We start from the raw sequence: 120201 nt of genomic DNA, 5'->3' as shown, positions 1-120201 counted from the left end.
TGAGAATCTCCGTTTGTCTTATTTTATGTACCAAACACTTGGCTTTGTAACCAGTGAGAATATTCTCTCTGGTTTCTGCCACTTAAGGGAGGGTGGGTAACGCGGGTTGTCAGGCTTGCATCACGCACTAGCCAGCTGGCTAGGAGTCTAGGACATGTAGTGACAAGCAGCATCCTGCTTATCCAACTGTGCCAGCTTTCAGAGGAGTTTGTCTTAATAAGGAGTCCAAGTATATAAGGAGCCTTTGTCATCTGTACCTTCGTTGCCTTGTTTGTGCTGGAAGAATCCCTATCCCAATATCACCTTACTGGTAACACAGAATAATGGGTCTGTGACTTAAGGTGTTTCACTTTGTGGGACATAGAAGTTTCTTTACCTGTGACAATGAAGGTCTGCTTTCTTAGGCTCTCTTTGGAGTGGCTCTACATCTTGAGATGTATGCTCTTTGTGGACAGCTCTTGTGTCCGTGGTTAAGCCATAAAAAAGGCTTATTGGTTTGGAGTCACAGTGGAAATAGGTACACCTTTGAATATCTGGACAATTAAGAATACATCTAAAAATATTATTAAGAGAACTCTTATTCTAAACGAACGTCCTATTGGTATCTCTGGGAAGATCAGATTAAAGAAAGAAAACAAAGAAGTGTAAGAGTAGGTTAGCATAAGAAAGGAAGCCATTTTCTGAATGACCTTAACAGGGTGTGGACCAGATGTCCTGTTTGAAAAGAGCTTATCTTGTTAACTGTCGACTGGGTGGGGTACAAGCCAGCTTATCTTGTCAAATCCCCAGAATGTGGAACAAGCCCATGATATGTATACTCTTTGAAGCTATGGAAAATTACTGGATGCTTTAAAGATGCTATATAAACCCTTGGCTTTGAGTGCTCGGGGTCCTTGTTGAAACCCGCTGCGTCGGGCAGATACTTGGACCCCAGCTAGCTGGAAATAAACCTCGCTGTGTGACTTGCATTATCGCGTGTGTCCTCTGTCCAATTGAGGGGCGGTCGATTCTAGACCTTAACAGAAGGAAAAGAGAAAGAAAAGAAAAAAGGAAAAGAGAAAGAAAACAAAGAAGGAATGAAGGAAGGAAGGAAGGAAGGAGGGAAGGAAGGAAGGGAGAAAAGAGAAATAGATGCAGAAGAATGCCTTGGCTGTTGTGAAAAAACAAAACAACACTTCCTTAACAAGATTTGTAGGTGAAGATAAGGCTTAAAACAAATATAAAAAACTGCAAATAATACTGGAACAGGTGTGAAACTTACGTATATACTGATAGCTAGGAAATAACTTTGACAAAGGCCCCAAAAAACATACAGAAAGGCTTGATGTATTGTCCCTTTCTCTGTAAGCAGACTCCACAAGGTCCAGGACTTACACTATATTTTGAACCTCCACTGGAAAAAAAAATTCGTTGGACATATACCCTTAAAGAAAAGCAAAACTTAAATAGTTATTACCTTAGATTTCTGATAATAGGCAAATATTCCCCTGAGTTCCTTCTTAGATAAAAACGTACTTCCTTTCTCAGTCCCTTGGAAATATTAATCTTACCATGTTTTTGAAATGTAAGCATCCAAGGAGATAACTGTTGGCTAAAGCAACCCCTGAGGCTGAGTGAGGGTGGTGGGGGAAGAAAAAGGTTTTTAAAAACAAACTGCTGCTTTTTCCATATACTCCCTTCACCAAAATTTAGTCCACAGCCTCCATAAGATCACCTATTAAAGACAAAAATTTTCCAAGTCTTCTCCACAAATATTGGTAGAAAGCTTTCGTCATCTGAATGGGTCACCTTAACTTGTGTCATCTGCCAGTAACACCTTTAGACCCAACTATCCTTTTATAAGCTAGTGGGTTTTCTTTTATTGTACCTGTATTATTGTGGCTAACCTGTAAAATGAAAGTTATAAGGACACTGTTTGTATCTCTCTCTATTTTTTTGCATGTCTATGTATGTACATTATGTATATGTGATGTTTTTCTCCCTCCAGATGGTATTTCTAAAAACTAACTTATAAAAGAGCTCTACTTAATTGGCTTAAAGAAAATATAATCACTTATATAAATGAAAGCTAGTTAAATAAGCTTATGTTATCCCTACTAGGTGTTTGAGATGATAAAAACTGTAAATTCAACCTAAGAACAAAATGTAGAATAAAAATGATTTGCTTAATGTATGTCAATGTGGCAGAAAAAAAGCCATATGTTTAACTCTTTAAACTCTTTGTTTCTGTGATTTTTGCAACTTGTCTGGTGTGTCAGCAAGAAAAGTCTCTTAAAATGATGGTTAATTTTTTTTTTTTTTAGACAAGGTCCATACAACTAAGGGGCGTTTCCTTCTACTTGGACATCTTGTATAACAAAATACTACAGACTGGGTGGCTTAAACAGTACACATTTATTTTTCATAGATCTGGAGGCTGGTAAGTCCAAGATCAAGGTGGACAACAGACTTGGTTCTTCCTGGTTTACAGTTGGCTATCCCCTAGCTGTATCCTCACATGGGAGGGAGAGATAAGAGAGAGAGAGAGAGAAGAGAGAGAGAGAGAGAGAGAGAGAGAGAGAGAGAGAGAGAGAGAGAGAGAGAAATGATGGTTAATTTTTAATGTCTCATGAAATTTTCATGGCAATTCAAGCACAATTGTTAAGAATGTGAATGGGATAAAAGTTTATAAATGAGATTTGCAATAATTCTTATGTTTTATAAAACACATCTGTTTAAAAAGTTTCTAAAATATTTTTGTAACTATAAACTTAAATTGATGAACATTCATTGAATACCTAAATTATTTCCAAATAGGAGAAAATACTGAAAAATTAATTGCTGAACATGGGCTTACATTGATCTACTTTTGGCTTTCTATTAAAGAGAAACTAAAGATACTTGGGTCTGTTAATAACATGTTCTTTTTCCACATTAAAAGATTTTACTATGAAGGGTTGTATGTCTCTAGAAATTACATATTATACAATGTTAGTATATGGCAGAAGTTCACAATTGCTTACTTCTTAGCTTTCATTGGAAATTAAGGTTACTAAAGGTTAAGAATTCTAACCCATACACAAAGGTTTGACAATTAAGTTCGCAAACTTGTTGCAATGATGTTGCTAACCTTTTTTTGTATCAGAGGGATTATTCATTATGAATTTGTACCAACTGGACAAACACTTAACCAAGTTTACTATTTGGAAGTGCTGAAAAGGCTGTGTGAAAAAGTTAGATGACCTGAACTTTTCGCCAAGAATTCATGGCTCTTGCATCACGACAATGCACCAGCTGACAGGGCACTGTCTGTGAGGGAGTTTTTAGCCAGGAAACAAATAACTGTACTGGAACACCCTCCCTACTCACCTGATCTGGCCCCCAGTGACTTCTTTCTTTACCTGAAGATAAAGGAAATATGGAAAGGAAGACATTTTTATGACATTCAAGACATCAAGGGTAATAACGACGACAACTCTGATGACCATTCCAGAAAAAGAGTGGACTAGGAGCTGGTGTCGGTGCATAGCTTCCCAAGGGGAGTACTTGGAAGGTGACCGTAGTGATATTCAGCAATGAGGTATGTAGCACTTTTTCTAGGATGACTTTGCAAACTTAATTCTCCTACCTGGTATGTAAAGGATACTACTAGAAATAATAAGGGTAAAGGAAAAAACTATATACCAAGTGTACAAGGAAAGTGCGTTTTCAGTCATGAAAGGTATAAAGTGTGAGATGCATTTTTGTTAAAAAAAAAAAAAAAGAGAGTAATTTTGCCCTAATTTAGAGGTTGTGTTAGACCAGAAAAAAAGAGGATAAATGACAAAACCTAAACAGGTATGGAAAGTTGGGAAAAGAGAAATAAGATTGAGGTAGAGAAATAGGAAGGGATTCTTATCTTGTGTGGTCAAGCTGGTGAAAATTGAATTAATTTATTATAAGAGTTTATAAAATAAGATTCTATTTTTAAGGAGGGCGTAGGTCACAGTGACCCAGGTGGGGATCGAACTGGCAACCTTGGTGTTATTAGCATCACACTCTAACTGAGCTAACTGGTCCCTCCTAAAATAAGCTTTAATAGCAATAGTGTGCCTATGCAAAACTAGAATTTAAGTTTCTCAGTTAAAATGACAAAGTTTTCTTGGATTATTGTAAAAGATTTATTTATTTATTTATTTATTTATTTATTTATTTATTTATTTATTGCCTGTTAAGTAACTTGCTTGGGAAGCAAGGATTCTGTGTCTTATCAGGATATGTTCTTTATCAGGTCTGTGATTACTTAAGAGAACCGATCTCAATATTCAAAGAGATACGGTTTTTCCCTCAGGTGCGTTACTTCCTGTATTTGCCTTTGAAATCTTTTATTGTCACTTTGGTTAAATAAGTAACTAAGCACTGTGATCCCGTTTAATCAGTGTTCAAAGCTTTTGACAGTTTTTTACAACTTTCCCAAATCAAATTTTAAATAAAATCTTTTTGACCTTAAAATGACTTCGAGGTTTCCAAACTGGCCTCTGGAAAAATCTCAAAGATTTGTTCTCTGTTGTTATAGAGAAATGTTAAACTAATCAGGTTTATTTGATATGTTAAATCACATAGGAAAATATTGTCAAATGAAAGTGATATTTAACAGTTCCTTGGGTTATATTTGTATGGGTCTATGCTATGAATATGTGTTCCAGAAATTGTATAAAATTTCTAGACATCAGACATATCTTGGTATAATGTTCTGTTGTAATCAGACATGTCCTGGTATAGTGTCCTGGTATAATCAGACATGTCCTGGTATAAGATATCTGTCATAATTCCAGATGTCTTGTAATGTTGTATGTCAGGGCGGCCAGTTAGCTCAGTTGGTTAGAGCACAGTGCTCTTAACAACAAGGTTGTTGGTTCTATCCCTGCATGGGCCACTGTGAGCTGCGCCCTCCACAACTAGATTGAAACAACGACTTGACTTGGAGCTGATGGGTCCTGGAAAAACACATTTTTAAAAAAAATTGCTGTATGTTATAGAAATCACCAATTTTTTTTGTCAATTGCATTTAAATGAACTTCATCAGACCTTTAACCCCACCATTTATATTAACCCCACTTATATTAACCAAAGATAGTTTTTATTTTACTCTGATTCTTCTGTGAAAACATTTGAGACTGCTCACCCTAAATCAAGCAGAACAAGAATTAAATGAGACTACATAAACAAATGAAGTTGTTTATAGCTTTAATGTTTTTTAAACATTTTTCAATTACAGTTGACATTCAATATTTTGTTAGTTTCAGGTGTACAGCATAGTGGTTAGACATTTATATAAGTTACGAAGTGATTCCCCTGATAGTTCTAGTATCCACCTGGCAACACACTGTTCATAGCTCTTTAATGACTTTTTATTTAATACATTACTGGAATGTTTAGAAAAACAAAATATCTTTTCCTTTCCTACAGTATTTAAACACAAACACATATTTCCAACTGTGTGCTATCTTTAAAAATGGTTTCTCAGGAGGTTGTGCACATTTTAAAAATCTATGCTGGCAGAATTCAAAAGGAATTGTGCTTTTGTATCTGTTTATGAAGACAGATTCTTAGCCACACAAAATGTCATCATTTTGTAGTTACCCTTATTTTTCAATTGCAGTCTGTTTCTGCTGTCTACTCAGATTATTCACTAGTTTGACTCTCAGTGACTACTTGATTCTTATGATTTATTAAAATATCAAGACTAATTCCCTTTTCCAGGCTGGGCCTAATTTTAATTCTTTAATAATAAATAGTGAGACAGATTATCAGGACTCAAACAGAGAGAAAAACCAGTTAAAAGAAGTAATCTTTGGTTCTCTTTATATTCTTCCCAAGTCAATGCTAAAGCACATCTACTTACTATGCATGCTAGTTTCAGCAAGAGATTCATTTATCTTTTCATACCTCTTAACAGTTATGGATTTATGCTTTGTTTGGTGAAATAAGGAAGTATTTGCTTGTCATCCAGAACCAAACTGATAGCATATTACGTGACCACTTCAAAGGGAAGAGGTGTTTTGATTCCCTTAGTTATTTCCCCTGGAGCAGAATATACAGAATACAGTGATAACATTCAATTATAATCCTATGACATCATTGGAGGTAGGTTTCATGAGTAAGTTATTTAAAAATAAAATAGCAAGCAAGCATAATTTGGGGGCAGAGATTTCTTTCTCCAGAAATTTTAACTGCATGTTTTATTTGATGCAATATATGCCTTCCATCTTTTTGGAAAAGGTATTTATACATCCCAGTTTATTTTGTTGGATTATAATGGACCATAGTCACAATTTATTCTTCCTATGATAGACAAAGAAATAATTAACATGGTGTGTTGGAGGCTTCAGGTCTAGAATAGGGAATTTGACCAAAGATCTCTCAGACTTTTGACTATAAAACCATCGTTTTTTTTTTGTTTGTTTTTAAAAATATTTTCCAGGGTTTAAGATATTCTAAAGAATATGCTAGGGGCGGATGGTTGGCTCAGTTGGTTAGAGCGCGAGCTCTGGGCAACGAGGCTGCCGGTTAGATTCTCACATAGGCCAGTGAGCTGAGCCCTCTGCAACGAGAATGAAGTCAATGAGCTGCTGCTCAGCTCCTGGGTGGCCAGATGGCTCAGTAGGTTGGAGGCATCCTCTCAACCACAAGGTTGCCAGATTCGACTCCTCAACTCCCACAAGAGATGGTGGGCTCCACCCCCTGCAACTACCAAAGGCAACTGGACCTGGAGCTGAGCTGCGCCCTCCACAACTAAGACTGAAAGGACAACAACTTGACTTGGAAAAGTCCTGGAAGTACACACTGTTCCCAATAAAGTCCTGTTCCCCTTTCCCAATAAAATATTAAAAAAAAAAAAAAAAAGAATATGCTATAGGACCTCTGTTAAGAGCGGTGGGGTAAACACATTGGCTTATCTCTGCTTCCTTCCCAAATCCCAATACAATGTTAACAAAACAAATTTTAAAGGATATAAACCAGCAAGGGGAAAGAAAAAGAAGACGGCATAATAATAGATGAGCAATGTCGAAATATTATAATGCGGGTAGGGAGTGGGTGAGTGGTAAGTAACTTAGCATAATGAAGGGAGCTAACAAGTAAGTGCCTCCAGAAGGGAAAATCAGCAAGAAGCAAGCTGGTTCTTGCCCTAGAACCTGGAAGAGACTAGGTAACTCTGAAGGCACAACTGTATAGCATTGCTATAGACGGGAAGACTGGTTGGAAGTCTGTCAAACTCCCACATCTTCTCCCCCAGGCCAGGAAATCAGATCACTACCCCTTCCCAATCCCAGAAGAATGGAAGGATTCTCTTTGGGAGAATAAGCCAGAGAAACTGTGGACTTGAGACTCAAGGCAGAGCTAAGGGCAAGGGGTACAATGCCATAAAGAAAACAAGGAGATTAAGTATTAAAAGCCTGAAGCAGTAAGCTCGCCCCCTACGCTCCCAACCTGCCCCTACTGATCTCCTGGATTTCTGGCTGCCAAAATTACCTCCCAGGCAGGCAGACTCCTTTCTTAGATACATGTCTGAAGCAGGAGAAAAGACCTACATATATTAATATTTGAGGCCCACAATGAAATGGCCAGTCTTGTCCAATTCCTGGTGGTGAGAGCCACTCATGCTCACAGATTTTTCCACTCAGCTTCCTAGTACTTAACCCTTAAATATATACAATCAGCAAAGATTGCCAGATACTTGATAAAAGCCACTAATGTGAGCAATAGCTCAAAATAAACACTTGGAGAAGAAGAACTCAGAGGAAACAGAGGCAAAACAAAATAAAATATAAGCTATAATGAACATCTCAGATAAGTAAGAGAAAAATATCACATCAATGGAATAAGCAAGGATGCTATAATAAAGAAATAACTAGAGAATAAAAACAGAGCCCTCAAGATGACTAAAACATTTCATAGAAAACTTAAGAGATAAATTTGAGAAATATCTCCAGAAATAGAATTAAAAAGACAGATTGAAAAACAGGTGAGAAAAGATGAGAAAATTAGAGGCTGAAGAGATCAACATCCAATTAACAGGAATTCTTAAAAGGAATTACTGAGGAAAAGGAAATATAAAATAAATTCATAAAACTTAAGGACACGGGTTTCTAGATCAAAAGAACCACCAAGCTCCTAGTACAATAGTGTGGAGTAAAATCCATACCAACGCACTCACCATGAAATTTCAAACACCAGAGATAAAGAGAAAATTTAAGGACAATGATATCCATCCTAGAATCTTATATCAAGTCAAATAGTCACGTGAGAGAGGATGGGGGGGGTAGATATTCTCAGATATGCAAAGACAAAAGAAAACTTTAGCTCTCTGTACCGTTTATGAAGAAGTCTTTGAAGGACTTGTTCCATTTTTAAAAAGAGCAAATAAGAAAGGAAACAGGGCTCCAACACACAGGGAAGTGAAGGAAATTACCAAGGTGAGGGAGGAGTGTTGTCCAACATTGACAGTCATGCCACAGGTTAGAGAGAAGCCAATCCACGTTGTAGCAAGAGGGTGAAGGGCTGCAGGAGTGTGGTCTCAATGGGGAAAACCAAACTTAGAGATGGTCTGGAATGCCCGAACCTATTGAAGGGGGTTTGACAACTCTGAGACTCTGGGTACTGAATTAACACATGGGTAAATACATGGAAAGCTAAGTGAACAGAAAAACAAGGCAATTATTAATACCAAGAAAAACAAAAAAAAACTTAAGAATGGAAACACAATCAAATTATACTATCATATACTCATCTGAACGTTTGTGCATGCTTATAAAGAGGAGTAACAATGGCAGGGGGAGTTGAGAGAGGGCTAAATCTTAGAAAATGTCTGTGACTGAAAATCAAGAAATAGTAGACTAAACATGCTCTTGAGAAATATGGCAGTAAAAACCGAAATAAATAGCTAACGAATTTAAAAAGGGATTACCTCTAACATTAGGCGCTAGGTGAGAAAGGTTAGGGCTATTTTTCATCATTACATTTATACCATTTTATTTTATTTTTTAAAGTATACATATGCATTTTGTGATTAAAAAAAGTTAAAAAAATAAATTATGTAAGAAAAAGAACTAAAAGATATACACCAAAATGTTTACAGTGGTTATGAACACTTTTCAGAATTTTTATTTACTTTGTATTTTTTGGCATTTTCTAAGTTTTCTTCTTCTGGCATATATTACTTTTGCAATTAGCAAAATAATAAATAATTATGTACACACAGAGGACTATGCAGAATCACTAAAAAAAGGGTGATTATTTTGAAGTCTTCATCATTCTTCTGTATGTATGAACTCAGCGATATTTGTTGAAACATTCTGTCATTTAACTTTATGATCATCTACCTCCTACACAACTCACCTGTACCCAGATCAGTGGTCCCTCAAATTTTAATGGAAAGGAGTTAAATATTTTCACTGGTTATTATGAGTTGCATTAAAATGGTATATAACCCATATAAAAAGTAACCTGAGAGAATATATCAGTACAATGCTGTTTCAGTAGCATTTTTATTATATAGTTAATTTTTTTAAAGATTTTTTTATTGGGACAAGGGGAACAGGACTATATTGGGGAACAATGTGTATTTCCAGAACTTTATTGGGGAACAGTTTTTCCCAGGATGGGTCCTGTTTTTCCCAGGACCCATCAGCTCCAAGTCAAGTTGTCCTTTCAATCTTAGTTGTGGAGGGCGCAGCTCAGCTCCAAGTCCAGTTGCTATTGTTCAGTCTCCCGGCAACCTTGTGGTTGAGAGCTCACGCTCTAACCAACTGAGCCATCTGGCCACCCAGGTGCTCAGGGGCAGCTCGTTGTCTTCATTCTAATTGTGGAGGGTGCAGCCCACTAGCCCACGTGGGAATCGAACCAGCAACCCTGTTGCCTAGAGCTCACGCTCTAACCAACTGAGCCACCCATCCACCCCTAATTTTTTTTAAAAAAAGATTAAAAAGTACTCTTACAAGAATAGCATTTATAATTCTTGGAATAAAACACAAGTTGTTCAGCTCCTGGAACACTGCACCCTATGCAGGCTTCTGTTTGGGAGATTAAGGGGCAGGATAAACTGGGGAGGACATTCACTGGGGCCATGAGTATTGAGGAGGCAAATTTGTCCAGATCTAAGATGACAGGTCTTTGAACGTCCAGGTTTGAAGGGTGGCAGGGCTCTGCAGCCCACTGCTATGTGGGGCCTGGAGCAATAGCAAGCGGTCTCTTGGATGTCATGTAGCTGCTGGGAAAACGGAACACCATTGCCTTGCCTTGGGACTCAGTGAAGCTCAGAGAAGGAACTTCCCGCCTTTGAATGAACCATATCAGCGTGGGCACTAACTCCTGCATGAAGATCTCAGTCATGACCGTGATGGACTGCTGCTCTAAGGTCTTTTTCAAATTTTCTGGACTTTGTAGTATCTTGAGATGCTTGAGAGCTGATGGGTGGGGGATCAGCTAAAGAAGTTAAAAGACTCATTGCCTCACCACTCGGAGAGGTGGGGTTTAGAGACAAATTTTGTTTGATTTTAAAAAAATAAAGCAAAGTGATGTTTCTTGCACCCATTTATGGTATAGCAAATTTATATCTACCACACTATTTGATCTAGACTTCCCTGCTCTGATTAAAATGTGACTGGAGAATGGCAAGTGAGACAGTTCCTGGGAGCCTTTGAGATTAAACTATTTACCTGAAAATGACTCTGGTTCCATGACACAGGTCACCATTAACCCTGAAGGGAAGCCTAGGTGTTTTGGTTTTCAGTGACTCAGCCCCCTGGGATGGCCTCACTGTTTTCATAGCTCTGTTTCACTATAATGGATGCCATCATTATTTTTGTTGGCATTCCCGAAATTGTGTTTTCTCTAGTAATATTAAATAATTAAAATCTCTGTGTGTTCATAGATGAGGGACATGGAAAACTGTATGAAAAAGCATAGCCTCAGAATGTAACTGGCACTGGTAAGTCAAAATTGTATTCATGGAAGGAGGCATTGGCATAGATTTTGGCAAAGGGCATAAATAATTACTTGCCAGTGAAGCAGGGGCATTTCCTTGAAGCCACTGAGGACTTTGGGAGACAGTGGTCAGGGCTGCTGCACTGATGCCGCAATGGTCCCTGGGGAGTTTGGTTCAGGGGGGCAGAGGACCTCGTCTCAGCTCTGCTGTAGCTCCTAGGAGAATATGCAGGGGTGGGGAATTGGGGCAGTGGGGGTAAAGGATAGAGGGGAGACAAGATCTCCAGCCCTCCAGGGGAGCCCAGATGCTAAAATGTTAGGGTGAAGCAATTTCCTTACTCAACTAGTGGAGCTGCGAACTGTGTAACAGCCTTGTGACACAGGGCCAGCACCCCTCGCAGCTGCTTCCTGCAACAGGTTAGAGTGACTTCCTGGGGCAACATTTCCTGCCTCGGGAGCAGAGCTTGATCCTAATCCAATGGTGGCATTTTGTTGGCCCCTGAGGTGCATGGGACATTGGCAAATGGTAAATAATTTGGGTCTGCCTAATCCAGACCAGTGTATTTTTTCCTCTCAAGGATTAGTGATCAATTTCTGTTCTTTTAGCTCTCAATAGCCCTGTAATTTAAACTCCTGCCCTTTGCAAGATAGCAAGATAATTTCTTTCTTGGGTCTCCTGACACCATCCAAACTCCAGCAATCATCTAACTTTTGCACTTAATTCACTTGATGGTCTTGCTGTTGTTGTGTTTTGAGTCAGGTAACTGGTTCATACTGAGAGGAAGTAATCCGATTTAACATACACCAGGAGTAATTACTTCTCCTGTAGTACCAATACTGCACTACTGAGTCTCTGGCAAGAGCTACAAGTTACTGTGTTTGAAACCTATCACTGGATCACTAAGCCTAATAAATAGCACTAACCTCGTGGAATCTGCCTGTCCGTGCCCGCCGTTACAGAGGCTGTAACTGGCATTTGCCACGCACTCACTCTCTTCTCTGCATTCACGCCTGCTATTTCCTCAGCCTGCAGTGCAGACATTGAACGGCACTGGATGTCTGGTGAAAACTGGCAAAGAGAAAAGAGGTTGGAGGGATGAACGGGGTCAGACACAGGCGCTAAATCCCAAAAACTGTGATTTAGGACTTTATCCCCCAAACAATGGAAAACTATTCATGTGTGTCAAACCGGAGAGTAACAAGATCAAAACTTTTTAAAAAATCACTCTAGATTAGATTCAGGGACTGCTGCTAGAGGACTGCCAAGTAATCCAGACGGGCAGTTGATGGTGGGGTATGGAGAGAATCACGAGGACTCAAGAGATATTTAGGAAGTTTCACTCATCAAGATTGGTGATTACCCAGAGCTAATGGAAAAAGGAAAGGTAAATCATATCAGCTTTTGTTCATCGAATGCTTACAAAGTGTTAATCACTTAATAAACATTACCCATAATTCTTACAGGGGTCTTATAGGTAGGCATTATTTCCACTTACAGATGACAAAATATGTATCCCAGAGAAGAAAAGTTACTTGCCCAAAGAAATTTAGCTTGTAAGAGGCAGAGTTGGGATTCGGATTCAGGTCTATTCCAGGGTATTTTCAGTTTACTACATTAGCTTGTAAAGAGTGAAGCAAAAAGGGAAGAAATTCTACTTAGACCCAGTTCTCACCTTTCAACATAGTTCCTTGTCTACTGCTTATCTGTTTTAGTTCCTGATATAGCTGTGCAACCCCCCTTTCTAAATATATGTACTTTAGAAATGTGAGTTTTCTCTAAGAGTTTGGTCTAACACCAGGCAATACCATTGAACAATTAGACTATTTTAAAAATTAATATGCTTGGGGTGCAAACAACTGATAAATTAATTATGGATGGCTTTTGATTTCTTTGTGAGTGCTTTCTGAATGCTCTATTATTTCTATTATCTTTAAACTCCCTGGGTAAATGCAATTAGAACTTGGCTGGATCTAACTTCCCCTTTATACATTATAAACGAATGTTGTCCTTCCCATTTTTGTCAAGTTACAAAAATCCTTTCCTAATTTACACAATAATTTGGCATTCAACATTGAGAAATTATAATGAAATAACTAAGTGATTTTCAAAAATGTGATGAAATCTAACTGTTTGCAAAGAGATGAAAATGTTGTTCCTGTTTTAATTTCCTCTTTCCAGAAGCGTATTCTGATTTCATTTCTTTATTAAGTAAGATTTTGGGGACAGATAACTTAACAAAGAAGCCAAAAACATACAATGGAGAAAAGACAGCCTCTTCAATAAATGGTGCTGGGTGAATTGGAAAGCCACGTGCAAAAGAATGAAACTAGGCTGCAGTCTGTCACCATGTACCAAAATTAACTCAAAATGGATCAAAGACTAAACATAAGACCTGAAAAAATAAACTGCGTAGAAGAAAACCTAGGTACTAAACTTATGGACCTTGGGCTCAAAGAGCATTTTATGAATTTGACTACAAAAGTAAGGGAAGTAAAAGCTAAAATAACTGAATGGGACTATATGAAACTTAAAAGCTTCTGCACAGCAAAAGAAATCATCGACAAAATAAAGAGGCAACCAACTGAATGGGAGAAGATTTTTGCAAACAATGCCTCCGATAAAGCGCTAATATCCAAAATATATAAGGAACTCATACAACTCAACAACAACAACAACAAAAACCAAATAATCCAATTGAAAAATAGGCAGAGGACCTGAACAGACATTTCTCCAAAGAGGACATACAAATGGCCAATAGACATATGAAAAAATGTTCAACATCGCTAATCATCGGAGAAATGCAAATAAAAACCACCAGTTAGAAGGGCTATCATCAACAAGACAAATAGTCACAAGTGTTGGAGAGGCTGTGGAGAAAAAGGAACCCTCATACACTGTTGGTGGGAATGCAGACTGGTGCAGCCGCTATGGAAGGCAGTGTGGAGGTTCCTCAAAAAATTAAGAGTAGAATTACCATATGAACCAGCAATCCCTCTCCTGGGTGTATACCAAAAAAATCTGAAAATATTTATCCATAAAGACATTTGTGCTCCAATGTTCATTGCAGCTTTTTTACAGTGGCCAAGACATGGAAACAACCAAAGTGTCCTTTGATAGATGAATGAATAAAGAAGCTGTGGTATATATACACAATAGAATACTATTCTGGCGTAAAAAAGATAAAACAATACCATTTGTGACAAAATGGATGGATCTTGAGATTATAATGCTGAGTGAAACAAGTCAGACAGAAAAAGTAGAGAACCATAGGATTTCACTGATGTGTGGTATATAAAACTGAAAACAGCAAAAGAACAAGACAAACAAATGAAGAAACAAAAACTCATAGACACAGACAGTAGTTTAGTGGTTACCAGAGGGTAAGGGGGCAGGGGGGTGGGAGATGAGGGTAAAGGGGGTCAAATATATGGTGATGGAAGGAGAACTGACTCTGGGTGGTAAGCACACAATGTGATATATAGATGATGTACTACAGAATTGTACCAATGAAACTGGTACCCTTACCGGAAGAGGAGCCGACACCAGAGCTCTCTCTCTGCCATGTGAGAATGCAGTGAGAAGGCAGCCATCTGCAAGCCAGGAAGAGCTCTCACCAGACCTGACCATGCTGGCACCCTGATGGCCTTGGACTTCCAGCCTCCAGAACTATTTTGTTAGGACAGCTCGAGCTAAGACAGCCCCTACCTCATTTTTTCATTTCAGCAAATCACTTCTCCTCTATGAACTTTAGTTACCCATTTAGTTGTAAGTGGTTTTGTACAGAATTGTACACCTGAAATCTATGTAACTTTGCTAACAATTGGCACCCCGATAAACTTTAATTTAAAAAAAGTAAAATTTTGGGGTTTAAGTTTCTCTATGATCTTTTCATTTGTGCCAATGCTAGTGCATATTCATTAAATTTCCTTTCATTGAACTAGAAATTAGTGATTTCAATCTTTAAATTAGCTCTGGTAATATCACAGAAATGTTGGGAGGAGGAGAGAAGAAATTGTTGACAACAGGGGAATAAAATCTTACACTTGGGTTGTATTTCCTCCCTCTTGACAAACAAACATTGCTTTCCTTAGCAAGCAAATAAGATAATATGCTTCATTTCTTATTAACAATCATTTACATGTACACATTTAATTGAAGACGATGCTAGTTTTCTTTTTGGCATCACTCAAATTGGTTTGGCTGCAGCTACACTATCTGCTCACCTCTTGCCCTCCCACTGCCACCTCAGGTCAATATTATACCTCTGGAGATGGCCGGTTGCTGGCATGGGAATAGTCTATTTCCAACTCAGTCAAATAGGAACAGAATGCACAAACAGTACCATTTACACACAGGTCTCACAATGACCTAACCCAAAGATGATGGGGCCGGTATCAGAGTCGCACACATTTGTTTTGGAAAATAGCTTCCTTGACAGCTGATTCAAAATGATTTTCAATTAAACAGTAACTTAGTAAATTAGAAGTGTTATAAAAACATAGACTGGTAAACTTTAATCTGCTTTAAAAAATGAATGGATTTTCAACATCTAGCAAGTAATTTTCAGTTTTCTCTTAAATGTATTCTCTTCTAAAATAGAACGGTTTACACACACACACACACACACATATACACATAAGTACTAAACTTTGTGGAAAATACTGGGAATAAAATAAACCTAAATACAGAAAAACTACACTTAAAATATCTTCCTTATGTAAAAAATTCAATCACGCTGCAAGTTAAATATCCCGGTTACTGTGGAGTATGGAATCTGGTTTGGATCAGAATTTCGTGAGGCGACATGGCTTTCTAAATAGTCTCCTGACCTTGAGTTTCTCTCCCCTCAACCCACTCTGCACCCAGAGCCTGCCACACTTGAACTCAGAAGACAGTGTTTATAACACACACGTCAATCACATGTCACTTATGACTTTATTGTCTATCATTGTTGTTTACTGTCATATTGTCTTTACATTCATCATTACGAGCACTTTGAGGGCTTGTGCCCCTTGATGACTCCTCTGCCTTCTCAGTGAGAAGCACATTTACATGTACAATGTAGATATTCAACAAAATTATTAAATTCACTGGGTAAAAAAATGCATTTCACCTACAGTGAAGGTGTTACTCTCTTCTCTTGACCACATGTGTTAAAATAGGATTACAAATGATGGAAGAAATTAATACAAAGTTACAAATAAAAACCAACCGCAAATTCTGGAAGGACGTGCTTCTTAAATATTAGGAAAGAATTACAAAAGATAGCCTAGAATTTTAAAAAGAGAGAGAATAATTTCTCTTTATGAAAGTTAACTCAGGCCTCTGGAATAAATTAGAAATGAGACCTTTTGAGACACAGGATTTCTCAGGCCGATGTAGGGTAAAATAGTTTGAAAGTATAATTCAACACTTCATTTAAAGTTAGGAAGGGAAAAATAATTTCCACTTCAGTTGTCAAGAAATTATATATGAGTAACAGTATTATGGAAGAAGGTCCTGCGTACAATTTGGTTATAAAGTTTAGTAAGTCATCCATTAGTTAATTCAATACATAATAAAAGTTGATTGATTATCTTCTATGTAAGAGGCACTATATCAATGTTGACGGTACCAAGGTGAAAAAGCATGATTATTTTCCTCCACAGGACCTGCAAGCCAACAGTTAAAATCCGGTAGAATGGTTGCTTTAATATGGGTCTGTACGGAGTGCTGATGGAGCATGGAAGGGACCCGAAGTCTGTGGGGAAGAGACAGTGAAGGCTTCATAGCATTTCAGCTGAATGAGGATTGGAGGAAGAATAGGATGTTGTTTGGAGAGCAACTGGGGTAGGAGACTTGTGGTAGAAACTTCTAGTGCTCACCCCCCCGTCAGGCTCTCTCGCCTTCCAGGCACAGGGGAGGGTTATATTTCCCCACTTCCTTGGAGTCAGGCAGAGCTATGTAACTAATTCTGGCCAATGAGCTATGGGTAAAAATGACCCATGGCACTTCTAAGGCTGAAGCATTTAACTGCTAGTGCAAAACTTTCCAGTGCTCTTTGTCTGCCTGGCAACTGGAGGAGTGGGATGTGTCCGAAGGTGTAGCTATCTGATGGCGGAACCTCTATCAGCCTAGGTGCCTAAGGGACTATGCAGAGCAGATCGCTTCCTGAATCATGAGAGACATCACGGCACGAACAAGAAATAAGTCGTGTGTTATGCCATTGAAATTTTGGGGTTGTTTTGTTATTTCAACATTTCGGGTAGAGGTAAAACATTTTCAAAATTAAAAAGGGAGAACAGACAAATCTCCCAGGTAAAAGAATTCCAAGTAATTTATGTAGATACTTTGCCTTCAAGGAAACAGAGTGTAACGCCCCACTCCTTAAGTGTGGGCTGTGCATAGTGACTTCCTTCCCAAGAGTACAGCAAGAAAAGGGGGGAGGGAGAGTAACTTTACAATGGGGAAGTCTAATAAACACTACTCAGTCATGTGACCAAGGTCAATATCAACAGAGGTAACTTACGTTGATAATATGTATTCCAGACATGATGTGATAAAAATGGTACATTACCTCTGTGGTCTTCCTCCCCCAAAACCCATAACCTTAACCTAATCATGAGAAAACACCATCAGAATCCCAATTAAGGGTCATCCTACAAAATACCTCATCAGTACACCTCAAAACTGTCAAGGTCATTAAAAACAAGCAAGGTATGAGAACCCGTTAGAGCCAAGAGGAGCTAAAAAGGAAATAATAACTAAAAGTAATAGAGTACTTTGGATAGGATCCTGCAAGAGAAAAAGAACATTGGTAAAAACTAAAGAAATCTGAATAAAGTATGAACCTTAGCTAATAATAACATATCAATATCGGTTCATTAATTGTGACAAATGTACCATACTGATGTAGGACATTAATAGCAGGGGAAAGTGGGTGTGGGGTATACAGAAACTCGCTGTACTATCTTTGCAATTTTATATAAATCTCAAACTATTATAATTTTTTTTTTAAGGGAGCTATAAGAGAGAACATGGTGTGTTTTGGAAATTCCTTTTGAAGTGGGGAGTGGCAGTGAAGAGTTTGGCTAGGTAGGCAAAAGATCCTTTTATGCTATTCAAAGAAGACTGAATTTTTAAATTGTATAAGCTGGGTGAGGGATCCTTAGAAGATCCATGAATGGGCTTCAGGAGTGTTGCAAATCCTCTGAAATTACATAAAATTATATTGTGTGTATGTGTATATGCATATTTTTCTCAGAAGAAAGTCAAAAGCTTTATTCAGTATTCATTTGTTCTTAAAGGGCAAAGTACCTAAAATATGTTAATAATCATTGCTGAAGGCAATGTAGAAACTCTGAAATAGTCTGAGCAAGAGAAATGACACTATCCTATTTTTTGTGTAAAAAAGATGATTTTTTGGTAGTACAGACTAAAGTGATAGTGTGTGTGTGTGTGTGTATGTGTGTGTATGTGTGTGTATTTGGAGAAGGAAGGCAGGAATTAAAGACAAGATGATAACACAGACAGTGAAATTCAAACTCTTGATTGTGGTTCACCTTGCGGGGGAAGAAATGATCCCATAACTTGCCTTACCCTACTACCTCCACTTTCCTGAGGAAAAGTGCTGAGTCATTTGGATGAAATGCCATTTTTTTAACCAAAGTTTGCTGGGACTATAATACATCTATTTTAGCATTAGGGTTGTGAATGATTAATATTTGAATCAAAATGTACAAGGTCTGACAATTAAGTTTGCAAACTTGTTGCACCGATATTGCTAACCTTTTTTGATATCAGAGGGATTATTCATTATGAATTTGTACCAACTGGACGAACAGTTAACCAAGCTTACTATTTGGAAGTGCTGAAAAGCCTGTGTGAAAAAGTTAGACTACCTGAACTTTTCGCCAAGAATTCATGGCTCTTGCATCACGACAATGCACCAGCTCACACGGCACTGTCTGTGAGGGAGTTTTTAGCCAGGAAACAAATAACTGTACTGGAACACCCTCCCTACTCACCTGATCTGGCCCCCAATGACTTCTTTCTTTACCTAAAGATACAGGAAATACTGAAAGGAAGACATTTGGATGACATTCAGGACATCAAGGTAATATAATGACGGCTCTGATGGCCATTCCAGAAAAAGTTTCAAAATTGCTTGGAAGGGTGGACTAGGCAGTGGCATCGGTGCATAGCTTCCCAAGGGGAGTACTTCGAAGGTGATTGTAGTGATATTCAGCAATGAGGTATGTAGCACTTTTTCTAAAATGAGTTTGCGAACTTAATTGTCGAAGCTTGTACATGCACACACATATGTACATACATGCATACACACACACGCACAATTTAAGCTTACTAAATAACTAGAGATAAAACTGAAATCTCAAGGGAAATAGCAGATTTCTTTCTGGGTGGTGATTGCCACTAACGACCATTTCCAGATGCATCTTCTCTCCTTTGTCAGGCTCTTGGAAGTCAATTTGGTCTGTAGTTGAGCTGCATCTAGCTGTGTGGTGGCATTACTTTGATTTGATTCACAACTGGCTTCAACTGTGTGAGAGTAAGACCAGGATCTTCCCCTTCAGAAGAGCCTGGGATCTGGGAACTAACAACATCCTAGAGACCCACCTGGGTGGGCTTCATAGCCATGTCCCCAATTTTCCAAACCGTGGGGGAACTACCCCTACTTTACAGGTTATTGGGTTGCTGGGAAGTTTTCTTTGCGCTTCAGTCTAGCCTCCTTCTGTGCGTGGAGATCGCTTTCAGCCTTGCTGCCCATCCTCTGGCCTTTAGAGGGCAACTGCCCTTCTCTCTGGGTCCAGAATGCCTCAGAGGGGTTTCTCTCAGCTCTCCTGCTGAGTCTCCAGGCTTTGGTAGTGGAAAGTCTGGATGGCTTGTGAGGAGACCTGGCCCATCTCCAGACTTTGACAGTTGGACACTGGAGTACTTCTGGTGGATTTCTCTCTCCTCTCTGTTCCTCTTGTCTCCAGAAAGTGGCTGCTCTGAACTTGCAGGAGCCTCCATACAATTCAAGAGGGGATCTCTTTCAGCTTTCCTTCCTCTCCTCCCACCTTTCTTCCTGGTACACTCTGAGTAAAGACCCATAGGAGAAAGTAAATAGATGGATGCAGACTTGCTCTGTGACTGGGTGTCCTTGGAATTTTAATCTGTCACTCTGGCCCATGTGCGGCCATTAAATGTTGACTAAAATTTAGGCAATTTTTTCTTACACTCAGCTTGAGTGGGTTCTCCTTCTCTTTGTTCCAATGATAAGATCCACTGCGGATCTCTTCTTTCCTGGAAAGGACCCATTAATTTGTGGAGTTTCCTTATACATTTTTTCTTTCCATGTTCCCCTGTGTCTTCAGCTCTTTAAAGCACTTTTTAAAATGATATCTGGCATAACATGAGATTGACAGTCTTTTGTAGTTTTCTACAACTAAATCAGAAGCAGAACTGAACTTTGTTCTTAATAATTTGAGAAACGAGACTTTACAAACAAAACCACTTACAACTAAATGGGTAACTAAAGTTCATAGAGGAGAAGTGATTTGCTGAAATGAAAAAATGAGGTAGGGGCTGTCTTAGCTCGAGCTGTCCTAACAAAATACTAACAAAATAGACTAGATGGCTTAAACAAAAGATTATTTTCTTATAGTTCTGGAGGCTGGAAGTCCAAGGCCATCAGGGTGCCAGCATGGTCAGGTCTGGTGAGAGCTCTTCCTGGCTTGCAGATGGCTGCCTTCTCACTGCATTCTCACATGGCAGAGAGAGAGCTCTGGTGTCTGCTCCTCTTCCGGTAAGGGTACCAGTTTCATTGGATCAGGACAGCACCTATAGGACCTTAGTTAACCTCAGTCATCTCCTTAAAGACCCTCTGTCCAAATACAGTCACATTGAGGGTTAGGGCTTTAACATGCGAATTGGGGGGAGACACAACCGAGTCCATAGCAAGAGCCTCACTGAGTTATAATCCCAAGGTGAAGACCGGGAAGGACATATGGGGTTAAGGGACTCAGGGTCATTTCTATTTGAAAAAAAGTTTAAAGTTGGAAAAACCTGAGTTTAAATTCTGGCTCTGCACTAAAACTGTGTGTTCTGGCGAAGGGTTTTCACTTCCCTGAGCCTCAGTTTCCTGGGAGATGTGAGAGTTCACTATCCTAGTTCTTGGCATGTTAGTACAGGAGTTAGGAGAGTTTGTCTTTTTCAGAGTCCCTCCTGTTCTTGTCAGCGGCACTCTGACCTCAGCAGCGTCTAGACTCTGTTGGAGGCGCACGTGGCAAGACTCGGGAGTAACAGTAGTCTGGAAGGAGCCATCTTTGTTGGGGGACAGACATGCCTGTTCTGGGGCTGGAAGAGATGGAGTCCCATTCTGAAGCCCCATAAAACCTCAGTCAAGGGTCACCAGCATCAGCCTCTTGGCAAAAGAGCAGAGAAGCAGGACATCTCTTCACCCTGAAGGGGCTTTCCACATGTTTCGGCAACAACCGTCTCCAGAAAGGGGAAACGGACCGTCTGTTGGCCTCTCCTCAGGAAGGACTGTGGCTCAGCCACAGTGCCACTGGCTACGAGGAACAGGTCATTTTCTTCAGTTTTCTGGGCAGTTCAGCTTGAGGATGAAGTGAGAGTAAATAGGATAGATACTCTGGACTGAGTAAGAATCCTTGGAGTGTTTGAACTTCAAAGAAAGAGGTGCTTACAGAAGATAGAACATAACTTTCTGTTAATGTGGCCAAATGGGACCTTAACTAACAAAGCTCCTCTGAATGGCAAAGTAGGACACTGACACAGGGCACCATCCAGGATTTAGAATTATGAAACCCAGGGACTAGATAAATACCTTTTCTTGCCAAACTCATCTTGCCACGAAAAGGTCAGCCATGATTGAATTAGCCCCATCAGAGCCCACAGGTCCTGGGAATGATATAAACTTGGCTCTCGGTACCTCATTCATACTGTCCAATAACCTCTCAAAAATAAGATAAAATAAGGAACTGCATTAATCGCTATGATCCTGGTCAGTCACTCATATTCCATGAAGCTCAACTTCCTCTTCTCTAAAACAACAGTACGAATGTTTACTTTGTAGCTCTGTTGAAATCATACCATGAAGATTCTGGCAAATTTTAAATAGTCAAGCAATGGTAGCTCCTCTTTTCCCCCTCCCTAGTTCACTGCCCTCTCGAAACAATAAAAATAAGTTATTATAAAGTAACCAGAACAATTAAACTGATACAGATTGAGCACTTACAGTGTGCTAAAGACTATTCTAAATGCTAATGTATGATTTCATGATGTGATTAATTTAATAGACTTAAGAAAAATTCCAGACTTTTAATACATCACGTGCCATAGCATTGCCATATAACACTCTCCTGGCTGTCTGAATAAACCACAAATCCAGATAGACAAGATAAGATGAGAACATTATATTATAGTTGACTCAATCTGATATGAGAGAAATCAGAGAAAATTTGTTACCTTCATGGTATCTATTTATTAGTTAACTTTATAAATGTTTGAGGAAAAATAAGGAATAAAAAGATACCAGTTGGAAAAACTAATATTCAAAGTTGATCACAGTAATGAAGATAGTAATGTATTAAAGAAGAGAAAAGACACATTGATCAATGGAATGGAACAGAGAGCCCCGAAACAGAACCACACAAATATGCCCAGTAAGTTTTGACAAAAGAGCAAAAGCAATTCAGTGGAGGAAGGATAGCCTTTTCGGTAAATGGTGCTGGAATAATTGGCCATCCATTGGCAAAAAAATGAACCTTGACCTACACCTCACACCTCATGCAAAAATACTAAAAACGGATCATAAACTTAAATGTAAAACTATAAAACGTGTAGAAAAGAACATAGGAGAAAATCTTTGAGACTAAGGACTAGGTAAAGAGTTCTTAGACTTGACACCAAAAGCATAATTCATAATAGGAAGAATAGGTAAGTTAGACTTCATCAAAATAAAAAGTTTTTCCTCTGCAAAAGACTGTATTCAAAGGATGAAAAGGCAAATTAGAGACTGGCAGAAAATATTTTCAAATCATATGCCAGACAAAAGCTTTCTAGCTATAACATAAATAACCTTCAAAACTCAGCATCAAAAATAATCCAATTAGAGAACTGGACATTGACATAGAAAAGACATTCACAGACATTTCACCAAATAGGACATATGGTGGCAAAAACACATGAAAAGACTTTCAACATTGTTAGCCACTAAAGAAATGCAAATTAAAACTACAATGAGATATCATTACACACATATGAGAATGGCAAAAATGAAAAAGAGCAATAACACCAAATTCTGGCAAGCATGCAGAAAAACTGGATCACTCATATATTGCTGGTGTGGATGTAATATTTTATATTCTGGAAAACAGCAATTACTGTCAAAATTTAAAGTGGACTAACCATACAACCCCGCAATCCACTGTTGGGTGTTTGTCCCAGAGAAACGTTTTATTTCCACATAAAAACGTGTACATGAATATTTATAGAAGCTAAATAGCCCAAAACTTTAAACTATCCAAATTTCCTTTAATGAAATGTTTAAACAAACCGTGGTGTGTCCACACCGTGGAACACTACTCAGCAATGAAAAAAAATCCCCCAGAACAAAAAACAACTATTGATACACAGAACATCTTGGAGGACCCTCAAGGAGATGATGCTGAACGAAAAACACCAATCTCAAAAGGATACATGTGGGATGATTCCACTTATTTAACATTTGCGAAATGCCATAATAATAGAGATGAAGAATAGAGTATTACTTGCCAGGGATTAAGGTTAGGGATGGGAGGGAGAAGATGGGTGTGGCTATAAAGTGGTGACAGAAAGGTGTCTTGTGGTGATGGGTGTAGTTGAATATCTTGATTGTGGTAATGACCATTCAAAGCTCCACAGATGAGAACACAGCATCGGGACACACAGATGCACACACAGGCATGCACACACACACGTACTGGCATGAGTACCTGGTGGCATTTAAATAAACTCTCTAAATTGTACCAATGTCAATTTTTTGACTTTGATGCTGTATTATAGTTGTGCTAGATGTTAACATTAGAGGAAGCTGATGGAAGAGTGCCCAGGGTCCCTCTGTACATTTCTTTGCAAACTTCTATGAATTTATAATTATTTCAAACTAAAGAGTTAAAAACAGCTGGTATGAACATTATAAAAATATAATTTATTTATGATAAAGAGGTTTGCCAGGTATACTGAAAGACTTTTACATTTGTTAAACTTTCCTAAAAATAAAACCCACTTCCTTCTCTTCCCTTTTATTGAAAATATTTTAACAGAATGACTTTTGACAATTAGAGCTGGTATAGACAAATCAAGCCAGTGAGAAATATACTTAAATGGTTTCCAGGTGACCATAAATGAGCTGGACAATTTGTCATTTTAGGAAAAGGAAAACAATAAGCTGGGCATGAAAATGTATCTTTTATCTTTAGAATTTTTCCTGCATGTATTGAAGATTGCTTAGACCTCAATATTGTTTTTATTTTTTGTTTAACTTATTTATTTAATTTTGTTTCATGACCTTAAAAAGAGGACAGATGTTGCAAAATTGTAAACAACACAGAATTGTTTTTAAAAAAGAAGTAAATTCCCCTGCCTATAAATCAAAATTGATTCTAATAAAAATACCAAGAGGATTGGTTTTGTTTTTTGGAAAGTAGATGAACTAATTCTAAAGTTCATACAGAAAATGACTGGTGACTTTAAAACACGTCTACCAATTCTTTAAGAGATGGGGCTCGAGTCCCTCCTTTTGAGTGTGGCTAGACTTACTTCTCATGAATATGATAAAGTGACAGTGTGCCGTTGCTGAGAATAAGTCATAAGTTATGTGGCCACCTCCTTGATGTTCTTGGATCAGTGCTCAGGAGGAAGTCAGCTTCAACACTGTGAGGATCCACACTAAGTTCTCTGGAGAGGTCCATGTGGTGAAGAACTGAGGCCTCTTGCCAAAGCCCACAGGGAAATAGATCCGCCAGCCCCAGTCAAGCCTTCAGATGACTCCAGCCTCAGCTGAGATCTTGACTACAACCTCCTGAGCGCCCCTGAGTCGGAACTACCCCGCTCAGCCACTCCCTAACTCTTCACGCACAAAAATGGTGAGATAGTAAATGTTTATCATTTAAGTCACTAGGTTTTTAAGGGTAATCTATTAGATAGCAATAGGTAATTAATGTAATGAATAAGGAAAAACAGCCACAAAATCTTGAAAGAAAATGAAGGAGGATTAACCTGATTATGTAGTAAAACGCATTCTAAAGCTTCAATAATTAAAACAATATGTCACTGGCATAAGAATAGACATTCAGATAAAAAATATAATAGAAAGTTGATAAATACACATATCCATGTGAAAATGTATGGTATATGGTAAAGGCAACATTTTAAATCAATGGGAGAATAAATGGAATATTAAACAAACAGCACTGTACAAACTGAAGAGCCATCTGGAAAAGCAAGTTGGATCAATACTTTATACTTTATAAAAAATGAGTTATAGATAGATCAAATACTTACATATTAAATATAAAAAATAAATGAAACTAAATTATAGAAGAACTTAAAAAAAATCTCTGAGTAAAATCTCAAGAAAGCCTTATAAGATAAGACTGATCAATTTGATCACACACACACACACATACACACACTTTCTGCATGCAAAAACATTACAAAGACAAATGACAAACTGGAAAAAAATATTTGCTGCTCATATCACAGAAAGAACTTGTCTTCCTAATTTATAAAGAGCTCCTATAAATCAATAAGAAAAAGACCAACAACCCTATGAAAAAACGAGTAACAAACAATTGTCAAACAAGGAAATACACATGGCTTTTAAACATATGAAAAGATACTTAATGATACTCATAATACGAGTTAACTCAGAAATATGAGTTAAAACTACAGAGTGATACTACTTTTGATCTATCAGATTTGCAAAGATGAAAAGGCTTGATGAAACCCTATGCTGGCAAGAGTATGGAGAAGCAGACACTCTTGTGCATTGTGGGTGGGGGAATGAATTGACATTTCAAGGTCATTTTGGCAATTTTGTTATTTGTCCAAACTACAGATTTACTCAGCACATCTATTTCTAGGTTTTTATCTCATAAATATAGTCTTACATGTATAAAATGAGATACATGTAAAGTTATTATTTGCAGCATTGATTATAACAGCAAAAGATTAGAACAGCTTAGGCATTTAAAAGGAACACGTGCAGTAAATTATGTCACACGAATACAATGAGATAATATGTAGTCATAAAAAACGGTTAAGAAAGCTAATTATATACAGATATGATATATATGCAAGACACATTTAAACGGTAAAAAGCAAGGTGCCAGGGGTTAATACCGTGGGAAGGGAAACAGATTTCACTAAAGTAATCGAGCCAGTCACTAAACAAATACAAAGTCAAATAACAATAATGACAAGCCCTGGAGAGGTAAGGGGCCGGTATCCAGAGTTGATACAATATATGATCTAAAAAGTCCACTTTCCAACCAATATTTGCAAATGTATTCCACAGCACAAAGGAGATGAGTGGTAGCAAAGTTGCATTGAGCTAAGGAAATAACTACACATGGTAAAGTAATATTATAACAGTGTACTGTTAGGTTTATAACAATAATAGATGTAATATGCTTAACAACAATACCACAAAAAGGGGAAAAGGAACAGAACTACTTAGGAGTCACATTTCTCTGTATCACTGGAATTAAGGTAGTCTAAAGCTGAAGCTGATTTCAATCAATTAAGAAACATATGGTAAAAACTAGAGCAACTCTAAAACCACGCCTAAGAAATAGCTTAAAATCATTAAAGAAATCAAGATGTTACATTACAAAAATGCATTTAGTGCAAAAAAAATGCAGTAAAAGAGGAATAGTGGAACAAAAAAAGACATGGGTGTATAGAAAACAAATAGGAAACATGGCAGGTGAAATTCCAGCTATATCGGTAATAACATTAAATGTGAATGGGTAAGAGAAGAAATAATAACAACTCTTCACAAAAGCTACCAAAAAAATCGAAGAGGAAGAAACAGTTCCCAACCCATTTTATGAAGCCAGTATTACCCTGATACCGAAACCAGATAAAGACATGACCAGAAAACAGATCAAACAGACCAAAATGTCTTATGAATATGGATGCGAAAGTCCTCAACAAAATACTAGCAAACTGATGCAACCACACATTAAAAGAATTATCCACCATGACCTAATAGAATTTCTCCCAAGAACGCTAGGTTGGTTTAACATCTGAAAATCAATGTAATATATCACATCAATAGAATAAAAAACAAAAATCACATGATAATCTTAATAGATGCAGAAAATGCATTTGAAGAAAACCAATACCCTTTCACGGTGAAAATACTCAACAAACTAGGAATAGAAGGGAACATCACTGACCTATAGATTCAACAAAATACCTATCAGAATCCCAGCTAACTTCCTTGTAGAGACTGACAAGCCAATTCTAAAATTTATATGGAATTGCAAGGGACCCAGAATAGCCAAAATAATCTAGAAAAAGAAGAGCAAAGTAGGATTCACACTCCTCGATTTCAAAACTTACTATAAAGCAACAGTTATGAAGACAGGGTACTGGGTAGGATGGCTAGAATTAAAAAAAAAACAAAAACAGATAATAACAAGCATTGCTGAGGGTGTGGAGAAATTGGAACCCTCATACATCGCTGGAAGGAATGCAAAAATGGTCCAATCATTCTGGAAAATAGCCTAGCAGTTCTTTAAAAGGTTAAACATACCTTATAATAGTCAAAAAGTGGAAACGACTCAAATGTTCATGAACTGATAAATAGATAAATAAATGTGGTACATGCATTTAACAGAATGCATAGAACGGCATATTATTCAGCCATAAAAAGAAATGAGGTACTGATACTTGTTACAACATGGATGAACCTTGAAAACATTATGCCAAGTGAAAGATGACAATCATAGAAGAGCACATATTGTATTCTTCCATTTAAATGAATTGTCTAGATAGGCAATTCTGTAGAGACAGGAAGTAGATTAGTGGTTGCCTACAGCTAAGGTACATTGGGGAGAAATGAGAAGTGACTGCTATTGGCTGAAAAAAATGTTTTAAAATTTATTTATCTGTGATTGCATTTATTTGTGAATATATGAAACCCACTGAATTGTATATTTTAAATGGGTGTATTGTATGGTATATTAATTACATCTCAATAAAGCTGTTTTTTTTTAAGTGGCCAAAGATAAAACACTTGTTACATATGGAGGAACAAAGGATGACATCAGAATTCTTGTCAGAAACAACACAAACAATGAAAACATTGGAGCAATATCTTTAAGGTTCTGGAAAACAAAAACTGTCAGTGTGGTATTCTATACACAGAAAAATATCTTTCAAAAATGAATGTGCAATTATCACACTTCTAAATAACACTTAAGTCAAAGAAAGTCTCAAGAGAAACAAAAAAATAGTTTAAACTAAATGAAAATCAAAAAATAGAGCTTATTAAAATTTATGGGATGCAGTGGAAACGGTGCTTAAAGAGAAATTTGTAGCATTGAATACATGTATTAGGAGAGAAGATCTAAAACAAAGAATCTAAGCTTCCACCTTAGGAAACTAGAGAAAGCACAATTTAAGTCTAAAGTAAGCAGAGGAAAAGAAATAATATAAATTTGAGCATAAATCAATAAAACTGAAAACAGGTAAACAATAGAAAAATATCAATGAAACAAAAATATGGTTCTTTGAAAAGATCAATAAAATCAATAAACCGCTACTAGACTAACCACGTAAAAGAGAAGACACAAACAGGCTAATCAGTACATGTGCTAATTAGTACAAGTGCTGATAGGAGGATGAACCTTGAAAATATGCTAAGTGAGAGAAGTTAGTCACAAAGGACCACATGTTATATGATTCCATTCACCTAAAATGTCTAGACCAAGGAAATATATACAGAAAGTAGGTTAAGTGGCTGCCTAGTGCTCGGCAGGGAGAGACTTTAGAGGATAGTTGGGTGATATGTAAAGTGCATCTAGTTTTTTGATGAAGTGATGAAAATGTTCTAATTAAAATTTTAAATAAGAGTTTGAACATTCCTTTGGTTGACACAGAGAATATGACACAGAGATATGCTTTGTTTGATCAACAGTGTTTTTTAAAATTTCAATAGGTCACCAAAATGTAAATATCTGAGATTTCATATAAAAATCTGAAATTTTTTGCTTCTCTCAAAAAGTTAGAACATGTATCATTTCTGGGTCCTCAATTCTACAAGATGCGGTCCCTCAGATGGAACACGTGCTCTCTAGTTTGTCCCCATTACTCCCACCTGGCCTGCTTCTCTCATTTACATCACCTATTTGTCCCAGGAACACATTTGGATTTGTGTCCCTCTGCCTTAATAAATGGTTATCTATTAAGTAATTTTAAATTTACAAGTATATTTAAGGTCTTTGTGGAAATCATTAGAAATGTCCACAAATATTCCAGTTTTCCTCTTCCTTCCATGAATGTGGCTGAATTGTACTTCCCACCCACCAGGAATTTAGGCATAGCCATGGGTGGTGAGCAGAATAATGGCTCCCCAAAGATGTCCATGCCTTAATTCCCTGAACCTGTGAATATTATATGATACATGGCAAGGGAGAATTTAGCTTACACAATGGAATTACAGTTGCTAATCAGATGACCCTATAATAAGGCGATTATCCTGAATGATAATCCAGATGGGCCCAATGTAATTACGAGGGGGAAGAGGGAGGCAGAAGAGTCAGTGTCAGCGTAATGAGATGTGAGAAAGACTCAGCAGGCCATTGCTGATTTTGAAGATGGAACAGGACCATGAGCCAAGAAATGAAAGCAGCCTGTAGAAGCTGAAAAAGGAAAAAACAACATACCAAAACCAATTCTTCCCTTGAACTTCCAGACGAGATGCAGGTCTCCTGAAACCTTGATTTTAGCTAAGTGAGACCCATTTTGGAATTCTGACCTCCAAAACTGTAAGATAAGTTGGTCTAAACCACTAAATGTGTGGTAATTTGTTACAGCAGCAATGATATACCATGTAACTTATTTTAACAACATATGAGAGTAACATTTAATTGCCATTGTGAGACACCGCTGCACTCCCTTTGAATTAACCATTGTAAATTGTAGAAGGCAGAGATGGAGTGTTCATCCAATGTGCATCCCTGAATGAGGAACAGTGATCCAGCATGGATGTGTAACATGAATTAAAAAACAAAACAAAAAGACCCTTTGTTTTTAAGCCACTGAGATTTCAGGATTTTGTTAGTGTAGTATAACCTAACCTATCCTAACCGAATGGCCCTCTAAGGAAGGAATCATACAACCAATTTGTTATTCTCACTATATTAATGGGGAGCAGGGGTGCTTTTTTCAGCTTCTGATAAATACTGCATCCTCATTAAAAGGAACAGTTGCATAATAAATGAGGAAATGAAAAATATTGTTCTAGTGACTGAAAGTAGGAAAGTCCCTCAAAATCCTTAAGGTTTATGCACGCATACTTAATGCATTTTATGTTATTTTTGAATAGATAATACTTGGGGGTGGGTCCATATTAGCTGAAAACTCTTATAATACTTCCCCCCCCTACAATTCCATGGTGTGTACTATGTAATTACATCTTCATATGACAATGATTTTGTAATATAGACTATGGAGATGAAAAGGAGTTTAGTCTTTGTTCTAGAATGGTTGATCAAAATTTATTTTTTGCTACTGAAGATATCAAAAAAAGTTTCAGTTTCACAATTAGAGGTAATTTCAAGTAAATGTTCAAGGTGGCGATCAAATTTGACACACTTCTATCTTTTTTTTCTTTATAAATAAGCTGTCCGGTTTCAGGGCATTTCAAGATTTTCTTGTGCAATGACTCATCTCAAATCCTCCATCTACTCAGTTTTTCACCAATGTCCTTTTAGTGACATGAGTTTTATGTTATCTTTCAGGTTCACTAGTTTTTGTCAAATCAGCAAGAAATTTGTATTTTTTTCCAATGTGTTTTCATGTCATTCATTCCTCTTCTTTAATTGTATTATCAGATAATCCAAAAGCCTATACTTTTATTAATTTATTATTTATTAATTCCTCCTATAAATTATCGCTTTTGTGTGACCTGAAAATATTTGGTACAATTTGCTACTCAATGTGAGAATAATTTTTATTCATTTATATCATTTTTGACTTATTTTTTAAAATCATTTTTGTTTCATATTCTATTTGGTTTTTTATCTGAATTTTCCCTTGGTTCCTTTTCTTCTTTTTTAAAAACAGCATTATTGAGATATAAATGACATACAACAAACTGCAGATTTTTAAAGTATACAATTTGATAAATTTTTAAATATGCATACATTTATGAGGCCATCACCACAGTCAAGAGGGTGAACATATTTTTCACCTCCAAAAGGTCTACATTCATCAGATATACGCTTTGCAAAGATTTTTTCTCCCGGTCTTTTCATTATTTGTCTTTTGAAAAGCATGCTTTTAAATTATGTTGCTGCTTGATTTATTTTTTTCTTCTTCTCTTGATTATGCCATTGGTGTTGTATCTAAAAACTCTTTGGCTAATACCCATGGCATACAGATTGTCTCCTATTTTTCTTCTAGAAGTGTTATAGTTTTAGGTTTTTCATGTAGGTCTACGATCCATTTTATTTTTTGTATGTGGTGTGAAGTATGGATTCAAGTTCATTTTTTCATACGTGGGTGTCTAATTGTGCCAGCACCAATTTTAAAAGGTTATCCTTTCTTCACTAAGCTATCTTTGTGCCTTTAAGACATTTTTTATATTTACAGAAAAGTTGCAAAGCTAGTACAGGGAATTTCCTCACTCCATTTCCCTAATGTTAATCTCTTAGTTTTGACAAATAAACAGGAGTTATATAAGATCTTAACATTAGTACATTGCTATTAACTAAATTCCAGACTTTATTTAGATTTTACTAGTATTTCCACTAATGTCTTTTTTCTGTTCCAGGAACCAACCCAGGAGATCACATTGCATTTGTTTTCATGTCTTCTTATGTTTTCTTGGTTTACACATACGTCAAATAAAAATGCACTAGACCAAAGTCTTAAAACACAGACAGGAAAGAACATGAAGTATCATTTTAAAGCACTAATAGTTCTGGCTCTGAAGATTCTAAAGCAAAATACAGGATTTCCTTTCAGAGGTCATACTAAACAGGGGCATTTTTAAATAACAAATATTTCATAGGAATCATCAAAATAATTGCTGCTTTTAATCCATGAGCATTTGGGAAAATATTAAAATGAGGAAAGCAAATGTAACATTTATCCAAAATACTTTATTAAGGATTAATCAAAAAATGGGAAAATATGTACAAAATTAGGTGATAAATAAGATAAATTAGATGGCAATTAATAGTCCACTATTGGAGATTTTATTTCAGACAATTGTTGATTATTGTGATTATTGTTGATTATTGTGGAATACAGTTATGATAGAAAAACCCTATGAGTGATTTTTAACTTTCTTGTCAACTGAAAACTATCTAGCTGTGGCTTTATTCTATAAAAAATAAAGCTTTATAGAATAAAGCCACAGCTAGATAGTTTTCTATCTGGATGATTTGCACCTGCTGTTGAACAACATTTGTAGTCAGTTATATGACGACACAGCTGTAATGAAAGGTTCGAGAACAGAGTACTCTTTAAAAACATGAGTAAGTACACAGTATGTGCTCTGTCTAGGTAATTCTTTCAGTCTCATTGGAAAAAAATGCACTTTCTCACTACAGGGATTTGTTGACTTGGACTCGACATTTTGCAACTGTTATTAGTCTTCTTTTCAGGTTCATCTCTCAGATGAAGAGTTTTAAAGGTACACAACAACTTAGATGATCTGCCCGTGATAAAGCTTTCACACTTTGCAAAATTTAAGGACTCTACATGTTTCTTATTTTTTAAATGTGTTAAAGTCTTTCATTATCACTTTTTCGGCAGTTTTAAAAATTGTGGTGGGGCGGACAGTTAGCTCAGTTGGTTGGAGCATGATTCTTGTAACACCAGAGTTGCCAGTTCGATCCCTGCATTTGTCAGCATGAGCTGCGCCCTCCTCAACTAGATTAAAACAGCTTGACTTGGAGCTGATGGTTCCTGAAAAAACACACTTAAAGTAAATAAAAAGTTTTAAAAAATTGTGGTAAAAAATACTAATATAAAATTTAACCACAGTTTTAAGTACTGTGTTTCCCCGAAAATAAGACCTAACCGGACAATCAACTCTAATGTGTCTTTTGGAGCAAAAATTTATATGACTCGGTTTTATTTTACTATAATTTACTTATATTAATTTTTGCTCCAAAGGACGCAATAGAGCTGATTGTCCGGCTAGGTCTTATTTTTTGGGAAACACGGTATGTAGTTCAGTAGAGTTAACTTTACTTACATTGTTCTGTAACAGATCTCTGGAATTTTTTCATCTTGTAAAACTGAAAAACTGAAAAAAACAACAACACTTCATTTCTCTGTCCCGTCTCTGGTAACCACCATCCTACTTTCTGTTTTCATGATTTTGAAAAGAAATTTGGAATCATGATTTGATTAGGGACTACTCTAGATCTCTCATATAAGTAGAATACAGTATTTGTCCTTTCTAACTGATTTATTTCACTCCGTGTAATGTCCTCGAGGGCACCGTTACACGTGACAGGATTTCCTTCTTTTTTCAGGCTGAATAATATTCCGTTGTCACATTTTATTTATTCATGTGTTGATAGACATTTGGGCTACTTCCACATCTTGGATATTGTGCATAATGCTGCACTGAACATAGGTTTGCAAATACAGGTATTTCTTCAAAATCCTGCCTTCAATTCGTTAGGATATATACTGGAAGTGGGATTACCAGATCATAAGGTAGTTCTATTTTCAGGTTTTTGAGGAACTTCCATGTTGATATCCACAGTGGCTACACCATTTTACATTCCCACCAGTAGTTCATCAGGGTTCCGATTTCTCTACATCCTCATCAACACTTGTTTTTTGAAAAAGAATTAATTTAATTTAATAGTGGCCATCCTAATGAGTACGAGGTGATATCCCACTGTTGCTTTGATTTGCATTCTTCTAATCATTAGTGATGTTGAGCATCTTTTCATATGCTTGTTGGACGTTTGTATGTCTTCCTTGAGAAATGTCTATTCATGTCATTTGCCCATTCTTTAATCAGGTTGTTTCTTTGTTGTTGAGTTGTTAGAAGTTTTTATATATTGTAGATATTAATCCTTTATCAGATATATAGTTTATAGTTTTATCCCATTCCATAGGTTGCCTTTTCACTCTGTTGATTGTTCCTTTAATGTGCAGAAATTTATAAGTTGGATGTGGTCCCATTAATCTTTTTTGTTGCCTGTGTTTCCAGTGTCATATCCAAGAAATCATTGCTAAGTCCAATGTCATCAACTTTTTCTTCTATAGTTTTCATCAACTTTTTCTTCATTATAGTTTATAATTTTAGGCCTTTCTTTTTTTAGATTTTTTTTTTTTTATTGGGGAAGGGGAACAGGACTTTATTGGGGAACAGTGTGTACTTCCAGGACTTTTTTCCAAGTCAAGTTGTTGTTCTTTTCAATCTTAGTTGTGGAGGGTGCCATTCAGCTTCAAGTTGCTGTCCTTTCAGTCTTAGTTGTGGAGGGCGCAGCTCAGCTCCAGGTCTAGTGGCAGTTACTAGTTGCAGGGGGCGCAGCCCACCATTCCTTGCGGGACTCTAGGAATTGAACTGACAACCTTGTGGTTGAGAGCCCACTGGCCCACGTGGGAATCGAACTGGCAGCCTTCAGAGTTAGGAGCATGGAGCTCTCACTGCCTGAGCCACCGGGATGGCCCTATAATTTTAGGTCTTATATTTAGGTCTTTAATTCATTTTGAGCTAAATTTTGTATAAGGTGCAAGGTAAGGGTTTAACTCTCTCTTTTGCATGTGGATGTCCAGTTTTCCCAACACTATTTGTTGAAGAGACTGTCCTTTTTCCATTGTGGACTAGACACCCTTGTCAAAGATCATTTGACTGTATATACAACGGTTTATTTCTGGGCTCTCTATTCTGTCCCACTGGTCTATGTGTCTGTACTATCAGTTTTTTGTTGCCTAAATTGTCCCCAATTTGGCCAGGGGAGCACCCACTCTAAGTGGCTTCTGGGTCATTTTGACATGTTTCCATCATTCTTTGAGAATTTCCTTGCTTTCTGGCACAGATATTCTGTTCTCATCATTCACTTTGCCCATGACAGCCACCAAATCAGCCATTTCTCTAAGGAGCCCTCACTTTTTTCAGTGGATGAGATATTTAGAAGTTAAGCTCTAGATGCTACGTATTGAAGTTAATGAGGATTGATATTCAAGTGTCCCTGTTCCTAGGCCCTCGCAGTGGACAAAGATAGGAAATATATTTATGTACAGAAAACTCCAATCCAAAACCACAGGGCTCATTCTAGTTTTCACCTTTTCTGTATTTTTAACTCTTGTCAGACAGTGAGAAACCTGTCTTCTACTTTTTCCTCTTTGATTAGTTCCGCCATATGTAACTAATCTCCTATCTCCATTGCTACCCTCTTAACCCACACAGATATCTCCTTTCACTGCATGGGCTCCGCCACGCCATACTGGGCCCCCCCTGCACGAATGCCCTTCTCATACCCCTTTAGAGCCTCTGCCTCCCCATGCGCCGTTACTGCCATGCATGGATGCCCTCCTCACACCCTCCAGGCGGTGACAACCCACATCAGCTTTCTTCCCCTTTCTCAGGCTCTGATTCCCTGCCAAGATGCAGCCCATCACGGACCCCTTCCTCATTCACCTGGGGTTGTAATACTCTACAAGACTTCCTCCACATGGACACTTTGGACTCTAACCTACCCTAGCCCGCAGCCCACTGGAACACACACACACACACACACAGAGGCTACCGCTTCCATCCATATGGACACTTTGGTCGGTCCGTTTGGGCTCAGACAGCTTATGTAAGGCTGCCCCCATGTGGGCAGCCTCGACTCCTTGCTTGAGCTCTGACCCACACACTGGCCAACTACCTGCATTGATTTCCTTTTCACCCTGCTCAGGTGATGCCAGATCACCCTTTTTTATTCTCTGGAAGGTTTTTTGTAATTGGTCTTATTTCTTCCTTAAATGTTTGAAAGAATTCACCAGTTGTTTTCTTTGTGGGGATTATGAAATTCAATTTCTTTGATAGATAAAGGACTACTCACTTTTCTTCTGTCAGTTTTGGTAAGTTGGGTTTTGCCCTGGGAATTTTTCCAATGAGTATAAATTTTCAAGTGTATTAGCATAATTTGTTAAATGCCCTTATTTTTTAAGTTATGCAAAACTTATATTCATTTTCCCCTTTTCATTCCTGACACTGATTAGTTTTACCTTCTCCTCAATCTCTATCAGTCTCATCAGGGAGAGATTTTATTGATTTTATGATCTTTTTCAAGTACCAATTGTTGGTGATGTTGATTCTCTGTTTACTATTTCACTGACTTCTGGATTTATCTCTATAATTGTCTTCCTTCTATTTTTTAAATTTGTTGTGTTTTTTTTAAGTTTAAATGTATTGTATTTTTAAACGACTTACATGGCATGTTTTTCTTAAAATAATAATAATAAAAAATAATAATAATCATGCCTGTGCTCCAAATAAATCAGTCAAAATAAAAGAAGAGCTCAAGATAACATCAGTCCCAATTGTTCTAGTCCTGGTGGGTGGATGAAAAGCAGCAGCCAGTTATGGTGATGACCGGTGATAGATCCAAATTGCCAAATTTGTTAACATTTTTCCATTTCTAAACCAGCCTTAAGGAAAAGCATAGATGGGGTCACGCCCTCCTCACGGTAGTCCAGCACAGCAACCATGCCATCTGGATTCATGTTCTCACCAATAAAGAACCGGTAGCTTTTGAAATTAGCAAGGATGTACTTGATTTGTTCTGCAGCACCCGTCATAAAGGTTTTACTCTGTCTGGTCTCTGCTCTTCAAGTTTCCCTTTGATCGATTTCATGTAATCTTTGATGTACTTCTTGTGGGCTTCTTTTGTGAAGCTGGTTTCCTGACAATGATGGTTCATGACAATATCAACACCAGTGATTACTTTCGGTACTGAGCCTTCAGAGCCTTCAGTGGAGGCATTGCCTCCAATGAGTGAGTCATCCATGTTACGCTCTGTCCTACTGACCATCTTCCCCTCCACCTCCAGGCAAAGGACATCCGTGATCTCCTGGATCTTGTAAATGTCAGCGTACATCTTATCATGGCAAATGAGGTCGGGGTAGGTGATCACGACTGTGGCTGGAAGGAGGACAGGGAGGCACTGGCTTAGCAGGAGCCCCGTGCTGGGGTTGAGGGGCGGGGGAGCGGGCGGAAAAGCAAAATTGCTGTTGTTTTGGTATCTGGAGGTAGCTGCTTAGATTGGGGGATAGATAGCAAACTTTTTCTGTAAAGCACCAGATGGTAAACATCTTAGCCTTTGTGAGCCATACAGTATCTGTTGTTACTTTGCTGTTGAGCAGCCACAGACATACGTATAAGAATGAATGTGTTTGTGTTCCAATAAACCTTAATTTACAAAAACAGACAGGGGCCTGGATTTGGCCTATGGGCCATATTTTGCTGACCACTGACTTAGATCATTTTTAGATCCCTTATAGACCTCTTTCCATTGTCTGTTATTTCTCTTGGCTTTTGTCCACGCCTTGTCTTCTGATTAGGTCAGGTTTTTTTTCTTTTGACTGAAATGTCAGAATTGCATTTCATGAACTACAGTTTAAAGCTCTGGATGATGCTATCCTTCCTCCAGATAACTTACTTTTGTTCTGCCAGGCAGGCAGGCTAAAGTCACCTACAGTCCCTTTAATCCAAATAGGGATTGAGAAAACCTGAAGCTAGATGAACCCTTTTGGGTCCCAAATTAAAACTTGAGGTGTATGCTTTTTCTTTGCAGCCTTCCACTCTAATTTTTGTCCTTTAAGGCACACACATCTGTTAAAACTGTTTAGCTTTTAGGGCTCTTGGACTCTACTTTCAGAATCGGCAGGGAAGTGGTCTCAGATGCCATATGCTCATCTCCTTTCCTAGATTTTTAACCCCACAATACCTCAGGCATTTCTTGCTTTCAAACAGGTACATAATTTCTCCAAGTTTTCCAGTTGTTTTCAGTGAGAAAGTAGGCCCAAGACATCTATTCTACCATTGCTGGAAACAGAATTCTCTGTAGTAACCATTCTGGGTCAATATTTCCTAGTACAGAGTGTGCCTTTTCACTGTATAGACTTGGGTCTTCAGTTCAGGAAATTATGTTGATTTTCTACTTAGAAGTTCAATTATGAATTTCCTTTTTTGCCTGCCTTTCTCCTAGCTCTGTAATTTAAAAATTCTTCTTTAAAAGAAATAATTCTTAAGCTTTAAAACACTTTGATCTCACTGTGCTCCTTTCAGTTTTATTTTCATTTCTACAGTGGTTTTGCTTTTTTCTCTTATTTCTTTCCTCAGTCTGTGATTTCATATTTCATCTTCTGTTATTTAGCCATCTATATTCCTTATTTTTACATTGTTTTCTTCTACCATAGCAGTACATAGTCTCCCCTTATCTGTGGTTTCACTTTTTACAGTTTCAGATACCCGTAGCCAACCGTGGTCTAAAAATATTAAATTTCCCCAACCATCAACATCATCATGGCCCAACAATCCAGGATCTCCTGAAGCAGATGATCCTTCTTCTAATGTATCATCAGAAGGTCAGTAGTGGCCCAATGCTACGTCACAATGCCTGTGTCATTCATGTTATCGCATAGGCCTTTTATCATCGTACATCACAAGAAGGGTAAGTACAGTATAAGATTTTGAGAGAGAGACCACATTCACATAGCTTTTATTACAATATGTTATTATAATTATTCTATTTCATTATTGTTGTTAATCTCTTACTGGGCCTAATTTATAAATTAAACTTTATCTACACATAAACTTTATGTATGAATAGGAAAAAACATAGTATGTATAGGGTTCGGTGCTATTTGAGGTTTCAGGCATCCACTGGGGGTCTTGGAACATATCCCCTGTGGGTAAGGGGAAATGCCTGTAATTGCTTCATTGATTTTAAGTCATGGCAAATGTTTGGCAGGCCAACTTCTTACATTTGCAGGGCCTGGGCAAGAGTACAAATGGGAACCCCTGACCATATGTCTAAATTTAAAAGCTATAAATCAAGCTTTAAAACTATTAAATAAAATATAATCTACCCTTCTTCCTTGACAAATATACCTTCACACGAACAAAAATGTGTAAAGCTATGTTTTTTATATTATTGAAATTCAGTAGTTATCAGAGAACTAAATTGAATTATTACTGCACATGTCTAAGCATTCTCTTGATGGACCGGCAATGTTTGTATACTAAGTAAATTAAGTGCACATATTTCATGTTACAGTACTGATTTCCTTTTTGCCTTTATTTCAGCACAACCACTTATAATGTTGCTGTACTATCCTCATATCATTTGCACTCCATTGCCAGTAATGATCTATAGGATTACAAACTGAAACATAATTATATTAAAAATCTACCACATTTGTACGGAGGCCTATACACTTGGTACTCTTTGAACACAAAGAGAAGAAAATGAACGCTTGGCACTTATTGGGAAACAATAATTTAGTTGCACAGCTATCTTTCGTATTTGTGCTGCCAGGAAGAATTTGTCAAGTTAATTGATTTGTCGTCTCTGTTTCCTAAAACTTGACACTCCGGCCCTCGCTGACCGACGAAGCAGTGTCAGTAGCAGTACAACCCACAAACCTGCCGTGGTATTTGGACAAGGGTGTCTTTTGTTTTGAAGATACTGGGCAAAGGATTTGGAGAAGCATTTCCCTAGAGGTCTGAGTGGGGATATTCACACAAGAGCCGGAGTTTAGAGATATTAATTGCACTGTGATGACACTGACCCATTAGATCCAAAGTGACAGAGCTCCCTATGTGTTCAACAAATGTGTGTGCTTGTGATATGTGGGTCCCTTCAAAGTATGGGACCCAGATCAGGAGCCCCTTTTGTCTGGGTCCAAGGATAGTGCTGATTATAATTTTCATTTTCCCTATGAACTGTTTTTCTGGTTACTTTTTTTTGTCTAATGCCGAGCTTTACTGCTCTTCCTCACTTTTTTTCCTGTAGTGTCTTTGTATCAGTGTAATGCCAAATACTTTACACCATATATCCTTGCTGACTCCTTCTACAAGCTGCTACCTATCCCTCCCCCACCCCACTACTCCAACAGTCATCCGTCCATTTGCACCTGTTCCAATACTACTTACATATTTTGTCATTTGTGGATTTTGATTTGTAATCCAGTTTTGCTAAAAATACAGTTTGCCGAGTGTTATGGGTTGAATTGTGTCTCCCCTCTCCTCCTCCTCCAAACAGGTAAGTTGAAATCCTAACTCCTAGTACCTCAGACTGTGACCTGCAGATGCAATCAGTTAAGACTTGAGTCACACTAGCGGAGGGTGGGCCCCTAATCCAACGTGACTGGTCTCCTTACAGACAAACAGCCATGAAAAGTCAGAGACACAGGGAGAACGCCAAGCTATGATGAAGGCAGAGAGTGGAGTTACACCACTTCCAGTTAAGAAATGCCAAAAGTTGCCAACAGAGGACCAGAAGCTAGTTAGACGCAAGGATCGCCCTCCAGTTTTCAGAGAGCATGGCCATAACTGCACTAGATGTCACACTTCTAGGCTCCAGAACTGTGAGTCAATTAATTTGTTGTTTTGTGTTACTTCGCTACAACAGCACTAGGAAACTAATACAGAGCCGCGTCTCCCCTCCCTCGCCCTCTTGTTGCTCTGCTTGGTTTCTAGGAAAAGGTGGAAGGAACTTTTGATCTAAGCTGTCACTAAGTTCATGCCCACTATTCTTCACTTTTAAAAAAGAATTCTGTTGCTAGAATTGCCTACATGATGGCCCCAAAAGGAATGGCTTCCTATTCCATATGCTAACCCACAAAGAATCCTGAATAAATATATAAAAGTATTCTCAGACATGGAGGCAAACGAACTTCCCCATAGTAAGGTGTGACTGCATTAGGTAAGGCTTTTGAGTTATTGTGTGTGTCCTTGCTAAGTGCTTGCATTTGTTACAAACAGAGGCTCTCTGTAAGTGGTCATGCACTAAGTTCTGGAAAAGGTCCATTATGCCCTCCAAGTCCCAAATGAGGACATAGGCTTACTATGTGACATAAATAGAAGCTTCACTGTTAGGGCTGCGGAGGCCTCAGTGAGGTCACGATTGCAGACCTTTCTATGCTCCTGCTACCCCCTGACCAGTAGTTCACTGGAGGGTGGATATTTTGTAAAAATATGCACTTCTTGGGGACTTCAACTTTACATACGGCAACAAGTAGAAGATAGCCTTTCAAATGTGGCTTGTCCGTTCTGAATAAATCACGACACTTGGTTTGTGCAACACCTCAGGCTTCTGTTGATCAAAACAGAAGCTACTTTCCAGCTACTTTCCCATTTCTTTGCTCTTTACAATACTCTTTCAAGACTATCTCCTTTCTCTCTCCCCATTCCCTCCTGAATTAATTGCGATCATCCTTTCTCCCCACCGCTCCATTAGGATCATACTACTCAAAGTCACCAATGAATTCCAGATCATAAAATCAAACGGTCAATCAGTCATCTTACTGAATCCTTCAGTAACTTGTGACACACACGTGACTCCCTCTTTTGTGAAACTTGGTTTCTGAGACACCCTTTTCCCCCTTCTATGGCTCTCTCTCTCTCCCTCCCTCTTCCTCTCCCTTGGCTGTCTTATTTCACAGGCTGCCTCTTCAGTCTTCTTTGTTGCATGATTCTATTTTCCCAATTTCCAGGCATAGGAGCACCCTATAGCTCAGTCTGCGGACCTTTTCTCTTTATCCAGCATCACCCTTTCAGTGATCTCACCTGATTTAAATACTCTTTAGACATGGATTCTCACAATTCCAGATATGTATATCCAAACGATGACTTGATATCTCCACTAGGTGGTCTAATAGCTTTCCCAAACTCAATCTAACCAACATAAAACTTTTGATTTCCACTCGTACCAAAAAGGTTCTCACCCCACTCTCCAGTTTTCATCTCACTAAAAGACAGCACTGTTTTGTTTCTTAGGTCAAAAACTAGAAATAGCCTGCATTTCTTTCTCTTGCATTCATTTCTTCCCCATCAACAAATGAAGCTGGCTCTATGTTAAAACACACTCAAAATCTTACTGCTCCTTCACTGCTATTACCTTAATCTAAACCACTATTTCTCACCTACCCTAATGTGCAATCATTCCAATTGGTCTGCCTGCTTCCACAATTGCCCCCTAACAGCTCATTCTTCACATAGCAACCGATGATTGAATGTAGGATTGTCATTCCTCTACTCAAAGCCTTCCAGGTTTCCTGTCACACCATGAGTAAAAGCTAAAATCTTTACCATTCCCTATAAAGCCCTACACAATTATGGCCCAAATACCTTCCTAAACCCATTTCTGACCATTCTCTTCCCTCATCCTACCAGCCTTTGCTTCTTTACTTACCCTTTAGGGCATTTGCACTTACTAGTCCCTCTGGAAGAATGGTCTCCTTGATATCTACATGGCTGACTCCCTTACTGTCTTCAGATCTCTGTCCAAACTGCACTTACAAGGGCCTTCCCTGACAAACCTATATAAAAGTACCCTGCTTTATTTCACTTAATAACTTCAACACCAACTAGTGTATTTGACCATTGTCTATCTTTCCTCACTAAAAGTCCCAAGACAAGGATGTTATCTGTCCCTTTCAGTGCTGCATTTCTAGCACCTAGGTCGGTCGGTGGCCAGAATATTTGTTGAAAGAAAAAAATCCTACCTGATGCTAGAGAGATGCTAAGTATATGATGTTCTGATTCAGACCCCATATTTGACCTCACATAAAGCTCTGTTCCAAGACTTCCTGATACTGCAGTACCACTTCTTTGGGGGCTAACCCTGGAAAGTACATATATAAAAGCACTCAAATAGTGAAACTCCTGAGCTACATCTTTTTCAATCAACTTATCTGCATAATATCCAACAAGAACTCATTCATAAATTAGGAGCCCTCAAAATTGATGAAAATATACTCACTACTTCATGTAAAAACTAACTTCCCACATTTTCACTAATCTTGAGATGAAGGCATTTAAAAAAAAATTTGGTCCCAGAACAGTGCCTGGCATCAAGTGGGCAACTCAGCAATTCCTAAAAGAATGAATACACAGATCGCATTGGTAATTAGAGCCTGTCAAGTAGCGTGAGGCACTATTCACCACCACACCCAAACTAGCTTCCCTAACCCAGCTTGGCCTGCCCCCTAATGGTAGCTGCTTCCAGCACTGTGTGCTAGGTAGGGCCCATTCTGTCCCAGGAAGACTGGTTCTGGTGACCTCCATCTTAGCCACTTTCTTCAGGAAGCAGACTCCAACTGAAGTCATCATTCCAAGATTTAAGAGCTGTTAGCACAAATAGCTGTTTTTCTAAAACAGTATTTGAATAAAAACAGGTACCATTCTACCATAAGAAGTGAAAATGGTTTAGCACAGGTAGATTACTAAGTACAAAGGTGTTGGGCTCATCAGAGTGGCCCCAGAAGGCATAAAATTCCTGAACAGTCTGCTCAGTGAGAGAGGATGGCTGTGCAGTCTACATTCAAATACATGACTTGTATTATCACTGCATCCCATCCAAGATAATGAATACAGCTGTTTTTGTGCAGCCACACATGCAACTCAAAGTCTCAGAATGTTTATCCTGTTAATGACCATCGCTGGTAACTGCACTTCTCCCAACACCCACTCCAGTACCCTGGACAGTGGTGACCAGGCTTCCTCTACCCAGTATTGTGTAACAGTACTTTTCCACAGAAAATAGTGTCATGAGTTCACTCCTGATAAATATAAACTTTATGATCTCCTTTGGAGTTATTTAAAATTTTGAAATATGGCAGTTTTAAAATGTACCTTTTCAAACTACACATGCCCTTCTTCCATGTTGACAATCTGATAAAGCAAGAGACTATGTAACATGATCTATTTGCTACCTCCATGCCCTCACTGGACTGTTATCTCCCACTTCAAGTCAACTGTACTCAAACAACATTTCAGATAGAAGTCGGTAACTGATTGTTTTAAAGTATCATTTATAATGTTTTTGGAGAAATACCTTAAGTATTATCTTAAATACTTGTATCATTTTCTAGGTATGATGGTAGCTTGGTCTAGAATTCAGTTAGACTTATACAACAAAAAGCCTATTTCTAGCATATTTCAAAATATGAGTATATTACAATGTATATTTGCAGTTCAGAGTAAAAGCACATGGGTACTAATCATTCTGATGAACAAATACACTGACACCCTAGGACACCCCTGGAATGCTGCCCTTGTTGTATTCCTCTACCTCCCTGCCCCCAGAACGACTATGGTGGATTTTGTTAATGATTTCCTTGTACGGATTACTTTTCTATGGTTCCCCTAATATAGGAACCACATTCACAATTTTGCCTGTTTGGGAACTTCATATAAATGGAATAAAACTGTATGGATTCTTCTGTGATTTGCATCTTCCAGTCAACATAATTTTAAGATTCATTGATGTTGCTGTGTGCAGCTAGAATTCTCCTGTTTTCAGGCTATACATACAGTATTTCATTGTACAAATGCCCTACTATTTATCTACTATAAGGTTGGTGGACATCTGAGCCATTTCCAGTTTTTTGCTATTAGAAATAATGTTGCTATAAACACTCTTGTAAATGCCTCCTGGTGCAGGGATATGTTTCTCTAGTGTATATATATATGCACATTTACTTTACCTATAATGTAATGCTAAACTGTTTTCCAAAGTGGTTGTACCAACTTCACACCCCTTCCAGTATTATTTTTCATTGCACCATACCCTAGCCAATACTTAGAACAGATTGAACATTTTTTGCCAATCTTGTAGGTGCAAAATGGCACCGGTGATTTTAATATACATTTCTTAGATTAACTAATGAAGTTGAATATCATGTATTTATGAATTTTTTTTCTGTGACATACCAGTTCATGTCTGTTGTTCATTTTTCTAATGGGTTCTTGCCTTTGCCTTATAGATTAGTGTGTAGTTTATTGTATATTCTTGGGTTTAGTCCTTTGTCAGTGTTATGTGTTTTAATATCTTCTCCCAGTTTGAGGCTTCTCTTTTCACTCTCTGTGGTGTCTTTCAATGAATAGAGGCTCTTAATATAATGTATTCACATTTATCAATCTTTTATGATTTGTGCTTTTATCTTAAGAAATATTTCTCTAATCCAAGGTCATAAAATTATTTCCTTCTTAAAACAGTCTAGATTTGCTTCTCCCATTAAGTCCACAATTGACCTAGAATTGATACTTATGTGTAGCAGTAAGATCTTTTTTTTCTTAGGATAGTCCCTAGCAACTTTCATTCTAGCATATACCTGGTTTTCATACACGTGGTTTTTGGTCTCTCTATATTGTTGCAAGGTCTGTTTATCTATTCTTGCACCAAATCTTTACTATCTTATTACAAGTCTTGCTATCTGACAGGACAAGTCACCCATCCTCCATCTCCTTCTTGGTTATCATTTGCTTTTAACTTCCATATAAACCAGATTATCAAGTTCAATAACAAAAAGAAACAAATCCCTTGGGAGATTTAAATTGGATTTGCATTCCTGCTATATCAAAAGGGGGTAATGTCTTCCAATAAAGGTTTAAAACTTTCTCCAAAGAGGGCTTGCACATCTTTTGTTAAATTTAATACTAGCTACTTTTATATCTGGCTTCTATATTGAATTTGTATTCAGAGCTTGCAAACCTTCTAATTCTAATGATTTAGCTGTAGTCTTTTACACCATCTCCTATCATCTGTAAATACTGACCACTGAGAATTCTCTGTCACATTCTCTAGGCTGGCCCTTCTGAACCCAAGACAAAGAGGATTACTGCTTTGCTATGAATCTAAATTCGTGTTCTCATATAGAAAACGAGGAACCCCAATAGGACTGTTTTGAGGCTTACAAGAAGTGACATGTGAAAATGCCCAGCATATACTCTTCAATTCCTTTCTTCCAGAGCACATTCTTTTCTTTATGTGCTTGAGTTGTTTTGCACATTGCAGTGATTTTGAGTATTCACTGAGTAGAAATGTTTCCTGACTCCAAAAGGGCAGAAAGACTATTCCTTGGCTTATATCCTCTTCTTGAATTCCATATTTAATACACTCAAATGCTAAAAAAGATAGGCTTTCACCTAGGGTTAAAAACAAAAAACAGCACTACACAGCCAAGTAAAATTAAGCTCACTCTCTTAAACCATGAAAATTCTATTCAGAATGACATCAGGATACTATACACTCCTTTAAAGAAATATTAAATATATTTTAACTAAAGTAATGATCTATGTATGTAAGTACAAAATACGTAGGTACAAAATACCTTCCTTTCAAATGACTAATTGTGTGTACTGAGCAAATTCAGAAATATTTTAGTATATTAACTGGTTTCACCAGAATAATCAGGACATTATTATTACTTTTTTCATTCTATTTGACTGTACTCCTATGACTTAATAGGGACACTGGATTAGAAAAGAATCTTTCAGATCCTTCTTGGATATTGGAGTTTGGTTTGGATTTTTCAGTTCTTTTGTTTGCCCTTTACTAGTTGTATTACTTTGGGCCTGAATGCATACACTGAACTGTTTCCTCAATTATAAAATGGAATTACTAAGTCATGACTTACCCTTTTATTTCTTATATAAAGCTATCACTAGATGGCAGCACACTAACATTTCAAACACAAAATATTTTAAATTAAAACATTAAAAAATATTTAAGCCACTGTAAAAATCGCAAAATATTTAAAAACATGATACCAGCGTTCACCTCCAAAACTGGTTATTTTTAAAAAGTACCCATTATTGAAAATTATGTGGAGAAATATGCATTTTCACATACAGCTGGGGTGAATCAGAGGGCAACTTCCTGTGTCAAAAACCTCAAATGTCCATATTCATTGAATCAGACACTCCACGAAACTACTTTTTGGAAAACCAGAAATGTGCATTTAGATTTACTTATAAGGATATTCATTGCAGCACCCTTTATACTAGTCAAAAATCTAGTGAAATAACCTGAATATCCAATGAAAAGAACTGATTAAAATCATGGTGTAAGTTGAAAAACCAAGTAGCTATTAAAAAGAAATTTAAAAACACAATTTGTGAGTCTTTAATGTGCATATAAAACACTTGGGAATCTTGTCCAAATGCAGATTCTGATTGTGAGGTCTGGGGTGGGGCCCCAGATTCGATATTTGTAAGAAGTTTCCAGTCCTGGTGGTGCTGACATTGTCTGTAGACCACACTTTCAGTAGCAAGCTTTTAGACCATTTAATGACACAAGAAAATGTCAATACTGTAAAAGTACTCAAGTGCCCCCACATAACCTACGTATACCTTCTCTCTATACAACTTATTCTCACAATATACACATCCACGAACTTGTGCTTAATTGTGTTTACAGAGTAAGTGGTGTTTGTTCCTAAATTATGTCAATAGTACTTTTTCCTGTGATTTCATGACTTATTATGTAAGCCAATGAAATGTGAGTACAAACAGAATCGGTTCAATAAAAACTAAATTAATACTTTGGAAAGACTCAATGAAAATGAGCCACTTTAAAAATTGCAGTCAACAATGCCATACGACTTCACACCCATTAGGAAAAAAAGTATTGGTCAGGAAGTGGAAGAACTGAAATCCTCATGCATTGTTGGTGGGAATGTAAAATAGTGCAACTGCTGTGGAAAAGTTTTGGGGTTCCTCAATGCTAAACATAGAATTACTATAAGACCCAGCAATTCCACTCCTAGGAATATACCAAAAAGAATCACAAGTCATATACAGATACTTGTATACTAGTATTCATAGCAATATTATTTACCGTAGCCAAAAGGTGGAAACCAAAATGTCCATCAACAGTTGAATAAACACAATGTGGTATATATACATACAATGGAATATTATTCAGCCATAAAAATGAAATTCTGATACATGTCACAGGGATGAACCTTGAAAACACTAAGTGAAATAACGTGGTCACATAGCACACATACTGTATGTTTCTACTTATATGTGGAACCTAGAATAGGCAAATTCATAAAGCATAGTAGGTTAAAATAGCAGAGGTTGCCAGGAGTGCGGGGAGAGGCAGGAATGGGGGGAATTAATGGGAAGAATTTGTATGAAAAAAGTTCTGGAAATGGATAGTGGTGATGGCAGTGCCTTGTGAATGTACTTAATGCCACTGAAATGTACACTTAAAAATGGTTAAAAATATAAATTTTTGTTATATATATTTTTACAGTGTGAAATATGCTGAATTAGCTCTTACAGCTGTATTATAAGCTTAAGCTAACAAGATAATGAAGTCGACCTACCTTTAAAAGGACATTCATTTAATTCAAATATTTATTGAACATCTGTGTGCCACATGCTGATGTAGGCACTTGGGACTTCACAGAAAATAAAACAAGACCCTATATATTCTAATGGACAACAAATATATTGTGCTAGGTAATAACATATATTGTGCTAGGTAATAAGTGCCTGGGAAATTAAAGAATAAAGCAGAGTAGGGAGACAGCAGGTTCCATTCTTCAAGAAAAAGGCGAGAATAAACCTCAGTAAGATGACATTGTGATGAAGTTATCCAAAGCATTCCAGGCAGGGAAAACGGCGTCTGTAGAGGCTGAGCCAGTAGCATGCCTGGCTTGTTTGGAAAACGTGGAGGCCAAGAGTGGCTGGAGTATAGTGAGCATGGGTGAAGAAGGTACTGGGAAATCTGATCAGAGGTTAACAGGGACCAGATCATGGAGGAAACTTTTAAGGACTGGAGCATTTTTACTTTCACCATAATAAATGTATATGATAGCTGCTATGTGTTGGGCATATAATTTAACTTAATTTTCAATGCAAGAGTAGGTGTTATATCCCATTTTATAAATGAGGAAAATGGAGCTCACGGAACTGGTGTAATTCACCCAGGATAACACAGCAAGTGACAGAGTCAGATTCGATAGAAACGGGGCACCACTGCAGGATTTTAAACAGAGACATAATAAAAACTCTTGACAGACGTGCTGAGAAGACTGCAGGGAGGTTAAAAGCAGGACCTATCAGGAATTACTGCAGTAATACAGCAACGAAAGCAGTGGTAGTAAGTGGTCAGATTCTAGGCATTTTCTGACGGTAGATAAAAAGACTTCCTGATGTATTGTTGAAGGTGGGTGTAAGAAGTCAAGAATGATTTCAACATTTTGGGTCTATGCAACTAACATGATCGTGTTGATGTTAGCTGTTGGGGAAGTGGGATAAGTGGTGGGGGAATGGTAGAGGGTGAAGAGTTCAGCCTTGTCATGTTAAGTTTGAGATGTCTATTAGATATTCAAGTAGAGATGTCCAGTAGGTAGTTAAGTCTTCAGTTTGGGGGCAAAGGTCTGAATTGGAAATACAAAATTAGAAAATTGACAGAATACTAATACATAAAGCTGTGGACACAAAAAGTACCAAGGAAAGCAAGAAGACTAAGCCTCCTGGGAGCACTCCAAAAAGGTTAGGTAAGAGCCACAGCAAAGGAGACTAAGGATGTGTGGTATAATGAAAATTTAAATTAAAATCTTCATGTATGACTCCTTGCTTTATCTGCATATTTATGCTGACCAACTAACCAGCTTCTGGTAAGTCACATTCCATCTTCAATATTCATGTAAGCTAACAATGGTAGGTTAACTTAGGTAGATTACTGCACAGATATTCTCAACAGGGGTGAGAGTTGTGCCATTCAACTCTGTAACTCCATCCTCCCTTTAGTGTCCATTCAGATACTCAGGTCATTTAGGATGCCAGGACAACATAAATGGATGCTATGTAAGTTTATGGTAGGCAATCTCCCAGTGTGCACAGATGCACATGGCATGTTTTTTAAGTAATGTGAAATATGAGAGCTGAAGTTTATACATTCAGGGTAGAATGGTTGCCAGCAATCCTGGAGTAATTTGAGTTGTATAAAAATGACTTCAAAAGACAAGTGCTTACGATATGCTACTGTGAAAAACCAGCCATCATTGAATAAGTATTAGCTCCAATCTTCACATTCTGCAAATCACTTTCTACTAAATTGAGCATGCTCTTGGGACAAGTTACATGTTTAGGAAGATTCTTGCATTTTGTGTTTTAAGGTGATGTTCCCCTTTGGAGAAACGCTGAAGATACAGATAATAATAAAATAGTAAAATGACTTAATCAGTTTGGGAGAAAAAAAAGAACCTAAAGAGGTAAACAGTAGTATTAAGATTCTATACTATGCTGGGGTGGGGCCCAATTCCTGAGTCAATGACAAAATTTTCCACAATGTCAATTTAACATTTTCACTAATGTTACACCCATCTATCTTATACCTGATAAGATAGCTATAGTTAATTATATAGGTAGAACCTGTGCAAGTATCTATTAAAAAATTAACAAGATACCACTAAGTTGCCATGGCCTGTCTTACACATAAGTACCTAACACAGTATCTTGTACAGAGCAGGTATGCTAGTTGTGGAAATGAACATTTTAAAGAATTCCTGGAGATCCAAGACGGCAGAGTAGATAAAACACTGTGCCTGCTTCCTTCCATGAACAGATGAAAATTACAACTAAATTATAGATCAGCCCTGAGAACCATCTTAAGTCTGGCTGAATGCAAGTTTTATAACTAAGGATATAAAGAAGCCAAACAGAAACTGGTAGGAGGGGTGGAGATGCGGAACTGGCTAACCCCAAACCTCCATGTGGCAGTTGAGAACCAGGAGGGACATTTCAGCCATGGAGTTTCCTCCTAGAGGAGCGAGGGACCCCAGCCTTACACCAGGCTTCCCAACCCACAGTACTGGTGCAGGAAGAGGAACCTCTATGTCTGGCTGTGAAAAACTGGGGATTCTGACAATCCAGATGGGACAGAAGGGGGCCCAGGCGTTGTCTTAAAAGGGCCCGTGCAGACTCATTCCCAGGCACTCACCTTGGGCTCCAGCAGAGGAACAGTAACTCGATGAATGTCGGAAACATACGGAGGGGCGTACTGAGTTCTGTTGCTTCAGGACAAGGGCAGGACAGTTGGCATTTTTTATGTGGGGTCCTTCTCCTGTGCAGATTGGTGCCACCTTTCCTGTGTTGAGCCCTCCTGCTATGCGTAAGGCCAAAACTGAGTCTGATTGGTCTGGTGAGCTCCACAGCTCACCCTACTGACTCACTGAGACCCCACCCCACCCAATGACAGAGGCACTCTCTCCAACAGCAGCCAGCCCTGCCCACACTGCACTTTCTTGGAAAATATGAGTCCAACAGACCTCAGGAGGGAAGCGACTGGCCTGGTGTGTTCAGACTTTTGAGGAGTAGCTTCAAGCTCAGCACTGGCACCAAACCAGAATTTACATTAACCTGGTGACCACAACTCTTCCCACTCGAGTGACTCCGAGACCCTGCCTCACCCAATTTGTGTACCACATGAGGCTTTATCAGTGGCTGAACCTTAAGGGAGCTGGCAGGCGGCAGCAGGCCTCCGGGTATCCTGGCTTTTTGTGGAGCTACCCCAGGCCTGGTACTAGTCGCAGACATCCTCGGAGGGGCCTCTCAGATGAACCTCCAGAGTTAGCACAGGCAGTGAACTGCAGATCACTTTGTATCTCTTACCAGTAGTCTTTGGCCAGTCACAGGTAGTGGATGACCTGGGCCTGAACAGAGCCCCTTGGAAGAGGCCCCAGAACATACTTGGAGGTTGGCTTCAGACCACAGCAGCACACTGCCTAATTAGCCCCATAAGTGGCACACCTAAAGGATGGTCTCAACAGGCACCAGAGCCCACAGGGGAGAATCCCACTTATTGGCTAAACCCCCTGCACAGCAGCCTGTAAGCTGTGGACGTGGCAAAACTCCACAATTAGCCTGAGGGTCAATCCCACCTACTAACCTGACAATAGAAATCAAGTCTCAACTGTAACAGGAAAGCACACACAACCCACATAAGGGACACTCCTGAAGCACCCGGTGCAAATGACCAGGGAGACTGTGCCACTGAACCCCACAGGACATGTACTTCATCAGGCCAACTGGCCAAAATTAGGGGGCAAACCAGATCTATCTAATAAATAGAAACAAACATGAAGGCAGCCAAAATGAGGAGACAAATAAATACAACCCAAATGAAAGAACAGGAGAAAATTCCAGAAAAATAACTGAAATGGAGGCAAGCAATCTATTAGAGACAGAGTTCAAACAATGGTTATAAGAATGTTCAAGGAACTTAGTGAGAACTTCAACAAAGAAATAGCAAGCATAAAAAAGGACACAGAAACCATAAAAAAGAAACCAAATTTCCAGGTATAAAACAAGTAAGTCATGGGGATGTAATGTACAGCATAGGGAATATAGTCAATAATACTGTGATAGCGTGGTACGGTGTCAGATGGTTGTTGGACTTATTGTGATCACTCCTTTAGGTATATAAATGTTGAAAAACTAAGGTGTACACCTGAAACTAATATAAAGTTGTATGTTAGCTACATTTTAATAAAAATCATTTAAAAAACAAAGAAAGTATTCCTAAATGCTTACAATTCAGGTATTAATATAGCTTTTAGTTTGCTCTTATGGCAGTGGGTAACATGAGCAAGTAACTGAAAAGAGCTGATTTGGCACTTCATAAACCCATGCTAACTTCGACTCGCCATCCTGCTGGTCATAACCTCTCAGGGACCACTGGTTCACTTATAAAATACTATCTTATGGGGTGATTTAAGAAGCTCTATGGAGATAATAGTTACACCAGCAATTTAAAAATAAAAATGGCAACCTCCCCCCAAAAAAACACATGGGTGATTCTATTCTGCAGCTGGGTAAACAACCACTGAATTGAAAAGCAATGAATTATTGTCTTCCTCATCCCATAGCTTGATCCAATTACCTACCTTCTCCTGGGTGACTGAATGTGTTACTAAGTGGACTGCCACCACTAAAATGGAGCCTACTTTCAGCTAGACTAACCAAGCCCTGATAATGCTTCTACAGATCATCATCATTCTCCCAAACCAGCTTGGACCCATTGCCCAATGCCCTCAATCTCATTTGAAAGAAAAGTTACTAGAGATCTTAATATTTCTACCTATCTACAGCCCAAACTTCCACATATTTACCTACCCATGTTTTCCCTCCTGAAGGGGTGTTTCTCTTCCAGTCCAAAGCTACTCCGTTATACTACTGATCTCAGTATGTTTGTTTCCCAAACCAAGAACCTGAAAGTTGTACCAGACTCCTCACTTTCCTCTTTTCCACTATTCTTCTCATATTTAGATGGTTTCTTCTCTATTTTAACTGTTACAAAAGTTAGTTTTTTGGGCCGGCACGGTGGCTCAGGTGGTTAGAGCTCCATGCTCCTAACTCCGAAGGATGCCAGTTCGATTCCCACATGGGCCAGTGGGCACTCAACCACAAGGTTGCTGGTTCAACTCCTTGAGTCCCGCAAGGGATGGTGGGCTCCGCCCCCTGCAACTAAGATTGAACACGGCACCTTGAGCAGAGCTGCCTCCCGATGGCTTAGTTGGTTGGAGCGCATCCTCTCAACCACAAAGTTGCCGGTTCGACTCCCACAAGGGATGGTGGGCTGCGCCCCCTGCAACTAGCAATGGCAACTGGACCTGGAGCTGAGCTGCGCCCTCCACAACTAAGACTGAAAGGACAACAACTTGACTTGGAAAAAAGTCCTGGAAGTACACACTGTTCCCCAATAAAGTCCTGTTCCCCTTCCCCAATGAAATCTTTTAAAAAAGTTTTAACCCAGATGTCTTCTAAACTCCAAAACCATAGAGCTACGTGACTTGCTATTTCTTGCATTTTATACTGCAGTCATACTTTTCCTCAGTTTCCCGTCAGTGGCATACCATAACACAAGCTCTAAGTCACCCTTCCCCACCTTGTCATATCCAAACTTCCACTTACCAATTTTGTCTCCTAAGTCTTTCACTAAATCACCGTTTCTTTACCTCTATTATCCCCACTATCTCCCTATAGTTGAAGACTTTTAATAGTGTCACTACTTTACACCATTTATTCTTTTCCCTGTTTAATCAGCTGCCAAGATCTCTGAAATACTAAGCTAATTGTGACACTTCAATGATTCCACATCATTCTTGGGACAATCTTCAATGTGGTTTACGAGCCCTGCAGAGTCCTGGCGCTTGCCTATTTCTCCAGTCCCGTACAGAGGCAATGTTCCTCACTCTGTCAGCCAAAATGGCATCCTTTTAATTCCTACAAATATGCTACCTCGTGCAAAAGGCCTTTTATGTAAACCTCTTTGCCTAGAAGGTACTTCTCTTCCCTCTTCAACCAAGTTATGTCTTATTCTTTCTCCAGGTCTCAGTGGAACATTAAGAAAATAAACTCTTATTTTCTCTAAGTTTTCCAATAAGCTGAAGGCAGATTTTTGAAAGGTAAAGAGTATGTATATCCCTTATCTGGCATTGACAGCAGCAGTCAACTGGAACTGATAACATGAAAATCTAAAAACTATTTTAATAAAATATAAAAGGGAGACTAATGACAGGAAAAGACAGCATTAGAAACCATTTCTACTGATGTTTCTTGTTCATGGTAATGGTTAGGAAATAAAACTAGGGGATTGGAAAAATTGTCTACAAATCCTTTGTTTAAAAGCCTCCCCTTTCACTAAGTTAAGCCTTGACTGACTCCTATGGAGTTTTGTGTGGTACCTGGTTCCTAATAAGATGTTCCTAATGATCTTTTCTTTCAAATACTCTGCAAGTTTCAATGAACTCAAATGCAAGTGAGGATCAATGAATGCCATTTTCTTTAAAATGTAAACACATAACAAAGAATAATAGGGAAACTAACAAAACCTGAACCACAATTTTAACTAGGATATGGAAAGGGAATTTGTTATTTTTCATATGGTCATTTTAACTGTTTAGAACTGCTACTTTCAGCATACTTTGAAGCATACAGGTGAAAAATCTAAGGCCTAATATCTGGCACAAAAATCCTTATTGAAATCACAATTTGTTACTGTTTTAAAAATACTCTATATTGTTTCCAAGCTAGCAACTGAAATACCTTGGCAGTGATCTAGAGACATTTTTATTTGATTAAAGTCTAATAAGGTTAATAATCCCTTAAAACTAGACAAATGTTTTCTGAATCTTAGATTTAAGAATAAAAGAGCCTAGAAGTTTTTAGGTTTCTAAACCTTAATTTCAGCCAGTACCATTTGCTTTAAGGAACATCAAAATGCCAAATAGCAACTAGGGTGCTGACTTAAAGTACAGACAACAGTCCAATTTTTCTTATACTGTATACTGCCAAGATAGAAATGTATTCAAATCATATACAATGGTTAATAAATTATAAATCAAACAAAAAGGACAAACTGCAAAGTATTATCAAAACTGAGTTTTATTTTCAATACAAGATAAATACCATGCTTGTTCCTAGTGCAGTTTAAGGCCAACAACGGCCATACAGCAAACTGCTGAACAATCACCTAAATGCTAAAGAAAGAAAAGACAGAACGTAAACATTAAACACAAAATTGTAATTACAAACATTTTAATAAAATGGAATGAGCTTTCTAATAGAAGCTAATATGGAAATCAAGTTTTCATGGACACCAAAAAGATGTCATTTTCATCAAATATCACCTTACCTTTGCACAGAAATCTTTTTGTGAAGTCACGATAGAGTCAATAGCTAAAATTTTAAGACTTTCTTTGGCCTTCTGATATTAAATAAATTATTTACAAACCGTGATTCAGTAATTCATGGATACTGGCAATATGATACAATTTTTTTGTTAAGGGCTTTCCATTAAAAATTGTAAAACAACTTTGTAAGGCTGTATAAGGCTGTAAACTACTTTGCTAATATACCATGGGATGAAGAGGAAGAAGGAATAAGAATAGACCTTTTTTTAAGGCTAAAGTCATCAATGTTATAGATGCATTCCTTGGAATACACTATGATTTACCCCAAAGGTTCCTTTCCCATTAAATGCCACCTGAGTACTACAATTTTCAAAGTAAAAAAATAAACATGAATTCACCATTGTATTTTAAAATAATTTAACTCACAGAATGCTGAGAAGTGTTATGCAGTAACAATGAAACAAGAAAAAAAACATCTTGAAAATGAAATGTTTTTACTGAATGCAGGGTCTGTTCAATTATGAAATTAATGTAAAACATTTACACCCATGTGGGAGTTTAGGATACTCCCACATGAAAAGCTTTCCATAGTATCTACTATCCGCAGATACTATTTCAAGAGTTGTGTGACTTCAATTAAATTCTACCTAATATTTTAAAAGACTCCATTACAATCCGTTGGTTAATATAGCAGGAAGTCTTTAAAATATTAAAATCTGTCTCTAACTACACAAGTCTTATACATCCCATACAAAAACCATAGTAGCTGCATACTCAAAGTGAATATACCAACCTGAAATTTTAAAGAAACATTGGTTAAGACAAGCCTAAATCAATCTGAACAGGATACAACTACCTGAATATTTTGAATACTCATAAAAATTCATATTGCTTCTTTCTAATGCCAAGAAAGAAGACTGTAAGAACTTCCTCCCAGAAGCCTAGACATTTTAACACGTTTTCTATTTCAACTTACAATGAAACTTAAATCCTGAATCTCTTGATTTCTCTAAATCAAAAATCTCACATTACAAACACAAGGAATGCTAGATGTAAGGCCACATCTTAATAAATTTATAATTTTTGGTTGAATATTTATTAAAAAATTAGTCTAAGGCTTCTAAGAGTCAAGTTGCTAAAAAAAATACACCAGTGTTTAAACCAAAGATTAATGTAAAAAAAAACCAAAAAAACAACAAACAACACACACTTTAAAAACAGAAAAATAGAATGCTTTGCTACAAAAATCCCACTTAATATATTTTAGCACAAAAATGTCTAACGTACAATGGATAAGCGTGCATTTAAGTACATAGAACCATGGGAAACATTCACAGACGGCTATGGGATGCACACGAACTTAATGGATTGAAGTTTAAAAGGCAGTTTCTGTAAAACACCAAGAATTGTCAATACTGTGTTTTCAGTAAGGAATCAGAACACAAACTTTCTCTTAAAATAACAAGCTAAAGCTTAAAACACAAAATTGGAGTCACCTTATAAAATACAGAAAATGCAATGATCATTCAGGTAATGAAAACCAAAATGTCAAGAGCACTCCAACAGAAAGTCTTGTAGTAGTAGCATCTCATTGTATAAACAGTATGTATTTAGGTTATTGGCACATTTCAATACATAAGGGAAAGAGAAAGTCTTTACCCTTCCAACAACTTTCCCCCTTCACTATAAAATGTTATACAACAGTCATTAAAACCTTCATGTTTAAGAACTGACCTTAAAAACTAGTAAAAAACAAAGCAATATTCTCCACAGGAGAATTAAATGAAAATAACACCTTAAGCTACAATCCATAGTTATTTGTGAACTCCACATTGTAGTTAACTGCTTAAGACTACTTTGATAAAGGGGACATGAAATGGACTAACTACGAGCCACAGCCACTGCAACTTACTCCAAGTCTTGCTTATGCAAACTGACACAATAAACACTTCCAAACTTACACTGGAATATTCTTTCCACAACATACGTCCTTTAACTAGAAGCAGCACATTCAATTCAAAGTGTTGCTTCAGAAGCAACACCATTCAGGTGCTGCATCACTCATTCGTAACTTGACTGGCTGAAAAGGAATGTGACTGCACAGCACTAATAAATGCTATGGTTTAAAATTAAACTCAAGTTTGTTTTCATATCCACTGTTTAAAAAGAAATGAAAGGTCTCTGGGACACTTTCTCTCTTTTTGGTGTTTGTGTAAAGATTTATCTCTTTGGATTGTTTTTACACATTAAAAAAAGGGATTTTTTTTTCTCTCCAAATTACATCAGCCCATAGACAACAGAAGGAATATAAAGAATAAAACAAGGCTTGCAATTTTTACCTTTACAGCTATACATTCATGTGTTATCAGGTTGAGAAAGACTGCAAAAATCAATTAGTCAAACCAAAAAGTTTCCTTCTGACAACACTTAAAAATAATGGACTAGCAGCAAGCAAGTCTAATACACTCACACTGTCTGCAACAAGTCAGTTATGAGATCAGCCACGCGGGGAGAAGAATGATATAGAAAGAGCAATTAAAGGGTTCCACTGATAAAAAATGAAAAGGTAAATGAAGGATTTAATTAGTACAAAATTTCCAGTTTCAAGTTCAAACGCAGTTAGATTTTTATGATTCCATTTTAAAATTCTTCAGAGAAAATTTTATTCTCATGGACATTTACTTACCTTTTAAGCTTACTATTAACTAATTTCCCTTGTAATACGTTTATGTCCATCCTTCTTTGCATTAGGGCATTGTAATTAAAATATAAAAAAGCTAGGAAATGCATAAACTAACAACACCTATACACAAAACAAGAAAATCATTTTGATACAACTCTCAAATAATGTTAAAAAGGCAACTGCATTTTCAACAAAACACTTGAAAAATTTCTGAGAGCAAACAGTTCTGATAAACATCAATGATTCCATGCACAAATACTCTACTCACAAAATGTTTTAAAATAAAACTGGCAATAATGTGAATAACTTGAAACAACTAATTTTGTAAGACCTAGTGTGACAGTGCACAAGATGAAAGAAAAAAACTACAGTGCAAATCTCTGGAGGGCTTCTATAGTTGCATATGACATAATATCTACGGTACCTAAAAATACTTCAGTATTTTTGGCTATACTTTTTTAAAAACCAACGTGTATTATCAGATCTCTCAAAGATAATCAGATCTTAAAAACATCAAAAGCAAATTATAATTTGCTTAAGGATCTTAACTCAAATTTCTGAAGTAGTGATTCAGAATGACCTACCTCTAAAAATGTCTAATCAAGGTGACACTGCCTATGCTGATTTTGCAATTAAGAACACAAGCTAGCCAAGTGCTTATGGGCCGATATGCAAGGCAGGTTTGAAAATAATCTTTAACTTAGCATGAATCAATATAGGTTGCATGAGTATACACAAAATTCCTTAAACTGGAGATAGAGTACACCTATAATCTCCCATTACATACACAGGAGAATATGACCCGATGTTAATAAACATCAGACCCTTCAGAAATCTATAGTTACTCAAAAATAAACTAAGGCTCTCTACTTAAATTTGTCTGCTGTATTTACACTGCTCATGGCTTCAAAAATTAACCACAAGCACTATCAATATAAAACCGCAAATAACTACTGCATCAAGTCAGAACTGTCCAAATTTCTTCAATGCCAGCAGTTTACAATTAGGCATTTCAGTACATCTGTGTGGTAATTAAGCTGCATTATTGTAGCAAATAATGTATGGTTTTGTACTAAAATGTTAAAACCACAAAATTTTTTGACCCCTAACACATTGACTGGATTGCTACGTCTGTGAAATTTCAATTTACAACTTTACATACCATTCAGCAAAATCACAAGCTAACTAGGTAAAAACAGCTAGAAAAGCAGAATATAGAAATATTAAATATCCATGTAATCACCTATTCTAATATCAAAATCAAGGGCAAGAGACACTTAATTAGTATGTTTAATTCACTGAACGCAAGATTAGATCGATGCATATCCAAAAATGCTATTGCAATGCTTTTTTAAAGGACAGTATAAATGTCATAGTAACATTATCTTTAGATATTGCTGAACACAAGACTTTCCCTGAGGTGTAAACATCAAATAACTTGAACAGCTTTACACATCAGCCCCATGAAACAGTTTATTACAACACTACATCTATTGTAATCAAAGTGGTGCTGTTTACAGACATTATCATATGAACATTTTTAACAAGAACAAACTACTATAAAAACAAGCATTTACTTGACATTTTTCCAATTGCTTGCACATTATAATGGCCAAAATGTATATAACCAGTAATAAAGTTGCAAAAGCTATAACTTTTTAAATCACACAGGTTTCCTTCAAATAAAACAGTTAAGCAACATAAAAAATAAAAGTAGAGCTACTGGTTACCATTTATGCAGATTTGCTTTATTCAGATCTATTCCTGTTCATTTTATCCATGAATCCTTACAGGTTCAGTTCAATCACAAGAAGCAAACTGCTGGACAAGCGTCATGTTTCCCTCATGAAGACTGTTTTGTCTTGGAAGGTGTTCCTCTTCCTTCAGCTGTAATGTGTCAAAATTTGTGATGTAGATTTTGCTATTCCCCATAATACACAGAAAAACGCTGGCTTAACTATACATACACAAGTCGTGCATCTACTTCACTGTTACGTAATCTAACACAAAGTAGGAATTAACTGAAACAGTAGCTGCTTTTGTGGTGGAGAAATGCTCCCAATTTCTGTGATAATTAAAACTGAAATATTCTGATTTCATTCTTCTTAGATGTTATTGCCTTATAAATTTAATCACTGAAACAAATGAAAATATGGCAGCTACTGTTTCTGTGATGATGGAAACATTTGTAAGTCATTTTCTAAAGTATGCATACTACAAAAATAAATGGAAAAATACTTGAATGATTTTAATGTAAATATTTTTCATTCAACCACATACCAATTCTATAGAACGCATTAACAATTAAATGCGAACTTAATATAAAATGCAATAAATTATTTTACAAATTAGTTGTATTTATTTGACAACATACAGGAACGTCTGCAAATATTATAAATCAACCGGTACTCCATGTTACAACATTTTTAAATAAAATTTATAAATATATACTTCAGTATGCACATTTAAATATATTATGACATCCACGTACAAATCTTTAGACATAATACAAATTTAAAACATTTACTTTGCTTTTGCTCTATTCCACCTATATTTAAATACCTAATGTAATGTATAAATAACCAAAAATGATCTAAATAAGAATCTACAGTGATAATTTTCATGGAGTGAAAAAAACCCCACATAAAGAAAAAAAACCCCAATAAATTTGGTAAACTGAAATTTCAGGAATACATAAATATGTAAACTTCAGGTGGATTCACAAAAGAAACATCCAATTAACCTGGATATAAGTGATAACTGAAACACCGTATCTTTAAAATATAAATTCCGAGAGTTTCATTAAGATGATGTAAGAGGCAAAAGAGCTCAATATTTAGTGATATTTTACCATAAAATAGAAAATATTTTGCTCTACAATTAAGAGTAACATTCTGCCCAAACTATAAATTTTATCTTTTATGTCCTTTCCTCCCCACTAGGCTGTAAGAATCTTACGAACATCATCAGCACACATATGCATTCACATTGCCTAGCAGTAAAAACCATACTTTTATAACTGCAAAAGGAAAAAACAATGTTATAGCCCTGGACTTCTCTTTTAAATAGTTTTTATTTGCCCACATGTTTCAAAGAGATGCTTAAGCCATTTTTAATGTTACTTGTTATTGTACCTTTATCTTATTGTTGATGAACCTTTTTGGTAGAATTATTTCATGAAAAAAAATCTAGAAAGGCAGCTTTTATGTATTTTATTTTTAATATTTGCAATGCACTTTTAAAAACTAGTATTACAGTATTAAAGATAGACAAGGAATATGTGCTAGTCTGAAAAAAAATGGGTAATGGGAAATTCACAAATCTTATTGCAAAAGAATGCTATCTCCCTAATTTTTTTTTGTTATGCTGAAAGGGATAAGTCATTAAGATCAAGTCACAGTGAGAGAAACAAAAATAACCAACCCTTCCAAAAAACATATGGCATACACTGCAACTTTTTATCATTCATTATTCCAATGGAGAATTTCACTACTTTTAATGTAGGGAATCCTGTTTGTAAAATTATAACATACATCTTTTTCCAGGACGAATGCTCTTATCTTCTGCTTGATTATACTTTATATTTATAGTTAGATCTTTACTATTAATAAGCTTCTCATTTTCACCATAAAGACATAAAATCTGGGGGATAGTCTGACAGTTTTTATTTCTATTTCTAAACACTTTACATTTATCCATTTGGAAATACAAATTTTACAATCTCAAACGGAAGCAAATTTGAAGGCAATACAACCATTTCCAATAATCCAATTCAATGTGATAGTCTCAAATTTCTAAGTAGAAATCTACATAAACAAAGATATCAAAAAAGCTTAAAAGTGACAAATACATTCAATGCTCTTGTTTTCAGAATACCATTTGGTCAAACCTTTTCATGTCAAAGCCACACAATTACTTGCTTTAGCTATCAATTATAAAAGGAAGACCTATGTTAACAGTTGTTAAAAAACTAAGAGGACAAATGGAATCTGGAGCTCTTTAATAAAGTCTGTATAGTGAGCACTAAATAAAATTTCAATACAGAGAAGCATCTGGATTTTGAGATAAGATCAAATCAATACTAACAACTCAAATTATGAGTTTCTGTTAAAAACTTATTTAAGCAAATTTGTTAGACATCAATATTTCTAAACTCATGGCAAATTTATCCTTCAAATAAAATATTCAAATGTATATTTTCACAGTAATATATTGAATTTAAATAATTCTAACAACTTTAGAGTTGTACTTTTATTAACTCAGTGAAATAAAAATCACTTTTATGTGAAAATTTCTCTTTAACGAATGAAAATGGGGTGAGTAAAAGAAACAAGTATCTAAATATACCATGTTTCCCCGAAAATAAGACCTAGCCAGACAATCAGCTCTAATACATCTTTTGGAGCAAAAATTAATATAAGACCTGGTATTATATTACATTACAATATATTATACCCGACATACTATATTTATGTATTATATTGTACTATACCCAGTCTTATACTAAAATAAGACCAGGTCTTATATTAATTTTTGCTCCAAAAGACGCATTAAAGCTGATTGTCTGGCTAGGTCTTATTTTCGGGGAAACACGGTTAAGTTAAATCTTTTAAAATTAATATTCCTTCTTGTGTTGAATAGAACATATTACACAAAATTATGTTTACTGTAGACGTTTACAAAAAATTCCCTTGCTACCAAAACATTTTGTATTTTCATCTTTCTACCTTTGGAGATGGATGGTACTTACCTCATTTTAACTAAAACCTTTTATTACACTATAAAACATACAAGATTGTTGCTCTAGGCAGTTCACTAAATAGTAGACATAAACTTCATCACAAAGAAAACTCAGCTTTGCCCCCAAAATTTCACAAAATGGACATTTCAAAATAAACTGTTAATGTGATTTAGAATTCACTGTAAGAATTAAAACGTGCTACCACAGAAGGCAAATTAGTAAATTTGGATAGCATATATGGCAACCATAACTCTTTTTTGTTATTAGATTTTCTTTAAACAATGCTAACTAAATGTTTATTCAAAACATTATTTATTCAGAACAATCTAATTTACAAAGTAAAACAATGGTAATAATTTCACACTGAGATGAAGGTGAAAGAGCAAGATGACTCACATTGGCATGGAACTTTTTTTTTTTTTAGCAAGAAACACTAATTGTTTGTAAACAAAACCATATTCTTAAACCACAGTGAGCAAAAACACACTATCCATCCATTCAAGGAATCACTTCCTACCATCCTGTTACTTCAATTAAGATAGCTGTGTAGTCAGAAAGGTTTTACAAATAATATTAAAAGCAAGGAAAATTAGAGCGAAAAAAGTGAGAGCTAACATATCCAAATGAAGCAGAATAGTTAGGATATATGGGAAAACACAGGAATGGACAATATTAGGCAGAACTCAGATGATCTAAGAGTTGCATAAACAATTTTTAAATCTTATTACCACCAGTATCATTCATCAGGTAATTAAGAGTTTAGTTTTCACATAAGCCTCAAAGTGAACACTACCTCTTACAGAGATGAAACATCTTCGTATGTAAGAAAATTGTTTCTTTGGCTTTGGTTTTCCTGAATTAATGAAAAGCTATAAACTGAGTAAGAAATGAAAAAACCCTAAGTCTTGTTCAATAACATCTAAGATCATGATATTTATGGTGTAAAGTAACCATACAACAGTGTAGTTATATGATCCATATCTTATACATGATGCTTAAAAATTTTATCAAAGAAATGGATGACTTGAGAACACATGAAACCTCATGTCAGAAAAAACTGAATTGTTAACAAAAATTTGCTGAGTAAGGTTGTTTCAAACAAGTAATAAGTAGAACACAATCTAAAAGAACTACGAAAGTAAAATTATTTCTGTCAGAATTATACAATCTTAAAAGACTGAGCTACTTTTGTTTTGCTCAGAGTGGTCTGAGAATAGAGGCAGAAATTACAGAATATGAAGCACAATATATATACATACCGAAATTTTACAGTACTGATATTCCCATTAAAATATTATCTATTTGAACTTAATACTGTCTACTTTTAGAAAAACTAATACATTTTTTAAATGAGAGAATGCAATTAACCAACAGTTACCAACAGTTTAAACACAAAAAAAATTAAGATGGGACAGACATTAACAGTTTGCCAACATCGTTTCCAGTTAAATTAAGAACTTGCCTTTTAGCCATTCATCATCACTTTAATAGATTACATTGTTTTATTTGTATACAGACTTACTGACATTCACTTTAGCTTCCAAATTACCCTTATTCCATTAAGTCAATTTAAGATTTACATGAAAGCTCAAAAGGACTCATATTTAAAAACTTCTAAAAAAAGGTCAACAGACCTTATTATTATGGTGATTAAGATGTGCAGATAGTTGTTTTAAAAAGTTTTCACTTGACTGTATTTAATCCCAGTCCCCATCCCTTTATTCATGTCTACACCCGCAATAAATACTATTTAGTATAGCAAAGGTATAATATTCCAGGATAACAGAATTTTTCACACTGGAAATGCTTATGTAAAATTTTTGCTTGGATGAAGGCACATAACAATATTACAACTCAATTTTGATTAATGTACAAACAAAACATGGAAATTTTGGTATGGTACATATCAGTGATTAAGAAAAAATGTGAACAGTAGTTTGCAAGTTAGAAATTCATAGTTAATGTTGAATGTAATGAAACTCAAGCCATGATATAGTTAGGTGTACCCATTACTGAAATGTAATGTTAGTTAATTCAAAGTATTTAAAATTAACAATGAACTTTGCAAGAAGTTTACTTGGCTTACTATTCTAGTTTAAATAGAACCAGTATGAAAACTCATTGGGTATAAACTGGTTCAGAAGCCCCTTGATGGACACACCAATTTTAGAGATGACTGAAAATGTATGCTAGTCTCCTTACCATACCTTCAGTAACTAGAAGCTTGTTGATAACTGACAAAGTCTAAATACAAGTATAACTCAGGACTTGTATCTTACTATCACAAATGAAATGGCTGATATAGTTAAGCATTTCATGTAGTAAGTTGGCCACAATTAACCTAAGCAACTGATGGACACTGAGAATTGTTTTGTAAGATGAAATCAGATCTATTCAACCCAGGGGTGGAAAAAGCTACATCTTTAAAATTTAATGTTTTAAATTTACATGATACAACATTCAATTCTTACTCATATCCAAAAAACAATATCAATTTCACTAAGCTAATTTTAAAAGTGAAAAATGTTTTGTATCATATTAAAGAAACGTTTTTAAGAATTTCTTATATTAAACTCTATAATACAATATGTGAAGGACTATTTTAAAATTTTAAAATTTGATAAATATTCACAATGCATATTCAAAATGCAAGGAAAAGTATTAAACTGGCCTTTTCACTTCAAAAGCCCTTAAAACTGTAAATAATGTAATAGCTTATTTGTAAACCATAAGACTGTATTACATGCTTATTTTCTAAATTTTATTATCCAAAAAGGATTTCATTTGCTAAAATATAGTTTAAGAAATCACTATTCTACCACAGAATTATACACTTGATAAACTCATTTTGCCCATAACAATTTAAATACTAACAATTACCATGACTTAATTTTCAGTGTTTCCCATGATTATAGAAAATAACTGTGTAAAGAATAGTTACCTATAAAAGGTTTGTTTTAGCCTAATTTAATTTGAATGTCACCAACATATAAAGAAAAAATATTTGTTTACAGAATAACCTGTGTCACATGCACAAGCCTTATAGTGCCCCCCTTCACATGAATTAATGCTGTTCACAAATATAAAAATAAAATTACACGTGAAAATGAAGCATAAACAGACAACTCTTTCCACTTTGTGAAAAATGTACACAATAGTTTTAAAATACAGAAAAAAAGACAATGATTATGGTTTATGAATGAAACATCAACGAAAATTATTTCAAGGTTATTATAATCTGGGATGTATGATTTGATACAATTTAAACTCTTAGATATGGAGTACCCTAAACCCATTTTAATTGAATAAATTTCACATCTTCTTTGCAAATTAAAGGATACTGCTTCTTTTCTTTTAACAACAAAAAACAGATGCCAAGAAAAATGTTTTTTCTAAAAAAATTTTAAGCAGAAAAGCTCTTTCAACACTGAGAAACCATCCTCGTGCATTATAAATTATTACAGTGTTAAATTTTGTTTAAAAGTTTTAGGGATAAATGAAGTTAGTTCAAGGAGAGCAATTTTAAATTTATTTTTAAAAGCCCAAGCACATTACACATATATGAATTAACTCCCTGTATTTTATATTTTAAATCATATACAAACTGTATGTGATTAAGAGAATCCCAATTTTTACATTTTAGAAGTACACAATGAGTCCTCTTGATTATTTTCTTGCTTTCTTAAGACCCTTAACAATCTGAAACCTAAAAGTTGTAATTCAGCAATATTCAAGGATAAGAGGTCAAATTTTTTACCTGTTATTTCTTACCTGTCATTTGTCTCTGAAGTTTCCACAGAAGATTAAATTCAGAACAAGTAGTTGATCATTTACAATGTAGGTATATACTGTATAAACAATAGCCTCGGAGTTATAATTGCTGTTAATAATGCACATACTAAATGCAACAGGAACAAGGAATACCCACCTTCTAACGATGACGATACTCGCGCTCTCGGTCACGTTCTCGGTCCCGGTCTCGGTCCCGGTCCCGGTGTCTCTCTCGTTCTCTGCTTCTCTCTCTATAATAATCATCATGACGATCTCTACTGCGGGATTTATGACGCCGACTCTTTTCTCGTGATCTACTATGGTCCCTCTCTCTTGATCGTTCACGTCTTCTAAAAGAAATTACTGGATTAATGCTCTCCATAACTGGATAGCTTAAAAAGATATTTAATATTTTGGTGTTTAAAAATACCTAAGGCAAAAAATTATTTATAAATGTAGTTTAGACTTATGATATGTTGAACTGTCAATAATGATTTACCAACTCACCTAGAGGCATGAACTAGAAATTCCATTTTTAAAAAATATTCACTCCAAAATTGGGAACCAGACACACCAGGGCAATACATATCATCCATTATATTTATTATAACTAGGTCTAAACCAGACATGTAGTGTTTACTGAATGAAAAAACAAAAAGGTAAAGGAGAGGAAATTCAAAGGCTTTGTGTTTTAAACTAAAGAACCTATTGAAGGTAGTTTAGATATAAAATTCATGAAATTACTCAATATACAATGGACTTAAAAACACAAAAATTACCACCCACTAACACAGGTTATCTAAACCTATATTTAAGTTATCAATTTTATATTCCTAACTATCCAAACTATGATACTCCTCTGAGAAACTTTTTAATAGTATATACAGTGTGTTTCTCTGAAAGTAAGAGCTAGCCGGACAATCAGCTCTAATGCGTCTTTTGGAGCAAAAATTAATATAAGACCCGGTCTTATTTTACTATAATGTAAGACTGGGTCTTATATAAGACCGGCTCATATATTAATTTTTGCTCCAAAAGATGCATTAGAGCTGACGGTCCGGCGAGGTCTTATTTTCAGGGAAAGAGGGTATATTTGCTGGGAGGGTTGGGAGGGTGAGGTGGGAAGCAAAGGAGAAACCTAGTAATTATGACCACGGGTAAAATCTGGGATACTATTCATATTATAATTTAATAAAGAGAAATGCTTCATGAACCAGCTTAAAAAAACAAACAAAACAACCCACAGGTAATTTATCCGAAGTATAGAAACTCTATTTGAAATTTACAATAAGGCAATAAAAATTGCCTATTAGTTTAAATATCTATTTTGTATTTTTGCACCAGACAATTAGACTTAGCAAACATTATTAGGTGTTTACTTTGTGGACTTAAAAAGTTAAAAAGAAGATATGTAAGATATGGTGTTTAGCTATGACAAATTTCTTCAGACACAAAGATCCTTACACTAGGTCAAAAGTTGGGAACCATGACAAAGATAAGCTCCTTTTCCTTAACTTAATGAAGAAGACTCTACCACCAGATAAAGTAAACGAAAGACAGATCTAAAAATATCATGTGAAGATTAAAGATCTACCTTTCCAAAATGGGTACTATTTCAAGGTTAGCAGATCACTACAAAAAAAATACTACAAAAAAAGGAATTTACCTAATTAAAAAACTAAGAATAGATCACTCATTCACTAACTCCCTTGTTCAAAAAACATTTATCTAGCACCCATTCTGTACCAAGCACTGTTTAGTCATTAGAAATAGTGTGAGAGTCACTACTGAAAACAACATGAAGGTTCCTCAAAAAATTAAGAATAAAGCTACCATACAACCCAGCAATCCCTCTTCTAGGTATCTACCTGAAAAATTAGAAAACATTTATTCGTAAAACTATATGTACCCCTATGTTCACTGCAGCATTATACAGAGTATTATACAGAGTAGCTAAGTCATGGAAACAACCTGAGTGTCCACTGATGATGACTGGATAAAGATGTGGTTCATATATATAGTGGATACTACTCAGCTATAAGGATGAAGTACTGCCATTTGCGGTCAACACAGATGGAGCTTTAGAAAGTATCATTTAAATGAAGTAAGTCATAATCATGAAGTAAGTCATAATCATACATCATAAATGAAGTAAGTCAGGCAGAAAAGAATAAGAACCTTATGATTCGACTCATGTGTGGGATATAAAACAGAAGGCAACAAATGAACAAAATAAACTCATGGACACAGACACAGTGGTTACCAGAGAGGAATGGGGGTCGGGGGAGGCTGAAGAGAGCAAAAGGAGTCAAATATATGGTGATGGAAGAAGACTAGACTTTGGGTGGTGAGCACACAATGCATTTCACAGATGACGTATTAAAGAGTTGTGCACTTGAAACTTACGTTATTAACCAATGTCACCCCAAATAAACAAATACAGAGGGTGCAGTACCAAAAAAATGTATGCACATTTTAAGAAAGGAAAAAACTATTAAAATCACGCTGATAGTAACCACTTTGAGTGCTTCTTGTAACTGCAGAAGTCAAACATGACTGGTATTCATCTTTTGTTATAGGTATATACTATTACAAGTTTAATAGTTTTTTTCCTTTCTTAAAATGTGTATACATTTCTTTGGCACCCTCTGTATACTGTAGTGAACAGTACAGATAAGACCCCTTCCATCTTTCAACAAGTATAATGAAAAAAACAAATAATGAATTAATAATAAGTACAGATTATGGTAAGTACTATGAAAGAAATAACAGAACAACACAACAGGATAACCTGGGAAAAGACCCCTCCCCCACCCATCCCCTGCCAGAGCTAGATTGAGTTGAGGCATGAAAGAAGCCAGCTATGTGAAGAACCAAGGAAAGGGTTCCTAGCAGAAAAGAGTATAAAATACAAAAACAGAGAGATGATCAAACGCTTGAGGTGTCAAGAGGCAGAGAAGGGAGACCAGTATGGCTGAAGAAGTGAGCAAAGCAGGAGGTACACAATGAGGCTGAAAGACAGACCGGAACTGTATCACACAGTGCCTTGACGTTTGCAGTCTTATTCTGAGAGTAACTGGAAGCCTTTAAGGGTTCTAATTGCTGAGTAAACAGTAATAAGTACAATCAAAGTTCTATTTTAAATTCCCAAACATAATAGTTTTCCCTGTTTGTAAAGTAGCAGTTTTAAATAGACATGAGACAGGAAAGTTTTACCTTGATCCAGAACCATAAGACTTAGATTCAATTCCATGAAGGCAATCTTGCAAAGAGCTAATGAGAACTTTGCAACGATCATCAGCAGATACTTTGGATTGTTTAATTAAAGAAATTGCGGTTACCAATGTCTCAATAGCACTCCCATAATCACCTGTAAGGGGAAAAGAAGGGTTGAAGTGAAATAAATGTTATTTTCAAAATACCACCACACTACCTATGGTAAGTAATAAAGCATTTCACAAACAGAGCGCACTTTAAAATGACCACAGGAGATGTTTTAGTTTTGTCTTTCACCATTTAGAAAAGGCATTTAGGAGTACGTGCATGAAATCAGCACAATTTGTTATTATTGAAGCTGTGTGAAACAGGTATCATTTTGTAAATATGGTAATAAATGAGCTGCCATACAGTTCCTGAGCCATTAAATATCAGGGCAAAGATTTAAATCTAGACCTATAATTTTTAAATTGGGGATCTTTCCATTACACTGTGACAAACAACTTCCTTGAATGCTTTTTAAAAAGTACAGGTAATGACTTGGGAATATAAAAATCACTACTATATGTAAATGATCAATCTTCAAGACTGTACTTAAGTTTTAGGTCATTCCGAATAACATAAATAGGAAATATTAATACAGAAGGAAATCTACAAACCAGCACTGGCATCAGACACAGCTCTTGAAATAGCACTGCTTGAGATCGCCCTATTTCTATTCATGATTTCTTCAAACTCAGCTTCACTCAATGGTGTTCTTGCAGTATCCATTTCCCTATAAAATCAAAATAAACCTATATCATACTCAACAAATTTTCTAAGTTAGTTTTAACAGTATAAAGCAATTCATACTGGTTGCTTCTGACAAGTGCCTTAGAACTAGTAGTTAGTTATCCAGACCGAAGCATGCTATTCCTCCTACAAAGAGAACAAATCTAAGCAAAATTTTCTTATACCACTGTCTTATAGCTAAAATAAAATAGCAGCTTAAAATCTTGCCTTTCTGATGGCCAGAAGTGATATATTTACATATCTACAACATAATATTTTTCTGTCACATAAAAACATAATTGTTTTGATGAATATATATTCATATTTCATGTACAAAATACATACATATATACATGTGTATAAATGTATATATAAACAAAAACCATTGATTGCAAAAAAATACAGCCTACATAATCAAGAGCAGGAATTTGGTTTCATTTATGTTTGCATCCTCTAAGCATAGGGCCTGACACACACAGAAGGCTAATAAATGACTGATTAATAGAATTTCAGGAGGGACAAGATCTTAGACGATGCTTGCCACCGAATCCCTAGAAGAGTTTCTGGAAAACAAAAGTTACTAAGTATAAATATTTGTTGAAAAAGAATAGATAAAATGCCAAGATTTTCTAAAGCTGCTTAACAACTTTAAAAAAGTGCACATGTACAGTACAGGAAAAGGTAAACTTTTTGCCATCTTAGTTACTAGTAGGTAGGACACTGAGTTGAGGCAAGCAATAGCCAGCCGTTCATGCTAATGAAATAAGGAAATAACTAATCTAACCTTTTGCGTGCTTACAAAGTTAATTTTATTCCCAAAACTTTATAAACATCCCAACCAAATGACAAGTTGTTCAAAAAATCCAAGTATTTCAACTAAATGCTGACTTGTCCATCCTATTTCCCTTAAAAAAAAAAAAAAAAATCCCAGGTAAGATAATCAGTTCTTTTCCCGATAAAAACTAGTCAATTATACCCCGCACCCCCCTGGACCTCCATTTCAATCTTGAAAATCTGACTCTGGATATGAGACTCAAATTTTATCCTCTCAAACTAAGTCACCTAACCCACTCCTATACACTACGGGTAAACACTTGATATGTAGTCACTCACTGGAATTAAACTGACCAGGAGAAAATTTGTACTATAGCTTAGCAGGTATAACATTTTTTCCTAAAGAAAACAAAGCATTTTTGGCAATCACAAAGATGTGACATCTATGGATAAGTAACTGTCAATAGACTCTATTTACAACATCAAATTTACTGCTGGGGCCTGTGCAATTGTATGAAATTAGGCAAACGTTCAAATCCATCCTGCAGGACATTATCAGACAAACTGAAATACAAAGTAGTGTAATATGCTGACAGTTAAAGAATACAAAATCAAATGATAAAATCAAAAGAAATTGAAGGGCAAATTCAAATACTTCTTGGAGATTATAAATACAGCTCTCCAAATTATGATGAATACATAGATAATTTTTTAATTGCTTTGGAAGGGGGCTAAGAGATCACTCGGTTCAACAGGAGTTTCCTATCAGCTTTTTTCTAAGGATCACCATTATTTTAATTTCCATAAAGCCTGTGTTTTACCAAGGCTTTGTGTACCCAAATATACTTATAAATTATTGTTCCCATTTTAATGAAAAGTTAGCAATTTGCTACTCAGGACTCCCAATCAGCATGAGATAATCTATAGCACTTATCAAACTGATCTGATTCCTAAAATAATGAAGAAACTTTAGTATTCTGTGTAGTGTCATCAATTTATAAATGAGATTCAGATTTAAAAATCTTAAAAATAACTTAAGGATTCTACTTGCTCGCTGAAATTATACCTTACTTACTTATTTATGGCAGACATGACGACCCTTTATCCTTAAACTTTATTTTTATTTTGTATAATTCTTTAAGATAATAAATTATCTTTATTAACCTCTTTTAACTTAAGAAATGATGGAGGTAAATCCCCAAGATTTAGTGACTTGCCCTAAACCACATGGTGATGTAAGTGGCAGAGATCGATTACTCCCAACCAGGTTCTGTATGTTTTTCACTGTATCATACTGCCTCTTCTAACAAGAGAAAATAATACAGAGAATTAAATATATGGAGAAAAGGCTATCATTTTATAAAAACCTCTGTAATGGAGCATTGGATATCTTTTAGCAATCTAATACACCAAATCTACTTTCAAAGGTCCATTCTAACTTACCTTCCAGGAGGCCCATAGTCGCCCCTATCATATGGGGGAGGTCGGCCATATGGATCTGTTGGTGGGGGGCCCCGACTATCTGATGTAGGCATGCCGCTGTTAGTTGGTGGAGGAAAGAAAGCTGGGTTCACATGTGGAGCTGGCGGTGGAGCACCTGGAGGTGGTCCAGGAAGATGCGGAGGAGGAGCAAGTGTAAGGGGTGGCCCCAGAGGGCCAGGTGGGCGAGGTGGAAAGGGGCCTGGAGGTGGAGGTGGTCCCTGTTGTGGAGGTGGTGGGCCAGGAGGGGGGCCGTAGCCTGGAACTGGAGGTGGAGGACCAGGTGGCAGCGGACCCAATGGAGGCTGCCCAAAAGGTTGTCCAGGAAAGAGAACTGGCGGTGGAGGGCGATCTCCTCGATTAGGAGGCCCAGCTAAAGGAGGAGGCAGAACCTGACCAGGAGGTGGAGGACCTGGTGGGCCAGGTGGGCCTGGAGGACCTAAGGGTGGGCGTGGTGGAGTTTGTCCAGCTACGGAATAAAGGGGGAGAGAGAAAAAACACACTTCAATAAGGTATTTTAACTTTTATGCTAAGATTATACTTTTAAAGCATAACTCATAGACCAAGATTCTTTCTCTTTAAATAAAACCCATATGGTAAATGCTACACTAACGACTATAAAGGTGAAGTATATCCTTACAAATTTAACTACATCAATTTACGCTTAAGAAAAATTATTGAAACAAAAACTTTAATAAAGATTACATTACTTAGAGATAGTTTCCATCTTTCAGCATAACACATTTCTTACAGTGAAATCACCCACCTTATATTCTACTCTGATGCCAAGCTAGAAAGTGAAACAAGGAAAAATGGTCTTGAAAGGATTTTTTAAGAGGTAAGATAATAAGACGGATGTAAATATTCTATATATAAGTCAAGCAAGTTTGGAGAAAAATAAAGACCTTTTAGGCCAAAAATGGGTATTTCCTCTATGCTGTGCCCCATATGCCATGGAATCCTAGTATCCAGGAACAAAGGCCGAGTTCCTTTAACAAGATGCTTGATCAAATTTCCTGGATTCCAAAAATAGCATAACAAGGAGAGTAAGTCACATTAATAATGCATTACTTGAAAAGAGAGAAAAGGAAAAGAGGTATTAGGTAGACACATTATATCCATGGTAATTTAAAAAAAAAATTTTACCTGGAAAAGGTGGGGGTGGCCCTCCTGGTCCTGCTGGCCCAGGAAATCTGTCCCCACCGGGAACAGCCCCTGGAAAACGGCCCCGTCCTCTACCACCTTGTGGAAATGCTGCACGTGAACTGCCTCCTGGAGGACCAGCTTTACCTTCCCCAGACATTTGTCCTGATTGTGTAGCTGCAAACATCCAAATACTCATAAATAGCATTTATTAAAATAGTTCTCTGAAATGTAGCCACTGTTATTAGAAACAATTGCACCTCAAAATTCATTTACACTACACATTAACTTATAGATGCCTTGGGCCTGTCCAAACTACATAAGAAGTACTGATTAGGAAAACATTCACGTCTATTTAAGTTGTTTTGAAGTCTCAAAATATAAGGCATAAATGTATTTCCAATAAGTAAATAGTTACTTTCAAAAGACCAGTAGTACTCTGCAGCAGCCAAGACCAAAATTCTCCAACAGAAATCTGAATTTCAGTAAGCACAGATCATTTAAATTTTGTAACATATTCTTTCATTAAGTCTTAAGTGCTAAAACATTAAAAGAAAAACAACCACTTGAATTTCTGTAAATTACATGATCATCCATCTTATCTCAATAAGCGATTACATTCATAAGTGTGTAATGGCAAATCTTTTCTATATTCACTTTACCAAGTGGTGAAAAGTCTTGGTGCCAAGCAGAAATCAACGAATATTTTCTGGTTATCAGTGGTTTCTCCCCCACCATAACACACATCCACATAAGTTTCCTTCAATCTAAGGATTAGAATGTAGTTTCTTCCTTTCTCTAGGATGGGAATGACAGGACAAGAATGGCAGGGCTATAGAACTTGCACACTGTTGAATAGTATTGGGTTTGTGACACCTAGAGAAAAATGGGAGTAGGTTTCCAGTACACAGGACCAGTCATAACCAGTAATTCAATCAAATTCAAAGCATGGACTTTCTAAAATGGATTCTCCAACAAACTAAATATTAAGATGACTTCTCCAATATAACATCTAACAAATGTTAGCAACACCGGTGAAAATACATATCTTTTAATAAAAGCCCCAGAGCGATTGCTTACTTTTCCTGGACTGCATTTCAAATTGACTCAGGAACTGTTTATTGCATGGAGTTACAACAGGATTCTGACCATGAAGTTCTCTTTTAGGCAACAGATCCATCAACTTTTTTGAGGATGCTTCAGATCCAACACCAACAAGGGCAAACCTAAAAGATGTTTAAAGGGGTGAGGTAGAAAGTGAGGAGAGATCAATAATGCTCCTGTTATTATAAAGGAAATGGCCTGAATTTAATTGTATCTAAGAGAACTAAAAATATTTCATAAATTAAAACTATATAGTTCAAACTTTCATCTTTAACTTTTTAAATAACATACCATACAACCCACTCATAGTGTACAATTCAGTGTTTTTCAGTACATTTAGAGTTTTACAACCATCATCATAATCAATTTTAGAACATTTTTATCACTCCAAAATGAACTCCATTCCCATTGGCTGTCACTCCACTTCCTCCCATCCCCCAACCCAAAACAACCACTAATCCACTTTCTGTCTCTACAGATTTGCGTATTCTGGACATTTCATATAAATAGAATCAAACAATAAATGGTCCTTTGTGACTGGCTTTTCACTTGGCACAATGTTTTCAAGGTTTATGCATGTGGCATTATGTATATGTACTGAATTTTTTTTTTATGGCCGAATAATACTCCATTATATGGATATACCACATTTAAAAACCCCATTCATCACCTGCTGGACATTTGGGTTGTTTCCACTTTTCGGTTATTATGAATGCCACTGTGAAAAGATGTTCAACATCATTAACTATCAGGAAAATCACAAATTGAAACCATGACATACCATTTCACACCCACTAAGGTAGCTTTAAATGAAAAAGAATTAAAAAGGGTTGGTGAGGATATGGAGAAACGGAAACCATCATACATTGCTGATGGGAATGTAATATGGCACAGCCATTTTGACAATCGGGCAGTTTCTCAAAAAGTTAAATATAAAGTTAACATATAATCTATTAATTCTACTCTGGATACACACACACACACACACACACACACACACACACACACACACACTTACCAGAATTGAAAATACATGTTCATACAAAACTGGTACATGAATATTCAAAGGAACATTATGCACAATAGCAACAATGGGAACAACCCCAATGTCCATCAAATGATGGATGAAATTTCAAAAGGGGGTACATTCAATTAATGGCGTATTATTTGGCCATAAAAAGAAGTACTGATACATGCTACAACATGGATTACCTTGCAAACAGGCTAAGTGAAAGAAGTCTGTCACACGGGACTACATATTATATGATTCCATTTACAATGAAAAGGCACATCCACAGAGACAGATTGTTAATGGTTATGAGATTTCTTTGGGGGATGATGAAATGTTCTTGAATGAGGTAGTGGCAATGGTTGCACAACTTTGTAAATATACTAAACACCTGTGAACTGCACATTTAAAAGGGTGAATTTGATGGTATGTGAATACTGCAATTAAGAAAAATACATGTAAAACAAAAAAATGAATGATTACCAATTTTGTAAGTTATAGGATACTCTAGATTATCGTCAGAAGTGCTCTTAGGAACTTAGGACCTTTTTCTCCCTAATATTCAAAATAGTCCATTAATTAGATAGATCCCTTAGTCTGGTCGACAAATTCCAGTTTGACTCAAGATTATCTTGGGTCACAACATTTAGAAACAATTTAATGAATTCATTAATCTAACAAATCTCTATTGAGCACCATCTCCTACATGCCAGGCAACATTCTAAGGCTAGGGATACAATAGTGAACAAAACAAAATCCCTGCTCTCTTAAAACTTACAGTCTAGTGGGAGACAAGACAAGGCAATAAACAAATAAAATCCACCATCATAAAGAAAAAAGTAAAGGAAACAGAGTAATGGGAGGAGAAGGTACTATTTTACACACGATGGTCAGAGAGGGGATTCTTAAACCATCTTGAATGAAGTGAGATCCACGTGGATGTTTTGGGGGAAAATAAACCAAGAGAAAACAGCTAGTGTAAAGGTCCTAACTAGGAATGTGTTTGAGGAACAACAAAGAGACTAAAGTGGGTGAAATAACCTAAGGAGGCAGAGTGGAAAAAGATAAGGTCAAAGAGATGGTGGGGAAACATCACACAGTGCCTTGTAGGCCACAGTAAACATTCTGGCTTTTACTCTGAGATAGGAAGACTCTGAACAAATATTGATGTCACTCTTTTTCAACTTCTATTAGTGTAGTATAGACTCTAGGGGATTGCAGTGAAAGCAGGAACACCAAGTAGGAGGCTATAGCAAAAATTCAAGAGATTTATATAAAATGATCCTACTGTAACATTATTTGTAATAGGTAAAAACTTGAAATCACCCAAATAACCAAAAATATGAATGGCAAAATAAATTACAGTAGCACACAAGGTTATAATGGAAAGAATTAGACATTAGAGAAGATGTGTATTTATTGATAAACATTTGTTTTACTCCTGTATCAAACATGTTATAAAACATGCGAATTACAATCCTGTTTTTTTTCTTCAGCTTTTTTGCAATAAAAATAGGAAGCCCTATGAAGAAACCTGAAAGCTCTGTATTTTGCCGTGTATAATGCACACTTTTTTGTGTGTGTGAGGGAAAAATAAGGATGCGCATTATATATGGGTAGTACTAATTCCGTATCTATATAAATGTTTTTAATTATTTTATTTATCAATAACGATATCCGTATGCAAAATAATACCCTGGAATACAATTGGTTTTGTTGAACTTATGATGAACTTGCAATGACGAAGAGTTCTTGGCCTTCTATGATGCATAAATATTGTAAATTTGTTACCTGTACATAAAATTAATTCCTTGTACCTTGTATCTGCTCTTGTGTTTTGTAATTTGTTACATAAAATTTCTTGTACCATAATATGTTAAAAAACGCAAAAATTCCTTTATAATATAAAAAACAAGTACCTAAATGTAAACAAATAAAAATTTGAATTAAACAATTAAAACAAAAGAGTTTTTTCCCTAAAAGTTTGGGCCAAAAACGTGGGTACGCATTATACATGGCAAAATACGGTATATTCACTAAAATGTTAAGAGTGATCATCTTTGGATAGTGAGATTGTGGCTTTTTCTTTTCTTTTTGATATCTGTATTTTATAACATTCCTATAATGACCCTACCACATTTGTATAAATAGTTTTTAAAAATTAAGCAAAATATCCATGTTACTCCCATTCTCCAGTTGCTCATCTTCCTGCATCCCTTAAGCACAGGGATAGTAAGTAACACTTCTTCAAACTGTTATTTCAGTGAACATTTGAACCATACATGGAACTCAGGAAAATGAGCTAGATCACAGGGCAAGTGAAATGAGTATGAATCTGTCCAGGAACCTCCTGCCAATGTGGATACTAAAACATCTTACACACATGTAGTCAGCATTAACTTTCAGGAAACACACCCCCAAAATTATAATCACTAGCTACTAACTTAAATTTAAAAAAAAAAAAAAAGAATTAAAACAAAATTCTTACCCCTTTGACTGGCCATTTGCCCGATTTTCAAAAAATTTTATCTCCAAAATATCATTTACTCCCAAAGAATGAACTGCTTCAGTTAAGTCTTCATCTGTTGTCCACTGCAAGACATTTCCCCCTCATCAACCATCAAACCATATCCAAGATTTCTATTGCTTCAATTTAGTTTTTAAGGGTAAACTCAGGATAAACAGGAGAAAATTAATACTCGGTGAGAAATTGAAGTGCAATTACTGCAAGTCAGTTTCCAATTTTTAAACAGCAAAAAAACACCTGAGGACTTAACTACATTCCTTGCTAAGCTTCGGAAAACAGAAGATACAAACTCTTGGAGATCAGATATGTGTATTTTTTTCCTCTTAAAAAGTTCTGCTCTTTTCCAACTTTATAAACTGCTATGCTTTTAAGTTTTTAATAAAACCAACGTCACTTCTCGCTTCCTCTCTTTAAAGGAAACTATTTGGGGAAATAAATTCCATCTTATGCTTTAACATAAGATAAAAAGAAACATATGTATTGAGCACCTACCATGTACTTTATATCAAACATTTAACTCTTAATAACGTATAAGTCCTATTACTATTCCTATTTTACATGTGGTGCAATAGGTTAAAGAGCTTGTCTAATGTCACAAACCAATAGATGGAGGGGTAAGATTCAAAGTCTTACTTAGCAACCACACTCCATAACTATACCGCTCCTGTCTCCAATATTGTAAGAAATTGCTCAGACTGGGTGGTAGGAGATCAATGAATTAGTTTAATTAGTTTTTTTTAAATGGAAACATTTAAAATGCTATTAAGGATGTGTTTTGATTTCTACACAATTTTAAAACTTTACTTAGAAACATTACTGCATATAGTGGAAAGATGTAAATATTCTGTAGCACTATTCTAATGAATATTTAACATTTAACGCTAATAAAATTATATACGTTGAACAACCAGTTAATGAATCTCCCAAACACTAATCTTAGTCTCATATACTCAAATTATAATACAATATACATAACAATATTTCCGTAAATCAGATTTCAAATTTTAGAGCAGAAATTAAACTCAACAAGCCCAAAACATGGATTAAGTATTGAAACTTTTTTAGATCAAGAGTCATATTGTCTCTTTCTCTCCTTTTACAGTTCTGATGCTGGTTGAGACCTTATGTAAGCATTTTTTTTTTAACTGGGATAGCTGAAGTGTAGGAATAGTAAGTTAAAAGAATAATGGATTTGACGATAAAATAATTGAATATATTTAACTGAAATCTCTACTAAAATAAGTTGAATGACTACAAAATTCAAAACTAGAAGATCTGAATTTATGTTTTAAAGATACTTTTATTGCCCTCCTCATTGCACGAGCAAGCATATAAAACCACCAATCTAGTAACTTCAAATTCTTATTTTATAAAACTGGAGAAAAATGTTAACTGGACCAGCTCAAAATCAATGACCAATAATTTAATTCATATGCTAAGTTTACTTACCCATGTTAGATTTCCAATATATAATGCAATTCTCTTTCCAGTATATGTATAGACAACATTTGGTGCTGCTCCTTTACCCACATCATCACCAACGGTTGGTGGGAGAGTATCCATGTAATCTCGGTCTTCTGGGGCATCTCCATTATTTGCAGATGGAGAGATGACATCATCATACAAATCTATCTGATCATGCCCACCATATTCAGCTTCCTGAGATACAGAAATAATGCTCTAGTTATACAGTAGTCAGACTACTACTAAGATCTGAACAGAAATTCAACAGTTTTTGTTTTAAAAATCTGGTTGAAGATAGAAAAAGGCCCAAAGGTCTAGGTACAAATCTTACACTTTATGCCATACATGTATTCTTGAACAGTGCCTGTAAAGTGAATTTCTATCCAAACAATCCTATTTTCCCACAATTTTACTGTAATACAGAAAATAATGCTCCTCTGGGAAAAGAATGACATGGAGGCAAATTAATAATGTAAAACTTTTCTTGGAAGTAAAATACTATTAAAGTAAAAGTAGTAACTCAAGAATTAATAAAAATAGATAAGCTTTAAAAAACTGATACAAAATTATCACAGAAATCAGAGCCATTACAAATCTTTAGCATTTAACTGCAGAAAAAGAGAAAAAGATAACTATTATTTTCTGTGATATATCAGGATCTTCTTTCCCAACCCCGTGAAAGCTATTAGTTTTAGAAAAAAGCAGTGAGCTGAGCCACAGGGAATAAGGAAATGTGGGTAAGTAAATAATTCCAAATGTCATAACAAAGGTACAAGAGAAAAAGAATAAAACACACTTAAAACTATGCAAATTAGTATCTAGCGACAGTTTTATTATTCTCAGTCAACAAAGAGTTAATGCTTACCTGACTTCTCAGACATCTAGTCAATTAGCAAGAGAAAAAAACACGTGAATAGGATCTAGGCAGTAAAGCTTTGCCACTGAGTGTCACCAGCTGAATTAATGCAATGCTAGTGAATGCCACTTACATGCGTAAATAAGCAAGGAAAAGGAAAACAAAAAAGAAACATATGTAAAGAGGAGAAAAAATGAAATAAGGAGGGTTTAATTTGTAAATAAGCCCAAGAAGATGCAGGTATTGGCAGAACACTCAACACCATTTACATTGCCTTTGGTACCATTACTGGGCTACAGGCTTAGCTAGCCTATAGAAGTGAAAAAATTTTCATTTTCCTCCCTTTTCCCACCATTAAGTACTTAAATTGATGTGACCTATTTTATTATGATACAGAATATTTGAGATGATAGAGAGGCAATTAGTTACAAAACAACCAACTTAGAATTCATCCATAACTCACATCCTCTCCCATTAATACAATTTATAAAGGATGAATTGTTATACAAATGGCATATAAAGAGGAGCTGGTAGTTTTAGAGATTGACCATTACATGTATAGAGAATGACCCAGAGGAAAAATTCATAATGATTGTAAACAGATCAACAAAATATTATTATAGGTCCCAGAAGGAACAGAGCTGTTGTTTTGTTATTCAGAAGGGAGCCAAAGTCAGATTTTTTTAAAAAGAAAAATCCTAGAAGGGGAAATACCATTTATACACATAGCCAAAGGGACCTGAAATCTGTGAAGTCATCTTCAGATAGTCTTCCGCATAACAGAGCTAACCAATTTACTAACTATATAACAGAATCTTTACATAACAATTTTGTTATGAGGTAGAATGTAAGGCTTATTTAATAAGGGATCCAAAATCTCAAGGTTAAGTCAGAGAACAAACCCATCTTTAGCAATGGGCAGACCACAAGTCACTGAACAATCCATTAATTTTGCTTCTACAGCAACACCAAAATAATCTTTCAGAACCGAGTTTTTGTTAAAGTAACATGCTCAAATTGCAGTGAAAGTAAAAATTAGAAAAAAGGAGGGTGAGTTTTGTTATGAAGTTTCAGTGTAGCTGAAGCTTCAGGTGGCGTAGTTGCAGCAGTGGTTCAACCCACTTAAAATTACTAAAAAGCTTCCCAGAAAGGGTAGTGGGCACTTTAAACTCTCTTGCAATCCAGTTCTGTACGTCAAGTAGAATTATAATAATTATTATTATTATTCAAAGGGAGCTGTGTTTCCATCCTCCTCAGCAGAGACTATAATCACAACATGTGGTCTGAGGGAGAGTAAAAAAGAATGCAAGGGTTATTAATAGCAGGACTAAAATAAAAGTATTTAAATGTATACTTTCACCAAACAAGTTTACACATTATTTGATTTTTCATTGGTTGTAAATCTAGGAAAATGTTTACATAAGTAGACAATAATTTACAAGCATAATTGCAGCTACACTAACCTGGTGAATCACAATCACTTACTATTTTTGTCCGTCCATGAATTCCTATGTTGACATCAACCAATTTTCCATATTGATATGATTCTACCAATACTTAGGATCAGCCAGATTGTCTGGTAGTTGGACTGCTTCCAATTGGTTGAAGTATGATGCTAATTGAGACCATGGTCCTGGGGTTTGATCTCCATGAGGCCTAGTTAGCTTCGCTCTGTTCCAAGGCCACAGCCTGTACTTCTAGCCCCAACGGTATGCATTTGGTTGTGGTGAAAAAATATTAATGAATCTAAATACATTTGCTACCATTATAAAAACAAAAAGCATAAGTTCTTTTGTAGTATCAGTAATCTTTTCAGCTTCAGCATGACACCTACTCTCCACATTAAAAAAATAAATAAATACAGAACACAACCTACTTATTATCCCCACTTTAAAAGGGGAGAAAACACCCATATTCTGAAATTTTGCAAAATGTATGTCACAGGTCATATACAAAGAAAGTGAACTCTGAAAGCCTACTGAACAAACAAACAAAAAATGGTTTCTACTTTGTTAAAGAGAAATGGTCAACAATGTCAGCTTCTACTACGTAAAGAGTCTTTTCAATTATTACCTTTTGGAAATTTTAATGGCATTCAAAAAACAAGAAAATATCAACATTACTCCTCTAATAATTTTAGATACCAAATGCTGCACAATCTTAACTATCCACTTTTCACAGTAGCTCAACAGAGCTGCGCATTATATAACTTCCAATAATTAACAGCTCTTAGGGTTTATTTAAAAATCTACTAAGTAATTTTTTCTTTTCTTACATTCTAAATCAACTACAATCATTCTAAAGGTAAGGTATCCTCTCAAGATTTTATACTTCAAGATTATGTTCTACATGGTGTACAAATAGCTGTCTATGGCCAAGAGAAAACACTTAAAAATAACATGGATAGTAACCAAAATTCTATTAGTTACTTTTAAAAACAATGTTTCTCAATCATTTTTTTTTATTATCACCCTCCCCTTCCCTTCAAAAAGTTATTTTTAGACAGTTTCCCCTAATTACCTCCCATAAAATTTTAATATCACAGACACACTGTATATACTGAATACCATCATTGGAATGACCATTGTATTAGCTGTAGTATACTCTTCATTCTTCCTGACCAGCCCAACACTGCTAAAATTGTAGTAATACCATTCCTGCACGAGGTACTACCAATAATGGCACAGCAAAGGCCACTTGTTTCACAGCCCCTCTATTTAATCAAAGAAAAAGAAAGGAATTTAATAGTCATTTCCATTTAGAGAAATATATGTGGGGGAAAAGTTGCATTTTGCATCTACAAAATGCACTCTATACTAAGGAAGACAAATACTAGCTATAGCACGCAAAATCCAGTATCAGATAACATAACACATATTTATCTTTTTAGAAAATACAATTTTCTGATTTCATCTAGTTATTTTCTGGGGAGATATTAAAATTAGTTTGTAATTCCTGTAAGAAGCTCAACTAATAGTAAGGAAGCCAACTACGTACTGAAAACATTCCACATAAACCAAAGTGGACTTTCACTGGCAGCTGAATGGACTACACTCATAAATAATAAAATTGAGTGAGAAGAGTTCTAGCTCCTCTAAACATTTCTACCCAAGTTTCTGAGTCAATCTCTACCTACTTCATCATTCTTGACTTTAGACTTTTTTTTTTTGCGTTATGTGTTCACCACCCAGAGTCGGTTCTCCTCCCATCACCATATATTTGACCCCCTTTACCCTCTTCTACCATACCCTCCCTTTCCCCTCCCCATCCCCCTTTACCCGCTGGTAACCACTAAACTGTTGTCCTTACAGACTTATCTTACAGGGTATTCTATTAAATATAAATTTATCAGAAATAAGGTTTCACTGATTTATCTAATAAACGTATTTTCCAAAATTGGCTAGACAACTGGCTAGAGATACATAATCACTAAACATAAAATATAACAACTAATGAAATAAAGGCAAGCTGACTTATAAGAATGTCTAGGTGAATGTCTAGATTAACTTCTAAGTGAATTTTTTTCCGGCCACTACCTATATACACTTTCATTTTAAAGTTGGTGGTCAGAAAGCAGCACTGTTACAGTGACCCACTGCCAGACAGATCAGTAACTAAATTCTACATTAAGAATTTGTTAGCAGCACCAGATCCAAGATGGCGGCCAGCAGGAGGCTGATGAAGGAGCTTGAAGAAATCCGCAAATGTGGAATGAAAAACTTCCGTAACATCCAGGTTGATGAAGCTAATTTATTGACTTGGCAAGGGCTTATTGTTCCTGATAACCCTCCATATGATAAGGGGGCCTTCAGAATCGAAATCAACTTTCCAGCAGAGTACCCATTCAAACCACCAAAGATCACATTTAAAACACAGATCTATCACCCCAACATTGATGAAAAGGGGCAGGTCTGTCTGCCAGTAATTAGTGCTGAAAACTGGAAGCCAGCAACCAAAACCGACCAAGTAATCCAGTCCCTCATAGCACTGGTGAACGACCCCCAGCCCGAGCACCCCCTTCGGGCTGACCTAGCTGAAGAATACTCTAAGGACCGTAAAAAATTCTGTAAGAATGCTGAAGAGTTTACAAAGAAATATGGGGAAAAGCGACCTGTGGACTAAATCCTGCCGCGATTGATTCCAGCAAGTGTGAGCAGAGACCCAGAGCAGTGCAGACACCCCGCAAAGCAGGACTCTGTGGAAAATTGACATGTGCCACCGCCTGGCGTTTGCTTGTGGCAGTTACTAACTTTCTACAGTTTTCTTAAAAGTGGTTTAGGTAACCTATAAAAGGATTAAAAACTTAAAAAAAAAAAAGAATTTGTTGATTTTCAAACAAGCAAAATACACACTACTTCAATGCATACAGTACAAGCTTTCCTGAAGTTCATAAAATTTTGGACTTTCCTCTTCCCTGCCAGCAAAAATTCTACAGATAAAGGTACATATAAAGGAGTGGATTCTACAATACACAACCTGTCTGTGTTGTAATCACGTGGGTGTTTCTCACCCATACTACAGTGCACTCTAAAGGTAGAGACTACCGAAACTTTGCATCCCTCCTTGTTGGCATAAAACAGATACTCAAGAAATGTATTCTGAAAAATTGAGTTTTAAATTTTATTTAGTTTTGGTCAAAATAAAAGTCTATAATTATTAATTATTAGGCTATTAACAATAATTTGAGTACAAATCCCAGTTCAAATTGAACAGATACACACTAAAGGCTAAAACAGAACTGCTTTCTTCTCAACTCCAAATTCAAGTAATGTAGAGGTTTGGAAGTAGTTCAAATTCTCTTTCCACTGGGGCAACTGTTCTCGATTTGGTTACATCCAAAGACCTTCAATTTAAGAACTAAAGAGCACCCATAAAGAATAGCTCAGTCCCTTGTGCCTTCTCCCCTTCGACTTTATTCCCATTCTTAAGTTCTTCTGGTGAAGAAAGGAACTCTATTATAGTTTCATTAACTTATTCTCACCCCATCTCCAAAAGAAAGTTTCTTCTAAGACAGCTGAATGTCTCACACCTTTTTTTTTAACTTTTATTTATTTTGAGTGTGTTTTTCCAGGACCCATCAGCTCTAAGTCAAGTAGTTGTTTCAGTCTAGTTGTGGAGGGCGCAGCTTACAGTGGCCCATGTGGGGATCGAACCGGCAACCTTGTTGAACCGGCAACCTTGTTAAGAGCATGGCATTCTAACCAGCTGAGCTAACCGGCTGTCCCCATCACACTTTATAGTGCGCTTTCCCAAAACACACACTCAAAAAAGCTTCATAAAAGTACGACCATTTAAAATAGAAGAAATGGGAAATACATACTCTACAGAGAATTTCAAAGTACGTATACAAATTCAATGAAAACTGCAGTTCACATTAAAGAACAAAAATTTTTTTAAATGTTTACAGCAGTTTAGAAGCTATAAAGTAAATCAAGACTGGTTATACTTAGTAAAACATTTTACTCAACTACAATAAAGTGAATGTTTACAGATACAAATAAGGTCATTAGCTAATAGAGTGCAAATTAATCAGTAATAATTTTGTAGTTGCCTCTAATTCTAATGAAAATTCAGAAAACTATTTCAATAATAGTAACATTTGAAAAAACAGGATGAACCTTGTTTTGGCCATATTTTGTACAGGAATTGCTACAGCAAGCAATAGAGTACAAAGGCCAATGACATGCAAAATAACAAAACAAAGCCTCTATTTAATCCCCCCATTAATCTATCCAAAAGCACAAATATTTTACTGGTAAAATTATACAACTATGTGAGATATAATGCTATTGGTACAAGTCAACAAAAAGTTACATTTTATTTTTTTTTATTGAAAATAAATTTTTTTTCAAAGTTACATTTTAAAAAGAACCATAAGGGGTAAATTCCTCACTAGGGCCACAAAATTCTAATCTCGTCTTACCTCCTGCTCAGTCAGAGACAAGCACTAGTTACAGCACAGAGATAAGCATGTATCATTTCACCCAGCAATATGGAATAGAGAAATGCCCACCCCAAATTTAGTTTATGAAAGCCTAAAATATATTTCATGGAGAGGTCCTAAAGAAAGCTCAACTTCTAAAATTGCACACCAATTTTTCCTTTATTGTGGGTAGAAAGGCAAAGCAAATGTATATTCCTGCAAGTAAAGCTAATGAAAAGAGATCTGAACACTTAATTGTTCCTTTACTTGCAGGTATGGCCCTCTTTTGCATGAGATGTCATACTCATCTGATAAATAAAAATTCCTGAAAGTCTTTGTCCGACTTAAAAGCATTAGAATCTGACTGGAGCACTCAAGAGAATTTTCTAATTTGTCACTGACACCATTAAGGCATCGTATATTCAAAATATAAGCACAATAAAGACATTTTAAAGCTTAACGTTTGATTCCACTGGGTTACATTTAAACATATTCAGTCTCTAACAGAGTAGGAAACATTTAAGCTAACGCAAAATTTGTTTCTAATATTTAAACCAGGGGCACAAAGTCATTCCTGAAAAAAAGAGCGGTAAGAATTACCAGCTTGCGCAATTTAAAAAAAAAAAAAAAAAATCCTGAGCCCCTAGTCACAAATAAGATCCTTCACGGAGGGGAAGAAACAAACAGATTAATCAGTAGAATTTGATTAAGTTTCTTATACGGACCTGGAAAATATAAAAAAAAAAAAAGCTTTCAGGTGCAGTGCAGTTAGGCCCAATTTGATTTTTAAAATATGTGTCACTACATGAAAGACAGGAAAGATGTGAACAGCGGGTTCCGAGCTTAAACGTCACTGCTCTAGGACGAGCTCTTTTGCAAGGATGCCCGACGTCCGACACCGCAGCTCCGCGGCTCAGTCCTAGGCCACGCGTGGCCCGGGAGACACCGGAAAAACATTGCATTCTCACTTTCTGCACGCTTTCACAATGGAAAGCAGGTCCCTCGGAGGGTATCTTAACATTGTGCTTTTGAACACCGGGTCACATCTACAGCCCTTGGTTTTGACACGACAGCACAGGCATTTCAGGTGGGCATTCTTTCTTTGAACCACTCCACCGATCTCTCGGCGAGCTACCATCTTTTCGGTTCCACGCAACCATCGCGCTTCTAAGTCTTCCTGTTGGCCAGACCACCTAGCTGCGCGGGTATTTCCCTGAAAAAGGCCAAGAACCACGGGGCCTCAAAGGCACTGCACGCCCCCTACCCTCGAGGCAGGACCCAGCGCACCGACTCGTAAAGGCTCACTCTGGGTCCGAAAGTCACAGGACTTGTTGCAAACGCGCCCACGTCCCGGCCGCCGCCTGCGAGTGTGAGGAGGAGGAGGAGGAGGAGGAAGGCGGCACGCCGAAACCTGTCGCAAACGCGAGCAGGAGGGCCCAGGACGCCGGGCGCGCGGGATACAAAGGGCGGCGAACGCGGCCTTCCAGGCGGCGACCGTGCGCGGACCCGGAGACAAAATGGAGCGACGACAGGAATCGGAGCCCGAGCGGCAGGGCAGGCAAGGCCGGGGCCGAGGCGGGGGCCGGCGCGCGCCCCGCCGGGCTCGCTCCTCGACCTGGCGGCCAGGGAGGGGGCGCGGGAGCGCGCCGTGCTGAACCCCCGCCGCACACACGCGGCCCCACGGCCCGGGCCTAGCGCGGCGGGAAGCGCCCGCCCGCCGCCGCTAACAATGGGAGGCGAGGGAGCGGCGAGGGAGGGGCCGCCGGCGGCTGCACCGCGGCCCGCGGCCGCGCTCCGGGCCCCCGCGGCTGGCCGCACCGCCCCCGGCCTGCGAAACGTCGCGGTAGAACGAGGGGCGAGCGGGACGCCGCGCCGGAGCCGGGCGGCACGGCCCACAGGCGGCAAGGGCGCACGGTCTGCAGCCGCGCCGGCTCGCAGCCCACGGCGGGCCCGGCTCAGCGTCCGGGCCGCGACACGGCCCGCTTCGGCGGCGTAGGCCTGGGGCCCTCACGTACCTGGTTGAACTCTTCACCCACATCCGCGTAAATGTCTATGTGGTCCACACCGTCCGCCATCTTTCCTCGGCCTCGGCCGCCGCCGCCGCCGCCGCCTCCTGCAGGTCCGCCCGCCGCGGCAGCAGCAGCGGATCTGGCGGCGGGGGCGGGGCGCGCTGCGTCACTTCCGAGGCCCGGGGGAATGAGGCGGGGGCGGTTGGGGGCCGCCGTCTGCCCTGCAAGCCCGCCGGTCGGTCTAGAAGGAAAAACTGCGCCCCTCGGGGTAGAGGCAGTTTCTTTTGTGCGTGTGGGTTAGGCCTGCAGGCGACGGCGGGGCCGGGGCGGGGGCGCGGCGGCGGGACGTCCCAGTTTGCAGAGACTGTTTCCACGTTGCCCCGGGCGCACGCAAACGTCTTGCAATATTTTCTCTTCCCAGTGTTTCTGACATGTCTCCCAGCTGGGGCTTCTAGAAAGATGGGAGTTACAGGTCCACGATGAAATACGAAGTGTAAATGTGAGCGCCTTGAGAGCGAGAACGAGGTCTTACCCCTCCCTGCATCCGCGCTCAGACACCAGCAGACGTTCATTTGCCTTGTAAACGCCACATACCCCGTTGAGGGTTAGCTTGAGTTATTTGCACGCCACTTAGGTTATTTGCGTGCCGTTGTGTGTTTGCGGCTCTGTCTTAGGTCATCTTCTTTCATCTCCTCTTCCCCCATTCATTGCCCTTCATTGTTTCCTCCTTAGATCTGCCGTTCGTTTTCTTCGGAATGATTCAGATACCTCTAACTTAAATGCAGTCAGCTTAGAGCCCCCCCCCCCCACAAGGGGCAGGCTCCTTGAGGCAAGAGGTTTCTCTCTTACAATCACAAAATATCCCAGTGAGAAGGGAACCAAGGTGTTACTAGGTCTAAACATCTCCTTTTACAGAAGAGGGAAAAAAGGCCTTAATAAAATCAAAGTGATCTAACCATTCTCAGTAAAGAAAAAACTCTTGCCCCCCCATACTTCAAAGATGTCGTTCCAGTTTGAAACCTGACCCCCGCGCCCCATTTTAATTTCTTTTTCATTCATTTAAAAACCCACCAAATTAGAGTCTGTTTCCCAAGATATGAACTGGCCAGAAATCATTCATACAATGATGAACTAAGCAATATCTGTACTTAGTATGATGGAAAAAGCGTGGAGTCATAGACATCAACCTGGTGATCTGGATACAAATTTCTAGTCAGACCCTTTGCAAGCTAGGTGACCTCAGTCAAGTTACCTAATTTCTCTCATGTTCAACCTTAGAATCCTTAAAATCAGGGTAATAATATTTGCTTAGCCAAGGTTGAAGGTTGATGGTGGTTTTAAATGAGGTAGTATGCAAAATGCCCTATCTTCTTTTGCTTCTTGGAAATACTGTGCTAATTTCCTTTTTTCCATGGGGCTTCATAGAATAGCCACTCATGATAAAAGATGGGGACAGTGTTGAGATAATGTGGTGGGCACAATAATGTCCCATCATAGATGGCCACATCCCATTCCCCAGAACCTGTGAATATGTTACCTTACGTTGCAAAAGGGACTTTGGGACATGGTTAAGGATCTTGAGATGAGATTATCCTTGATTTTCTGGTGGGCCCAAAGTAATCACAATTGTCCTTACAAGTGAAAGAAAGCAAGAGAGTCAGAGAAGATGTGATGATGGAAGCAGTTTATGTTTTTTTCAGTGCACTTAAAACTAATTTCCAGATTCTGACTTCTGTTGTTGTCTGAAAAGTCAGCTGTCAGTGTAGCTGTTTCTTTGAAGGTTATCCAGGGGGGTTTTATCCCCTCTGGCTGCTTTTGAGATTTTTTTCTCTCAGGCTTTGGTGTTCTGCTCTTTCATTATATATGTTTGGAAGTGTATTTCTCTTTATTTATAATGCTTGGGATTTACTGGGCCTCCTGAATACATTGATTGATGCCTTTCATGAGTTCTGAAGAATTCTCAGTCATTACTTTTTCAGATATTGCTTCTGCCCCAATCTTTCTTCTTTCCTCTATGCCTCCAATTAAATGTTAGATCTTTTCTGTTTACTATTTACTATTTCTCTTATCTTCTCTTTTTTTTATTTTTTTATCCGTTTATCTCATATGCTTCATTTTAAACAGATTTTTTTTTCTGACTATTTTTTATATTACTAATTCTCTCTCCTATGGTGTTAGCATCTAATTCTTTGCCAAAATTGTCAATCTTGGCTTTTATCTCTTTGAATGTAACAGGTATCATTGGTATACGATCTGGGTCACTGATAATTCCAGTATCTGGAGTCCCATGGGGTCTGTTGTTGGTTCTTTGTTCTAGTTATTTGTCACATATTGTTCATGCTGGTTCTCACTCATGTTGTCTTGTTACCTGACTATATTTGTGTGCTTGACATTTTAATTGAAACACTTGAAGATACAATGTGAGACTTGTGATGGTTTTTTTTTTTTTTAATAAAGGATTTACATTTTCTTCTGGCAGGTACCTTGGGGCACCAACAAATCCAGATGATTGGGAACCTTGAGGAAACTAATTTAGTTTGGTTTGCCTTTACCTCCCAGATACTGTCCTTTTGAGGACCAGCCCAAAACCTGATTTACCAGAGTCACCACTCTTGGCAGGTCCTAGACTCTATACTTTGTTCCCCTAGATGTCAAAAGTGCAGCTCCATCTCTCAACCATATCGTTTGAATAATCTAAAAATGTCTCCCAGGGCAAAAGCACTCTGAATGCATAGACGGAATACTCTTCTGCTTCTTGACCAGGTGATTCCTTACTCACCTCCTGGTTACCTTTCTGATAATTTAAAAATATTGTTTCAGGTGTTAAAAAGAAACAACAGACCCCAAATGGAGTCACTTGTAATAAGCCCTACCATGACTTCATAATACCTAACTTAATTGCAGTTTCAGCCTCTCTCAGGAGTGGAATTTTAAACCAATCATTCTGGAATTTCCTGGTTACCACTAGTGAGGTAATCTGTCTGTTAAGACCCCCTGCCTTCTGCTAAGAAGAGGTTCCCTTAATAATTCACTCTTAACATTTTCTCATTCCTACATATAAAAGCCATCCATTTTATACAGCTCCTGGAGCACCTTTCTTTTTTCTAGATGGGATGCTGTTCAATTCATAAGTCATTCAGTAAAGCCAAGTAGGTCTCTAAACTTACTCAGCTGAATTTTTGGTTCTTTAGCAGAGGGTACCTCCTTACTTGATGATGTTTACAAAATGAAATATTATTATAGATGACCAAAAATGCATAATAATGACAACAACAACAAAACACTCCACCACTTACTGACTACCTTCCATGCACCAACGTCTTTGTTAGACATCTTATCATCATTAACGTATGCAGATGAAAGATTGGAGACTTGAGTTCTTGTCCTGGCTTTACTACTGACTAGCCAAGTAACCTAAGAGTAGTCCTTTCCCTCAAGTCGTCCATGAAGGTCCCTCTAAGTTCTGAAATTCTATTATTCAAACCTACATAGAATTGAAAGTCCAAAGTGCCTTGGGAGGAATTCGACAATGGTATGTTAGCTGTTGCAGCAGAACTTCCTATTCTAGCCCACCTGCATTAGTTTCCTATTGCTGCTATAACAAGTTTAGTGGCTTGAAACCACACAAATTTATTATAGTTGTGGGGGTCAGAAGTCCAAAATGTATCTCACTGGACTAACATCAAGGTGTTCGCAGGGCTGCGTTCTTTCTGGAGACTCTAAAAGAGAGTCCATTTTCTTGTCTTTCTCACATTCTTTGGCTCTGAACCCCTTCCCACAATGACATCACTCCAACAGTATAAACGATATAAAATCAAAATATTTAAGAAGAGTAGTCAAGAGGTTAGAAAAGAGGTAAATAATGTCCTAAGGTCATCTCTATATCTGCTTCTGGCCTTCTAAGCTTCTCTGTACATCTACTTCTCTGTATAGAGGAACTCTCCTTTCCGTGCACGTGGCTATGCGACAATGGCAACATCAACTCCAGAGTTCAGATCTCCACCATTGAAGAAAATGGCCATCTGTCTTAGTTTCAATTGCAAAAATCTAAGGAGAAAGCAACTGATCGGTTCAGTTTTTATAGGAATCTACTCCTAGTCCAATGAAGTTTGTCGAAGGGGATGGGGGTCACAGAGTAAGAACGTGGCTTGAGAATTCTACTCTGTGAGTTAGGAAAGGGTGGAGAATTGTCCGTGAAAGAAAGTTGCTTTGAGCTAAGCAGACATCCCAAAGGTTGTCTAACACATTTCACCTATGGTATGACAACATGTAGACAAACGCCTGATGATTGGGGAAAATCCGTAATCCATAAATAGTTCACACATGCTATCAATCTCACTTCAAATAAATCAATGCCATCATCTCTGTAGGAACATGACTTTGGTTCTAATATATTACAGACCATAGTTTAGTCCTGTGGTCCCCAGACTTCTTTTCCCCAGACTTCCCCCCTAGACTTTTTTCTTAAAATACTCATTTCTATAAGTATAATATTTATAAATATGCAGTTATAATATATGTAAATGTAAATATTATTTTATTAAGGCATTTCATATTAACATTTTTATAGCATGAACACACATAGAAGTATGAAATTTTAGAGGATGAAATGAACAAGATTTTTTAAACGTCTTGCTAATCGTAACCTTATATCATCATTAGTGCATATAAATCCATATTTCAAATAGGCTTGAAATTTTTTAGCCAACTCTTGTCAAATCTGACTACATCATCATTGTTTTCATCTCATTGTATGACTTACAAGAATTCATACTAGAAGTGAATTAGTGTTGTTGGCTCTGCTCTTTTCTTGTCTTTTACTTGTACTTAACATTATTACTATTATCTATGAACCATGGTTTCTTAGAATTCTTTTTAAGACACTTGGGCATTTTGTGATGGTTAGCTTAATTAAAGCTAGAAATATAATCTGTCAATCTACGTAACGGGCTCTCATAAACTGCCATGTATCACAATACACTGCAAGTGAAGTATGTTAAATGCCTGTATGAGAGATGCTCTTTAGAATACTCTGCACTGGGGAAGAAATCCCCTTCTTTCCCCAGGATTGCCCCAACAGGAGGGATTATGTGGGAAGTAGAAGAAGTTGATGATTCAAAGTCCCTCACTTTCGTGTGCCCCTTGCACCAGTTGTTTGAGATCACTATTCCTTTCCACTCCACTTTCCTCTCTATCATATACCCCTGCTTCATGTTGGATGGGCATTGGAGTGCACCAGGCATCTTTTTAGATCTAAGTGGAAGTTGAATGAGGGGGTACATTTAGTTTGGGTTTAATGGAAAATAGTTAAGTTCACATAAATACTTATTTAGTTACAAGCCATCCTGATACAGGAATGTTTTCCAGGAATATTTTTACTGCCACTGTGCTGGCTCAGCTGCTGTGATGTGAAGATGCAAGGTCAGAGGTCATATCATGATCTAAGAGAGTCCAACCACATTAGGCACTAGGAGTAGGTGGGTAGTAGAGGAAAAATAAAATGTGAAACATGGAATCAGATACTATGCTTTGGAAAATTAGTCTAAAGAGACAGAAAAAATTGTAAGTGGAAGACTTGGTTCTCATCAATGGCTAGTCAAAATGGAAGTCTCTACTGTCAGGAATACACTAAATAATGAGGCATGTAAAATTATGAACTCATCATACATTTCTTTTCTCTTTATGAGAAAATCACAGGAAATTGAAATTCCTATTTCTTTTCTTCATCTAAATAACAGTTTGCTTTCACACCTTATTTTGTATTCATAATGTTTTGTACTTGGGGGTGGCCAGTTAGCTCAGTTGGTTAGAGCATAGTGCTAATAACACTAAAGTTGCAGGTTCGATCCCCATATGGGCCACTGTGAGCTGCGCTCTCCTTTAAAAAAAAAAAGTTAAAAATAAATAAATGTATGTTCTTTTTATTTAAGAAAGCTCCCAAAATATAGATGTATCAGGCCCTGGAAAACCTAGATTCATGACCTTAGTGACAAAAGGTATTGTCACATATTACAATATGTCACATACCTTAGTGACATATTTGATATATGTGAATTGAATGAGGACACAAGTGTCAGTTCATATATTAAATACTAGTTAAGCTTAAGTTTTCAATTTTTTAAATAAAAATGTAAAAGTACATAATCTAATATCTTTCCACATCTGAATGAATAGATATGTGTATTCCATGTTAGAAACAATAGATCAACTATTTTGTGGTAGCTAAATAAGAAAGACTGCAAGCCCAGAAAAGTGGATGTCATACTCTCTACTACCCCTCCTTGAATCACTCAGTTCCATATTTCAAGCACTGCAGTTACTGTTACCAAATTCTGTTAAAGTGAACCATATAAAATTACAATTTTATAGGTCAAAAATGGTCTAACATTGGCAAATGTATAGGTTTACCGTACTATATCATTTAGGATGCATTCAGCTGCAAGGGAAATAAACAAGAATCGAATTGACATAAACAATAAGGAAATGTATGGTGAGTAAACTCACAAAATTAACCAAAAGGCTTGAGAACCAAGTTTGGAAAACAGGCAGAAATCAAAAGAGGCAAAATAGAGTCAGGATCATGCTGCAGAGATAAACTGGTTAGGAAGCATTACTAGCATTGCTGCCACTAGACAATTGCTGTCACTTTACTGGATTCCACCATTAATGGTCGCTTATTGCTAGATCACCACATCTTTGACTCACCTGCAGCCACCTCATACCAACTCTAAGTGTTGTTCTTTTGTACATTCCCTCACTATTCAAAGTCCGAAGTTGGAACAATAAGACTATATAGCACACACCACCAGTGTGATCAGGTACTGGCCAAAGGAAAAAAAAAAAAACCATCTCAAGTATGTATAGACAAAATACTGGACAGAAACGTGTCCAAATTTAATATCATTTTGGGGCAATGAGATTATGAGTCTTTTTAGTTTCTTATTTATTTACAGATTTTTGTGTTGTCAGTATTGCTATGTTTAACTTTATATATTAATAACATACAATATTAACTTTTAATCAAGAAAAAATTTTAACTTTAAAATTAGAAAAGCATAGAATTAAGATTTTATTATGCAGTATAACTATACCTTTGGACTTAAGATGGAGCTTTGCATTTAGAAAATTGTAATCATAAGGAGTCACACACCTGATTAAAAAATAAAAATTCTGAACACTACTGTAGTTCACCATAAACCATTTTCCAGCACAGTGTGAGCATGTGTTTAAAAAAATAAATAGTTCTCATCATGGTTTTAAAGTGTGTGGTTGGTTACAAGTGGTCTTATTTTGTGCTTTGTAAAATGTGTTTGTTGTTGTGTTTTTAATGATTTGTTCTGAAAATTACTGAAGGCGAAATTGAAATACAAGGTCCATGTGAAGTGCTGGACTTCAGCAAAATACAATAACATTAATATGAGTGGAAGTATTTTTCAATATCAAAAACTGTGTTTTAATGGAGCTAATGGGACTCAAAATTCGTAATTACACTGTTTATTTTTTCCTACAACTTATACAACTAAATAAATGTGTAATGACAGAATTTATTCATTTCACTGTTCAACAAATATTTTTAATGCAACTGCTGTGCATTGGCCACTGTAGTAGATAGTAATGAGCAATACAAATGTAAATAAAATTATAATGTAGTGAGAAGTGGCATGGTGAGCTGCAATGTGACAGATCGTGGTTTAATACACAACTCTGTCATTTGATGACCAACTGTGCCATTTTGGGCAAGAGTTACTTAACCTCAACAACACCTGTTTTAAAAAAGAGGGATAATAATATCTACCTCAAATGAAATATCAGGTTGAGGATGAGAGAAATGGAAAGAAGTCAACAATTATTGAACACATAGTAATACCATGTTTCCCCGAAAATAAGATCTAGCTGGACAATAGGCTCTAATGCATCTTTTGGAGCAAACATTAATATAAGACCCAGTCTTATTTTACTATAAGACCGGGAATATAATATAATATAATATAATGTAATGTAATGTAATGTAATGTAATATAATATAATATAATATAATATAATGTACTGGGTCTTATAGTATATACTAATTATATTAATTTTGCTCCAAAAAATACGTTAGAGTTGATTGTCCAGCTAAGTCTTATTTTCGGGGAAACATGGTATGTGCCAGTCCCGAGATGAATGCTTTATAAGCATCAAATCAAATTAGAAAGTATATGTACAGTGTGGGAGATGAGGTTGCTGGTAGTCCTTAGAAGCACAGATGTTACTTTGAAATTCTCTGGAAAGATGTGTCAGTCAGAACCTGGCAGGAAAAAGATGGCACACTCAACAGGGAAAATGAAGGAGAATTTATTTATGAGGCTGCGGGCAGGGTTAAGAGAAACTAATAAAAGATGACGAAGCACTGTCGGGTAAGCCTGGAGGGACAAAGAAACAATCGGTTATTAAAGCTCAGAGAGAAATCTGTAACTGTAGGCGAAGGTCACCTGACTCTGCTGTAGCCTTCAGGATAGCCAGACCGTGGAGAAAGCCTGGAAAGGGAATACAGTGGTTCCCCGCTTCTCCATGCTTTTACTTTCCATGGTTTCAGTCACCTGCAGTCAATTGCAGTTTGAAAGTATAAAATGGAAAATTCCAGAAGTAAACAATTCATGTTTTAAGTTGCATGTCATTGTGAGTAGTGTGATGAAATCTCCCCATCTTCCTCCAGCCCGCCTGCGATGTGAAGCACCCCTTTGCCCAGCATATCCACACTGTACACTCCCACCCATTAGACATGTGGTAGTTGTCTCAGTTCGCAGATTGACTGTCATTTTATCACATGCCTGTGTTCCAGTCACCCTTATTTTACTTAATAATGGCTCCAAAATGCAAGAGGAGTGATGGTGGCAACTCAGATATGCCAAAGAGAAGCCATAAAGCGCTTCCTTTACGTGAAAAGGTGAGTACAGTTGAATAAGATATTTTGAGAGAGACCACATTCACATAACTTTTATTACAGTATATTGTTAAATTGTTCAATTTTATTATTGTTAATCTCTGACTGACTATAAATTAACTTTATCATAGGTATGTATAGAAAAAACATAATATATATACATATATATGTATGTATATATACATACATGTATATATGAAGTCTTGGTACTATCCTCAGTTTCAGGCATCTACTGGAGGTCTGGGAATATATCCCCTGAAGATAAGGGGGAACTTCTATACTTGATATAACTCCTCTCTTGACCTTAGATCTTGTGGTAGGGCCTCCCATTAATTGAACCCAACTGGAGGTCAAGAGGGGAGAGGTACCATTGATATAGGCTAAAAGCAGTGTGGAGAGGGTAGAAAGCAGATCTGGAGGGGGCAAAGGAGATTATCTAGCACAGAAAGTGTATGAGCAAATGTTACCTTCCACGTATGTTGATTTGTGGGATCAAAAAGCTTTAATACACCTGTTTGGAGACCAGGGACTTCAGAGAAGGGATCTTTCTAGGCTAGGCTTACTTCAGAACCCGCATTGTTCTAAATCCTAGCTCAACAGTGGTGACATTAAAGTGTGGATGTTACCAGTAGTTAATTCTGATAAACCTTCCACGTGGCCAATTCAGTGATTAAATTTTCAATAGTGAGCACTTTCACAGGTTTTTTTTAAAAATAATGTCTCCTCATCACCCAGAGTCAAGAAGAAATGTTTTATCTCAAGAGTTAGTTAAGCTGTTACGAAGCATGGGTTCCAACTAGCAAGCTATCGTATCCCCAACTCCATCTCATTTTCATGGTCCCTCACAAAATGAAGCGAATCCTGCCACTCTTTCTATATGCAGTCTCCCTTCTTCAAAAAACTACCCCAAATACATGGAGCCAAGAACGGAAATACCTAGGGTGAAGTTACAAACTATTTCTGCACTAGGCTCCAACAGTGTTAAGACTGGCCTTGAACACAAGCAGACCTGAAGAAAAGAACATTGACGATGATGACGACGATGATAAACCGTTATGTCCCACTATTATACTGTGAGGTTATGTCCCACTATTATTCCTTGAGGTCAATGAACACATTTTCTCATCTTTTTGTTTCCATAGCATCTGGAAGGATGCCTTAATCGTATAAGGTATTTATTGAATGTTGGCTAAATTTAATTGTTAAAACAAATCAACAAATTTCAGAGCTGAAAGGACCTTGAATCCACATCCCCCCATTTTTTTTACAGAAGCAAAAGCTAATCCTAAACAGGTTGGTGGTAAAACAGTGCTGGTCCTACCCCATAAATCTCTTGAGTAAATAGGTAAAAGCAATTGGAACTGAGATACAGGTGTTTGTTTACTAGGCAGTGTTGAGAAAAATGAAAAGAAAAAAATGCAAATTGTTGAAAAGCTTGGGGTCACTCAGTCTAACTTGTTGAATTTTCCTTTAACTATTTCTCAAATACTTTTTATTCTGCTATTATTATCTTGACCCGTGCCTTAATCACCATATATCACCGACAAAAATAATCTAATTCAGTGTGCTAATTTTTCAATGGAGGAAAGTGACTTGCTCCAGCTCATAGTTAGAAAGGATGCATTTTGTTCTCTCTTTATGAATGATTTTCAAGTTTTGCCTAAAGTAGAAATGGAATCCTCATCTATTAGCAAACACTTTTTTTTTTTTTTTTTTGCTTTAGTTTTCCTAGCTTCCTTTGTAGTTAGGAAAGCCTTGTGACTTGGTTGTAGCCAATGCAACCTAGTTGGAATTTTGCTAGTAGAATATGGGAAAATGTTGGCTTTCTTTTATAAAAAGGATAGATTTAACCTTTATTTCCCCTTTCCTTTTTTTTTTCTGCCTTGAATGTAAACTTGATACCTAATGCAGTTGTGGCAACCATATTACAACCATAAGGTAATATGGCAAAAGCAAGTATGATGAAGAAAATGGAGTAGATAGAAATAGCCTGTGCTAAGGTTCTGTTCTGAAGTATGATAGAACTATTGAATAACTTCAGACATTGTTAGAAAACAGCATATGTTAAATTGTTATATTGTTATGTATGTTATTCAAAAAATTAAAGGTCACCTCCAAAATCAGAGAGACAATGTATAGCCTTCACACCAGGGAGACAAAAGGTGGGAATTAGACATTTTTTTGCTAATCTAACAGGAAACAGGAAAGGAGAAAAGAAAGAAACACAGAAGTATAAATAGAAAACACAAAATGAAAAATGAGAGTTTATGTCCAAATACATCAGAACACAACCAATGTATATCAAATTAAACTCACCAATTAAAAGACCTAGATTATCAAAGTCAATATGATCTTGAAATGATACTATAGGAAACTTGCCTAAACAAAGACTCACAGAAGGGTTAAACATACAGGGACACAAAAAGGTGTAACAAGCAAGTACCAGCGGAAACAAAGCTTGCATAGCTATACTAATATCAGATAAAAGAGAATTTAACTATTAATAAAGTATACATAAAAAGTATAACAATGTCTCTTCTTTAAAGAAATGTTAGAATGCATAAAAAAGTATGAGATGAAAGAAAAATCACTGTGTAGAGGCAACTACTATCAATCCATTGGGTATTTTCTTTGAGTATTTTCCTTTGCTTTATTTCCTGATTAAATATAACTCTACTTTTTAATATGCCACAGAAAATTAATATATGATAAGTACAGAAAAATTTAGACAATGCTGAAAAGTAAAAAGGGGAAAATAAAAATTAATTAGCCTTATACCTAGAGATAATCCTATTGCCTTCATGTATATCCTGCCAGATATTTTGATGCATGTGTATAAATATACATTTGTTTTTAAAATGGCATCATAATATATGCCCCCTTTTCACCCAAGGATATATGTAAATGTCTTTTTATATCAACAGATATTCCTTTATATCATTTCCATGCATATTTATTATCCATTGTGTGACTTTACCCTAATATTTCTCAATGCATATTTTTTACAAAGTTGAAATAATGTTATGTATCATTTTCCATCTTGCCTTTTTCACTTACAATAAAATAAGCAATTTCTCATGTTATTGAAAATTTTTTCCTAAAGATATATATGAATAATCAAATAATATTTTGTCTGTGAATAACTAACATAGCTATTTCTTTATTCTTGAATATTTAAGTTGTTCACAATTTTTCATTCGTAGATGCTGCAACAATAATTATTGTTCAGGATAATTTTTTGAGATTTGGGTTCCCAAGATTTTGCCTCAAAGTTATTCTAAATACAAGGAAGTCATCAGCAAAGCGTTAATTAAATGTCTAATTAGTAATTACTATTTCTATAATTAAATATTTGCCCTGGGTAAGTCAAATTTATGATTTAATAATGTTACATTTAATGTGCTGATTATGTTCTTGATAGGGTAGTCAGTCTTAGGAAATCTATGCAGATAGGACACTTATTTCTGTTTTATACGACTTAAGATGTTTATTACAATTTTTAGGTGGTATAGACTTTTCTAATTGATTCTTTGCTTTTTTTGATATTTCATTGGTCAAATCTGATTTATTTGATGCTGAGTCTTTGGTAACATGATACCCCAATCACAACATTGTTCTTCCCTGAATCCCTACTTTCCTTAGTCATAAGGACCGGCCAGGCTGGTGGGGGAGGTCTGTCGCCGGAAACTGTAAATGTCTCAGGAATCGGGAGCATGCCAAGCACAGAATTACATGTTGAGTTGTGCAGAGTGAGCTGGAAAAGAGAATTCTTGATCTTCAGCTGAGGGTGAGGGGCAGAGGCAGATATTAGAAGTCAGAGTTGTGCCAAGAATGGAAAATGCAGGGAGAGAAGAATAGAGAAAAGAGATTTGGTGAAGAGTCTGCAGTCTGGGCCTGTCCACATACCTGGCTGGAAGCTGTTACTGCTGGCTTTATGGCATTTATCTCTGTGTGGCACAAAAGGCGGTGTTCAAAGAGTCAGGAGCAGAGCTATCACCAAACATGCCCCTCCTGCCACCTCCAACGTACCTCCTTCTTTGGCTTTCCTATGTTAATTACAGCTTTCCTATGTTAACAGTGGAAGACTTAGTTTCCTATGGTTGCTGTAACAAATTACCACAAGCCTAGTGGTTTGAAACAACACAGCTTTATTGTCTTACAGTTCTGGAGGTCAGAAGTCTGAAATGGGTCTCACTGGCCTAAAATCAAAGCGTTAGCAGGGCTTGTTCCTTTCCGGAGAATCTGTTCCATGCCTTTTCCATACAAGATCAGTCTTCAGACTTAAAACATGCCAGAGGAAACCTTTGGCTGTTTGATTACTTGCACAAATGCTCCCAATGCCTATGCCACAAAAGTCCGTTTTGAAAACTAAGCAATCCCAAGTCAAGCACATTCTACACAGCCTACTTCAGATATGGCCCTAGAGAAGAATGGACAGGAGGAACCTCTCCTGGACAAAACCTAGGGGTCATGGAGAGAGAGAAGGATTCAGGAGAAAGATCTCCATGGACCCCACTCGCCCACCTCTCAGGCTGCAAAAGAGAAACTGCTAGACAGATAACCTAGGAACTGAACTCCCCTACCAGGGCAGGGAGGCTTTGCAATAACTGCTCTGTAGGATTTGGTGATGGCTATGAACCAGAGGCTGCTGTGTCTTTCCCATCCTTCCCTTTTTCAAATAGATTATCTATCTATCTATCTATCTATCTATCTATCTATCTATCTATCTATCTACACACACACATATGTATATATAATCTTGGGAGCGCCAAAAAAATGCATGCACATTTTAAGACATGCTATCTATGTATTACTTTTCGAAGTTGAATTGAATTACGGTAGCAATATGTAGTATGACGTTCGCTCAAAAGATGTTTTTGGGAATGATCGATTTTACTTCCAACAAGTATTATAATTTTAATACAGTTTTTTCCTTTCTTAAAATGTGTAAACTTTTTTTGGCACCCTGTGTATCTAAAAGACCATGTGAGATATATATATATGTATATAATATATATGTATATATAATATATACATATATATATATATATATATATATATATATATATGATCTCTCATTCCTTCTGTGCAATTTCTAACAGGAAGATTGGAAGCAGATGACTTGTCTTTTAGTTTATATGTAAATAATCTAGTTGCAAGTCTTTTAGTTTATAAGCTTCTGGACGATGAGAAATTATATGTAGACATCACAAAGATTGTGCACTTTGAGTTGGATGCAGAAACTGGATGGGACTTTGGTGATTTCTGCCTCTAGAGAGGAAATAAATGTGTGGGAAGAAGGGTGCACATGGATATTCATGTGACCAGAGTGGCGGAATGGGCCAGAGACTATTAGTTGCCCCTCAATATCTCTTCTCTTCTTTCTTAGAATTAGAAGTCTTTAGTTTGGAACATGGCTATCCCAAAAGACAATATATTTCCCAGCCTTGCTTGCAACTAGACTATTTACATACTAAGTCCTGCCAATGGGATTTCAGTGGAAGTGATGTGTGTGACTTCTGGGCTGCACTCTTAAAGCGAATGGTGTATTCCCCTCCTCTTTTCCTTCCTTCTGGTCAAAACGTGATATGATATTAAGTCATCTGGGACCATGACGAACAAGTGAACACCATGGGGACAGTGAAACTACAAAATAGAAGGAACTTGGGCTGCTGACACTGTGGAGTAAAATACCAGACTTTTACATGAAAGAGCAATATCTTTGCTCCTGTAAAGCCAGTATTATTTTAAGTTTCTATCTGTGTGGCTGATTATGTCTTAACTTCACAAACATGTTGAGTTCAAGATGCCTTTAAAAAATTTCTTACGGAAAGTGTCAAGCATACAGAAAAGTAGAAAGAATAGTATAGTAATTTCATGCGTACTCACCTATCGCTTCAGCAACTACCATTTCATCTCTCAGATTTAAGCTAAACCGACACTTCCCCTTCTCTCCACTGGAGTATTTTGATGGAAATTTCAAATGTCATATCATTTCTTCTGTTAATATTTTAGTGTGTTTTTATACAAGATAAGGTTTATTGTTTTAAAAAGTAGAGTTTCAAATGCTTTTGAATAAAACAAATGTAGACATCTAGCAGACAGTTGAGCATATCTCTGTGACATTCAGGACACAGGTCTGGCCTGAAGGTACAGCTTTGAGAGGTATGGTATTTAAGGCCTTGGTAGTAGATGAGATAAGCCAGGGAAAGTGGCCCCCTGAGTTGAAAGTAGAAAAATTACATCAGTTTAGATGAGCAGAGTTTTCTTTCACTGGTGTCAGGTAGCGTGGGGGGTTGTGAAAGATAGGATAAATGCCCACGGGTAGGAATATTTCATGTACATTGTTTTCACTACTCCAAATCCATTTCTCATCTTGATTTTCTTTGGGGTAGAAAGCTCCAGTCTCATTTCCTAGATACTACTTGTTTGTTCAGGGATGGCCAGGCGTCTTAGTCACAGCTGATAAGACCCACGGAATGTTTGCTGGGACTTCTAGGAAAGCTTCTCAGTTCTTCAGGAACTACTTATGTGTGCCCGGATGGTGTGGTGTGATGGAATGTGCTGGAACTGCAGCAGTCATTTCATTAACATGAGAGGATTCTAGAACCATCAAAGGACCTTGGTGCAGAGACAGGATAAAGCCAACACTGAGTGGAGAGATGGAGAGAAACCCAGTTCTTAACGAGATGGTTTGTGCTACAAGTTCAAGCCTCTTAAAGCCAGCATTCACTCTGGATTTTTGAGTTACAAGTTTTGGGGACAGAGTCCCAGAGAGCAGTTTCCAGGCTCTCGGCCTCATGTGGAAAGGTGCTGGCTCGGTTATTACATGACCATCAGCTGTAATCAGATGGCCATCCACTGTGGCTGGGTGGCCTTCAACTGTTACTGGTTAGCCATTAGCCACTAATATAACTGTTGTGGCTATGCCAGTGGGTGGGTTGTTTGGCAGAGAAGTGGATGGCAGGCTGCAGATCGTGTGACTCCTGCTTCCTGAGTCTCCAACCCAGCCACCAGCGAGAATATAGTGGTATGACTCCCCTATCTATGGCTCCGTGGGTGTTCTGTTTTGGCCTCACCGTACTCTGTGTTCTGGTGCAGGGAGCAGGACACAAAAATGAGCTAACAGTTAGCTTTTGTCGTTTAAATCATTTTAAATAGGATTTTCTGTCACTTGTAATACAAAGTATTCTCTCTGATAGAATAGGCCACAAGGTCAATGTTTTTTAAGACCTGGAGGAACCCCAGTGCTAGTGATCTCAGTTTTATTAATAGCATGGGCAGGTGATATGTTTACATTAGAAACAACTAGACTAGGCCGGTTGGCTCAGTTGGTTAGAGCGCAGTGCTCAGAACACCAAGGTCACCGGTTCGATTTCCACATGGGCCGGGAGCTGCGCCCTCCACAACTAGACAGAAAACAATGACTTGACTTGGGGGTGGACGGTGCGAATGAAGGGCTGGAGCAGGAGATGAAATGTACTATATCGATGAGAGATAACCTCACACTTCAAGGCTGTGTTAAGTTGTGGGGCTATCATCGCTGGATGTGGTTTCATTCGCAGCACTGACATCTCAAGTCATCATCAAGCAAAGAGTGCTCCGCGGTAGGTGATGTGGACAGTTACTCAAGTTACCACTAAATGATGTTTTTATGTGTGGAAGGGGGAATCTCTGTGCCTTTTTATGTTCCATTGGGAAAACTGGCAGTCATGAGGACTGTTCACCAGGAAGAGTACTCATACTTTGCAACAAGTCAGGAAAATGAACCGAGGTCACAGGTCCCTTATTAGGTAAATGGAAAACAGCACATGATTATTTCAAAAAGCAATTTACACCTATTTAAATTTAGCTCAGAGTACTACAGTTTGTCAAAACTCCATGGACAAGGGCCTATAGAAGGACAGGCTCATTTCCATTTTTAAGTTATCTAGAACCCAGCATTTAGAGAAGCCAGAAGGGATTTATTATTTAATCATAAAGTATTTATGAATACTTGCATTAGCAAGTCAAGCATTTTCTTTGGAATCTAGATTCTAAATAGAATTAGTAACTGCATTTGCCAATGTTGGGATAGGGTGGGGCAGCTCTCTTAGAAAAAGGGAGCAAAATATTCCAAGTGGTAGAAGGAACTCCTGAGAACAAGGGTACAGAGCCCCCTTCTGGCAAAGACTAGAATAGACAGAGACCAAAAAAACGAGAAGCATTCACCAAAACGCTGTCAAAAGTAATGAAGGTTTAAACGTGAGGATTTAAAGTTGACGTCGGATTAGGTGTATCATCACCCTTGGCAGGACAAGCTGAGAGTTTTCAGGGTTAAAGGACCTTGGCGTGTCCCATAAAAGTTTACCCAGTTGGTACAAATGAAGATTGCAGAGGACCTGAGTAGGAGTCAAAGAAAACAGTAACAAAATATAACTAGCAGCAGCCAGAGTCACAAACCAGACATATAAGTATTGGTCTCTTGGGGGATAAATGAATTGGTAAGCATAGAAGTGGCAGTATGGGTCTGAGGGGCAAGTTTTGCCAATAATTTCTCTAGAACTAGAAGGACTTTTTGAGATGACAGCCTCTAAATGCTCCTGGCCAGGCACTTTAACTGTATATTCATCTGATATCTCCGTTCACTCCCGCACCCCAACCCCAGGCTTATTTATGAAAAATATTAGGTGATCTGACTTTGTGATGACGATGGGACCTCAAAGAGGTTACTATTTGTAATCGCTGCTTGCTTTTACTGGGCCCCAAACTTCTGGACCACTTTCAGCCATCCTATTTTCCTCAGGGCAAGGATGGTGGTTGTTTGTTTGTTTTAATCTTTTCAGCTGCTCTGACCCTTCTGAATACAATACCTGATTCATATACTAGATGCTTAATCCATACTTGTGAAGTAAATGGATGAATCGTTAAACCAGACCTGTGGGAGGCCTATAATTTGGTGATGTCTCAGAAGGGTAATTTACTTATATTTACTTCTTACTTTTTATGTATTCTTCCACAAGGGATTTGGAAAAGCTTATAAGAATACCTATGATCAAATATAAATAATAAATACAGCCAAGATCATTGGAAACATATATTAGGCAAAAATAAGTCAGTGGAATGGAATGAGTTATGCAAGCAGTAGGGCTCCATATAGTTATGGAGCCACAGATTCAGATTTGAGTTTTCTGCTGAACAAAGGAAGGTCAATCACAATTCTCATGACTGCAGAGGCAAAACATTCTAGTTTCTCAAGCTTTTTACTAGAATTTAACCCTAAAATAAATTTCTGGTATGGAACTTTACCATTCACTGGGACAGTGAATGATGTGGCAGTGTCCTCAATGATATTGTTACAGCAAATCCAATAGGGCTTTTCTAAAGCTGTGTCTTATAGCATGAAACCTGAGGTATGTCCCATAGTGCAACTCTGGAAGAAATTTCATAGGAGACCAAGGAAATAGGGTTTAAGACTGAACTTTTCTAAAATTTTAGCTAAATTAAAGAATATGTATAGAAAATCCCAAGGAGTGCAAGCTTTCAAACAGTTCTCCATTAAGATAACTTCTTGGAATCAGACCTTTCACAAGGGTCATTGGAGTTTATATCTTCTCTCAAGGCCTGAAGGGTGATTGTTCAATGTTGCTCATTTTGAGTGGCAATGTATACTATAGTTATCAAATGAGATTTTTAAAAAGCTTTTATGAAAATTGAGATATCTAACCAAAACCTTTTTCACAATGGATGACTAGCCAGCCCTCTGTTTTGGTTACCTATTGCTGCTGTTGACCTTAAACAAATAGACAGCCAGATATTTCTCTAACAAAATGGGTTTATTTGGAAATAACAAAGAATTGCGTTCAGGACATGTGGTCTAATGGCAAACCATGTCATGTCCAGAGAAACAAAGGAGAAGACTGCTCTTTATTGGACTTGGGAGAAGCAGTTATTAAGGAAGAGTTCATTGAAGGAAACTGACAGGTTTGAAATAAAGTGACTTTTCATTGGCTGAGTATGGCAATCTCCCATTGGCTGAATTGTTACTGGGCAAGAAGAAATCTTTTCTTCTTCCTGAGGTAGTAAGGTAGTATCATTTACTGTCAGAGATGCAAGGTACATCTCTTCCTGTTGGGATCAGTGGTATGTGTTGAGTGACACATGTGTGAGAGTCTGTCTTCTAGCGTCCTGACTCCATTTTAAGTGAGGTTTCTGTTTTTTAAATTTTGCAATGGCTAGCAAACTATCCTAAAACTTAGCGACTTAAAAATAATAATCATTGTTATTATCTCCCATGATTATAGGGGGTGACTGGGCTCAACTAGGCAGTTCTTGTTCAGCTTTTGTCAAGCAGTTATAGACGGTGCCTGGGCCAGAATTATCTGAAGTCCTGCTCACTCATATGTCTAGTACCAAATTAAAAAGACTCAATCATCTGGGAGCTGGAACAGCTGGGCTCCTTGGGTAACTCTGTGTAGTCTCTGCATATTGTCTCTCCAGAAGCATGGCTTCATGATAGTTGGACTTCTTACATCATGAAGTAACTCAGGCAGAGAGAGACTCAGGCAGAGAGAGAGAAAGGAGAGAAAACCAGGTGGAAGTCATACACTGTCATTTCTACCACATTCTATTCATTGAAGCATGTGCAAGTTCTGCCCAGGTTCAAGAGGAGGGCATATAGACTCCAGAAAGTATTGATGGGGAAGTGGCAGAGTTTTGAAGAACACATGGGACCAGAAATACTGTTGCAGCGATTTTTGTGAAATACAATCTGCCACACCCTCCTCATTCCAAAGGGAACACCTATAACCTGGCAGGATTGTTCTTAAGGACCTATTTGGCGCCTTCATTACGTGAACAAATTCAAGTTCCCTCCCCTCCAATTTTTATCATAGAGCATAGATGAGGTGACTTAGAATGGGGGATTTTCCAATCACTCACCATAGATACAGAAAAAGCTGCAGAATGCTCCTAAGAACAGTCCAGTTTTGAGCAACATTGAAGCCATTCTTAGTTCTTGTCTCCATAAGGGAGGAATGCAACCAGGTCATCCAGTGGTTTTTCTGTCGTTCAAAGAGCAGTTAAAAAGAAAGTGTGGGAAGAAGGAAGAACTTAGTCTTACTTTAGGTCCCCCAATATAGTTCTCTGGTTTGCCAGGAGACAGATCTGTCAGAAGATTAATACTGACTCTTGCTAAGATGTTAAAATGCAGCTTTTGTGTAAGAACCAATAACTAGGAGTTAATACTGTGCTCAGGCAGCTTAACCTAGAATCGTTCTTATCCAGAGGTAAAGACAGAGGAGAGGTAAGTTAAAAACAAACAGGAAAAACAACAACTCTGTAATTCATTTATTTTAGTTTTTAAGTTATGCCCATTTAATTCCAAGAATTACCAATCTATTGTATTATTCTTTTTGGGGGTATTATTCTTGATAATTTTCCCCAGAGGAAATAGTAGAGTATCTGAGCTTGAAACCCTATTGAATCTTGTATAAAATATTGATCCAGAAATCCTCAGTCTGACATATTTGAAGGAAGAAATTGGCATACAGTTTAAATGGACTGTTTAACAAACAGATGGGTTTATATATTAGAGGAAGTCATTTAGAACAGGCTTTGAATAATTTTGTTAGCAGAAAGTCTTCACCTGCTGCTTTACTTAAATTAAACCTTCTAACCAAATGAAATAAATGAGGAGCTTCCTGGATACTAACCAGTGAAGACCTTAGGAAGTACAAATTTCAGTGTAGTCCTAGGATGATACTGACAGGGAAAAAGGGAGTCCTCCCAGTAGCCAAATGAAATTTGTGCATATTTGTGCTTACCATAAATAGTTATGTTTCCAGATCTGTCTTCTTTATTGGTTCTGACAATGAAAACCCAGGCCTCCCACAATGCTCATGAAATGGAATTTTAGGCAACAGGTTTAAATTTGAGGAGATCCTGCCTAATCCTTCTGCGTTCCTTTTACACAACACTGCACCAACTCAAGTAATGATCATAGGAGTATTGACGAGAATTTTGAGTTCCCAGCATTCGAACTCCACCAACCTCCCAGGTGGATGTGCTGAGAGAGTGCTCCTCAGACACTCCTTTTTCAGAGGCTCAGTGGGGAATGCACTCCAGATATGTAGTGTAGGAAGAACAGGAACCAGACTTCCTGGAGTGAGTGTGGCAGATACTGTTCTGGTCATTGCTTACCCAACAGTTTCTTGAGAATAGAACCCCCTAGTATTTTGGGTTTTTTTTAAAGAAACTTTTATAGAGGGATAATACACATACACCAAAAGCACCAAAGCTAAGTGCATAGCTCAATGAATTATTGCATATATATTCACTTGTGTCATCACCACACAGGTCAAGATACAGAAAATTTCCAGCACCTCAAGAGGTTCCCTGTTGCTTCTTCCCATTCTGTACCCCCAACCCCATGGGGAGGTAATCACTATTCTCACTTGTATCCCATTGACTATTTTGCCTGTTCTTAAACTTCGTATGAGTGGAACCATACACTATGTATTCTTTTAAATCTGGGTTCTTTCACTCAATTCCTATGCAATTCATCATGTTGTTGCATGTACCAATAGTTTGTTCTCTTTTATTGCTGTGTGTAGTATCCCATTTTATGCATATTCCACAATTTGTTTATCTATTCTGTTGTTGGGCATTGAGTTGCTTCCACTTTGGCTAATGTGAATAAAGCTGTGATGAATATTCTTATGCACATGATTTGTGGACATATATACTCATTTCTCTTGGGTAAATCCCTAGATTTGGAATTGCTATCATGGAGTTGGCTGCATTCAGCTTTAGCAGAAACTGCCACATTGGTTTGCAAAGTGGTTATGCTATTTTACACTCCCATCAGCAAAGTACAAGAGTTTCAGTGTCTCCACATTCTTGCTGTCGCTTGGCACTGTTTATCCTTTTAATTTTAGCCATTCTGGTTGTTGTCTTGTGGTATTTCATTGTGATTTTAATTTGCATTTCCTTAATCAGTAATGATGCTGAATTCCTTTTCATATACTTATTTATGTTTGGCTATTTTGTTTTGTGAAATGTCTGTTCAAGTCTTTATGTCTACTTTTAGTTGAATTTTCTTTTTTTTTTTCTTACTGATTTGTAGGGGTTCTTTATGTATTCTGAACATGACTTTTGTCAGAAATATGTACTGTGAGTATCTTCTCCCAACATGTGATTTGCCTTTTTATTCTCTTAATGGTATCTTTCAATGAAGTAATTTTAATGAAATCCAACTTATTAAGTTTTAGAGTAGTGCTCTTTGAGTCCTGTTTAAAAAGGTGTTGCTTAGCCCATTGTTATGGTACCAGTCAGGTTTGAACCATAGAAGCAGAGCCACTAGGAAATATATAACTGTATTAAGAGATTTATTGCAAGGAATTGTCTTATGTGGTTTTGGAGTCTGCTAGGTAAGTTCAAAATCTGTAGGGCAGGCTATCCAGAAGGGCAGGATGGAACTCTCGGCATGAGCTGAAGATGCTGTACACAGGCAGAATTTCATCAGGAAAGCCTGCTCTGGAGGCCTTCCACAGGTTGGATCAGGCCCACCAGATTAACTAGGGTAGCCCCCTTACGTAAAGTTAACTTTCATCATATCTACAAAATGCCTTCACTACCACAGAACAGATTAGTATCAGAAAGGGAACTATAGCCTAGTTGAGTTGACACATCCAATCATCATCGTAGTCATTCACACATTTTTCTATTTTCTTTTATAGGTTTTATTGTTTTACTTTTTCATTTAGTTAATTTTCTGGGAAAATTTTCTTGTACGTGGTGTAAAGCAGGGGTTGAGGCTAAATGGGGTGTGGTTATGAGGCAGCAATATGCTCAGAGAATATGGGCTCTGGCCTTTGCCCCAGGGTCACAGATTGATCCAATCATGGTAATTTTTTGTTCCTTTCATTTATTTAGCAAATACGGAATTTTTTGAGTGCTTACTATGTGCCAAGCCTGTTCTCAGTTCTGAGTGTACAACAATAAATAATCTAGGTAAAGTTCCTGCTCTTATGACATCTCCCTTTGCAAGTAATTGATTAGAGATTAGGTATGTGACGCCATCCTGGGTAATGGGATCTGAAGAGAAGTGTGCTATGGACATCTGGGGAAGGTGTTTCTCCTTGATAAAAGGGAGACTTTCAAAGAAAAACTCCCTGCCTTGCATACGGGAGCACATGATATTTGGTGCTGCAGCAGTCATGTTCTAACCCCTAGGATAATCCCCAGGGAATGACAGAGAAGCCAACACAGAGCTCTGCGGTCTTTGAGTTCCTTTATTAACTGATTCTGGAATGGCCTATGTCCAGGTTTCTTATGTGATATAATTAAATATCCTTATTGTTTAAACCAAACTAGGGCATTCTGTTAGTTGTAGCTATATATACATAGATTCCTTGGCAAGACACCACTGCTCTCTAATACTTGTGCCATAACTTACATCAGTTCCTTTCATCATCCAGCTCCAGCCTTAATTCTGTCTTCCATCTTAGACACACACTGCAGGACTTTTCCAGCTCCCATTCTAATTTGCTTTGGCCTAAATAAATCAAATTGATTCCTTCTGCTTAGATCACTGCCCTAAGTTTCCACCTCAAAGCTATATCCATGTCAATTTTCCTGCCACGTCTATCTTCCCTTTCTAGTTTGACTCTCGTCTCCCCAACCCACACATACCAAGCCCAATTGAAGAGGTAGGCACTAGATTATGGTTATGTAGTGTTTGAGCCAGAGGTGGTGCAAAGCCAAACGAAAAATAATGCCGTGGAGGAACAAAAACTAAAAGCTTTGTCCAGAAGCCAGATTTCAGAGACTGAAGTGGACATACAGCAGAGCTGAGGGAACATGCTGTCCCAGAGAGATAGAGAATAGCTGCCTGATAATTTCCAGTTACCATATGGCCTAATATACTTACTGCAATTGAGTTCCTTGGAAGTCCTCTGTGTTCTCGTAATAAAACTTCTTAAGCCACCTTGAAAGGATTTCTGTTTCTTGGAAACAAGTCACCTAGTCTGTGTGGCTCTTGTAGCTCCAAAAGGGGCCTTATTCTTTCAAGTGTACAATTCCCTCTGTTAACGAAAGTTAGCAAGTGTATGGAAGTTAAGCCAGGTACGTCTGTTAAGTGCACTTCCAAGCTGTCCAACAATGCCTTCTGCAGATTCTAGTTTAGCATTCTGAGACAGGGAAGAATGCTTCCCCAAGCCTTCCTTAAGGTGAGTTTCTTAATTCCTAGAGTTCCTTTCTTGAGAAGCTAGGAGAAGTGTTTAGCATCTGTCATAGTTTAGGTTCTTCCCTAAAGCAGAACCTGGGACAAGGACTTGAGCTCAGGTAGTTTCTTAAGGAGAAAGCAAACAGAGAGTGACAAAGGGTGGGAAGAAAAAGTCAGTAAGTGGTGTATTATAGGACTGGTTACAGCTGCAGGTGACTGGGCTCAACTCTACTGGAAACTTTCTGAAAACCCATGTAGAATATGCCTTAATATCCATCTGCTCTGTCCACCATTGGTTAGGGTTTGTCCCCAGGATATTAATTCTCCTGTACTTTTGGGTTATTCTTCACAAAGGATGAAAGAACTCTTGTGGCTTCAGAAAAACCCTGGAGGCAGAATAGCTGAGAGTTACAGGGGCACCCGATATGGGACACTGGCAGTGAACATGGGAACTGTTCCACTTCATCTGAAATCAGAGGTCAACTAAGGGGATACCGTCTTCTATATCTTCTCTTTAGGGGTAAGGGTTTTCTCCTAGCATCATGAAACTTGACTATGAGCCCTGAAAAGCAAGGACCCTAGAAGTACATATGGTAATCCTCTGTGACAGAACTGCTATCTGCTCACCAACAATCCATGGTCTCTTCTTCCTAGGTATTCGGCTGGCCCATATTTCCCAGCCTTCCTTGCAGATAGGAGTGATGAACTCCCTGAGTTCCAATCAATAGACTATGAGCAGAAATAATTACTACCATTACCATTACCATCACTTCCAGACCTCGTCCATAAAAATCCTCCCAGTATACTTCTCTATGTTCTGTTCCCTTCTGCTGGCTCAATTTTGATTCTCAGGTGACTTTGAGGCCACATGCTGAAGATAGCAGTGCCTGGGTCCTTGAAGGACTGTGTTACGCAGCATCTCTTACTCCCTCTCCTCCCATTACTCCAGCCCCATCTCACCCACCTGAAACTGCCTTGCTCTGAGAGAGAGAGAAACTTCTATGGTGTTAGGGCCATTACACATCTGGGGATTAATTTATTACTGCAGCTAGCCTAGCCTAACTGATATACCTACCAAAATAGTTTACCATTGCCCAGGCACAGAAATTATTCTTCAGGTGTCTTTGAATTACATTATTTATGAAAGTTTAGAAATATAATTATAAAACTAATACATGAGCATGTAAGAAAAAAATACAAGAGAGCCTAAAGTCAAAGTAAAAGACTTCTGTCTGCCTCCTCACCCCACTTCCAGCCCCACCCCCATTTGCAAACCACGTTTTAAGTATTTTGACCTTTATTTTCCTGACTGTTACCTCTATATAATCACCTCTGCTTCTAGTATTATCAACATTAAAAAAAAAAAAAACCAAAAACATTTAGTGGTATCTCACTATGAAAGACAAGTAATTACCAAAGATTTTTTTTTTAACCTAGGAAAGTAGAAAAAAGTACTAGGCAGAAGGATTAATGTGATGGTAGAAGAACCTTACACCTGCTTTAATTATATGAAAGAGAAGCAGCATGGTGATATGAGATAAACACAAAATTTGAAATCAAATTTGTGCGGAGTTTAGCTTCTGCTTATTTACAAAGTTAGAAGGTTGTTATGAGATAAAACAATGCATCTGTAGGTGTTTTGCTATGAGTTCATCTCCAACGATGTTTGTGTGGTCTTCACACTAGATGGTGGGTGCCAATTAATCTCATTGTCAAATCTGATAAATCAAATTCTTCTAGACGTCTGTGACGGATCTTCCATTATTGAATAAACAATTCCACTCAAGCCTGCACCTCTTGCTCCAGCTAACAGAGGGCAGTAAGAGACACAGAGTGCATTTGCTTTTAGAGCAAGGAAAGTCTTGCTTAGAAACCTCAGATTTGAAATTGTTGTCAGCCTATCAAACTGTTGTCAGATTTGAATTGTTGTCAGCCTGTCAAAATGTTGGCCAGAAGCCCAGAAGTATATAAAATCGCCCTTCTCAAATGATGGACCAATCAAAAACAACTTGAAAAAACATCCAGTGTATTTTTCTTTTTTTTTTTTTTAAATTTTTATTGGGGAATATGGGGGAACAGTGTGTTTTTCCAGGACCCATCAGTTCCATGTCAGGTTGTTGTTTTTCAATCTAGTTGTGGAGGGCGCAGCTCACTGGCCCATATGGGAATTGAACTGGTGACTTTGGTGTTATGAGCACTGCGCTCTAAGCACTGAGCCAACCGGCCGCCCCCAGTGTGTTTCTTGAAACATCATAAAATAATACAAATTCCATATTAATTTAGAAATATTCAAAATTATAATTAGACACTTTACTTAACCATCAGGTATCAGCCATGAGAAGATTATGGTCCTATTGGTAACGGTGTGCTTATATGAGGAAAAGAGCTCATTTTCTTGTTCTCCGTGTTAGGTCCAAACTGCTGATTCATGTTCCTAAAGAAATGACATCATCTAAAAATCTACCACAGAGTATTCTTCTTTGGTGAAACTCTTCTCCTTCTGTCTGATTACATGTTCCACTGTGGAATTTTTTAGACTGAAAAAATAACAAACTCCTAACTGACTACTCAGTAATGGAAATTTTATAAATCCTTAAATTACATGAATAAATCATGGATGGAGTATGCGTTAGACAGGATGTGCTATTATGGATCAAAAGACACATGTTAGGCTTTCAGACTTGGAAATCCAGTCATTTTTTTCCATTGCTACTTGATCTTAGAATTTAGATACATATTGATTAATTCCAAGTTTAGGCAGGAGGGTAATGTGGGAGAGTGGGTGTAAGGGAAGAAGGAACATCATTGCTCAACATCATTCCTTTTTTCAAAAAAATTGTTATTTATTTTTCAACATCATTCTTAAACTTCTTTGTCAGAAGGAATAGCAGTTCCAGGATAGCAGTTGGGAGCCTCATTTTAAATAAACGTTAGTTGCCAGAACAATAAAAAATCTGACACATACATAAATTTAATATTTAAAATAAATAATAAATTGTTAATATATATTTTAAACATCTCTATATAATAATAAAGAAAATGGTGCTTATCAGAAATTTTCTTAAATGCACAATTCATTCTCAATTTTTCTGCATGTATTGCTAGACTCTTGGTTGAGAATCCTCACTGACCCTATGGGTTTGCATATTTAAGTAGAAAAGGATAACAGTATCCTTCAAATATTAAGAATTTATTTGGTATAAGTGTTAGAAAAGGAAGTTGCCTTTTTAGGTAAAACTCATCAGATGGCAGTATTGTGAGGTGGTTAATAGGGCTCTGTGTCAGAAGGATCTGGTCTCCTACTTCAGCTCTAGTGCTAACGAGCTGTGTGATCATGAGGAAGTTACTTAGCCTCTCTGTGCCTTAGTTTCCTGTCTGAAAAATAGGGGTAATGATAAAATAGGGATAATGCTCAACTCATAGGGTTGGTATATTTGGAATATGCTAAGCACTCAGTAAATATTGTTGTGTTTTCTTGTTTTCAGTGTCAGAAATCATTTTTTAGTAAATGTCTAATAAATGTTAGCTGCTGCTATAATGATATTGGTCCATAACTTCAGTAAATATCAGTTATTTAATTTTTCAAACAGCCTTAGCTCCTCTACTACCTGCATTTGCAAACCTAGGAGTATCCACACTCTGATGCTTGTTCCTGCTCTAACAAGAATTTTATAGCATCTTTCATAATTAAGTATTCTTGATAGGGATAATCCACGCAGATCGGAGAGACCAGGACTAGAATGGAAGCACATTCATGGCTAAGCCTGCAAGTGTGAACATGGGAACAAGGATATGGGACATGTATTTAAGACTGAATTTGGGACATCAGCTTACACAGGAGAAGGAGGTTGTAGGGGAAGGGGAGGAAAAAGTATGGAGATAACATTAGCCAATTGTTTATACTGATTCTGGATCCTGGGTATGTAGGGCTTGAGCAGGAAAGCACTAGGACTTAAATCACCAGTACCTGGAAGGTCTTTATATACAGCTGGCATTCACGATAGTCAACTGATATTAGCACACCAGTCATGAGGACACTGGGATTCAGAGGCAAAAAATCCACACTCTGCAGAGAATGAGGTACCAGAAGGAATTTGGTTTGGAGAAAATTGGTAAAAGAGAAACTATGGGGGAACCTGGGATTTGTTTCAAGGAAACGAGTTAAGATTTTCTTGGGCAGGATGACCCTTGGGTATGTGACTTCTGTCCATACAAACCATTTGAGTCACCTAAAATCAATATGTCAGCACCATTCTGTTGGCTCAATTTCACATGATTTCAAGTGAGGGAAAGATGCCTGCTGGTCAGTGGAGCCATCTGTTCCCCAGTCAGCCCTCCTGGAACTGGAGCCCTCCACGGGCTCCCTCGATGATTCCAAAGGTTCGCATCTCAGAGCACTTTGGGGCATCTATTCAGCTCCTCTGATTGAGTCGGAGGTGTTGGGGTAAGTGTTGCAAAGTTCCCCCATACAGAAGAAATGGGACTAGGGCCCATGGACATCTTGGTCCAGACTTGAGTCCCAAGCACTGGATGGGGACTAGAAATTTTGGGGGAAAGTGCTCCAAGGAGAGAGGCTATGTGGGACCCATCTTTCGGGCCCTGCTTGCCCAGCCCAATGGTGGTACTTAACTTAGGTCAGAGTTCATCAACAGCTTCTATGTATTAACTTATTTAGCTAAATAGCTGTCTGAGAATGGGATTGATCTAGAAAAAGGAGGACCCTACTCCTGACAGTTAAATGCACCTAGCTATGAAGGTTAAGCATATCGGACAGTGCTTGGGCTCTACCCCGGACCAATTATTAATAAATCAGAGTCTGTGATGGGAGTGATGGCCCGAAATCTGATTTTTAAAAAGTCTCCCCAGATGGTTCAATGTAGCCGGAATTGAGAGCCACTGTTCTAGATGTTCCTTACCCCAGGTTACTCTCTATCGGTTTGATTTCTGGGATTCCACTTGGTAGTTACTGACCACAAATAACTGTGCTCTCCAGCCAAGTCTGTAATATTTAAAATTGGGGACCCCTCACTTACTCATTCCTTCTGTCAGCCACAGATTTTGTAGCTTTTAGGGCACCTTTCCAAAAACTCTGACTTCAGTCTGGTGTGCTTTCTTGCCCAGTGCCCTGTTTTGCATTGACCATATTGCATATCTTTCTTCAGTCATTATAGAGCTATAATCCTCGGTATTCTTGGAATCAAACAAATGGGTTGTTTCTCTAAAAGTGCTCTGTGGGCTTTACTTATTTTTAAACCATAAAGGAAGTGGAAATTAACTTGGTTTGGAGAATTTTGAGAAGCTATAGAATATCATAAACGACATTGAAAATAATTGCCATAGAAATACCTTACTCTTTTAAAACAACAAGGAAACCCTAGCAGAAGACTTAACCGTCAGCTCTTTCCAAGAGTTTTTCTGTGCAATTAAGCAGGAAGTGTTGGGGAAAGTGTTGTTCCAAGTATTTGTAGGTATTTTCTTCCCCGACAAGGAAAGTGTACTGAAGACAAGAAGCTCTGAATTCTTGCTCTGAATTCCCTTCCTCCCCTCCCTCCCTCCCTTCCTTTCTCCCTTCCTTTTTTCCTCCCTCCCTCCCTTCCATTCATTTATTTTACCCCTTAAATGGCTTCAAGGTGCTCCTGCTGGAGGAAAGTAGATGGAACAAGCAAGCTACCAGAATACTTTTTAGCCTCCAAATCTGATTTTTATTAGGAAAAGAAAGAAACTGCTTCATTCGGAGCAACTATTTTATTTTACAAAATCCTTCCTCAGCAAAGTATCCATCTACCAGTTTTCTAAGTTCTCTCTGATAGATGCTAGCCCATGAAGCCAACAGCATTTATGTGTGGCCTTCCTGTGACAATTTAAATGTCACTCAGTAAAACTGACGTTTAATAATAATTTTCATGTTTAAAATACCTTTACATCTTTCATCTCCTTGGCATCTGACACCAACCTGGTGAGGGGCAAGGGAGAAGGCATGTAAGTCTAGTCCCATTTCCTTTTCCTATTGTACAAGTGAAGGACTGAGACTCAGCTTAGGTGGGTCTGGAAAACATTCAGTGAGTCAGAATCAGGACTCCGTTCCTGGGTGTTGGAGTTCATAAGTCTGGCATCTCCTCACTACTGAACTGTGAAAATGTTTAATCCCCCACATTTATTATTGAAGACTGTATTAGTCTGGGTTCTTCAGAGAGAAACAGAATCAATATGAAATTATATATATAGAGAGAGATTTATTATAAGGAATTGTCTCATGAAGTTATGGATGCTGAGAAGTTCCAGGTTCTGCTTCCTGCAAGCTGAAGACCCAGGAGACCAGATGATATAATTCTAGTCTGAGTCCAAAGGCCTGAGAACCAGGAGAGCTGATGGTGTACATTACGTTCCAAGTCCAAGCCGGAAGTCAGGAGAAGACCAATGTCCCAGCTCGAAGACAATTAGGCCGAGAACCAATTCTCCCTTACTCCACCTTTTATTTTATTTAGGCCTTCAAAGGACTGGATGAGGCCCAGCCATACTGGGGAGGGCAATGCTTTACTCATTCTAGCAATTCAAATATTAATCTTATCCAGAAACACCCTCACAGAAATACCCAAAATAATCTTTAACCTAATGTTTGGGTACCCCCATGGCCCCGTCAAGCTGTCACATACAATTAACCATCACAAATGCCCACATAATTGTGTGTACCTCTCAGTGCTAAGACATTCCTGGTACTGCCCCATTCTGTGTCCATTCCCTGGAAGTCAGGAAC

At 37.3% G+C, this 120201-nt stretch overlaps 2 protein-coding genes and 1 pseudogene across 7 annotated transcripts; 1 reads left to right on the top strand and 2 right to left on the bottom strand.

Moving 5' to 3' along the window:
* Nucleotides 1-11887: 11887 nt before the first annotated feature.
* CPSF6 (cleavage and polyadenylation specific factor 6) lies at nucleotides 11888-89605 on the bottom strand. Of its 5 annotated transcripts, none has more exons than XM_081059159.1 (11): nucleotides 89326-89479; nucleotides 80517-80726; nucleotides 79029-79132; nucleotides 75508-75653; nucleotides 74431-74604; nucleotides 74190-74300; nucleotides 73249-73753; nucleotides 70920-71035; nucleotides 70261-70414; nucleotides 67202-67394; nucleotides 11888-12013 (listed from the first exon to the last, which is right to left on the bottom strand). In XM_081059159.1, exons 1-10 carry the CDS (start codon nucleotides 89383-89385, stop codon nucleotides 67205-67207), a joined length of 1770 nt encoding a protein of 589 aa, XP_080915285.1. In that variant the 5' UTR covers nucleotides 89386-89479; the 3' UTR covers nucleotides 11888-12013; nucleotides 67202-67204. The 5 variants fall into 5 exon arrangements, with proteins under 5 accessions (XP_080915285.1, XP_080915289.1, XP_080915286.1 ...); XM_081059163.1 differs by lacking the exon at nucleotides 11888-12013 and adding an exon at nucleotides 55584-60419 and having other exon boundaries at nucleotides 89326-89488; XM_081059160.1 differs by lacking the exon at nucleotides 11888-12013 and adding an exon at nucleotides 55584-60419 and having other exon boundaries at nucleotides 67202-67391.
* LOC308502331 (translationally-controlled tumor protein-like) lies at nucleotides 36812-37287 on the bottom strand (annotated as a pseudogene). Its single transcript has one exon. The product of its transcript is annotated as a translationally-controlled tumor protein-like (transcript).
* Nucleotides 83667-85584, top strand: LOC308502025 (ubiquitin-conjugating enzyme E2 L3). Its single transcript, XM_081059227.1, has one exon. It carries the CDS (start codon nucleotides 85045-85047, stop codon nucleotides 85507-85509), a length of 465 nt encoding a protein of 154 aa, XP_080915353.1. The 5' UTR covers nucleotides 83667-85044; the 3' UTR covers nucleotides 85510-85584.
* Nucleotides 89606-120201: the final 30596 nt, after the last annotated feature.

The sequence above is a fragment of the Rhinolophus hipposideros genome (genome assembly GCF_964194185.1).
Source record: "Rhinolophus hipposideros genome assembly, chromosome: 9".
NCBI lineage: Eukaryota > Metazoa > Chordata > Mammalia > Chiroptera > Rhinolophidae > Rhinolophus > Rhinolophus hipposideros.
Note: the sequence above shows the minus strand (reverse complement) of the source record. Positions and strands in the feature narration are given on the sequence as shown.

Coding starts and splice junctions, on each gene's coding strand:
- LOC308502025 (XM_081059227.1), top strand. CDS start 85,045: ATGGCGGCCAGCAGGAGGCTGATGAAGGAGCTTGAAGAAATCCGCAAA.
- CPSF6 (XM_081059163.1), bottom strand. CDS start 89,385: ATGGCGGACGGTGTGGACCACATAGACATTTACGCGGATGTGGGTGAA. Junction 71,036..73,248: donor GACTATGGGCCTCCTGGAAG/GTAAGTTAGAAT, acceptor TTGATTTTATAG/GGAAATGGATACTGCAAGAA. Junction 70,415..70,919: donor TGTGTCTGATGCCAGTGCTG/GTTTGTAGATTT, acceptor TTCCCCTTACAG/GTGATTATGGGAGTGCTATT.